The sequence below is a fragment of the Amblyraja radiata genome, chromosome 22 (genome assembly GCF_010909765.2).
Source record: "Amblyraja radiata isolate CabotCenter1 chromosome 22, sAmbRad1.1.pri, whole genome shotgun sequence".
Classification (NCBI taxonomy): Eukaryota; Metazoa; Chordata; class Chondrichthyes; order Rajiformes; family Rajidae; genus Amblyraja; species Amblyraja radiata.
In genome coordinates, this window is record NC_045977.1 from 14371429 (window position 1) to 14493324 (window position 121896).

The 121896-nt window shown below is 42.9% G+C and overlaps 2 protein-coding genes across 5 annotated transcripts; one reads left to right on the plus strand and one right to left on the minus strand.

Annotated features, from left to right (window-relative positions):
• The first annotated feature begins 33320 nt into the window (after positions 1-33320).
• snn (stannin) lies at positions 33321-53204 on the plus strand. Of its 4 annotated transcripts, XM_033040446.1 has the most exons (3): positions 33322-33497; positions 42675-42747; positions 51801-53204. In XM_033040446.1, the coding sequence occupies exon 3, from the start codon at positions 51905-51907 to the stop codon at positions 52163-52165; it is 261 nt and encodes an 86-aa protein (XP_032896337.1). In that variant the 5' UTR covers positions 33322-33497; positions 42675-42747; positions 51801-51904; the 3' UTR covers positions 52166-53204. The 4 variants fall into 4 exon arrangements, with proteins under 4 accessions (XP_032896336.1, XP_032896337.1, XP_032896340.1 ...); XM_033040445.1 differs by lacking the exon at positions 42675-42747 and having other exon boundaries at positions 33321-33497; XM_033040449.1 differs by lacking the exons at positions 33322-33497; positions 42675-42747 and adding an exon at positions 33632-33855.
• Positions 53036-120453, minus strand: txndc11 (thioredoxin domain containing 11). Its single transcript, XM_033040444.1, has 12 exons — positions 120160-120453; positions 95605-95821; positions 91938-92035; positions 90426-90555; positions 85015-85108; positions 77225-77337; positions 71310-71510; positions 65550-66306; positions 63901-64046; positions 60387-60499; positions 55911-55991; positions 53036-54009 (listed from the first exon to the last, which is right to left on the minus strand). Exons 1-12 carry the CDS (start codon positions 120297-120299, stop codon positions 53436-53438), a joined length of 2664 nt encoding a protein of 887 aa, XP_032896335.1. The 5' UTR covers positions 120300-120453; the 3' UTR covers positions 53036-53435.
• Positions 120454-121896: the final 1443 nt, after the last annotated feature.

Consider the following 121896-nt stretch of genomic DNA (forward strand, 5'->3'; position numbering starts at 1 on the left):
TAATGATGCCTCCTGAGTAGTCCATCTACCTCCACAGCTGGTGATGGTATTGGTGGCTCCCCACCCAAGTGCACTGGCATCAGTTTGTAGTACCATGGAAGGGTTACTGACAATGATTGGATTGGAACAAAGCCAGATGTTATCTATCCACCATTTTAGTTCCATTTTAGCTTTGATTGGTAGTTTCATAGGTCTGTCAAAGTGACCTGCATTGATTTTGAGTGCTTGTATTTTTACTCTCTGTAAGTTTTGGTAATGTAGAGGTCCAAATTGTGTGGCTGGAAAGGCAGCCACCATTTTGCCAATTACTTTTGCTACCAATCTGATGGATGGTTTGCTGATGTCAATGAGGTTGTTGCAAGCCCCTATTAAATCTCTAGCCTTTCCCTTAGGCAGAGTCACCGACATGTGAACTGAGTCAATGGTGAACCCCAAATAGTCCATAGTAGTGGAAGGCGTTAGTTTAGATTTAACTGGATGGATAATAAATCCCAGTTTTTCAAATAACTGTTTTGTGGCTGTTATGGTTTGTTTGGCCAGTTCCAAAGTTTTGCCCACAATGAGTATGTCATCTAAATATGCCATGACCATGTGTTTTCTTTTCCGTAGAAACGCTAGGGCTGGTTTCAAAATTTTTGTGAACAGCCTGGGGGCTGATGTTAAACCATTTGGCAGTGCTTTATACTGTCAGTGTTGTCCCATCCAGTTAAATTTTAAGTAACATCTGTGGTCACCTCGTATAGGCACTGAATAGTTAGCACCTTTTAAGTCGATGCTGGACATGAAGTAACCTTTGGAAATTAATTGTTTAGCAGTAACAAAGGTTTCCATTTTGAAGTGAATATATTGTACAAATGTATTCAATTTTGTCAGATCTATGATGATGCGACAACCACCATCTTTTTTCTTTTTGGTAAATATATTGGACACGAATTCTAATGGTTCGTGTTGAGTTTTCTCAATTACACCTTTTACGTAAAGCCGCTCCAGTTCAGCTTGCGCTTCTGATTTTTCTTTATGAGAAAGCACGAACATTCGGTTCGGTATATGTTGAACTGGAGGGCTGTACTTGTGTATAAACTCTATTGTATATCCCTAGATACTGCTTAAGATGTAAGTATCGGTTGTTAACATGCTCCATGCATTCAGAAAAGAGTGTAATCTCCCACCAACCTCCATGCTCCCTGTATTTTGTAGGGAACCAGACCCACCTACCTCCATAGTTACCGGTGGCAGGTTTACTTCTTTTTGTAGGTTCTTCGCTGTTGTTGTTGTGCTGGTGTCTGGATTTGTGGTTTGGTTGGTGTTGGAGGTCCGCGCATCTTCCAAGAAGGCCGGCCTGGGCCATGGCCTAAAAAAGACTCATGCTTTGAGTACCGGGCCTTCGAGCTTTCACCAGTCATTCTTGTTCTGCTGGTGGGTGAGTAGGGGTGCTGTCTTTGGCTGTAGTGGGTTTTTGATGGAGTCCCTTTTATTAGTCCCAGGGTTTTTGCTTCCTCATCGAGCTCCTTGACTTGCTTCGATAGGTTGCCTCCAAATAATAGTATTGGTGGTTTTGTGGTCCCAGGTTTGCACAGTCCCGCGAATTTTGGGTTTAGTGTGGGTTGAATGGCACTCTTCCTGATGTTGTTTATCTCATGTTGAGTGTTGCAGAGTAGTGCCAGTGCATCTTGTTGGTCCTGGGACATGTCCTTGTCATCCACTGTGCGGGCAAATGCTGTTATCCCTGCTGTTAGGAGTTTCAATACTTTTTGTAATTTGACATCCATACTTCTGACTCCTATTCCAATGTGTTTCCATATACAGGTGTTTACTATTGGAACATTCAGGGATATGCAGTTGCCCGGTGCCAGGTGTCTTGATGTGGTGTCCAATACAGCCTGTTCTTGTAACTGGTTTAGAGACATATAGTCTATACTGGCAGCTAGCTTTGGCTCCAGATTTTGACCAGTCTGGTCTGGCTGTATGAAATTGGACACCATGTCCAGTAGGTTCTCTTGTTCCTGCACCCCTTGCACACTTGTCTTTCCTTCTGCGGACCCCTCTTCCAGGTCAGCCCAGAACTGACCCGCAGTGCTCCCCTCTGATGAGGTAGAAGCACTGTGCAGCCCTTCAAGAGGTACTGCTGTGGGTTTATCGTAGGGCCCACAGTGACCCGACTCCATCTCCCGGAGTCTGTCACGTTGGAGCAAATGCTCCACACAACGCTCCATCCGCCTCCAACACTCACGGTCGCTGGCCGCCCGCGGTTGTTCAAAGTCGGACTCCTCCGAGTCCACGACCTTGTTTGTTTTTTGTCTAGCCTTACCGCCCGGCCGCGTGGATCTGGCCGGTGCGGAGGCGACATCGGGCACAGCTGATCCCACTATCGGTGAACCAAAGTGCCGTTGGCTGCTGCTGGCTGCCCGCTGCTCCGCGGTCCTCCCTCACCAGCTTTGTCGCAGACCTTGTCTTCTTTGTTTTGTCCATGTTCCCACCTGTAGTTGGAAATGGAAACAAAAAAGACCGCAGAGTAATCTCTTACCTGCTCATTGCGGCTTTTAAACTGCCGCTGCGGGGGAACGTCGTTCCACCGCGTCTGACGTTTCGCAATGCGTGTAGCGATATGACACGCATGCGTCCTGGCGGGCTTCTTCACGTAGTCACTCACGTGACTCCGAAGTAAAATTGGCCTGATATACCAGAACACGGTTGATGGAGTCCAAGCATAGGCACTGGTGTAAGCCGAGGCTTTCATGAGCTCCTTTTAACTTAATTGATCTGCATTACACAACCTGAAATGCTTTATGGATAGAGAATATTGGTGAATCGGAAATAACTATATAGCAGACCGATTATAACTAATATTGCCAGACTAAATGTAAATAACATTAGGTTTCCACCACATATGCTTGTTCTGATACAGATTCAATTGAACCCTGGCACAGAAGAGGAATTTTATTCATCAAAACCGCATGTTATTACATTAATGGTCAGCAACTTGAAAGATGCCGTGATATAAAACAGGAAAACATAATTCATTTCTAAATTGTTAAACTAAAAATAACAATCCACTTAAAAATTCTATTGCTTTGCTATATTTAAATCGGCGGCACGGTGGCGCAGCGGTAGAGTTACTGTCTTACAGCGCCAGAGACCCGGGTTTGATTCTGATTACGGGTGCTGTCTGTATGGAGTTTGTACTTTCTCCCTGTGACTGCGTAAATTTTCTCTGGGTGCTCCGGTTTCCTCCCACACTCCAGACATGCAGGTTTGAAGGTTAATTGACTTCAGTAAAATAAAATTATAAATTGTCCCTCGTGTGTAGGATGGTGCTAGTGTACGGGGTGATCACTGGTCGCTGTGGACTCGGTGGGCCGAAGAGTCTGTTTCCACACTGTGTCTCTAAAGTAAAACTAGTTTATTGGAAGAGTGCTTAAAAATTAATGAGCAACAAAATATTTGTTGTTAGCGGCATGAAAAACCAAAATGGGCGGCACAGTTGCATCGATGGTTGAGTTGTGCAGTTCCATTCTTTTACTCACTGAGTCAATTTTTCATTCACAGTAGCTGGTGGGAGAGGTGGTTGGCACACCTCTGCAAAGGGAACGCTCCTAGAAATGTCAAGGCTTTGACTCACTACAACCCCAGACAGTTCAGGCTGCAAGTTGGATTAAGATGATCTTATCTGGCCATTGCTGCAGTAAAACAAAATAGTTGTAAAGATCAGAGGATCAACTGATCCACTTCACACTTTAACTTGCCACGAAACTCTACTTGAGCTCGTCCAAACCTGCCCTTGGACCCTGGGTTTGACCCTGGTAACAAGCAGCGTCAGAGATAACGGCCATATTTGCCAGCAATGTGACAAGGAATTTCTTTAGCCAGAGGGTGGTGAATCTGTGGAATTCATTGCCACAGACGGCGGTGGAGTCCAAATCATTGGGTATTTTTAAAGCGGAGACTGATAGTTTCTTGATTAGTAAGGTCATCAAAGGTTACAGAGAGAAGGTAGGAGAATGGGGTCGAGAGGGAAAAATAGATCAGCCATGATCATATGGCAGAGCAAACTCGATGAGCTGAATGGCTTAATTACGCTTCTTTGTCTAATGGGTTTTATATATTTGCGAATATACCTAAAAGCCTTTTTTCGTTTAGAGTGGAAACAGTCCCTTCGGTCAATGGTACAGAGCAGAAACAGTCCCTTCGGTCCACCGAGTCCACACCGACTAACGATCCCCGCACGCTAACATTATCCTACACACAGAAAGGACAATTTACATTTATGCCAAGTATACAAACCCAAGCCAATTAAACAAAACTAAACAAACCTGTACGTCTTTGGAGTGTGGGAGAAAGACCGATCTCGGAGAAAACCCACGCTGTTACTGGGAGAACGTACAAACTCTGTACAGACAGCACCCGTAATCGGGATCGAACCCGGGTCTCCGGCGCTGTACGGCAGCAACTCTACCGCTGCACCACCGTACCGCCCTTTTATTTTAACCAGTAGTGCAATTATGAGTGGTCTTTGCAAAAACAGGCATGCAGTGAATAGCATAGCAAACACAGAACATAGAATAGTACAGCACAGGAGCAGGCCCTTTGGCCCACACTGTCCGTGCCAGATATGATGCCAAGTTAAACTAATCTCCTCTGTCTGCACGTGATCCAAATCCCTCTGTTCCCTGCATATCCATGTGTCTATCAAAATAACTCCTAAATCCCACTATTGTATCTGCCACCACTACCTCCGGCACACCAAATCAGTTTTACAGAGGTCCCATTCGTTAGATTAACACAAAATGCTGGAGTAACTCAACAGGTCAGACAGCATCTCTGGAGACCCTTCTTCAGACCTTCTCTGGTTCCATTCTTTAGTTCATTTAGTCTTTGTTTTTATTCACCGTATCTGGGGCAGAGTTGGCGGACAGGGAGGTGAGACCAATGCCCAACACAATGGCTTGTGAATCCTTCTAATGCAAGGGAAATCTCAAGGCTTTGATGAACTACTACCCCAGCCAATATAGAGCCGTGCGAGTTGGATTGTGATGAGCTAATCTGACCAGAATCTAATCAGAACATCCATCAAATGAATCTTGGGTGTGATATGTAGAAACAAAGAACAGTAAACGCTAGTATACACCGAAGATGGACACAAAATGCTGGAGTGAATCAGCGGGACAGGGAGCATCTCTGGAGAGAAGGAACGTTTCGGGTCGAGACCCTTCTTCAGATTGGGAGTCAGGGGAGGGGGAGTATAGAGATATGGAAGGGTAAGGTGTGAAAATGACAGATTAAAGCAGACAATGCTCAAGGAACATTAGAATGGTTCATTGTTAGCAGAGGGGAAGGTGACAACGTGGCATACAATCAGTAATACTTAATCAAGAGGACAATAGAACTAGTCGGAGAACTAACTTGGATGCGGGTAGGTGTTACGACTCCCGAATGTAGGTACTTCAGAGCCACGTAACATAAGTCAAAAAACCAAGTTCAAGTTCAAAAATCTTTTAATTATTCAATGGAACACAAAACCCAAACCTGATTCAAACAACCCAGTCAGGGATATGGATGGACTAACAAACAATTAAACAGTGCTCCAGCCAGCCACGTAATGGACCGTCGAACCAGAGACTCTAAAACCTACCTAAAGAGATATAACCCTGAAACAAAATACACGAAAACACTAAGGTCAGCCCTTATCCGTCCCAATTCAATATTTGTTAACAAGGAATGGTGAAAGTACACAAAATTCTATGCCATATGGCCAGGCCTTCTGCAGCTCACACCAGCAGACTGCTCACAAGTCAGGGTCGACGAAGAAGAGAGAGAATCCTGGGAGATTCTGGTATTTAAGCTTCAGATGAGTCACCCGTCACCTGACGCAGCTTGGCCAATCGGGTACAGGAGCCTTTAACCCCGTGATTCCTGACTCACAGCCACGCCTGCACTCAGGAGAAAACAGAAACAGGTGAGTACCCTATAACACCAGCAGAGGGAGCGCATAACACCCCCACCCTAAGATACTGAATAAGTTTCTGAAAATGAACTAAAAAACACCACCAAATTTCAGCAACTATTCAGTAGCACAGACATCACTGGCGCGACAATGCATCAGCCAAGACATTATCTTTGCCACGGATATGCCTGATCTCCAGGACGCATAACAGTAGGACAGAGAGAGAGGAAAGGCAAGGGTTACTTGAAGTTATATAAATCAACTAGACTAAGGGTCCCAGCATCACACAGGAGGGCTGGTCATCCAACGCAATATTCCACCTCTCCACCAATTCTAATATTGGTGGCCAGTTGGGGGGGCTTTCTGGAGCGCTAATATGGGTGTTGTGGGCAGAAGGGACTGGTTTCCAGAGGGCTAGTATGCAAATTGTGCGCCAAATGGATTATTGGGCTGGCGTCTCAGTCAATCAAGCCTGTTGTGCTGGCAACTCACTAACTCACGGCTGGTGGGCTGGTAGTTGACTCACGGCTAATCCTTGAAATTCTATTTCAAGCAGGGTATAAGGCCACCAAATTCAAGTGCAGTTTCTTACCACTTCTAGCAGGGTGCAAGGCCACCAAATTCAAGTGCAGTTTCATACCATTTCAAGCAGGGTGCAAGGCCACTAAAGACAGCGAGTCGTGACCCTCCCTCCTCCATCTTGCAGAGACTGAGCCACACCCACATTTCCGGGTTTTATAACCCCTCCCCCCCACCGGAAAAGGTGTGGCTTTCATGGAGTGATTGACAGGAGAGAGATTCTCAACAATTTTTTAAAAACTAATAACACTTTTATTTTTCATTGATGGGAAGAATTCTCTGCACCTGCTCAGCGGAGGGGGGCTGAGTAAGATGGCCAAAAATCAGCTGTAAGTGGTAGCGTTTTATCTAAAATCAATATACAGTGCAAACGGGAAGTGCATTTACAGAAGTGCCTTTTAACTTCAAGCCAGAGCACCCAAGCCACCATTTGCAGTAAGTAGTGCATTTCAACTTCATGCCACCATTTGCAGTAAGTGGTGCCTTTCAACTTCAAGCCAATGCACCCACGCCACCATTTGTAGTAAGTAGTGGCTTTCAACTTCAAACCACACCCAAGCCACACCCAAGCCACCATTAGCAGAAAGTGGTGCCTTTCAACTTCAAGCCAATGCACCCAAGCCACCATTTGCAGTAAGTAATGCATTTTAACTTCAAGCCATTGCATCCAAGCCACCATTTGCAGTAAGTAGTGCCTTTCAACTTCAAGCCACACCCAAGCCACCATTAGCAGTAAGAGGGGCCTTTCAACTTCAAGTCAAAGCTCCCAAGCCACCATTTGCAGTAAGTAGTGCCTTTCAACTTCAAGCCAAAGCAACCAAGCCACAATTAGCAGTAAGAGGTGCCTTTCAACTTCAAGTCAAAGCTCCCAAGCCACCATTTGCAGTAAGTAGTACCTTTCAACTTCAAGCCATTGCACCCAAGCCACCATTTGCAGTAAGTAGTGCCTTTCAACTTCATGCCACCATTTGCAGTAAGTGGTGTCTCTCAACTTCAAGCCAAAGCAACCAAGCCACCATTTGCAGTAAGTAGTGCCTTTCAACTTCATGCCACCATTTGCAGTAAGTAGTGCCTTTCAACTTCAAGCCAAAGCAACCAAGCCACCATTTGCAGTAAGTAATGCCTTTCAACTTCAAGCCAAAGCAACCAAGCCACCATTTGCAGTAATAGTGCCTTTCAACTTCAAGCCAAAGCTCCCAAGCCACCATTTGCAGTAAGTAGTGCCTTTCAACTTCATGCCACCATTTGCAGTAAGTGGTGTCTTTCAACTTCAAGCCACACCCAAGCCACCATTTGCAGTAAGTAGTGCCTTTCAACTTCAAGCCAAAGCAACCAAGCTACCATTTCCAGTAAGTAGTGCCTTTCAACTTCATGCCACCATTTGCAGTAAGTAATGCCTTTCAACTTCAAGCCATTGCACCCAAGCCACCATTTGCAGTAAGTACTGCCTTTCAACTTCAAGCCACAATTTGCAGTAGTAGTGCCTTTCAACTTCAAGCCACAATTTGCAGTAAGTAGTGCTTCAACTTCAAGCCACAATTTGCAGTAAGTAGTGCCTTTCAACTTCAAGCCAATGCACGCATGCCCCCCATTTGCAGTAAGTAGTGCCTTTCAACTTCAAGCCACACCCAAGCCATCATTTGCAGGAAGTAGTGCTTTTCAACTTCAAGTCAAAGCTCCCAAGCCACCATTTGCAGTAAATAGTGCCTTTCAACTTCAAGCCAAAGCAACCAATCCACCATTTGCAGTAAGTAGTGCCTTTCAACTTCATGCCACCATTTGCAGTAAGTGGTGTCTTTCAACTTCAAGCCAAAGCAACCAATCCACCATTTCCAAGCTTTAGAACCAATAGAGACACTTTTTTGCATGATTTAGAACCAATAGACATTTTCTGCAAGCTTTAGAACCAATAGAGACACTTTTTGCAAGCTTTAGAACCAATAGACACATTCTGCAAGCATTTTAGAACCACTAAGGGCACTTACATTTGAGTACACATGTGTTCAGTGTTATTCACAGCTCAGAGAAACGTGACCCTCTGCCTTCCTCCATCTTGAAGAGACTGTGTGGCACACCACTTCCTGGTTTTATAGTCCCTCCCCCCTGCCGCCAGTGGGGGCAGCAGAGAGAATGGGGAATTTTGTAAAAACATTAATATCTCTGTCATTTTTAATCGACGGGAAAAATCCTCGGCACACATGCGGCGGAGGGGCGCTCTGAGCAAGGTGGCCAAAAATGACGGCCGTAGGTGGCGGCATTCTCTCGGAAATCGCAGCACAGATGGCCAAAACCGGTCAAGAACAGACTTTTAGTAATATAGATATTCATACCGCTGGGTTGTAAGCTGCCCAAGTGAAACATGAGATGCTGTCACTGAATTAGTCCAGCACTTTGTGTCTATTTCAGATGTGATATGGCCTGGGATTTGATTCTTTTAGGCACTGTTGATCCAACGTCACATCAAAGGACTTCAGTATTATGAGGGTTTGTGGGCCAATGTGTTGTGCATTGGTCCCACCTCACTGACCTCTGGCACATTAATCACAGTGAAAAGCAAAACGATAGATGAAAAAGGCCACCTTTGAGAATACATCATGGATACAAAATGAATTTTCTTACTGAGAACTGAACAGTATATTTGATGCAAAATAACAAAAACCGACTCCTTACAGAAAAAAGGATCTGAAGAAGAGTCCTGACCGGAAACATCATCCATCCATTTTCCTCCAGAGATGCTGCCTGACCCGCTGAGTTACTCCAACATTTTGTATCTACCTGAGAGAAAAACGTCCTGTCCTTGGCTGCAAACACTAAACACGTGCAATCGTATCCATCGGAAACTTGGTTCCATTGACTTCTTTAGTTTAGTTTAGTTTAGTTTAGTTTAGGGATACAGCACGGAAACAGGCCCTTCGGTCTACTGAGTCTGCACCGACCAGCTTTCACTCTGTACACTAGCAGTGTCCTACAAACTAGGGACAATTTACAGAAGCCAATTAACCTACAAACCTGTACATCTTTAGAGTGTGGGAGGAAACCATGGCACCCAGAGAAAACCCACGTGGTCACAGGGAGAATGTGCAAACTCCATGCAGACAACACCCAACAACTTCTATGCCAGGTGACAGAACTGGTTTTTGCAAGTTGACTACATTGCGTGCACTGGGCAGTATTGTGTGTTTACTGTACATGATCAATGAAAATGTTCTATACATGGCCGGCACAGTGGCACAGCGGTAGAGTTGCTGCCTTTCAGCACCAGAGACCCGGGTTCAATCCTGACTACAGGTGTTGTCTGTACGGAGTTTGTCCATTCTCTCCGTGACCGCGAGGTTTTCTCTGGATACTCCGGCTACCTCTCACACTCCAAAGACGTATCGTTTTGTAGGGTAATTGGCTTTGGTAAAATATTGTAAATTGTCCCCAATGTGTGGAATAGTGTGCGGGGTGATCATTGGTCGGCACAGACTCGTGGCTAACGGGCCTGGTTCCGCTATGTATCTCTAAACGAAAGACTAAAGTCTAAAATCTAAAGGCAAGAGAGACAACAAACTGTGGAACCCTAGGACTTTGGGGGATGGGCTACAACAGCAAGTTGCAGTCTATGGTGTATGTTCTACATTTTGGTTCCCATTTAATCCAATACAGAATGCAGAACAGGCACCATCACTATCTCCCATTTTTTGCTATTCTGCAAAGCCAAAATTAGCCCTAAATTAGTCTGTGGAAATAAAGATCAGCTGATAGTGTTAGATTTGGTGGGCATGTTGACAGAATAGGCAGGAATATTAGTTGTGGTTCATTGCAAATGTAAGCAGCAATTTACAGGGGGAAGATGTCTAAGTTCCTTTTACCTATCCCAAAATAGCAAATTGTCACCATCAGCATTTAATCATTTACATGCCATATCATTAGGACTTGGTAAGCATTGAGATTTTATGACTGTGCAGTAAAGGGTGTGGAGGTCTGGTATTTTAATATTGAATCTCATGAGATTCAGCTAAGTGACAGAAGCAAGGAACTGCAGATGCTGGTTTACCAAAATAGAAAACCCCAGTCTGAGGAAGGGTTCTGACCTAAAGCGTCACCTATCCATATTCTCCAGGGAAGACACCTGACCTGTTGAGTTACTCCAGCATTTTGTGTCTTTCCTTGGTGTAACAATGTTACAAAATTTTGAGATTTTAAAAATCAAGTTTGTAATTGATCCCATCAGATAAAGCATAAAAGGAAGTTTAATTTGACACCTAATTCACTTTCATATCTTCAGTATTAAATAAGTTATGGCAATTTTCATACACGGGAATTAGCATCTTGTTCCCTATTGCTTTTCCATTGACTTAACACAAAAGCTGTGATCGAGGACAGTCAAAAGCCCATAACTTTCTTAAAAATTAAGAGAACTGAAAGAAATTTTCAGTTATTATAGATTGAAGCATTCTGAAACAAATATGAAACAATCTTTCTTAGATTACTTGAAATTAAAGCATATAATTAGTTCGTTACCTAATTGTAGCTAATTACAAAATTCAATTACTAGATCTAAACATCTATCAATTTCTTAAGAATAGATTAACATTTTTAAATAGCCTAAGTGTCCAAATAACATTCACACAAGAATTCACAATGCAACATAATTTCTAAATCTCATTGTCATGGATTTATAGACCAAATGGAAGGAATTTAATGCTTAATACCAGTAAATTAATGGCCATTTAAATCATCTTGCAAGTGGGTTTTGCTGGAACGCGATCAATTGGAACGTTGCGGTTGCGGTGAATTCAAACTCCATATCGGCATGAAAAATACTGCCAATTCGTATGGGAAAAAAATCACCGATTTGCAACGTAAAATGTGAATTAAAGGCATCTTAAGGAGCACTTTTATACATAAAATAAACGGCTTTCATTTACCTGTCCCGTACGTGAAATCCGCCCCCGTTGTCGGCGTTGACAGCTTTAGAAGCTGATTTTAAAATGATTCCAGCGCTGAACTTGTCGGGGCAATTTAAAAAAAAATAATACACAGAACGCCCGTCGGAACGATTCTTCAGCAAAAGCTTGCATTCCAACCAAATATAATCCAGGACAAGGTAGGAGAAACCCGCGTTTTAACCCCGCCCCCCCCCCCCCCCCAAAGGCACCAAAAATGCGCACACGGCCAGTGGCAAAACTGCAGCGCGCTGAAGGTAAGTATTGTAACATACCTACTTGGTGTATATACTTTTGTCTCCAGAAATGTTGCAGGTTTCAAGACCCAAGTGGCACTAGATTTTGCTACAGGGATTTTATGACCAGAGTTATTTAATGAGGTGGAAACAGCCGCAATGGTATAGCAAAATGGAGGGATTGGCAAAAAGTAGGAGACTAAAAGAAAAGTAAAGGATCGCGAAATCTGCGGCATGGTGGTGCTGCAGTAGAGTCTTTATGGAGTTTGTATGTTCCCCTGTGACCACGTGGGTTTTCTCCGAGTGCTCCGGTATTCTCCCACACTCCAAAAAGTACAGGCCTCTAGGTTAATTGGCTTTGGTGAACAATGAGGAAGAGGACTGGACTTTGTTGCCTTCCCTCACAGTGGGAACCATTGTGGGGGGATGTTTTTTATGTTTAGTGTTAAATTCTTTGAGGTTGTGTTTTCTTTTTGTTGGTGCGCTGCAGATGGCTCGGCAAACATGGCTGCTGGAGGTGAGAGTGAACGCTGGCGTGATTGGCTGCCGCTGCTCTCTCTCCGAATTGTGTATTGTTGCTGTATATGTTGTTTTTGTTTCATGCTTGTTTTAACTGTAAGGTGTCCTTGAGGGACCTGAAAAGTGCCCATAAATAAAATGCATTATTATTATTATTATTTGGTAAAATTGTAGAATTGTCCCTAGTGTGTGTATGCAGGATAGTGTTAGTGTGCGGGTGATCGCTGACCAGTGCGGACTCGGTAGGCCGCTGTATCTCTAAAAAAACTCTAAACAAAAAGTCTAAAAAAAAGTTAAGGATCTGGAAAAGTATTAAAATTCTTCAAAAAAGCTCAGCTGTTTTGAATTGTATTTTCGTGGCACTAAACATGTCTGCCATGCAGGGGATTGATGGGGATGATTACAAGAATTATCTAGGGATTCGGAACCAGTCTTTAAATCTTGGGTTTATATAGAAGTCTCAAAATCACTTCCTGCTGCCTGCTCCCTTTTAATTTCATGTGATGGTTTTATTCAATATTTTCTGGCCAGCTGCAGGCAATAACAGTGCAAGTTGCCACCGTGCTCCTGGCAATGTTCCTCCGACTGTCAAATTAATGGTATAATTGTTGAAAATCCAACAAGGAGTGGTGATGTGCAATTGATTGTAGAAAGATGTTATGGCCATTGTGTGGTGTGATACATTTCCAGCTGTGTAATGACTGGGTTAGCAGTAATTAAATGTGAGCTGTTCTTTTACAAATCTCTTTTTACTTTAGTTCCTCAGCTCAGTTTCCAGAAAATTTAACCTGGATTTTGTAGGCTTACGTCAACTTTTCAGCTTGCAACAGGTAAATTTAGCCATCCTTAGAAGCGTGGCATGTCGCCAACAACTCTCACCAACTTCTACTGTTGCACCTTAGAAAGGGATGCATCACAGCATGGTTTGGGAACAGCTCCATCCAAGACTGCAAGAAATCACAAAGAATTGTGGACGCAGCCCAGACCATCACCCAAATCAACCTCCTTTCCATTGACTCAATTTACACCTCAAGCTGCCTCGGCAAGGCCAGCAGCATAATCAAGGATGAGTCACACCATGGCCACTTCCTCTGCTCCCTTCTCCCATCAGGCAAAAGGTATAGAAGTGTGAAAACACACACGTCCAGATTCAGGGACAGTTTCTTCCCAGCTGTTATCAGGCAACTGAACTATCCTATCAACAACTAGAGAGTAGTCCTGAACTACTATCTACCTCAGTGGAGACCCTCGGACTATCTTTGATTGGACTACTGACTTTATCTTGCACTAACCAGTCAGCGGAAAGACAACACATGATTACAATCGATCCTTCCACAATGTACAGATACATGATGAAAGGAATAACGTGAATAATGTTTAATCCGTACATGTGATAATAAAGAACCATTGAACCATACAGTTGGGGGTGAGTGTGAGGTGTGTCTCACCCCTCTCTGCAGTGTTGGCAAGTCCAGCAGCATATCTGACATCCTCCCTGTATGGGGCTGTCACCTTCCTCCTATGCATGTGTGCGAGAATGGATTGAACACAACAAACACCAACCGCACTACGAACTGCATTAGTTCCACTAGGGACATTGGGCTTTTGTTTTGCACCAATATTGTTTTTGTTTAATTCATTGAATTTGTTTAGTGTGTTATCATGTGAGTGCTGTGTTCACAGACCCCTTATGCTGCTGCAAGTAAGAATGTAATTGTTCTGTTTTCAGTACATATGACAATTGAACACTCTTGACTATTGACTCTTATGATTAATGGACAGTGGGTTCCTCAACTCTTTCCTACACATACTATTTATCTGCTGCAGGTGTAGACGGGGTGTGTATGAGGGCCACAACCGTTATCACCTTCAATCCAACAGTGTGTCGCAGCTGGTTGAGCCGCTACTTCCTCTGGGGAAATAAGTCCGTACAGACGACTGAAGTGGAGTGAGGGAACACTTTGGGTTCAGAAGTGACCATAGAGTCATACAGTGTGGAAACTGGCCCTTCGGCACAACTTGCCCACACTGACCAACGTCCCAGATACACTAGTCCCACCTGCCTACGTTGGGCCCATAGCCCTCTAAACCTGTCCTATCCATGTACCTGTCTAAATGCTTCTTAAACATTGCGATGGTACCTGCCTCAAAGACCTTCCCCAGCAGGTCGTTCCATACACCCACCACCTTTTGTATAAAAAAGGTTACCCCTCAAGTTCCTATTAAATCTTTATCCCCTCACCTTAAACCTATGTCCTCTGGTTCTCGATTACCCTACTTTGGGCAAGAGACTCTGAGCGTTTACCGGATCTATTCCTCTCATGATTTTGTACACCTCTATAAGACCACCCCTCATTGTCCGGTGCTCCAAGGAATAAAGTCCCAGCCTGCTCAACCTCTCCCTGTAGCTCAAACCCTCCAGTCTTTACAATAACATTGTAAATCTTCTCTGCACCCTGTCCAGCAGAAGTACACAAGAGTGAAATCAGGAGGGCTAAAAGAGGATATGAGACATTTGGACAGGTTAATAGGTAGGGAACATTTAGAGTGATGTGCGCCAAACAGCGGCAGGTGGGACTTGTGTAGATGGGGCATCTTGTTCAGCATCGGCAAGTTGTGCTGTGTGACTCTATGACCATGATATAACTTTGGCAGATAAGGTAAAGGAGAATCCTTGGAGATTCTACGTAGAATGAGGTCGAAAGAGTTACTAAGGGGAGAATATAGTTCTTACAGATCAATGTGGCTGTCCAGGTGTGGAAACTCCAGTCTGATGGAGGGTCCCAACCCGAAACACCACCTATCCATGATCTCCAGGGATGATGCCAGACAAGCCGAGTTACTCCAGCACTTTGTGTCCATTTTATTTTTATTATTTTATTAGTCCACATCATGACCTTTCCCTTCCTTTCCTTCTCCCATCAACCACCGCCCACCACCCACACTGGCTCCATACTTGCAAATCCACTGGAAATCCTTCAGCTGGTGTTGACATTGTTTCTTCTCCAAAAGTGGGAACCTGATGCGTTTTCCAGCCTTTACTATTTTTATTCTGGTTTCTCCTGCCAAAGACCTTTGCATTTTAGGCCATTCATTTCAGAACATGAAGTTTGCAGGTTTACAACTGCAAATATTCCTCAATTTAAATACATTTTCACTATTATGCCACTGACTCCTTGAGGTATGTGTCTTTGATTTATAAAGCTATATTTTTCTTTACTATAATTAACGGCTTAATCTCCACTCATTAGACTATGTTGTACCAAAGCATCTATGTTACATTTCTTTCAGCATTTTTGTTTTATGCAATTTCATGAAACATTCTCGAGGAATGCTTTCCTCAGCAGCAAATCAATATGGATAATGAGCCCCAAATTAGCAGGGTGGGATATCACAGGAAGCAGATCTGAGATGACAAACCGGTTGCTGTCTTTGTTAATAACAACCTGGAATAGAGCAATGAAAAGCGGGATGGAAATCTTCATATCCAAATGTATTTATAGCAACATCGACAATCTACATAGTAGCATTACATTATCAAGAGACATTAATAGAGTAAATGGATGGGTTAACCAGTAGAAATACATGAATATATACAATGAATCACTGTGATACAAGCACTGAACATCCATGATGCCATAGTAATCACTGCCTTCCATTAAGAAAATTGCCCATTATACCGACTCTTGATCTCCAGTCTGCCAATCTGTTCTCTATCCATTACACACAATACTATAATTCTGCACATTTAATTCTTGTGTGCGAACTTGACAGGGTGATGAGATATTCTCCTTTTCAGGGTCAGTGTGTGTTGTCAGGAATTCTGAGAATTGTAAGGAAGATGAGTAAGTTATAATATAGTTAACCCTAGAGCTCACATATTGGGGAAGCGTGACAGGAAAATGGCCAACATAGAATGTGGATAAAATAGCTAAAAATAAAACATTCTGCTGAAAAGCAGGCTTCCTTATCTATTGTAAGGGAGAACAGTTCTTCACAGTTGTGTCTAGGTTCTTATCTGTTGCAATCCTGAGATTACAGCTGCTCTTTGTCACTGTGTTTAGCAGACAAGTATCCCAAAGGTTAACGAACAACCTATTTTAATAAGTAGACCCCATCAATTCTCCCGACATGGATATTGATATATATCGTATCTATTTGTTAGATATATGAGAGAGAGATTTTGAAAACAACAAGAAACGTATTAAAGTTAACTCTGGGGAAAGACAAAGATTGAATTGATTTATTTCAACACAAGTAACCATTGTGTCATGAGGATATAAACATGCTATAGTTACTATGTATCATTGAAGCAGTTTGGGTTTGCTCAGACTGTAATCAATGTGCATCGATAAGGCCTATAATAAGCTAACTTATTTGATAGACTCAACACTGATCCACAAGTTGTTTAATTATGTATCTGTGCCTATCTGAGTGAAATCAGATATAGGCTATGGGTGTAGTACAAAATAGCACAAAATTCCCTGCCTCAAATGATGTGGCTGCTCCAACTGATCTTTCCCTGGCCAATCCTGGTGCTGAACGCTGAGTCCTGGCTGGAGTAGTAAAACAAGAACGACCAGCACTTTTCCAACACGGTTTCGGATTTCCCTAAGACTTCTAAGCCACTGAAATACTTTTGCAATGTAGTCACTCTGACAGGATCCCAGTTGCGCAGCAGTCTCCCACCAGCAGCCCCACGGTGCAGACTCAGTTAGTCGAACATATTTGGCACAAAATATGTTTAGTTTAGCTTAGTTTAAAGATACAGCGGGGAAACAGGCCCTTCGGTCCACACTGACCACCGATCACTGTAATCACCATTGCTACACACTAGGTAAACTTTTACAGAAGCCAATTAACCTACATACGTGTGCGTCTTTGGAGTGTGGGTGGAAACCGGAGAAAACCCACGCGGTCACAGGGAGAACGTACAAACCCCGTACAGACAGCACTCAACGAGCGGATCAAACCCGGGTCTCTGGGCTATAAGGCAGCAACTCTACCGCTGCACCACCGTGCTGTCTCTGTGTTTGACCTGTTGATTCAGATCATGTCTTGCACGAAGTACTGAAAGTGTAAAATGGGACTAAATTCCTGCATTCAGCCGAGTTTGAGCGAATGTTCCCAACAGTTCCTGCTAATCGCTGCCGATGCTGACATTTCCTTCCAAGATTACATCATGGTCTTGCAAGCTGGTGTGGGAACACATCAGTTAATAAGACGATGTTTTTTAGAATGGTTACCTGCATGGTTTTCCCTAACATGATCATGCGTGCTTACCAGCCAACTGAGAGATTTTTAGTGTTTAAGAAGGAACTGCAGATGCTGGAAAATCGAAGGTACACAAAAATGCTGGAGAAACTCAGCGGGTGCAGCAGCATCTATGGGGCGAAGGAAATAGGCAACGTTTCGACCCGAAACGTTGCCTATTTCCTTCGCCCCATAGTTGCTGCTGCACCCGCTGAGTTTCTCCAGCATTTTTGTGTACCTCCGAGAGATTTTTAGTGTTGAAAGTTAGCAAATGCAGCAGCCTCTTTTGCACATCGCAAGCTTCTACAAACCAGAAGGCCATGCAAACCAGGCAATCTGTTTATATATTAACGATAGACACAAAATACTGGAGTAACTCAGTGGGTCAGGCGGCATCTCTGGAGAAAATGGATCGGGTCTGGATCCTATAATCAGTCTGAAGAAGGATCCCGACCCGAAGAGTCACCTATCCATTTTCTCCAGAGAAGCTGCCTGATCCGCTGAGTTCCTCCAGGTCCTTATTATTACATATAATCTCTTATATTGTTGCCCGAAGATTAATATTAACCTGGACGTTTAAGATAACTCCGCTCTTCTTCAACAGAGGGCCCCAGGTTATTTCATATTCTACTGTGAAGGCAGTTTGTTAGTTTAATATCTGAGAGGAAAGACTGCCCTCAAAACTGCGCCATCAGCTCGGATTTATTTGTGGTGAAGCAGCTGATCCGGGACTTAAAACCCACAAGTTTCTGAGTCAGCAAATGGCCAGTGGTTCATAATTATCTCATGTACAGATGTACAGTAAAATTTGTTTCTTGCACACCCAAGCACAATCCCGGATTAGTACAAAGTGCATAGAAACAGTCCACTGAGACCGTATGCAAGAGTCGCCTGGATTTGTCGCCATTCTCAAAGTCCAGTGCTCGGACTCCTGGAGCGGTGCCCGATCCAGGCGAGCCCCAGGCTGCTGTAGGGCCTCCAGCCGTCACCTCCGTCCAGATCGTCCAGCAAACCGTCGTCCCTCTCCTCACCCGGCCGGCCGGCCACCTGCAACATTTTTTACCCCAGAGGTGCCTCCCGCAGTCGATCTCGAGAACCCGGAAGGTAAGATCCTGGTACACTCTCTTGCTCTCGCGCCTGCCATCACCTCCTCCATCTCCCCACCCCTCTGCCCCTGTCTGACCCCAGCCCTCACCCCTCACCCTTGTCTCAAAGATCTTTACCCAGATCTATAATTGTAATAATTTCCTCTTATTTTGGAGAAATATGTCCATGAGTCTGTGTCGACCAGCGATCACCCTGAGCATTAGTTCTATCCTGCACACGGGACAATTTGCAGAAGCCAATTAACCTACAAACCCGCACATCTTTAGAGTGTGGGTGGAAACCGGAGCACCCGGAGAAAACCCACGTGGTCACAGGGAGAACGTACAAACGGGACCCATAGTTAGTATGGAACCCGGGTCTCTGGCGCTGTAAGGCAGCAACTCTACCGCTGCACCACCGTGCTGCACCTAGTTTCTGTATCTACACGCTTTGTCTCTGCACCCTTTCCGCTGCTACATTCCATTCCACAACGTTTCTGCTATTTCTCTGCTTTGAGAGTTACTTTATTTCTTTTTGGTGCGTGACGTCTTTTTTTGCCCTTCAACAATCTATCCTGTGTGCCTCTGAGAAAACGAGCTCCACGCATGTTTTGAAGCTGAGTCACGGAGACTCATGGGGAAATATGCGCTTATCTACACTGGCGATCACTGGAACAACCTGTACCTTCTCACTAACTTGTAGAAACAGCTCTCGAATTAAAACCTTTTCCAGATTTGCCTTCGCATCAGTGTTCCTGCAAGACAGAGGTGGGGGAGCAGTGACATTTTAAAACCCATGAATATCGTGGATGAGTTGTGTCATCTTTGAGTTCAACATTGAGACCAGAGTTCTTGATTTATTTTTCCGCGCTGCTTATAGTCCCAGTGAGCATGGTGTAATGGTGTAATGTCCCTGCCACTGCCTCAGCTCTTCTAATACCTCCTGATATTGCGGACGTTTGCACACTCTCCCTGTGACCGCATGAGTTTTCTCTGGGTGAAGTTTGAAGTTGAGTTTATTGCCACCTGTACCAAGGTATGGTCAAAGCTTTTGTTGCGTGCTAGTCAGTCAGCGGAAAGACAATGTACGATTACAATTGAGCCATCCACAGTGCTTCAGTTTTTGTCACACATCCCAAGGACGTGCAGGTTTGTAGGTTAATTAGATTCAGTAAATTGTTCCTGGTATGTAGGGTTTAAAATGATGTACGGGTGATCGCTGGTCGGCGCGGACTTGGTGGACCGAAGGGCCTGTTTCCACGCTGTATCTCAAAACTAAACTAAACTAAATATTCCCACCCAGCTCTGTGACTCAGTCATTCCTTGCAGCTTTCACATGCGTGGACATGTAAAGGAGACACAACCATTTGGACTTTGCAATCGGGTGAGAGGAGCGAGGTGTAGAGGAGGGTAATACTAGAACAGAGAGTGCAAAACAGCGATACAGAAAACAATTCCAGCAGAGAGGAAGTAACTGGGATCTTTAGTTGCAGACTGATGACAAACACATTCCAGAATATTTGTTTAAACTTTAGAGAAACAGGCCCTTCGGCCCACCGAGTCCCGAACTGTTCAGCAATCACCCCGTACACTCGCACTATCCTACACACTAGAGACAATTGACAATTTTTTTTTAACCGAAGCCAATTAACCTACAAACCTGCACGTGGGCGGAGACCGGAGCAACCAGAGAAAACCCACCTGATCACAGGGAGAACGTACAAACTCCGTGCAGACAGCACCCGTAGTCAGGATTGAATCTGGGCCTCTGGCACTGTGAGAGGCAGCAACTCTACGCCTGCGCCTCAGTGCTACTGTTTAAAATTAGATTGTACAGCAAGAACTGTTAGGCAGGTTTGTGAAGCCTGATGGTATCAGGTGCGGCCCAGTGGCTCGTGCTCTTACCTCTGAGCAAGGAAGCGATGGGTTCGTGTCCTGCCCAAGTCTCGAGTGCAAGATCGAAGTTTGGTGCTGCGGTGCCGGACGAATGATACCCGTTGGAAGGGCAATCTTTTACATGCGGTTAAAAAAACCAATCGCTGGAGTAACTGTAAACCCGCACCTGCAGTTCCATTTACGTGATGTTATCTCATGTATGTTCTCCCTGGTGGAGTTAAGTGACACCAATTCACCATTACCAAGAAGAAACCATGATTTCCCTGTTCAACACTTACTCCTTCTCCAATACTTACCTCGTGTTCAATACTTTTTGGCGAGACAGGCAGGTTGAGTAAAACAACTTTTATTTGGAATTAACAAACAAAAGGCAGTACTCGAAAACCGCGTGCTGGGTCAACCAAATATATAGTAGCTCCTGCTACACGGGAGGAGCGCTGTCGACTGAGGAACAAAAGCTCACGAAAACACACCCGTGATCACGTGATGGCGCCTGCACATAGCGAGGGTTCGCATTTCCCTAAGCCACCACTAGGTGCCGCTACAGGATCCCCCCCAGAACCCGAGGTAAGGAACCGAGCGGGAGGCTGAATGAGGCGACCGGTCCAAAAAAGTGGAAACAAGAGGAACAGGCACAACCGGCGGTACTGGTGAAACTGGCGGAACAGAGCCAGCAAACGGCAAAGTCACAGGGGAAACAGGCACAACAGGTGCAACTGGGATGACAGCGGATGACCTCTACGCCGGGGTTGAGCCACCACCACCGGGCTATCGATATATAAGTGGGCGGGCTTGAGGCGAGCCACCGAAACGATTTCTTCCCGACCACCGATATCCAAGAGAAAAGTCGCGACATCAGGACCTTCATAGTCCGCTGCAGTGGAGTCCGGTGCGAGTCCCTGCGGAGAAACACAAATAAACAGTTCTTAATTTCCGGCGGCACATATACCGGAGCAACCCCATGCCGAGAGGTTGGGGTGGGAACCAGGCCGCCCACTTTCTCCCGGAGGCTTTCCAACACAGACGAAGTGGGCTCCTGCAGCCCCCGACCTGCAGGAAGGAAACCCCAGGCACCCGCAGCGGGGAGCCATACACGAGCTCGGCGAACGACGTGTCCAAATCCGCCTTTGGGGCTGTGCGAATACCCAGCAACACCCAAGGCAACTGATCAACCCAGTCCAGGCCCGTAAGTCGTGTCTTCAGCGCGAACTTCAAATGCCGATGGAAGCGCTCCACCAACCCGTTGGCCTGAGGGTGATAGGCGGTGGTGTGCCAAACCCGACCACAAAGCTGAAGTAAACTGAGCCCCACGGTCAGTGGAGATGTCCATAGGCACACCAAAACGAGCTATCCAGTGGGCTGCGAGAGCCCGAGCACAAGACGCGGCGGAGGTGTCAGCGAGTGGGCAGGTGGGTGGCACCGTGAGACGTCGGCAGCGGACTCACCAAATCGACATGTATGTGCTGGAAACGGCAGGGGGGAACCATGAAATCCTGCTGTTGCGCCCGCATATGCCACTGTATTTTCGAAGTCGGACAGGGAATACAGGCCCTGGCCCGGGCCCAGGCCGCAGCCTGTTTACGGAGGCCCAGCTAGACAAACTTGTCCGCCACCAATGCAGAAGTCACCCTGATGGAAAGATGGGCCAGACCGTGGACAGCGTCGAAAACACGCCGCCGCCAACCTATGGGGACGATAAGGCGCGGCCTCCCGGTGGACACGTCGGAGTGGACTGACACACGTGCCAGACCAAACAGGACATCAGCCAATGTTAACCCCGAGGCAGCCATCCGGTAAGCGTCCATTTCGCCACCCTCACGTTGCGCGGCCGCCAGCCCCGAATAATCCATGCCAGGGTTCACAGACACCACGGCCGGGACCTCAGGGCGAGACAAAGTGTCCAAGGCCAGGTTCAGCTTGCCTGCCACATGCTAAACGCGGTGGTGAACTCAAGCATCTCACTCATGAGCGCAGACGGCTTGCGATCGCCGAGGCCGCCCATATGCAGAAGGCGGGCTGCGTGATCACGGCGACTGAGGCCCTCGTATTTGCCGAACGCGGGCGGATTCTGCAGGTTAGGCAACAATCGGGTGGCAGTCTCCTGACTGAGCGCCCCAACCACGTTAAAGAAGCGGGTGGCGACGGCGACGATGTTGCGGAGCTCAAATTGGGCCTCAAAGTGGATGAACCACACTTCAGGCTGCACCGCCCAGAAAACAGGCAGTTTCAGGGCCACAGCGTTTTGCTGAGCGGGCTGGGCATCGAGGTTTTCGGCGGCGTTCATGGTCGGGATCCGAAATCACGATCGGACCAGCGGGGTAACCACTTTGGCAAGACAGGCAGGTTGAGTAAAACAAATTTTTATTTGGAATTAACAAACAAAAGGCAGTACTCGAAAACCGCGTGCTGGGTCAGCCAAATATATAATCGCCCCTGCTACACGGGAGGAGCGCTGTCGACTGAGGAACAAAAGCCCACAAAAACACACCCGCGCTCACGTGATGGCTCCAGCCAATAGCAAGGGTTCGCATTTCCATAAACTACCACTAGGTGCCGCTACAGCTTACCCCTTGATCAATACTAGCACCTTGTTCAAATCTTACACCTTCTCCAACACTTACCCCATGGTCAACACTTACCCCTTGTTCAACTTTGCTGAAAACTTTAATGACCTGGTCATTATCACCCTGTCAACATAGACACAAGAAACTGCGGCTGCTGGAATCTTACATGGAACACAAAGTGCTGGAGTAACTCAGTGGGTTAGACAGCATCTGTGGAGAACAGGCCCCAGGCAGCTCGCTGAGCTCAAAATAGCTGCTCTGTTTCCTCCCTTACAATATTGAATGGATTGTAAATACTGTAAGTACTTTGTCAGTGACAAATTATGCTGGGATATTCTGAAAGAAATTAAATCAATGCAAGCGTTACTATTTTATACTATTGGGTGTCATGGTACACCAGTCATTGAAAGTGGGCATGCAGGTGCAGCAGGCAGTGAAGAAAGCGAATGGTATGTTAGCTTTCATAGCAAAAGGATTTGAGTATAGGAGCAGGGACGTTCTACTGCAGTTGTACAGGGTCTTGGTGAGACCACACCTGGAGTATTGCGTACAGTTTTGGTCTCCAAATCTGAGGAAGGACATTATTGCCATAGAAGGAGTGCAGAGAAGGTTCACCAGACTGATTCCTGGGATGTCAGGACTGTCTTATGAAGAAAGACTGGATAGACTTGGTTTATACTCTCTAGAATTTAGGAGATTGAGAGGGGATCTTATAGAAACTTACAAAATTCTTAAGGGGTTGGACAGGCTAGATGCAGGAAGATTGCTCCCGATGTTGGGGAAGTCCAGGACAAGGGGTCACAGCTTAAGGATAAGGGGGAAATCCTTTAAAACCGAGATGAGGAGAACTTTTTTCACACAGAGAGTGGTGAATCTCTGGAACTCCCTGCCACAGAGGGTAGTCGAGGCCAGTTCATTGGCTATATTTAAGAGGGAGTTAGATGTGGCCCTTGTGGCTAAGGGGATCAGAGGGTATGGAGAGAAGGCAGGTACGGGATACTGAGTTGGATGATCAGCCATGATCATATTGAATGGCGGTGCAGGTTCGAAGGGCCGAATGGCCTACTCCTGCACCTAATTTCTATGTTTCTATGTTTATGCCCTTTAGCTAAAAAATGTTCAGAGCAACCACAAAATGCACAAGAGACTAGATACAAGGAACTGCAGCTGGTAGAGCTGCCGCCTCACAACACCAGAGATCCAGGTTCGAAGCTGACCTTGGGTGCTGTCTGGGTGGAGTTTGCACGTTCTCCCTGTGACGGCGTGGGTTTCCTCTGTGTGCTTCCGTTTCCTACCACATTCCAAAGACGTGCAGTAGAGATTTTTCAGACTTTGCAATACGTCACAGTGTAATGAAAAACCATGCCTTCAGCAGTGAACTCAGTCACTGTACCTAAACACATAACACACTGCGCTCTAGCTCACCGCATTTCATGTGACACAGGGCGACAGCTATTTATGCCGCTACTTTCAACAGCAGAACCATCTGTACTTTCTCTCCCCACGTCACCTTTACTTGTGTATCTCTTTCCCTGTCAGAAATCAATGGTGCGAACTCTAGTACAGTGAACAGACGAATCAAGAGAGTCAAGAATGTTTAATTGTCATATGTCCCAGATAGAACAATAACATTCTTGCAGCAGCACAACAGAATATGTAATCATAGTGCTCTTTAAATAATATAATAAAGTGTGTACATACATATTCACCATGTGTACATACACATACACACAGTCAAATGGGCCCACGTACAATTATTCAGCACAGAAACAGGGCAGAATTTTTAATTTACATATGGCCCAGTAGATCTACATGCCTGCTTTTGTTCCTCCTCTCTGGTTACTTCATCACAGTCTGTTCCATTCTAGATTCAGAGTCATGAAAACCCTTCCCTTCGGCCCACTGAATCCATGCTGAACACATAGCACCCATTTGCATTAATCCTACATCAATCCAAGTTAATTCTCTCCACGTTCCCATCACGTGGCCCAGGTTCACCCATTCACACATTCAGAGCAATTTACAGCAGAACATTGAACAGTACAGCACATGAGCAGGCCCTTTAGCCAAACACAATGCCGTTAAATTGATCTCATCTGCTTGTACATAATCCATATCCCTCTATTCTTTCCATTTCAAAGTACTTATCTAAAAGTCTCTTAAATGCCACTATGGTATCTGCCTCCACCACTTCCCCTGGCAATGCGTTCCAGGCCTCCACCACTGTGTAAAAAACTTGCCCCGCATATCTCCATTAAACTTTCCCCCTCTCATCTAATGCTCTGCCCTCTAGTGTTGCATATTTCCACCCTGGAAAACAGGTTCTGACTGTCTACCCTCTCTAATCCATGTCTTTGCGATGTGAGAGGAAACTGGAGTAGAGCTGCTGCCTCACAGCGCCAGAGACCCATGTTCGATCTTGACCTTGGGTGCTGTCTCTGTGGAGTCTGCACTTTCTCCCTGTGACGGCGTGGGTTTCCTCTGGGTGCTCCTGCTTCATCCGACATCGCAAAGACGTGCAGGTTTGTAAACTAATTGGCTTCTGCAAATTGCCACCAGTGTGTAGGGAGTGGCTGCAAAAGTGGGATTATATAGAACTAGTGTGATCAGGTGATCGATGGTTGGCCTAGACTCAATGGGCCAAAGGGCCTGCTGCCATGCTGTATCTTTCAATCAATGAAGTATGAAGAAACTTACACAGCCACAGGGAGAACGCGCAAGTCGGTTTGTCAAGGAGGACTCTCTCTAACTTCTACAGGTGCACAGTAGAGAGCATGCTGACCGGTTGCATCGTGGCTTGGTTCGGCAACCAGAGCGCCCTGGAGAGGAAAAGACTACAAAAAGTAGTAAACACTGACCAGTCCATCATCGGCTCTGACCTTCCTTCCATCGAGGGGATTTATCGCAGTCGCTGCCTCAAAAAGGCTGGCAGTATCATCAAAGACCCACAACATCCTGACCACACACTCATCTCCCCGCCACCTTCAGGTAGAAGGTACAGGAGCCTGAAGACTGCAACAACCAGGTTCAGGAATAGCTACTTCCCCACAGCCATCAGGCTATTAAACCTGGCTCGGACAAAACTTTGATTATTAATAACCAATTATCTGTTATTTGCACTTTATCATTTTATTTATTCATGTGTGTATATATTTATATAATGGTATATGGACACACTGATCTGTTTTGTGGTAAATGCCTACTAAGTTCTGTGTGCTGAAGCAAAGCAAGAATTTCATTGTCCTATTAGGGACACATGAAAATAAACTCACTTGAACTTGAACTTGAACTCGACTAGCGAGCACCCTGTACACTAGCACTATCCTACACACTAGAGGACAATTTATAATTTTTACCAAAGCCAATTAACCTACAAACCTGAACGCCTCTGGAGTGTAGGAGGAAACCAGAGCACCCAGAAAAAACACACACTGTCAAAGGGAGAACGTACAAACTCAAGTCAAGTCAAGTTTATTTGTCACATACACATACGAGATGTGCAGTGAAATGAAAGTGGCAATGATCGCGGACTTTTGTGCAAAAGACAAACAACCAAACAAACTATAAACACAATCATAACACACATATTCTTTTACATAATAAACAATGGAAGGAAAAACGTTCAGTAGAGTTGGTCCCTGGTGAGATAGGCGTTTACAGTCCGAATGGCCTCTGGGAAGAAAATCCTTCTCAACCTCTCCGTTCTCACCGCATGGCAACGGAGGCGTTTGCCTGACCGTAGCAGCTGGAACAGTCCGTTGCAGGGGTGGAAGGGGTCTCTCATGATATTGTTGGCTCTGGAGTTGCACCTCCTGATGTATAGTTCCTGCAGGGGGGCAAGTGAAGTTCCCATAGTGCGTTCAGCCGAACGCACTACTCTCTGCAGAGCCTTCTTGTCCTTGGCAGAGCAATTCCCAAACCAGATGGTAATGTTCCCGGACAAGATGCTTTCCACCGCCACTGTGTAGAAGCACTGGAGGATCCTCGGAGACACTCTGAATTTCCTCAATTGCCTTACTCACGAGTGCTGAGGCGTGTGATGCCCATGTCATATCCTCGGAGATGTGGACTCCCAGATATTTAAAACAGTTCACCCTATCCACAGGATCCCCATTTATCCTCAATGGAGTGTACGTCCTCGGATGATGTGCCCTCCTAAAGTCCATGATCAGCTCCTTCGTTTTTTTGATGTTCAAGAGGAGGCTGTTATCCTGGCACCAGAGTGCTAGACCAGCCACCTCCTCCCGGTAGGCCTTCTCGTCATTGTCTGAGATCAGGCCCACCACCACAGTGTCATCAGCAAACTTAATTAATGAGTTGGAGATGAACCTAGCCACACAGTCATGTGTGTACAGGGAGTACAATAGGGGGCTGAGGACACAACCCTGGGGCGATCCTGTGCTCAGGGTGAGGGACTTCGATGTATTCCCTCCCATCTTGACTACCTGGGGCCTGGCGGTGAGAAAGTCCAGGACCCAAGTACACAGGGAGGTGTTGAGCCCCAATTCCATTAGCTTCCCGACCAACTCCACACAGACAACACCCGTAGTCAGGATTGAACCCGGGTCTCTGGCGTTGTAAGGCAGCAACTCTACCGCTGCGCCACCGTGCCACCCCAGACCTTTTCTATAACTTTCAGGCTCTCTACCTCATTGCAGAATCAGTTTTAGCTTCATTCTTAAGGTTGTATATCCTTTTCAAATAGCATGAATCCCTGGACATTAAAAATACCAGTCTCACCCTCCACTCCCTCTTCTCCCCTCACCCATCAGGCAAGAGGTACAGAAGTTTGAAAGTGCATACCTCCAGATTCAGGGACAGATACTGCCCAGCTGTAATCAGGCAACTGAATGGTGTTCTCATCAGCTAAACTGCAGTCTTGAACTCCCATCTACCTCAACAGAAACCTTTGAACTTTCTCTAAATCGGCCTTTATCGGACTTCAATGTTATATCTTGGACTAAATGTCGTACCCTTTATGCTTCATCTGTGCGCAGTCATCAGTTTAATTGTAATCAAAAGCTTTTCAACATTCCTCGGTACACATGAATCATGAAATCATGTATAGTCTTTACTTTAACTGGATAGCACGTAAACAAAAGCTTTTCACTGTACCTCGGTACATATTGGTATCATAAACTAAAATAAAAGCAGAAATATATTGGACAGTGACATCTGATGTGTTGCATTAGTTACTTTATTTGTGGGCATTTACTTCTGTAAGTGAAACAGTAGTTTACTTAAACACCGTAATGAAGTATACAGTGGTCACTGATCACAATGCTCTTTCCTTTATGTCAAGACCATAAGACACTGAAGCAGAATTAGGTCATTTGGCCCATTCATGCCTTTCGATCATGGCTGAGCTATTTTCCCCTCCCAACCCCATTCTCCTGCCTTTTGTCTCACACCTTCTGTTTTTTAATCTCCGACCTTTGTCCGACCATCTGCCTATCAAATCCCCCCCCCTCGCCTGTGTTCACCTATTACCTGCTAGGCTTTGTCCTGCCCTTCCAGCTCCCCCCCCCCCCCCCCCCCACACCTTCTTCTACAAGAAGAAGGGTCCCGACCCGAAACATCACCCATCCTTTTTCTCCAGAGATGCTTCCTGACCTGCTGAGTTACTCCAGTACTTTTTGGTCAACCTACATCTGTGATTTGTGCATTATTTTTTATAAAAAATAGAATGATTGAGTGTTCATTTTCTTTCATTTTAAATATGAATAATTTGCAGTTTAATGCAACAATGCCCACTACGGATGCACATTGGAAGCACTATTACTGAGCAAAAGAAAATCAGATGGCGGGATTAAAAGTGTTTTCAATTATTTGCCCTATTTCACTTTTCTTAATAATGTTACCTTTTTTCTGCGAAGGGACTAATTCAACATATTAATTATTGTGAATAAATATGCCGCAGATTGTTCATTTCATGTAGGGACTCGATGTAATCTCATTATTTACCAAATGCCTCTACTTCACCCCTCAGAATCCCAGATGTTACTATACATTGGCTTGCAGTGTTATGCCAGACCAGAAGTTGTTGTTTGCCTTTGTCTTCAATTGGTGAGAAAGTCTGTTGTTGTCAGATACTAGTGTAATGGTGGAAACTAGGAACCCTGGACAATAGACAACAAACAATAGGTGCAGGAGTAGGCCATTTGGTACTTCGAGCCAGTCAATACAATCATAGGAAGCCGAAAGGGCTGAAAGTGGATAAGTCACCTGGACCGGATGGACTGCACCCTAGGGTTCTGAAAGAGGTGGCTTTAGAGATTGTGGAGGCATTGACAGTGATATTTCAGGAATCACTGGGGTCAGGACTGGTTCCAGTTGATTGGAACATTGCCAAAATTACCCCACTGCACAAGAATAGACAGAATAGTCAGAACTATAGACCAGTTAGTCTGGCTTCGGTGGTTGGTAAGATTTTAGAGTCCACTAGACTAAGTGGGACCCGTTGGGTCCCAGCATCAGACGGGAGGGCTGGTCACCAATGCAATATTCCACCTCTCCACCAATTCCAATATTGCTCGCCAGTGGGGGGGGGGGGGCTGCCTGTTGCACTAGTATGGGTGTTGCGGGCCGAAGGTACTGGTTTCCAGAAGGCAAGTGTAGACATTGTGGGCCAAACAAATGGATTCTTGGGCTGGCATCCAACTCTTGGAACGATTTTAAAAGCCAAGCCAAGGCAAACAATTGGGCTGTAGCCACCCGACAACCAAAATTCATTTTGTGAACACAAACTTTTTAAAAAGGCGAGGCAAACAATTGGGCTGCAGCCACCCGACAACCAAAATTCATTTTGTGAACACAAACTTTTTAAAAAGGCGAGGCAAACAATTGGGCTGCAGCCACTTTACAGCTGCATCGAAGGGACTCACCGTAGAGTGGACGTGCGTTCAGTTTTATTTAGCAGCTCAGAGAGCCGTGACCCTCTCGCTTCCTGGGTCTGGCAGAGACTGAGTGAGGCACTACACTTCCTAGATTTATAGTCCCTTCCCCTGCCGCCAGCGGGGTCAGCAGAGAGAATGGGGAATTATTTTTAAACATTAATATCCCTCTGATTTTTCATCGACGGGAAAAATCCTCTGGTCCCGGAAGGCGGAGGTGAGCTCTGAGCGAGGTGGCCAAAAATGACAGCCGTTGGTAGCGGCGTTCTCTCGGAAATCATTGCACAGTGGGCCAAAAGCGGTCAAGATCAGACTTTTAGTAATATAGATTATAAAGGATGAGGTTACAGAGTACTTAGAAGTTCATGATAAAATAGGCCGAAGTCAGTATGGCTTTGTGAAGGGGGGTCTTGCTGAACAAATATGTTGGAATTCTTTGAAGAAGTAAATAGCTGGACAGACAAAGGAGAGTCAGTAGATGTTGTTACCATCAACAACACCACAGTCACATCTGCAGAGCCTTTAATTTCCTTGGAACCATCATCTCCAAGAACCTGAAATGGGGAGCCACCATCGACTCCACGTTCGAAAAGGCCCAACAGAGGATGTACTTCCTGCGGCAGCTGAGGAAACACAATTTGCCACATTCAATGATAGTCCAATTCTATACTGCCATTGTAGAGTGTGTCCTCACCTTTTCCATCATGGTATGGTTTGGCTCAGCCACCAAGCACGACATCCGGAGGCTGCAGCGAATCGTCCGATCAGCTGAGAAGGTTGTTGGCTGCAACCTTCCCCCCATTGACGAACTGTACACTGCAAGGGCCAGGAAGTGAGCGGGTAATATCATCTCTGACCCCTCTCACCCTGGCCAGGCCATAAACTCTTTGAAGCCCATCCCTCTGGAAGGCGACTCCAGACTGTCAAAGCCGCCACAGCCAGACATAAAAACAGCTTTTTTCCACAAGTAGTAGCTCTACTCAATAACCAAAAGTCGGTAGCCTTCTTTTGCTCTGGTATTTTATTTCATTCACATGTTCAAACTATAATGTTTTATTATTAATGTTTAATGTTTTATATGTCATTCTTAATTGTTACTGTATGTCGTGTTGTTACTTGCGAGCGGAGCACCAAAGCAAATTCCTTGTATGTGTACATACTTGGCCAATAAACTTATTCAGTCATTCATTCGTTGTTTACCTAGATTTTCAGAAAGCCTTTGATAAGGTGTCACACGGGAGGCTGCTAAGGAAGATGAGAGCCCATGGTATCAAAGGGCAGATACTATCAAGGATAGCAGGTTGGCTGGATGGCAGAAGACAAAGAGTGGCAATAAAGGGGGCCTTTTCTGGTTGGCTGCCAGTGACTAGCGGAGTTCCGCAGGGGTCGGTGCTGGGGCCGCTACTCTTCACGTTCTATATTAATGATTTGGATGAGGGGATTGAAGGCTTTGTGGCCAAGTTTGCGGATGATATGAAAATAGGTGGAGCGGCAGGTGATACGAAAATAGGTGAGGAAGGAAATTCTTGCTATTGAGGGAGTGCAGCGTAGATTCACGAGGTTAATTCCCGGGATTGGGGGACTGTCATATGTTGAAAGAATGGAGCGACTGGGCTTATATACACTGTAATTTAGAAGGATGAGAGGGTAACTTATTGAAACATATAAGATTATTAAGGGATTGAAGACGCTAGACAGGAAACGTGGTCCCGCTGTTGGGGGAGTCCAGAACCAGGAGCCACAGTTTAAGGATAAGGGGTTGGCCATTTAGAACGGAGAGGAGGAAACACTTTTTTACCCAGCTAGTTGTGCATCTGTGGAATTCTCTGCCGCAGAAGGCAGTGAAGGCCAATTCTCTAGATGGTTTCAAGAGAGAGTTAGAGAGAGCTCTTAAAGATAGCGGACTCAAGGGATATGATGAGAAGGCAGGAACGGGGTACTGATAAGGATGATCAGCCATGATGGTCACAGTGAATGGCGGTGCCTGCTCGAAGGGCCGAATGGCCTACTCCTGCACCTATTGTCTGTTGGCAGGTAGTGTAGAAAAAGCAGTGACTCTGCAGAAGGACTTGCACTGGTTAGGAGAGTGGTCAGAGAAGTGGCCGACAAAATATTGTGTAGCAAAGTGTGGAGTAATGCATTTTGGTAGTAGGAATATAGCTAAATGTGGACTGAATCCAGAAATCACAGGTGCAAAGGGACTTGGGAGTGCTTCCCAAAAAGTTAATCTGCAAGTCAAATCGGTAGTAAAGAAAGCAAGCGTTTATTTCGAGAGGGCTTGTATACGAAAACAGGGATGTAGAATATTGTGAGCAATTTTGGGCACCATATCTGAGGATGTGCTGGCTCTGGAGAGGGTCCAGAGGAGGTTTACAAGAATGATTCCAGGAATGAGTGGATTAACATATGATGAGTGTTTGACGGCACTGGGCCTGTATTCGCTGGAGTTTAGAAGAATGAGGGGGGACTTCATTGAAACGTACAGAATAGTGAATGAGTGGATATGGAGAGGATGTTTCTGCTAGTGGGAGAGTCTAGAGGTCATAGCCTCAGCTTTAAAGGACGTTCTTTTAGAAAGGAGATGAGGAGGAATTGCTTTAATCACAGGGTGGTGAATCTGTGGAATTATTTGGCACAGAAGACTGTGGAGGATGTCAGTGGATATTTTTAAGGCAGAGATAGATAGACTTGATTAGTACGGGTGTCAGAGGTTATGGGGAGAAGGCAGGGGAATGGGGTTAGGAGAGAGAGAGACAGACAATAGACAATAATAGACAAAAGGTGCAGGAGTAGGCCATTCGAGCCAGCACCGCCATTCACTGTGATCATGGCTGATCTTCCACAATCAGTACCCCGTTCCTGCCTTCTCCCCATATCCCTTGACTCCGCTATCTTTAAGAGCTCTATCTAACTCTCTCTTGAAATATTCCAGAAAATTGGCCTCCACTGCTTTCTGAGGCAGAGAATTCCACGTATTCACAACTCTCTGGGTGAATTTTTTTTCCTCATCTCCGTCCAAAATGTTCATAATATAGATCAGTCATGATTGAATGGCAAAGAAGACATGATGGGCCGAATGGCCTATTTCTGTTCCTATCTGTCATGGCTTAATTCTGTCATATGATCCTTACGAAACATTCTTGACTCTTAATCCGGCCCACTCTCGTTCTTCGATGAGTTGCAATGTGAAGTTGGAAATAAATTGTCACAACAGCGAAGCAGCAAAATGGTGCAACGTGCAGTTTGCAGAGTTAATTGCCGATGTTGGGTGAGTGGCCGCGTTAAAATGGAACCTTCCCCCAGCCCCGGGTCTGCTGTGCTGCTGTCTGCTCCGGGCCGCCACACCTCGCTCTGATAGGGGACGGCGGCTGTCGCTCATCCCGGCCCGGGGGCGGGCGGCGTCTGCGTCTGCAAGCAAAGATCTAGTCTGCAATCGCGGTCTGCAGGAAACTGCTGAGTTGAGGGAGAGGGGGTGGGGGGAGTCTTTGCAAGGCGGCGGCCCGGGAAATACCTCACAGACATGGTGCTTCTGAGCTTCTGCCGGGCTCTGCTACATGCTCCAGCGACCCAGCACTGAATTGCATGGCGCATTTAAAAATGGTAAGCAATAGAGTTACGATGAAAGAACCTCTGATCTCTATTTTTTTTTGTATGCATTCTTTTATTTGTTTAAATATATGCTGCAGGGGCGCTGCTTTCCGTGTGGAAATCTATCTTTGTAGCAGCGCAGGATCCGGCGGCCGGAGAAACAAAGGGTCGCAGCGTTTCAATCGCGATATTAAATGTGTCAGGGTTGTGCAGAGGGCGATTGGAAATATACACGGCGTGCAATTAACTGATCGCTCGTTGGTTGGAACCAAAGATTCTAGAGGAGCTAGTATCTTTGGTTGGAACCCTCCGTGCTTGTTGGTCACCCATGTGAGGCTCTCTGTGGGGCAAAGACCGCGGCGACTATGTGGTACGTTTTCAATGTAAGTTGCATTTAATGGAGTTTGTCCCATTTCACGGGGAACTGTGTCTCTTCAGACTCCAGTTGTATTTTGCAGAGTTAAGGTACGACTATCTCTCATAAATACATTTTGCATTTGAACCCCTGTTTGCGCAAATATGATCAATTTGCTGCATTTTTTTAAATTCGCAACCCGTTTGTTTTTGGTAGACACTTAATTCGTGGGCGATGCTTGCACGTACACGCTTGGATGGGTGAACGTTGGCAAGCAAAAATGCAAATTGGTTTTATTTATAAGGGATTTGCCTTTTTAAAAAAAAAAAAAAAACTGAGGCAGTTAGAAGCGCAAGATCGTTGTTTACATCAGTTTGGCCAAATTTGAAGTTCCTTTAATAACTAATTTTGCTCACAGGCGTTCTCGCATTTTGTGTGAGTCGAACAAGATGAGATCAAAATTGGTGGTTAATTCAAATGCAAGCAAATGTTGAGGGAATTAAGTACAAATGACAGCCAGCTACATCAATTTATAGTTTTGTGGAACAAGACGGGTATATTTTTTTTGCACCTCTGTATCACAGAAGCAATGTGTTATGTCACAAAAAAAATTCTGCTTGCCAATTCTAATCTTTTTCAAGCCCTAGTGGCTTGTTGTACAACTTTCTTGGCTTGCAGATGATGCAAGTGTCTATCTGGTGGTACAGAGGTACAGCTGGTAGAGCTGCTGCCTCACAGCGCCAGATCCCAGGTTAAATCCTGACTTTGGGTGCTGTCTGTGTGGAGTTTGCATATTCTCTCTGTGACCGAGAGGGTTCCCCCCCCCCCCCCCCACATCACAAAAGATTGGACATGTTTGTAGGTTAGTAAGACTCTGGCCCTAGTGTGTAAGGGGTGGATGAGAACAGAACTAGTGTGAACGGGTGATCGAAGGTTGGTGGAGGACTCAGTGGGCTGAAGGGGCCTGTTTTCATGCTGTATCTCTAAAACTAAACTTGTAGAAACAAAGAAATGTCTGATAAAGGGTCTCGACTTGAAACGTCACCTTTCCATGTTCTCCGGAGATGCTGCCTGACTGGCTGAGTTACTCCAGCACTTTGTGCCCTGTAGTAAACTAAACCCTAGTCAGCTTGTAAACAGTGATTTTCATCTGCTAGTTATAACATGACAAAAGAAGGTTATACTACACTCTGTCTTCATATTTCATCCCAGAGGAGCAATCCCATTAGTCCTGCTTGCCCGTTCTTTATTTCCTGACATCCGGCAACTTATTCTCTCTCTTATGCGCCTATAAACTCCATTTTGCCATTGCCTGACACTAAGGAGTATTTGCATTCGCAAAAGTCTCCCTACGAGTCTTTGGGGAAATAGGAATACCCCGGGAAAACAGGCAGCCTCGGAAAGACCCTGCAACTTCTGCACAGACCACAGCTGATGTCGGGATCAAACCTAGATCTCGTGAGGCAGCAGCTCCTTGTTCACTGTGGCCATCCTGGTAGGGCATGGCATATCTAGAAAATGAGCATTTGGACAATGCAGTGGCATAGCTGGTAATCCAGTCACTCTCTCGCAGCTGGCTTTTAAAGGGGTTGACAAATTGGGAGTATAAAGATGGAGTTAAAGGGGAAGTGAGTACAGGAAAAGTTACAAAAATCTCCCAAATTAATGGGAAGGAAAGTTCAAGAAGGGACAAGAGAGTAAGGTCAGGGCCAATAGTGACTGTTGTGAGATGGGAGGTGAATATCGGAGTTAAAGTGTTGTATATGAATGTGCAAAGTATAAAAAAATATTTTAAAAATGAGGCTGAGTTAGAGATTAGCAAGTTTGATGTCGTGGGAATTACAGAGACATGGCAGCAAGAGGACCAGGGCTGGGAATATTCAGGGATGTACGTCCTATCGAAAAGACAGACAGGTGGGCAGAGGGGGTGGGGTAGCTCTGTTGGTAAAGAATGAAATTTATTCCTTTACAAGGGGTGACATAGAACCAGATGTAGTCAGTATGGATATAACTGAGGAATTGTAAGGGTAAAAAGACCCTAATGGGAGTTATCTACAGGCCCCCAAACAGTAGCCTGGATATAGGGTGCAAGTTGAATCAAGAGTTAAAATTGGAATGTAGCTACGGTGGTTATGGGAGATTACAACATGCAGGTAGACTGGGAGCCATTTTCTGCATCACAAGTTTAGTTTAGAGATACAGCGCCGAAACAGGCCCTTCGGCCCACCGAGTCCGTGCTGATCAGCGTTTCCCCGCACACTACAGCATTCTACACGCAACAGGGACATTTTTTACAATTTTACTGAGGCCAATTAACCTGCAAACCTGTACTTCTTTGGAGTGTGGGAGGAAACTGAAGACCCCGGAGTAAACCCACGTAAGTAGAATGTACAAACTCCATACAGACAGCACCCGTAGTCAGTATCGAACCCGGGTCTCTGGCGTTGTAAGGCAGCAACTCTACCGCTGTGACGCCGTGCCACCTGAGTGACTACATTTCAGTATGGACCCTGCCAGCCAAGATGTTGTGAATAACTCTTCAGCTCTTCATTTAAATGGCACTGTAGGATTTATTTCAAGTATTATCAGGACTAGGCACTGTTTGCCGTGCAGAACTCTGTCAGCACTGCATAGTGTGTTTCAGCTTGTATTGGTATGCTGAGAGTTCTTGATTAGTAAGGGTGTCAAAGATATCAGGGAGGTTGAGGTTGAGAGGGGAAAATAGATCAGCCATGATCGAATGGTGGAGCAGATTGAATGGCCTAATTCTGCTCCTCTGTCTACGGTCTTGTCGGTTTCAGTCGTAAGAGTTGAATTTAAATCCTTCGCACTTGGAGGTGAGAGGGCTATTAAATGAACTGCAAGTGGTGCCCATCAGATATCAGTTCCTACGCTTTCCGCCCCCAGTTTTTAACTATTTCCCTTCCCTGCCCGACAGCCTATGTGTGCCTTGTGAATGGAACAACACACGTGCTAAACATATATGCAGCTGTTGACATAAACTGTGCCAAATAGTTTTATGACTTCTGTTCAGCTCAGATAAGCTGCAGCAGTGAACACTGAAAGACCTGTGATGGAAACTAGGCGATAGGTAGAAAAAGTCTTAGAAAACTGACAACTTAATGGTTTTAAGTTGTTTTGTCGAGAGCAAAATTAATTCTTGGCATTGGGAAGAGGAGGCAGGGAGGTGATTATCTTTCGAGTGCTGCACAGTTTGACTCCAAACCTAACAATTAAGCAGCAAAGACTGGTGTTAAGATGCCTTTTGTTGGGATGACATGACTAACATGGGATTAATTAGGAATTATAAAAAGAGTGAATATTTAAAGCATTCCGAGATGCTCTTTGCATCGTTTTGAGATGGAGGAAGCAAGTCTGAAGGAAAGACACAAAGTGCTAGAGTAACTCAGCGGGTCAGGCAGCATCCCTGGAGAACATGGATTGGTGACGATTTGGGTTGGGACCGTTCTTCAGTCTGGAAATATACTGGTGGAAATTGTTGGGCTGTTCTTTTCCATTTTGCATTCAATTACTTTTCAATCACATTTCTCAATGATTGAAATCTACATATCCCAAAAGAATATACTGTGCAGTAACAATACACAACAAAACATATTAAACATCTAGTTTTAAAGATGCAGATGCAGAAGAAAATGCCTGGAAGACAAACTAGTTCTTTGTATTTCCAGCATTTTAGGTTTTTATTTCAGACTTTCTTCATCTGCAATTTTTTTCACTGGTTCTTCATATTTGATCGGTGACATTTTAGGATCCACTGGTAAAATGGAACTCTTGAGGCTGCAATATGGTTGATAAACTCTTCAAAAGCTGGTCAGGACTAGGTGGCCTTTAGAACTCAATCATTTTTAATGGTGCCTTAGTACTTGAGTGTGTTGGCAGTACTATGAGGAAAGCAGGACCCTGAGAATGTAACAGGAGGCAGCATAGACCTGTTGATCTCCTGAAACATCATAATATTGGTGAACCAGCATGTGTAGGAGGGAACGGCAGATGCTGGTTTACACCAAAATAGACACAAAATGCTGGAGTAACTCAGCGGGCATCTTCAGTTCCTTGTTTTTAAGACATAAGAAATGACAATAAATTGAATTGTATTGTATTGTATTGTTTTTAAATCTGAAGGAAACCAAACTTTGGACCAGATCTATAAAGAGCCAAATGTAAAGATACCAGAATTGTGGTAGAGCTTGCAATTTCAGTGCTGCAATTCCAAGATTGTGTCTATATGGGGCAAGTCTGTGCTTGGACTGGATATTCTGTGGTTTATAAACTTTCTAAATTTTTTTTTAATGACTCATTAGTTCAAAGATTTAACATTTTGAAATGTTGCCATGTTTCATATATATTGATGGATAATAGCACGCGGTGATGTAACGGACAGACTCGTATTTCCGATGCAATGTTTGCTGCTTTCCAAAATGACCGCTGACGGTGATGACTTGCTTTTAGGGTCAGCATGGACAGGATGGGCTGAAAGGCCTGTTTCTGTGTTGTGTGACTCTGACTCCAAATGTAGCCAGAGCTTGATTGGAGTCTGAATGCAGCAGTCTTGCTACCCTGTCTTTTTAAAGAACAATGAAATGTTTGACCATTTCATAATTAAAGATATAGAACTTTTGTCTCTTCACATCACATTTTCAAATTTGGTTCCATCAGTCCCTCTCATCCAAAGGTTTTGGAATAGGTAGAGTAGATGCACAGAGTCTTTCACCCACAGCAGGGGAATCAAGAACCACAGGGCATGAGTTTAAGGTGGGAAGGGAAAGATTTAATAGGAACCGTGGGACAACTTTTTCACACAGTGGATATGGAACGATGGAGGTAGTTGAGGCAGGTACCATAATAACATTTAAAAGGCATTTGGACAGGTACATGGATAGGAAAGGTTTAGAAGGATATGGGCAAAACACGGGCAGGTGGGACTAGTGTAGATGGGGCATCTTGGTCGACATGGACAAGTATGGCTGAGGGGCCTGTTTCCGTGCTGTGTGTAACCGGCGATATATCCCTTAACCTCTATCTCTGATAAATCCCCGTCTCTACTTTCAATTTTCCATTCCATTTATTTCCTTGTATGAACTAGCACCACCCAAATCCATGCATAGCTTTCCCCAACTTCCATGTCTGATTGTTTTAGAATCAATTGTTAGATTCTTAAAAAGATGTAGAAAAGAGGCAGCAAGTACTATGAGAAAAGAGCAGGACCCTGAGACTGTAACAGGAGGCAGCATCGACTTGTTCATCTCCTGAACCACAATAATTCTAATGTACAGCTCGGTCCCATTTCCACCCAACTTTAACACGGGGGTGACTTTGAAAGTTACAGATGACATCCTCTGATTCTGTCACTAAGATAAACTAAGATGGTCGTCTACTCTCTCATTCTCCACCACTACAGTCCAGCCAGACCAACCTGCACCTGACTGATACCATTCCTATCCATCCAAAGAACTGCCTGCTTTGGCTTCTCCATGCCTTCTATGTTTTTATGGGTCCTTAGTTCTATGTTGCTTTATCAGAATGTGCAGCTGTAGTTTAGAAGCACCAGCAATGGGTAAGATAATCCCTCCACCCTGTACTGCTGCATATTTTCCATATCCCTTGCATATTTTTCTGCCAATTCACGATCCCTCCTTATTCCCTTTGCACACGGTAAGGTCCCACCAAAAAAACAAAGTGAATAGAAAGGAACTGCAGATGCTGGCTTATACTGAAGAATAGACACAGTGCTGGAGTAACTAAGCGGGTCAGACAGCATCTCTGGAGAAAGGATCATGGGTTGGATGAAAAAGGAGGAGAAAAATAAAGTGAGGCTTGTTGACCAATTGGTATGCGTTGATTATCGAGGGTTAGATGTTGGTCAGGAATGTACCTTCTTTTCAAGAAGGGTCCTGACTTGAAAAATCTGTCCATTCTCTCCACAGATGTTGCCTGACCCATTGAGTCCCTTCAGCATTTGGTGTTTTACTCTCTTCAAATTGTCTCATTGGTCCTTTCACCTACATTTGAATGGAGAAAGTTTACAACTTAAATTAGGAACAGGGTTGACTTGAAGACAGGCCTTGAGGGATTGGATTAGTGGAGCAGAGGTTTGGATGAACACCTCCGCTCAGTCTACCTAAACCTACCTGATCTGCCGGTTGTTAAACACTAACTCCCCCTCCCATTCCCACACTGACCTTTCTGTCCCGGGCCTCCTCCATTGTCAGAGTCACCCATTCCTTCTATCCAGAGATGCTTAGTTACTCCAGCATTCTGTGTCTATCTTCGGTGTAAATGAGCATCTACTGGGATTTTACAGATGTGTTATATGGATGCGTGTCTGCTTGGTGAACAATTCACAATGTTAGTTATATATGAAGGAACTGCAGATGCAGGTTTAAACCAAAGATAGACACAAAATGCTGGAGTAACTCAGTGGGACAGGCAGTTTCTCTGGAGAGAAGGAATGGGTGACATTTTGGGTCGAGGCCCTTCTTCAGACTGATGTCAGCGAAGAGGGAGAAACATAGATAAGGAATTGTAAGGTGTGAAAACCAGACAAGGGGAATGGAGATCAAATAAAATGTAGAATAGATCATTGTTGGTTGGGAGAAGGTAACAACAAAGCAAACGGAGATAAAATGTTGGACACAGTAAGACTGGTCGGAGAACTGGAAAGGGGGAGGGATGGAGAAAGCAAGGGTTACTAGAAGTTAGAGAAGTTAATGTTCATATCGCTGGGGTGTAAACTGCCCAAGCGAAATATGAGGTGCTGTTCCTCATTGTAGGGGTAGTTATAGTGTTCGTCAACCTGATCTCCCGGTTGGTTCAGGCAGACTGAGCGAAGGTGTTCAGCAAAACGATCGCCAAGCCTGCGCTTGGTCTTGCCAATATATAGGAGTCCACACAGCGGATACAGTAGATGAGGTTGGAGGAGGTGCAAGAGAACCTCTGCCTCGCCTGAATGGACTGTCTGGGTCCTTGGTCGGAGTCGAGGGAGGAGGTATAGGGATAGGTGTAGCATCTCCTGCGCTTGCAGGGAAAGTACCTGGGGAGGGGGTGGTTCTGGGAGGGAAGGGACGAGCTGACCAGGGAGTTGCATAGGGAACGGTCTTAGCGGAAAGGGGTGGAGATGGGAAGATGTGGCTAGTGGTGATATCCCGTTGGACATGTCGAAAATGTCGGAGGATTATGTGCTGTATGCGGCGTTTGATGGGATGGACGGTGAGGACTAGGGGGACTCTGTCCTTGTTACGACGGGGGGGGGGGGGGGTGGTGGAGCAAGAACGGAGCTACGGGATATCAGAGACCCTAGTGAGGGCCTAATCTATGATGGATTTTGGGGAGAAAATAAAACTGGCTGTGTGGGGCTGGGGAAGGATATTAGTTGCGGTGGAGGCCACTGACAGGAATTGAATCTTCATTTGTTTAATGGGAATGGGGTTGATAACAGCAGGAGGTGGATTCCAAAGGAATGTGAGGTGTTTTCCTATTCAAACGATGTAACCTTGAACCATGCTGGGCTGCTGGGTTTTGTGCAGTGTTTCCACTTTGAAGGAAATTACCAGAAATTGTGGAAATTCTGGTTGTCTTCGAGTAATTTTAGGGAAATGAAATAATTTTGGAAAATTTCCTGGCCCAGTAAGCCTTCCCCAACTGCGCACGTGCGACTGCCGCCCCAACTGTGCACGCGTGGAATCCGGGCCCACTGCGCACGCGCGGAGAGATGCCGAAGGATCCAATCAGTCCCGCGGGATGATTTGCGGAAAAAAAGTATGTGCCTGTATATTTACGACCTTCCTCGCCTGCGCAGTTGGGGGAGGCCTGTCAGCCTCGTCACAATTAACAATGAAGATAATAATAATAATGAAGATAATAAGGAAAAATATAATATTCATGGTTGATAAGAGTGACTACGTACAGCGTCCTCGCCCATGAGGTATGGGTTCTGTTTTTTGAATGTAAAGCACCCATGGATAGTGGATAGTGAGAACGGTTCATTTTAAAGGCTGTCCCATCGTGCACTGCATTCTTGTGTGATGAAGGTTTACTCTATGAAGGCTCTTGACAAAAGTAGTCGGAGTAATCAAGGCATTTAAATCCACATTTTACACGAATGTTCCATTTAATCGATGCAAAACCATGTACACTTCTCTAAATGTTGACTTTTTCCCTGCAGCCAAAAAACCCCCTTCCTCCCCTCCCCACATATATAAAAACACACACACACGCATCCCTTCATGTATCTGGATTCTAACTTACCGGTAAGAAAAATGTGTAGTAAGGAACTGCAGATGCTGGTTTATACCGAAGATAGACACAAATAGCTGGAGTAACTCAGCGGGTCAGGAAGCATCTCTGTAGAAAAGGAATGGGTGGCTTTTCGGGTCGGAACCGTTAGTCGACTCTGGAGAAAAGGAATAGGTGACGTTTCAGGTCAGAACCCTTCTTCCTCAGGTGGTCAAACGGTAGAGTTGCTGCCTTATAGCGCAACAAACCTAGGTTCGATCCTGACTCTGGGTGCTTTCTGTACGGAGTTTGTGCATTCTCTCCATGACCTGTGTGGGTTTTCTCCGGGTGCTCTGGTTTCCGCCCACACTCCAAAAACGTACAGGTTTGTAGGCTAATTGGCTTTGTAAAATTGTTAATTGCCGCCAGTGTGTGTAGGATAGTGTTAGTGTATGGGGGTCGCTGGTCGGCGCGGGCCAAAGGGCCATTTCCGTGCTAAAGTAAACGGAACTAAAAGGAACAGGTGACGTTTCTATTCCCTTTCTCCAGAAGAAGAAGGGTGCCGATCCAAAACATCACCTGTTTTTTTTTTTTTTCTCCAGAGATGCTACCAAACCCGCTGAGTTACTTCAACTTTTGGTGTCTATCTTCAAGAAAAAGAACATTTGATTTGTTGTAAGTTGAGTCTGTTTTATTTGAGTTTATTTTAATAAGTCTTGATGTCCTGGGTACAAACTGGGTAACACCTTGAATGTCAAAGTAACACCGTGTTTTATTGCAAAGGCTTCATCTGGAATGACTGAAGGAAACTTTTCTCAAAAGTATGAAGCTAGATTCAGATCTTGTCACTTCCTGTCCATTATCTACATGGTTCTTGCAAAGTTGAAATAACAGGAAATTTTAAATGGTCAAGATCCTTCTTTTGTGCAGAGGAAAAAAAATGTAGTTTCAGCTTTCCTGATTCTTACCGAAGTTTTGATTGCAGCTGATATACTCTAAAAAAAAAAAAGAAAAAAAAAAAGTACAACCTAGCAGCCCATCTTAAAGTTAAAAGCAATTTACAATCTTGCCGGAAGTTCATTAGCAGGACAAATCTAAGATGCCTTGTTTGCTCTGTTAATCAAAGAAGAATTCCCAGAGGATCCTGCTGTTATACTATATTGGTGCAAATGTCGTAAACTAATCACTATTCACCGTGTAGCATTTGCAACAATTTGGAAGGTACGTCACCGGGATGTTATCAACATTTTACAGGAGGCAGTTTAGTTCAGGAAACACAGGATGGTGCAAGAATAAGACTTGAATGAAGGTCTGTTCCAACTCCGAGGGGAGCACTGAGGTGACTGGTAGAGTATATTACAAGATACAAGATATATTTATTTGTCACATGTGCCAGTTGGCACAGTGAAATGTGATCACCATACAGCCATACACTAAAATAAAGAACACAACACACGATAGAGTTCAACATAAAACATCCCCACACAGCAGAATCAAAAGTTTCCCACTGTGAGGGAAGGCACCAAAGTCAGTCTCTTCCTCGATGTTCACCCGTGGTCGGGCCTCCGGAGCCCTCCGCGGTAGCTGCTACGGGCAGCCCGCCGCTCGCCGGGATGTTGGCTCTCCGACGTTGGGACTGGAGGCCAACCTCAGCGGCTTGGACCTCCAAATCGGCCGCTTCCCACCAGAGTCCGCAGCTCCCGACCTCCCCAGGCCACGCCGGGTGGAGATTCAACACCGGCGGCCCTTGGCAAAGGGTCCCAGGACTCCGCGATGTCGATCAGCGCCGCCTGCGTTGGGAGCTCCGTGAACCACAGCTCCATGATGTCGATGCTGCAGGCCCAACGCTCCGGAGCTCCAAACGGCGATCCGGGTAGGTATCGCCCGCTCCGCAGTGAATCCAGCGCCGCACCGCCGATGTTGTAGCTCTGGTCCGGTCCCCGGTCTCCGGTAGGAAAGGCCGCTCCGATCCAGCTGGTAGGCCGCGAGGAGGGGGGGGGGGGGCCGCGGGCGAGGACGTGACTCGGAGAAATAGTCGCATCCTGCCAGGAAGCGACTAAGAAACGATTTCCCCCTTACCCTACACCCCTCCCCCACATAGAAACGCTAAAGTAACCCCAAAACAAACAGTTTAGCCAAACTAAAATTTAAAAAAGAAGGGAAAATAAGGGGCGCTGAATTAGAGGCGCTGCATTGAAGGAACCTGACTACAGTAGTCAGGCGCCTTCAATGCAGCGCCCCTATTGAATGGTCAGATCTAAAGGTAAGCAAGGGGATAGGCGAGAGCTTCCACCACAGATGAGTTTAGGCACGGACAGAGTTGACAGTTGCGATAGGGACTGAAATAATCTACAGTACTGGCATAGATTTGGTCTGAAGCTTGGCTCTGATCGCAAGCAGCTTTGTTTGGTTTTAGATGCTGTGTGATGAATGAAATCAGTGGGTGGGACATCTTTTAAGTCAAATTTTGCTCTTCTGTAGTCTATCAAGGGAAACTTTGTTTGTAATGCAACAACTTGGTCACCACATCAATGTGACCTAGCGTAGAGTATGTACTTTATCGAAGATAGATGCAAAATGCTGGAGTAACTCAGCAGATCAGGCAGCATCTCTGGAGAAAAGGAATAGGTCGAGACCCTTCAGATTGAGAGGCAGGGGAGAGGGGAATCTAGAGATATGAAGAGGTACAATGAACAGATGAAGGAAAGGTATGCAAAAGGCCAATTCAAAATCAGCAATGATGATCAAGGAAAGGTAGAGCCCATAATGGTCCATTGTTGGCAGTGAAGGTGATACCAGCGGGTGAAACACTAAAACTAAGAAGGACGACAGTGAAACTAAATGGACGGCAAGATGAGGGAGGGACAGAAGGAGGGAATGCAAGGGTTACTTGAAGTTGGCGAAATCAATATTAATAGTGCTGCGTTGTAAGCTATTCCTTTTCTCTAGAGATGCTGCCTGACCCACTGAGTTACTCTAGCATTTTGTGTCTATCTTTGGTGTAAACCAGCATCTGCAGTTCCTTCCTACACATGTACTTTATCGAGATGGGTTTGAAGAATCTGACAAAGATCTGGCAACCTTTTTGGAAAACCAAAATACGTAATGTCTGTGCAGAAAGGAACTGCAGAGAGGTAAACACTAGACACACAGTGCTGGAGTAACTCAGCGGGTCAGGCAGCATCTCTGGAGAACAAGGATGGGTGACGTTTCTGGTTGGGAGTCTTCTTCAGACTGAAAGTATAGGGGAAGGTCAGGCCTTTTCTTACCTCCAGTTCTCTTCCTTATACAGACCTTCTATGCGGGTTTAACTGAGTGAGGTCTTAATCTGGTGACAAAGGGGTCTGAGGCAAATGAAGACCAGGCTCTGCTCCATAGTTGTTAATTGCACACATAGGAATAATGTGCACAGGTACCTGTTAGAATATGTATTCTTATATACGCACACACCCACCCACACACACACATAGTTCAGGCACTGGTATCATTGTTCACTGCCTCCTCCATGCTCCCTTACAAGTCACCCATCTTATTTCTCCAGAGTTGCTGCCTGACAGGCTGAGATACTCCAGCACTTTGCGTCTACCTCAGTGTGGTTACTCTGATGGAACCTACAAAGCACTAACATGTTTGCCAGCTAAATAATCTGAAACCAGATTACAAATACCAAAAGCACCATTTTCTTGTCATCTGGTTTCATTTAATATAATCAACTGATACACATTGTATTCTAGGAAATTAATTTTGGCATATTCCTCGCATATGTGCAACACAAGTTATTAATCACTCCAGTCATGCCCAGTGGAAACTTTATAGAGTCACCAGATTTTCATAGTCCAGGTGAAGGCAACATTTTGCATATTACTGTTATGGGAAGAAGGTACAGGAGCCTGAAAACCATAACGTCCAGGGTCAGGAACAGCTTCTTCCCTATAACCAGCTGGCTATTAAACACTCCAACCTCCAAATAGGCTCCAAACTATATAGACTTGGGGGCATTTATTTTTGACTTTACACTATTATTGTTTGTTTATTTGTACATATAACGTTTTGTTTGTTGTGTGTTTTAGAGAGTACTATGTTTTATATATCTGTTGTCCTGCTCCGTGTAAGAATTTCATTGTAGATAGACCCAAAATGCTGGAGTAACACAGCAGGACATGCAGTTTTCTGGATCGAAGGAATAGGTGACGTTTCAAGTCGAGACCCTTCTTCAGACCGAAGAAGGGTCTTGACCCAAAACGTCACTCATTCCTTTTATCCAGAGATGCAGCCTGTCCCGCCGAGTTACTCTCGCATTTTGTGTCTACCTTTAGTAGAAACCAGCATCTGCAGTTCCTTCCTACACTTTCATTGTTCTGTTTTGGGACATATGACAATAAAACACTCTTGAACTGACTGAAACTTCTCTATTGTGTGTCTGGTTTGCATTCCTCTGCTCACCCTTCCAGTCTATCCCTGCTGACCTCTGGGAATTGGTCAAAGAAATGTAAAGCTGCATTTTCTTAAACTGCGTTTGTCCTTCATCTTTCTTGCACATCTGGAAACATTAATACGTGCGCACAAGACAACAGACCCTTGGTTCCCAAAAGATTTTATGAATTATTGTGGTGTTTATTTGTTCAAACACCTCCACATTTGCAAGGCAAATGGAAACTGGTTTAGATCCGATTTACTGCAACGAACAGGCCAATGGATGTAAATTGTAATGCTTTCATGCTGGTTCTGAATGTCTGAGTTTTATATCCATACATATGGTTCTTTAGATCCCACATGCGGTACTGGTAAAAACATCAAGCCTCTGCCTGACTGGCTCCACCAAGGTCAAATCTAATGGCTCCATTTTAAATTAAATGGATAACAAGCCATTTTACCTTTTCTACAAGTTACTAAATGATTTTGAAGCAGAAAGTTTACATTGTCAGCCACATCTAAATGAAGGACAAATGTCAGTCTTCGTGAAGCATTTAAATGAATTCAATGTGTAGGAAGGAACTGCAGATGCTGGTTTAAACCGAAGATAGACACAAAAAGCTGGAGTAACTCAGCGGGACAAGACCCTTCTTCAGACTGGTCTGAAGAAGTCTCGACCCAAAAAGTCACCCATTCCATCTCTCCAGAAATTAATTGAATGGCTTGGCCTTAGGGTTAATTTGATCTCAGCTGAAATGTGCTAGATGTGATTCAGAAGACTTCAAGGCACGCTTTCTGAAAATCTCTGCTTGTTCTTGGGATGTTGCCAGTGCCAATGAAAACATAACATTCACAAAGCAATTAGATTTCTATGTTGTTGAGTTGTGTATTCACTGGACTTTATCTTGCACTAATCGTTATTCCCTTTCTTCTGTGGCTGTACACTTTGGACTGTGATCATAATTTTGTAGTCTCCGCTGACTGGATAGCACGCGACAATAAACTGAACACAACTAAAGGGCCTGTCCTGCTTAGGTGGTGCGCGGTGACGTAGGCCGGGTCGCGCGCGGCGCCCCAGGATTTTGGGATGTACAGAATCTTTGCGAGCCATCTGCGTGACGCGCAAATGACGCCCAAGAGGGACGGGACAGGCCCTTAAAGCTTGCATTGCTGAGTTTGGTCGTCTTTGGCCAGGATATACATATGTATGGGGAAGATGGGAGGTTTGACTCGGTCTTCCTGAATTAGGGTATGTACAATCCTAAGGTGAACTGCACCATAGTCAGAGTTTTACAGTGTGGAAACAGGCCCTTTGGCCCAACTTGCCCACTCCGACCAACATGTCCCATCTACACTAGTCCCACCTGCCTGCGTTTGGTCCATGTCCCTCTAAAACTGTCCTATCCATGCACCAGTCTAAATGTTTCTTAAACATTGCGATAATACCTGCCTGAACTACCAAGTCCATTAATAACTCTAGTTGTGCTAAATTACCCGATGATACATTAACCCGTAACCAATCTCATCAGTGGAGGCCACCATTATCAGGATGTTTATTTGCCCAATTCTTTTAGAATCAAATGTACAACACAGTAGGAAGTCATGGGAACACAAGGAACTGCAAATGTTGGAATCATGAGCAAAACACAAAGTGGTGAAGGAACTCATCTGGTCAGACAGCATTTGTGGAGGGAATGGATGGGTGACTTTTTGTGGCAGGACCAGACTGACGGCCAATGTCGGTTGTGATTGGGAGTGGGAAATGGTTCTTCACCTAATCCCACCTTACATGGAGTGGCAGGTATGTAGCACTACTTCACCAACTATTTCTGGTGCTACCACGCTTCAGGCAATGAGATGCAAATCTTTTTTTCCTTTTGGTGAAAAAATATTTTTTTCCATTTGCCTTTTAAAATCATCACCAATTATTTTAACTCTTTTCTCTCTGGTCTTTGACGTCACAGGAAATGTGGCCTTTCAGGTTTCTCTCTCCAGACCCCTGTGTGCTATCTGCATCAATCATATCTCTTCCCATCCTGTTTCAATGTTTCTTCAGCTAAAGTTTCCTAGTCCTGCCACGATTCTTAAACCTCCCTTTTTCTAGCTAGTGCAAAAGTGTCTTTCGTGTAATTATGACCCAGAATTGTTCCAAAGGTATGGGTGCTGTACCCAGCTCCATCAAGACCCATCCTTGTTTTTGCTCGATGAAAATGGTATTGTTTATCATGGTGATATTACAATGAATACTGTAGACTAATTTGGAACATCTCTGAACATGTGCAATATGTTTCATTGTTGTTCAACTTAAGATTCCCTTGGGGAGGGGGTGAGGAATTCTAGTGGAGAAAGCTAATGGAAAATTTCCCATTTGATGTTTTGAGAATTGGCGATATGATAGATGTTTAGGAAATTGCCTTGCTTGAGAATCTGAAGAACCCAAATGAAACAATGGATAGAGGCACCTCTCCACCACTATAGCACTATTCCATTGTGCTGTTTGATCACGATGATGTGGCGACGTGTTAAAATTTAAAAGATGTTAGTTCTCAATTTTGAATCAACTAGTCTTTTGTTGCTCTTTCCAATCTTAATCTTTCAGCCCCAAAGGCTAGTTAGTGGCCTATGCTTGGCAGCCAGGCTTTCCATACCCTTATGCTGACATCATGCTTCGGCTAATGATTGTTTCACTTCCAGCAGAATTTATTGCTGTTTCTGTCGGGCAGAAACTTACTCCCTTGAACTAAACATGTAAAGAAAAGAACAGGTCCGAGCTAGATTGAAAATTGATCTTAACATGCAAGTCCTGTACTTTATTCACGTAACCAAGATAGAGGGTGGCTACAGAACTTTATATTTTCCTCAACCTTCTAAACATTCACTGTAAAGTAGATTAGCTACTCGGCTAACTGTAAGATTTGGCAAAATACACGGTGCTGGAGTAACTCAGCAGATCAGGCAGCAGCTATCTAGGGAGATGGACTGACGATGTTTTAAATCAGGAAGGATCCCAATCAAAAACATTGCCTGTCCATTCCTTCCACAGATGCGGCCTGACCTCCTAAGTTACTCCAGCACTCTGTTTTGGCAAAGAGTGCTGGAGTAACTTAGGAGATCCATATTTGCAATGAATGTCAGTGACCATGCCTATAGTGCACAATTAGGGGCAGGAGGCTGTATTTTCTTACCAAGAAAAGTAATACATGCATCATGGCTCACATTGCTGATTTCCACATCTTTATGTTGCACCACAGAAGTACTGAACTATCAACTTCACAGTGGAGCTTAGTAATGCTGAGTCAGATGGTGTACGGGGGCTATGGGGCGAGGGCAGGAGAATGGGTTAGTAGGGAGAGATAGATCGGCTATGATTGAATAGACTTGATGGACCAAATGGCCTAATTATGCTCCTATCACATGATCTTATGAGAGTGGATACACCTCAGCTTTCCTCCAGCCATGGCTGGTGTATCCTATTACAGCTTCTAAACATTCACTGTCAAGTAGATTAGCTAACTATGATTTAGCAAAACACAGTGCTGGAGTAATTCTGCAGATCAGGCAGCAGCTATGAAATGCAATCCTATTACTTTAATTAGTATTAATCTCTTTAAAGTTGGTGTTATTTGACCGTGGGTGCAACAGAGAGGCCTCCAGCTCTGCGGTGAACCTGCAGAGTTGTGAGGTGTTAATATAGACAGAGGTACACTCTGGGGAACACTAGTTGCAAGCTTGAGCTGTGTTGAGTGGGATTCAATCTGAAGTGCTATTCTATAGCCAGGTAGTTTGCCATATCTACATGAGTAACCAATAATGTATTGCAGAGTTGGAAGTACACTACAAGCAAAATGTGCAACATAGCTTAGAATAAAAGAACCAGTTCATAATTTTGCAGTTTTAAATGTTGTGAACAATGTCATCCTGTCTCTTCCCCCATGTCCTGCTTCCCTCTGGACCCATTTCATTTATTTCCTCATATACAATGGAAATTGTTCTTAACTTTCTGGGAAGAAAGATCACCATACCAGATTCGAGTAGAGATGCCTCGTGTATGTTTGATTTATGCCGTTTTTGAAAATAACAGGTTTGTTCCTTTAATACCAAGGCCCGATTTACATGCTGGTAATTTTGGTATATCAGGCACAAATTTACTGCTGACAACGTGTGTATGCTGAATTAAGCACACCCCTCCCCTCCCCTTGTAAAATGGGGCCTGTGCTACAATTTTTTAATTGATGCGCCACATTGATCTTTTTGAACATACTCCTTAGAGGAAGTGTGGAAATCAAGAATCACAGGGAGTTATTTGTAGGTTTCTTCCTTGTGTTGGGAGTTGTCACTAGGACTGATTGTTTCATGAGCAGGCAAGGTTCTTATTTGCAGTGAAAAGCATTTACTTGCAGATCAGTCAGTATCTTTCGTAAGAGATCCCAGTTGTGTTTTGAAACGTCAACTGACCCGAACACCTTTTCCACCTCAAAGCCTTGTCCCACTGTACGAGTTTATTCAAGTGCTCTCCCGAGTTTAAAAAAAAATCAAACTCGTGATAAGCACATAGAATGAACGTAGCGGATACGTCAGAGCTCGGGGACGTCTCTTAGCGGCTCATAACGCTAACGGCAGGTACTCGGGAAACACTGTAAGCTCAGGAAGAGTCGTGAAGATTTTTCAACGTTGAAAAATGTCCACGAGAGCCCCGAGTACTTACGAGCGGCCATTACCGTAAATCTCCGAGTTCGAATCAGGGCAAACTCAGGAGAACTCTTGAATGAACTCGTACAGTGGGACAGGGCTATTATCCCCCTCCCTCCAATGCCTGACCTGCAGAGCATTTACTCCATTAGTTTCATTTCCAGCATGGGTGGCACCGCTAGTAGAGGTGCTGCCTCGCAGCTCCAGAGATCTGGGTTCGATCCTGACCATGTTGAGTTTGCACGTTCTCCCTGTGACCGTGTGGGCTTCCTCCGAGTGCTTTGGTTTCTTCCCACATCCCAAAGAAATGGGGTTAATAGACCTCTGTAACATAGACCAATGTGAAAGGAGTGGGTGCAAAAGTGGGAACAGCTGATCAGTGGTCGGCCTGGATTACGTGGGCCAAAGAACCCATTTCCATACTGTATCTCTAAAACTAAACAGAGTATTTTGTTGATATGCCAACTGGTAATCCTTATTAAAAAGGGAGGATAGATACAAAAAGCTGGAGTAACTCGGTGAGACTGGCAGCATCTCTGGAGAGAAGGAATGGGTGAAGTTTCGGGTCGAGACGCTTCTTCAGACTGGACGGTTACTAATGTTTTTTTTTCCCTTCCATCTTTCAGATTCTTGTACAAGCATCTCAACTATAGCAACTTTTCCAGCCACAGAGTTGAAACAACGCTCTATTCAAGAATTTGAAAGTGAAGGCCTACATTGGATACTTACCATGTCAACAGACCACAGCCCCACCACTGGTGTGGTGACGGTCATCGTGATCCTTATCGCCATTGCAGCCCTCGGGGCTTTGATCCTGGGCTGCTGGTGCTATCTGCGACTGCAGCGGATAGGGCAGTCGGAGGATGAGGAGAGCATCGTGGGTGATGGGGAAACCAAAGAGCCCTTCCTGCTGGTGCAGTACTCCGCAAAAGGGCCGCGGGTGGAGCGGAAGGCCAAGCTGACATCTGCTGCTTCGGAAGGCCACGGCTAAATCTTCAACTTGCCGTTCAAGGCAGCAGCCTTTGTTGTTTGGACTATACAACATTTGTACGTCAAATCATTCTTCATACTGTGAAAGGATTATATGTGTTCAAGCTGCTTATTAAAAGAAACAGAAGGACCTGTTTAATCTGGAGTCTGGTCTGCAACTGCGTGTTAAAAGGAAAATCAAGACTAGCCATTTAGCACTTAAGTGTTTCCTACTTGAATTCTAAACCCTTTAAGCTGAGCCTGTGTTGGAGTTGCTACTGTAAATGTCATCTTTAGTGAACCTGTGGGTTTTTGGGGAAAAACATGCAGAGATCAATATGAAACTTCAATCCAATTTCTGTACAATACAGTATTATATTCTGAATAGCTAAACAAACTGCTGTAAGTGTTTTAAGTATCTTGCAGTGTTTTTGAATCCAAGTTGGAATTGGGGGAGGGCTGCGAGGATGACAAAACCATTACAGAACTAGCAATGATTTTTGCGTTTAAAAAAAATAAATTAACCCGATGCTACTCATTTGCATCAGTTAGTTCAAAATCATCCTCTGGTTCTGTAATATCTTTCGTTTTAGAAAATTGAAGCTGTGGGGGGGGGGGGGGGGGTTGGAAGAGAGGGAATTATTGTTTCTACAGAGTTGCACAATGAAGATTGCAGAATGGTTATTCCATTTTGTGCATGAGGTTGTGCTGAAATGATGTGACTGCTATGATGCTGCCAAAGCACTTTTGTTTAAAAACTAATTCTAACCAGGGCCTATGATGGAAATGGCTGTGGTTACAAACTGCCAATGATCCGGATGGCCTTGTACATTGACATTGACAATGGTGGCTGAGCAGTTTGCTAAATAATTAAAAGCATGTTAAAATGGGGTTTGTAGTACTTAAATGGTTTAATTTAAAAACTTGATTTTGGTACTCTACCATAATTTTTTTTTTCCTGTAATTGTTTTTACAGAAATAAATTTACTCTATGTACATTGTAACCACGATTCATTAGTGCAATATTCAATTGTAAACAAATAAAGAATTTTCCCCTTTTACCAGTACTTTTATCTGCAAAAAAATATTAATATAGAACCTGGTAACCAGTTTTGGTGGAAAACAACACCCAGTAGAAAGAAGAAAGTTACTAATTTGATCAAACTTAATGCACGCTTCTTTCTCCTAGCCCCCCCTTTCAATCATGGCCCACATACAATTTAAAAACATTAGCAATATGGCTCAAATGTCTGTATTTTCACGATCAGCTCTCATCCCAAACATTCGTCCAGCTAGTTTGGGGATTGAACCTCTGCGTTTTCTGAATGGGTGGTAGGTAACTCTGATTCTTCAATGGGAAGTGACGTTGAAGTGTATTTATTTATCTCCAGTTCTTCTTCAATTGAAGACATATATGTTTTTAGCAAGATATTTTCATTGAGCAGTTGTTTTGATACCGTTGCAATCTCACTGAGTTTGGCTGCCATTTCAGCCAGCTCTATGTTCCTCTGCTGGTACAGATCTTTCAGTTTCTCATTGTGGTGTTTGAGGTTCTCGTTTTTCTCCTGCAGAGCTCTGTTATGGAACTTGAGTTGGTGTTCCTCCTGCCTGGATACAGAGAGTTGGTAAATCAGCTGTTTCTCGGCCTGATGCAGCATCTGCATCTCTGCGTGGAGTCTCTTTATCTCGCTCTCCAGCTGGCTGATGCGGTCTTTCTGCAGCTCTGCTGCTTTTTGGATACACTCCGGGTTACAGCACTTGAACGGGTTCTGCTGAACTAACTGGGGAGTATGCCACAGAATAAATCTCACCAGGTTAGGGACAGTTAATGGCAGATCCTCAGGGTACTTCACACTCAAGTCTTTCCTGTAAAAACGAGGGAAATAAGAGATGGTTAATGTGCATATTTCCCTCCAATATAAACTTCACTATTCCTGTATTCTTGATCATCAATGAAAAAACAATTAATGTATTTATTCAATTAAATTCACAAAGGTGAATAGATTAAGCAGGTGCAGTAATTTGCTGATTTCTAGTGGTTTACTTTATCAAGTCTGACTCTAATGCAATTCCATTCATATTTTTTTCCAAGATGGACAGTATGACTTAATTGGCAGCTATTCCACAGGAGGCAGCTATCTGCTGTGAATGAAACACATGGGCTTTATTGAGCTATATGGAGCAAAGTAGTCCTATTCCACATTCACTAAACAAATCCTGGCAGACACACTTTTCACAACAGATCAATAGTAGTAAAAATAAAACTGCTGGAGAAACTCGGCATGTTAGGCAAAAACAATGGAGTATGATGAGATTCCTTCCCGTCACTTCTTTCTACCAGCTATCTCCCCTTTACTCTGAAGCAGGGTTCCGGATTCAAAAGATCAATCCCTTTTCCTCCACAGATGCTCCCTGACCCAGCACTGCCTCCAGCAGTTAGTTCTTGCTCAAGATTCCAGCATCTGCAATCTCTTGTTTCTCTGCTTAAAATCTCCTCTACGTACATTTGCTTTAGTTTAGGTCTAATTTAGAGATACAGTGTGGAAACAGGCCCATCGGTCCACCAAGTCCGCGTTGACCAGCGATCCCTGTACACTAGCAATATCCTACACACGAGGGACAATTACATTTTTTTTTAACCAAAGTCAATTAACCTACAAACATGTACACCTTTGGCATGTGGGAGGAAACCGGGGCATCCAGAGAAAGCCCATGCGGTCACAGGGAGAATCTGTAGTCAGGATTGAATCCGGGTCTCTGTAAGGCAGCAACTGTACCGCTGCGCCACCAATTTCAAAATGTGTAGTTCTGGCTAAAATCAATAACTCACCCAATTCCTGTTTGGTGCACATAGTAATACATTGTGCATGACATATGCAATTTCCACACTACATCACTGACTTAGTGATTGCAATAAAAACGTGCCGAGTTTCTATGTTGCGCCCAGTTAATTGTTTATGTTTCTATTCTGCAATTTGGTAAATAGTCAAAAGCCAGTATATTACCACATCTGCTTTACAAACTCAGGAACAAAACTGAATTTAACAAAATTCCACGGAACCACTAATACAAGAGAGATTTTTAGATTTTCAGGGGCTTTCCTGTGCAGCTGTGTCAGAACGATTACCATGTACACCAGTAATCAGGCATCAACGTTCCTGATTGGTTTGTATATGCTTGCAGACAATAAAAATCGGGATATAGTTTTGTTTAGTAGCATAGAAATCAGCTCACTGAGTCCGCAACAACCAGCGATCCCCGTGCACTAGCCTGCACACTAAGGACAATTTACAATCTTTACCGAAGCCAATTAATCTACAAACCTGTACATCATTAGAGTGTGGGAGGAAACTGGAGCACCCGGTGAAAACCCACACGGAGACCATACAAATTATGTACAGACAGCATCCGTAGTTAAATCAAACCCGGGTCTCTGGCGCTGTAAAGCAGCAACTCTACTGCTGCACCCCAAAATGTAATGACGTAAATACAATTATTTTATCTCGTAGTAAGGAGTTAAAGATTTAATGTAAATTATTTCAATCTGAGAAACATTTTCACAAAACTAACAGACTTTTCCAATTTATAATTGGCAAGAGCAGACACAGGACTGACACAACCCAAAAGCATGTCTTGCAATGACAAAGCTTTAACAGTGCAGTGTTTGATACAAGTCACAATTATATTCAGACAAGCCAGAAAACTGATAGGAAATTCACATCAGACTGTCATAAAGTGTACAATAAGGATTAATTCCTTTGTCTTACCTGTTTCTTGGGAAAAACAGGATAGTTGGAAATCGATCGACCATATATTCCCAAGGTAGGTCATTTTTGGCAACATTGATTCTGAAAGAATAAAACAGTTTTGTGAATTATCTACATATCCTGTGACCAGAGTTATTCCGTGGAGAGGAAGTTCTACAAAAAAGATCATGTATCCTCTGTATAAAACTGATTGTTCAAGCGTTAAGTCACTTGCAGCATGTGGAGAAATCTGTAACAAGAAAAAGTTCTGTGCATTTCTCAAGAGTCCAGTTTGCCAGCACAAATGGTACTGATAATTAGTGACTTACAGCTTTTACAATGGCTGCAGAAAGAGCTGCACTCTTTTTGGAAGTTTCTATTTTTTCCAATTACTGAAGTTCCGGTTTTATACAATTAATTCAATTCACTTTACATTTATAAAAAGCTGCCACCACAAGATAGTGTAGCTTTAACAAACTACTGTCACAAAGCATGCATTCACTATACTCAGCTTCACAGAATGCATAATCGTCATTCAGTGCTGACCACAAATAATGTCATTGTTGCCATGCTCACTGATCTGTAGAAGTCTGCCATGTAAGCAACTATCACAAACTACAGTGGCAACTTATGGCATTAAAGGATTCACTGCTGCACTATTTAAAATGCTAATAGAACACAGAAATGCATCCAAAAACAGGAACAGCCCCTTCAACAAAAGGTACATGAGACTTTGCATTCAAAAAGCGCATGATAATACTGTAAAAATGTCTCCAAGCATTTCAAATGTGCCATGACCCATTTTGAAATGCAGTGATGATTTCACTGCTAAATGGGATAACTGTCCCAATCACAAGGATCTCAGCCACACGCTGAATTGACAGTTCATCAATGGGGAATAAAATCTGAGCTGTTAACAAACAACATGACTCAGTTCACTGAAAGGCATTATTGTAGAGAATACAGCATTGCCTCAATACTGATTAGGGTGTAAGTCTTGCTTCTGAAGTGCATCTTAAAACACATGGCGTGTCCACACTTGACAGAATGATGAATGGGCAAGAGATCACCAATAAAGAGATGACATTTAAAGATACATTTTTAGGCATACAACTGAGATTTGCTTACATGGCTAATCTATAAAAAGCTAGATTATAGCATTTACCTGACAACATACTGAATGTGCGTGTGGGTGACATTGCCTTTATGCCTGCTTTGGCATTTAATACCTCAGCTTGAAACTCATTAACTGGGCAAAAAGAAATGTGACATTCTTAAAACAAATTTTCGAGTTTAAAGACATGAAAATGGAAAAGATGCAATTCCAGTTAGGGGTTCCTTGTTCCACAAGCAGCTTAAATATTCTGTTATAAGAATGAAATGCAGATCAGATTCAGATTCAGATTCAGATTCAATTTTAATTGTCATTGTCAGTGTACAGTACAGAGACAACGAAATGCATTTAGCATCTCCCTGGAAGAGCGACATAGCAAATGATTTGAATAAATAATAATAAGTGATAATAAGTGTCCGGGGGGTGGGGGGGCGATTGGCAGTCACCGAGGTACGTTGTTGAGTAGAGTGACAGCCGCCGGGAAGAAGCTGTTCCTGGACCTGCTGGTTCGGCAACGGAGAGACCTGTAGCGCCTCCCGGATGGTAGGAGGGTAAACAGTCCATGGTTGGGGTGAGAGCAGTCCTTGGCGATGCTGAGCGCCCTCCGCAGAAAACGCTTGCTTTGGACAGACTCAATGGAGAGGAGCGAGGAACCGGTGATGCGTTGGGCAATTTTCACCACCCTCTGCAATGCCTTCCGGTCGGAGACAGAGCAGTTGCCATACCATACTGTGATGCAGTTGGTAAGGATGCTCTCGATGGTGCAGCGGTAGAAGTTCACCAGGATCTGAGGAGACAGATGGACCTTCTTCAGTCTCCTCAGGAAGAAGAGACGCTGGTGAGCCTTCTTGATCAGAGTTGAGGTATTGTGGGTCCAAGAGAGGTCATCGGAGATGTTGACTCCCAGGAACCTGAAGCTAGAAACACGTTCCACCGCCGTCCCGTTAATGTGGATGGGGGTGTGCGTGCCGCCCCTGGACTTCCTGAAGTCTACAATGAGCTCCTTGGTCTTCTTGGAGTTAAGGGCCAGGTTGTTGTCAGCGCACCATGCTGCTAAGTGCTGGACCTCCTCACTGTAGGCCGACTCATCGTTGTTGCTGATGAGGCCAATCACCGTTGTATCATCTGCATACTTGATGATGGTGTTAGTACCATGTACAGGTGTGCAGTCATAGGTGAAGAGGGAGTAGAGGAGGGGGCTCAGCACACAGCCCTGTGGAACGCCGGTGTTCAGGGTGAGGGTTGAAGAGGTGTGCTTGTCTAACCTAACAGACTGGGGTCTGTTGGTTAGAAAGTCCAGTATCCAGTTGCAGAGGGAGGGGTCGATGCCCAGGTTACCGAGTTTGGTGATCAGTTTTGATGGTATAATGGTGTTGAATGCTGAGCTGTAATCGATGAACAGCATTCTTACGTAAGTGTCTCTGTTGTCGAGGTGGGATAGGGCGGAGTGAAGTGCCGTTGAGATGGCATCCTCCGTACTCCTGTTCTTGCGGTAGGCAAACTGATAGGGATCCAGTGTGGGGGGTAGGCAGCTTTTGAGGTGTGCCAGGACCAGCCTCTCGAAGCACTTGGTGATGATGGGGGTAAGTGCAACTGGGCGGAAGTCGTTGAGGCTTGCCGCAGTGGAGTGTTTTGGCACTGGCACGATGGAGGTGGTTTTAAGGCACGTGGGGACAACTGCTTGGGCAAGTGACAGGTTGAAGATGTCAGTCCAGACGTCTGTCAGCTGCGCAGCACAGGCCCTGAGCACGCGCCCGGGGATGCCGTCAGGGCCAGCAGCTTTACGTGCATTAGAGAGATGCTGGTTTATACCAAATATAGAATCAAAATGCTGGAGTAACTTTGTGGGTCAACTGAGTTACTCCAGCATTTTGTGTCGATCTTAAATATTTTGTTATCTTGATTCATAAAATTTAACTTTAACATCTTACAAGGAAAGAGAAAGTAAATTGGACCTATCGTTCGTAATTTAGGAACATTTAGACTCCGTGAAATATATAAAGATTCTGAGATGGCTTAACACGATAGATTCTGTGGCAGAGATTGCCACTGAGGGATGAATACCAGAATTAGAAGATAAAGTCTCACCTTAAAAGAGCTTCTATATCAAAGCTGTGATATATCAGGATTTCTCCAAGAGATGTAAATCTTTGGAATTCCTTATCCTTAAATCTCTGGAATTGTGAAATATATTGATGGCTGAGATTGATTATTGGATTGGAGGGGAAATCCCGAGTTTAGTGGGATCAAGAGGAAGTGGACGCCATGAGGCCAGCAGGCTTGCGGGCTCTAAAGACATACTCCTGCTGCATGTACTGATTAAAAAACAGTGGTGAGATTGGAAAAGTTGCACACAATTTCAGGAGGCTTTATTTTATAGTTGGCAGTGGGACGAAGAAGAGTCAAGAATATGCAATGGTCATATGTAATGACAATGGAACAATTAAATTCTTACTTCCGGTAGCTTTACAGGCCCATTAACACACAACTAAATATGCAATTGGTAATATAATAAATTAATAATCAGTAATATTAGGTAACCATGATCAAATGGCGGAACAGACTCGATGGCCTAATTCTGCTCCTATGTCATATGTCTTATGGTAACCAGACCAGAACAGTGCAAAACCGAAGTATACTTTATGGAGCAAGTCAGAGAAGATCAAAGGTAGGCAAAAGTGCTGGAGAAACTCAGCGGGTGCGGCAGCATCTATGGAGCGAAGGAAATAGGCAAAGTTTTGGGCCAAAACCCTTCTTCAGACTGATGTAGGGTGGGGGGCGGGAAGCAGAAAGGAAGAGCAGGAGCGAGAGGGTCGAGGGACAGCTGAGAAAGGGAGGAGACAATAAGGGTTACCGGAAATTGGGGAATTCAATGTTCATGCAGCTTGGGTGTAAACTGCCCAAGTGGAATATGAGGTGCTGCTCCTCCAATTTCCGGTGGTGCTCACTCTGGCCATGGAGGAGGCCCAGGACAGAAAGGTCGGATTCGGAATGGGAGGGGGAGTTGAAGTGCTGAGCCATCGGGAGATCAGATTGGTTATTGCGGACCGAGCGGAGATGTTCAGCGAAACAATCGCCAAACTTACGCTTGGTCTCACCGATGTAGATCAGCTGACATCTAGAGCAGCGGATGCAATAGATGAGGTTGGAGGAGGTGCAGGTGAACCTCTGTCGCACCTGAAACGACTGCTTGGGTCCTTGAATGGAATCGAGGGGGGAGGTAAAGCGACAAGTGTAGCATCTCTTGCGGTTGCAAGGGAGAGTGCCTGGGGAGGGGGTGGTGCGGGAGGGAGAGACAGAGACACAGAGGAGGGAAAATTTAAAAAAAGGAAAAAATAAGTTGGAAAAAAAAAAGCTTTGAAACAAATGCAAATATATCTTACCTGGCTATTAAGATTCCATCATCAGCATGAAAGAGACGGGCAACCTGAATGAAGATATGATTGAGAACAGTGCAAAATCCACACCACTGAGTGTAGTAGAGTAGCAAGACATTCTGGAAAGACAGGGATACACAAACAAGTTAGCACTGCTGCATATTTCCATTAATATAGAGTGATACACGTATTGCTTAATATATATATATATATATATATATATATATATACACACATATATATATACACACGTATATATATATACATATATATATACATATATACAGTACGTATATACAGTATATATATACATATACATACACACACACACACATATATATATATATATACACATATATATACACACATATATATATACACATATATATACACATATATATACACATATATATACACATATATATATACACATATACATACACACACATATATATATACACATATATATATACACATATATATATGTGTATATATATATGTGTATATATATATGTGTATATATATATATATATATACACATATATATATATATATATATATAAAATAAGGAAACACATATGGAAATAAATTGCCAGGATTTGAGGCCCTCGGCTATAGGGAGAGAGGTTGGGCAGGCTAGTACTTTATTCCTTGGAGCGCAGGAGGATGAGGAGTAATCTTATAGAGCTGTATAAGATCATAAGCAGAATAGTGAGGGTAGATGCACAGAGATTTTTACTTAGAGAAGGGAGATCAAGAACCAGGGGACTATGCATTTAAATGGACTAACGAAAGACCAGGTTTAAGATAAGAGGGAATAGATTTAATAGGAACTCAAGGGGAAACTTTGAAACACGGAGGGTGGTGGGCACATGTGACAAGTCGCCAGAGGAGGTCGTTGAGGCAGGTACTGTAACAACGTTTAAAAGACAGATACCTGATAGGGTAGGTTTGGAGGGATATAGATCAAATGTAGGCAAGTGGGACTAGTGTAGGTGGGGCATCTTGGTCGGCATGGACAAGTTGGGCCAAAGAGGCTGTTTCAATGCCGTATGACTATGTGGATCAGTAAAGATGATGGGATTACTGGTGCTCAAATTTGGAAATTTGCTCTTTATAAACATTTTATTAGGCACATAAATTAGAACATCATTGAACTTTGTTGCTCATTTAATCCAGTTGCTTCCAGTAATAACACACTTGCAACTGTTGATGAGAAAAACCTTTGGAAAAATGTCAATATGTATAGTTACATTTACGTTCAATGCAAAAGTTGCTTTATTTTCAAATAATATTTAGATTTGGATATTCTTCTCAGAATATAGAGAAAACCCTTTAAGTGATTAGCGCAATACAAGATCACTATAAAAGTGAGGAATTGCTTGCTCAGATGGTGTGTGTAGATACTGTATACCATCAAAAGTGTGGCAAGCCAGTTCCACACATTTTACAAAATAATTACTAGGCATTTAATTGGACTAACGAAAGTCCATCAATAATTCAGGAGGAAATTCCCAGATTTCCGCTTCCTTCCACATTGGTTGCCTTGGTTTGTCTTTTCCAGCAAATTACAGAATTTGGGGCAGCGCAGTGCGCAGCGGTAGAGTTGCTACCTCACAGCGTCAGAGACCCAGGTTCGATCCTGACTACAGGTACTGTCTAGGCGGAGTTAGTACGTTCTCCCTGTGATTGCGTGGGTTTTCTCCGGGTGCTCTGGTTTCCCCCCCACACTCCAAAGACATACAGGTTTGAAGGTTAATTGGCTTTGGTAAAATTGTAAATTGTCCCTTGTGTGTAGGATAGTGCGAGTGTACGGGGTGATCGCTGGTCGGCACGGGCCAAAGGGCATGTCTAAAGCGCCATGAGAGCATCCTGGAGTCTGATGCGAGTGTGGGCGGCTTTCTGACTGTTCGGGCAGACAGGGACTGCAGAGAGAGTGACAGCGGTCGGTACAACTCTGGTCACATCACGGTAAAGGAGCGCGTATGTTGTCCGGACATTGAACCGATGGCTGTGGGTCTCCGCTATGCTGTGTGCCCTGGGGATTCTCACACACTGCTGTGGTGGCTGTTTATGTTTAATCTTTATGTCGTTTTGTATCTTGTTGCTTTTTTGGTATGACTGTATGGTAAATCAAATTTCACTGTACCTCGGTACACGTGACAATAAAGGACCATTGAACCATTAAAGTCTAAAGTCTTGAATTTATCATCACACCTACTATAATATGTATAATAGTGCAAAACATACCAAGGTATTTCACAAAGGGCTAACTAAATAAAATCTAACCACAATGAAGATTACAGGCTGCAACAAGTTTAACCCCGTCTGAAAGTGGAGAACCATTGGCAAACCATGGGATAAACTAGTCTTTGAGTCTGCAGAAGGCTTCCGACCCGAAACTTCACCTGTCCATGTTCTCCAGTGATGCTGCCAATTATGCTAAGTTACTCCAGCACTTTGTGTCTTGTTTTGTAAACCAGCACCTGCAGTTCTCTTTATCTCTACTCTTTTAGACGATCTTGCCCATGCAGTCAGAGACAAGAGGGCAGTACCTGATCCATTTCTGAATTCACTACAATTCAGTGTGAATGAAACATACTGAGCTGAGGAGCAGCGAACTTTGTCACCCATTGCACAACCCCATGCACTTTAGTTTAGTTTAGAGATACAGCGGGGAAATAGGCTCTTCTGTCCATCGAGTCTTCGCAAACCAGCGATTACCCCTCGACTAGCACTATCCTACACGCCAGGGGCAATTTACCCAAGCTACAAACCTGCATGTCTTTGGAACAGGCAGAGATCAAGAGAAGGCACTTCAGTGTGTTACAGCATTCACTTTACATGGCTTTCGGTTATATTTATCAGTCAAACACAGGAAGTTACAGAGCCATGCAACTAGATCTTTTTACAGTTTTAACCGTTTTTTAAATTCCACATTTCCTGCAGCAGTAACACCCTATTTTGCATGAAGAGTCCCGACCCAAAACATCACCTATTTTCTCCACAGATGCTGCCTGACCCACTGAGTTACTCCAGCTTCTTTTTATTACATGATCTATTACTATATTCCTCACTCCGTTTCCTGTCTCTTTTTGCACTGCCTGTTATATCATGAATGGTATGATTTGCCTCGAATGCCTTCTTCAGACATTTGGGTCGTGACTCGAAACGTCACCTATTCCTATTCTCCAGAGGCTGTCTTACCCACTGAGTTACTCCAGCTTTTTGTGTCTATCTTCGGTTTAAACCAGCATCCGCAGTTCTTTCCTACACAGGACTTTACCTTGCACTAAACGTTATTCTCTTTATCATGTATCTGCACACTGGGGATGGCTCAATTGTAATCATATATTGTGTTTCCGCTGACTGGTTAGCACGCAACAGAAGCTTTTCACTGTACCTCGGTACATGTGACAATAAACTAAACTCAAACAGCAATTATGAAGCTTGTATGGATTTTTAATGAAACAAATGACTTTAACAGACACATATGTAACAACAGAAGTTGGAGGTTCACCTTTTCGCCATCCAGCACGATGCTGTCAAATGTGTGGGTTGTTGCTTCAGCAATTAAATATTCTTCCTGAGCTTTAGACTTGGTTCCAACAATAAGATGCCGATTTAATGGACTGTATACTCTACTGTAATTTTTTATAATGCTTTCTGCAACACAAAAATGGCAATCAAATAAAAAGGCAATATTTCTGTCTACATGTTACAAACTAATACACGTGTCTATGTTTTCAACGATGATGATGATGATGATGATGATGATGGCGACCATCAGTTTTAATCAAATAAAGGCTTGTGCATCTCACTCTAATCTTCAATCTAAACACTAGCACTAATTTAGTTTGTTTTTATTTCAGATTTCCTGCAACTGCCATTCCTGTAAATTCCATTGTCTCAACATGACGTTTTGTACACAAAGTGCTTGAGTAACTCACCTATCCATGTTCTCCAGAGATGCTGCCTGGCCCGAGTTACTCCAGCACTTTGTATCCTTATGTGTAAACCAGCATTTGCAGTTCCTTGTTTCTACATTTGGCATTTTGGCAAGTTTACAAATACTACAAGAAAATAAGTTATTCCATTTGTGAAGGGATTAATATCATACAACAAAATTAATGTATGATCCTGAAGAAAAATAACGCAGAAACCTGAAATAAAAACCAACCAATATTTGCTAGCAATACCCGGGTTCTAACAAATAAAAATAAATAAATATTCCATCCATACAATTACAAAATCTGATTACTTTGTGATAAGATGATGTTGGCAAAGGAGGAACACAAGATATTCCATTCAAATTTTCTGGGATTTGATTAAAATGTGAAACTATCAGGTTCAAAACTAACTACCCAATTAATTAATTTTATTTGACTAATTAATTTTGCTGCCATTCATCAAATGGTCTTTTCTACATCGTTGCAGCTTTGATGAAATGGAATATTTGGATTACTGTGTAAGAATATTACTTGCATCCTAAGTTAGACCGTTAAAAGGAAGACATCCTCGTGAATAGGTAGCACGATCCAAAAAAATGTGCAGAGTGTCCAAAGGAAATGTATTTTTCAGGTAAATATTTCTATTGAAATGGAGTTATGGTCAATTGAAAAAGTGATATTCAAGAAGTACAAAAATATCGTTATTGCCTGCACTAAGAGATCTTTGCAACCCAAGTTAAGTGTACTGTAACATGTATGCATAGACACAGTATATAAATTTAGATTAAAATAACTATTTAGCAGATTATTGGGGTAAAGCATGTAGGTAATTTCTTCAACAGCCAGATTATTTAGCAAGAAGTGGAAATATCTATGTACCCGGTACATAATGATGATGGACACAACTTTGTTGTATTTAGATTTTACATGCAGCAAGTCAAATGGTGTAAGGAAAAATATCAGCATACCATTTTGAAAATGTATGGTAATTTTAGGACATGAACAGTAAATAAAGTATTTTATATAGATTTGATTTTCACTTGAGTACGGTGTTATTAAGCTGATCTTTCTTGAGTGGTGGCGAAGGGGAAAAATTATACAATTTTTGAAAATAATTTAATTCAAACAGTACTGGAATCTATTACTAAGCAAAATGATTTCAAAACATATAAGCAGTGAAATTTCAGCTGCATTCAAAATTACTTTCATAGACACCTACCAATAGAAGACTTATCAAGGACTTGCTCGTGGTCAAAGACATAATGAACTTCATCCCATAGATCAACAATGGTAGCAAATTCTTGCACTTGGGCACATTCACTGGCTCCCAATCTCGTTGCAAATCTCCAGTGCAAGTTTGAATCCAGTAAGTAAAAGTTTAGAGTTTTATTAGTATTACAGCTCAGTCCTGTAATATTAACGTGACCATGATTTAAATCAAGAAATCTTGTTGCTGTGTCCTCAATGTGAGGAAATGAATTATCGGAAAACATTCCCTGCTGGTGATCTGCATTAGAAAACAGTTCTAAAGAGGCAATGACATTAATTTGTTCAGACTTAATTGGACTGCTGAATGTCCTGCAGCAAGCTGTGTAGTAATTGAATGGGCTGTAATAGCTCAAGAAATCACTGCATTCCACAGTCCTGGATTGCAATTGGAAAAATGACTGTTCTCTGAGGTAGAATGAATCTAGAGCCGTCTCCATCTCAACGAAGCTGCATCTTGCGATGTGGACCACACTCGGTTGAATTCCAATAGTCTGATTAATACAGAGCTCACAGATGTTGTGAGTTTGAGCTATAGAATGCAACTGGGAAAGTATTACTGTGTTACAACAAGGCTTTCTAGTCCGGAACAAAGGTCTTGTTGACTGGACGTCACGATTTTTTTGCTCGTTTTCTTCCAAGTATTGCAGTACACGTTGAATGGTCTTGCTGTTGTTACAGTTGCGATATTGAAGAATAACTTCGGTTATCTGAGAAAAAGGAATAATCAGATGCCAATTTCACTGTAATAACCAGGATAATGTTAATCATTGAACTTTAGTCACCAATGCAAATGGCAAGGTTCAATCCATTCCACCAACCATATTACGTTACAATTCCAAGCAACAATTAGCATGTTAATTTGAGCCTTTCTGCAGGAACAGGTGATTTATTCATTTCCTGAAAACCAGATATAGAATAGAGCTGGTGTAAATATTTTTTTTAAAACTGCTTTATTCAAACCACAAAATATTTCTGAATTTTGTTTTGCTTACATTCCAACCTCTGCTTATTTGATTAAATTCAGCTAACTTTAGTTGTTATCCAATGATGATTTATCATGATTTGTACAGGTGGCTATGCTAGATACAGATTAGCATGCTTGCAATTTCTGGTGAAGAATTTAAGATGATAATGCAGCGTTTCCCAAGAGCTCAGCAGGAAATATATGATCCAAAATTGCATTGAATACTTTCAACCATATTAGCCAATCTCTACTTGGGACGACAGATGGCACAATGGGCTAAGTGTTCGGCTGGCGACCGGAAGGTAGCCGGTTCGAATCCTGCTTGGAGTGCATACTGTCGTTGTGTCCTTGGGCAAGACACTTCACCCACCTTTGCCTGTGTGTGAATGTGTGTGAATGTGTGTGAGTGATTGGTGGTGGTCGGAGGGGCCGTAGGCGCAGATTGGCAGCCACGCTTCCGTCAGTCTGCCCCAGGGCAGCTGTGGCTACAGAAGTAGCTTACCACCACCGAGTGTGACTGAGGAGTGAATGAATAATGCGATGTAAAGCGCCTTGAGTATTAGAAAGGCGCTATATAAATCCCATCCATTATTATTATTATTACCAGAACATTCGTAGAGTTAAGGTACGATATCCCTGCCTTATTAAATAATTCAAGAGGCAGCATTCAGATAAAGTTATATCTGCTTCATGAACATGTGTGGTTGCTGGGAAAATCAGACCCAATATTATGTTCTCACTCACCCCTCACCTAGAAACCACAGCCCCTATCAATAAGCTGCAGCAGTCTATGTACAATGAGGAGTGTGAATTGTGGCCATTCGTCCACAGGTACAATATGTAGAAGGTGCGGAAGTCTACAACAACCATAGAAGCAAAGTCAGCACAAAATCCAAGAAGAAATTGGGCAGCACAATGGCATAACTAGCTGCTGTCTCTCACTCCAACAACCCGGACCAGATTTTGACTTCAGGTGAGGTTTGCACATTCTCTCTATCACTTGATAGGTATTTCCTTGGTTTTCCTGTTTCCTCCCACATCCCAAATGTTTAGTTTAATTTAGAGATACAGCATAGAAACAGGACCTTTGGCCCATCAAGTCCATGCTGACCATTGATCTCCACAGTATCAAGGACACGGGAAGCACAGTACATGGTGGTACACAGTGTGCAGCAAGAGGCATAAACTGTTGTGATAATAGTGTAAGCACTGGAAATAACAGAGGGGAAGGTCAGAGATGATGAGTTTCTACCTTCAGCAGACACAATAGGAAAGGGAAGTATGCAGGAAGGAACTGCAGATGATGATTTAAACCGAAGATAGACACAAAAAGTTAACAATTATTGTCTTGTGTTAAATTTTGTGTCACAGAAAATAAGTCACAATAAGATGTATGGTCAGATCAAATTAAGGTAACAATTGTAGTCCAGCTGCAAGATTAATATGTATGACACGTTCTTGTAGAAGTGGTTTCATGTAATTATAGTATCTTTTTCAAGTACAAATAAATAAGTTAGCCTGCAGGAAAGGCTAGTAACTGAGAGAACCAATGAATTGCATCAATTTTTGTTATATTTAGGAGCTGTTTACTGCAAATATTTCTACAGTTAACATATTTTTTCACATGCAACTTGCTAACAGCTGATATAATTTAATGTAAATAGTTAATTGTTTAAATGTTGTTTTTAAAGAAATTGGAAGCAGTCTAGTAAATATAAATATGATTATTCCTTTAATTGTACCACATGGAATGACATTAAACAATTTTTGTACCAGACCCCATTAGGTGAATGTTGACTATTTAAAAATATATATTTTATTGATATTCCTAGTTACTTGCTTTAATGAATGGCAACAGAAAAGTGTCTGTAGACACTACAATAACCCTTTAATCCCAAAAGCACGACCATTAGACATTTAGTAGGTGTGGAAGAGGAACAGATGATCTTCTTTAACGACAGAATGAAGTTTAAATCCTAGTCATAATAAATAAAGTTTAAACGTTTTTCTGCTGACTGCAATGATCCTACATTAAGCGTGCTTGGGCAGTTCTCAATAGACTTTTTTCACATACACACATTCAAACACACAAAGTCTTAATTTACTAATCTCGCTTCCAATACAAAAAGGGCTGTAGGGAATAAGAAAGAGTTAAACCATGACAGAGAAAAAAATTTTCCCCATCCCGAGGTCAACACAAATGTACAGATAATGCACTTGGCTGTGTAGAACGTGAGACGATGATATGTGTGGTTCGACCAAAGTAGGAAAAATTCTATTGCTCTCACTTTGAAGAGAACATGAGTAGTCTATGAACTTTGCTTGTACCAGTTTTGAAACACAATGGTGGCATTTTTCATGAGGAAATGGTTTACCACTCATGCCTTGCATTATGTAAATGATCATGTTTGCTAATACTAGGAGGAAGCAAAAAAAAACCACAAAAAAATGTAACAGCTTGAGGGTTTTGCAAAAGGGGACATTTTTAGACCTTGCCACAAGTCTTTTTTTTAAATACTTGGAATTGTTTAAATTATATTTTTGAGAATACCTCATGGTTGATCAGGTCAACCATTCATCTGCTATAAAGATAGTTACCGCTTGCAAAGATTATTCTTTTTAAAAGTAACAAAATAAATTGTGGAGTTTTACTCGAGTAAATCAGTGGGTCAGACAACAACACTGGGGGAGGCATGGATAGTGACGTTTCAAGTAAGTACCCTCCTTCAGGCTGATTGTAGTAGGGGGAGAAGGCTGGAATAGAGGTGGGGGCAGGCCAAAGCCAGGTGAGGGGGACGGGTGAACAAAAGCTGGAGATGAAATTACGAGACTGTAAAATGAAGAGAGAAGTGAAATGTGAAGCCAGAGTAAGGGATAGTGGAAAATATATAATGTGTAAAAGTCAACTTTTATTTTTAAATTGAGAGATTAAATTTGGAACCAAATCATTTCCTGATTCTATTTTCTCAAAAGCCTGCTCATCAAAATTCTTATATCCAGAAACGAAGAACTGCAGATGCTTGTTAATGTACAAAAGGACACAAAGTGCTGGAGAAACTCAGCAGGTCAGGCAGCATTTCTGGAGAACATATATAGGTGGCGTTTTGGGTCAAGAGCCTTCTTCAGATGCTTGGTCTGGGACTGTACCTGGAACCCAGATTGGTGGCCAGGGGAGAGGCGAGGATTGCCGGAGTTATTGGTTGGAGTGCGCCGGAGTGCAGGTAAGGGTCAGCAGTGGCGGTACCGGCAGCAGGCTCAGCCTGGAAGTGACCGGGTAAGCTGAGTGGGCCGGGGATGGCGCGGCGGCCCGACCTGATGAAGGTCAGTAGGTCTGGCCGAGAAGCAGCTGGGGTGACGGTGTAGGCTGGGGGTGGAGCCGGCAGTCCAGTCTGGCGGTGAAGGTTGGTGGGACTGGTCTGGAAACAGCTGGGGTGGGGTCGGCGGCAGCTTCAGTGGTCCCATACTCAGAGAGGGAAGCACCGAATGTCGGTGCAGCGGGTTCCGGCACTGCTGCGGGTCCAGGTCTCGTGGCAGTCGGTGCTCGGGACGACGCAGCGGTTTGTCTCGACCTGAAACTTCACTTATCCATACTCTCCAGAGATGCTGCCTGAACTGAAGAGTTACTCCAGCACTTCATCGTTGCACAAATGTCGATCAAAGCAATTGCTTGTCACTTTCAATGCCCTCCTGCAGTGCAACTAACACCTATATTTTTAAAGCGACAGTGATGTCTAATTACTGTGGGGATTTCAGTCCACTATAATGGAAATCCATTATAGAAGTGTGCAATAACAAGGGTTTACTGGAACTTGACATGTACATCTCATTGGAGCAAAGCACACACCATCTCACAAACAAACAGTCAAACAGAATAGAGAAAACGTATAATGGACGTGCAAACATTCATCCATAGCTTTAGGATAGATCATTGCTCCACTCCAAAAACGGTCAAAGTTAAAGTTCTGAAGTCTGCCCTAATGACAATCAGACATCCAATGAAAATCCCAACACTGACTCCACAAGTAGATAGTGTGAGTTTCTGAAAGTAATGGGCACAAATTAAGAGAGATCTGGATACATCAGCTTCTTTTATCTTTAAGAACAAACTGTGAAACACAATGATTCGTTGTCCCATCAGAAAGTTGGGAAGCACCAAAGCAATGTTACAAATATCTTATTTGGCCTTAAATGATAGAGTAGCAATGTAGAACGGTTTTAGTGAATCAGCGAGGAAACAGGCACTTTGGCCCACCAAGTCCACCAACCAGCGATCTCCTATGCATTAGTTCTATCTCTCACACTAAGGACAATTTATAGAAGCCAATTAAGCAACACACCTGCATGTACGGTGCGGAAACAGGCCCTTCGGCCCACCAAATCCACGCCGACCAGCAATCACCCCATACACTAACAACATCCTGCACACGAGGGACAATTTTACCAAAGCCAATTCACCTAGAAAGCTGTACATCTTTGGAGTGTGGGAGGAAACTGGAGCACCCGGAGAAAATCCACGAACCACGCAGTCATAGGGAGAATGTACAAACTCCGTACAGACGGCATCTGTAGTTAGGATTGAACTAGGTCCCTGCCGCTGTATGGTCCCAATTCCAGCACTACAGTAGAGTTTCATACAGCAAGTTTAGAAATGAACCAGTCACATTAATCTTACTGCAGACAAACAGCCTGACTTATCCTTTCAAACAGTCAGTCAAACAATTATAGTCATATGTCTTAAGTTCTCACCTCCTCCATCAGTGGCTGTTTCTCAGCTAACGGACTGAAGGGGAAAAATAGTAACAAAGCCGGGCCTTTCTTCAGCTCATTGTTTAGGAGCAGACTCTTGCTTCCGTGCGGTCGCAACCAATGTATAAAGGTCTCCCTGTTCTCATAAGCCCAACTGTAGACATTCACTGCAGTGAAGTTTATGACTTCATGTGGAAAGACCTGAATTGACAAAAACAGGCACATTTTAGTATGATATGGGTTCTGTTTAACAAAGGTACAAAAACCCAAATAAGTGAAATGAAGTCTAAATCATTTTGTCTTGTACTCTTATTTTCTTTTAGGTCTGCCATAATCACAATCAGATCCTTACCTGTTCTCATGTTGCCACTTGCTCAACACAGGATTTTACATAAGACCATCAAGAACAACCAACCATCTATCATTGTAATAAAAAGTAACTGCAGATGCCGGTTAATACCAAATTGCTGGAGTAACTCAGTGGGTCCGAATAGGTGACGTTTTGGGTCAGGATCCTTCTTATAAGGACAACTCTCATCTTGTTACCTTCCGGTTTGCGTTTTATTTAACATTTGCGTAAAGACGGTACATAATATCGCTACGATTTTTCGCCACCTTACTCACCATTCTCCTGTGCTGCAAGTGCAACATTCTCCAGGATTTTGCGTCCTTTTCTCTAACTATTCTTAAACCTATCTTCAATTACTAACACTGATTTTCGGTATAAGCCTGCGTGTATAAGTTAAGTAATCTTGGTACAATTGAGTCCTGAAATCGTTTATAAAATTCATTACTAAAACCATCTGGTCCTGGGGTCTTCCCATTTTTCAGTGAGTTTATTATTTGTTTTATTTCTTCACTAGTAATCCGTGCTCCTAATTCCTCTTGTTCTAAACTATCCAATTTAGGGAGATTGCAATTATCTAAAAAATTTGTAATTTTACTAACATCTGTATTTATTTTAGTTGTATATAAATTATGATAAAATTGGGCAAACCTCTTATTAATATCCTTTGGTAGTGTTAGAGGCTCACCCTTATCCAATTTAATTTTAGTGATAGTATTTTCCTTTTCTTGTTGCTTCAGTTGCCTCGCAAGTAATTTATGTGGCTTATCCCCAAATTCGAAGTGTGCCTGTTTTGTAATTTGGAATAGTCTTATTACTCTTGCCGATAATATTCTATTGAGTTTATATTTCAATAAGGTTATCTTATTATGTTTATCTATGGTTGGGTCAGTTGCATTGTCCAATTCTAGTAATTTTATTTCCTGTTCTATCCACTGAAGTTCTCTTTTATTTTCTTTATTTTGAAAACTTTGATAAGAGATTATAGCACCGCGAATGTATGCCTTAAAGGTTTCCCATAATAGCGATACAGAAATACCCGGCGTCTCATTTATTTCGAAAAAAAATGTTGTTTGTTCTTTTATATACTCATAACCCTGCGGGTTATTTAATATTTGTGCATTGAATCTCCGAAAAGGTTTTATACCCGGCATTCCCTCAATTTTAAGTATAAAAGTCAATGGTGAATGATCGGAAATAATACTATTATGGTATGATGGTTTATTCGTATACGGGATTAATTTTGTATCCAATAAGAAATAGTCAATTCGTGAATAGGTTTTATGAACCGATGAGTAAAATGAATATTCCCTTCCACTTGGGTTTGCTATTCTCCAAACATCAGTTATGTTATTATTTTTTATATAAGTATTTAAAAAGATTTTCCATTGACTTAACACAAAAGCTGTGATCAAGGACAGTGAAATGGCCATAACTTTATTAAAAATGAAGAGAACTGAAATTTTTTTTCAGTTATTATAGATTGAGGCATTCTGAAACAAATATTAAACAATCTTACTTGGATGACCTGAAATTAAAGCATATAATTAGTTAGTTACCCAATTGTAGCTAATTCCAAACTTCAATGACTAGATCTAAACATCTATCCATTTCTTAAGAAAAGATTAACATTTTTAAATAGCCTAAGTGTCCAAAGAACATTCACACAAGAATTCACAATAAAACATGATTTTTAAATCTCATTTTCATTAATTTATAGGCCAAATGGAAAGGATTTAGTGTTCAATTGCTGTAAATTAATGGCCATTTAAATCAGCTTGCAAGTGGGATTCTGTGGAACGCGCTGGTTTGGAACGTTGCCATTGCGGTGAATTTGAAGCCCATATGGCATGAAAAACACAGCGGGATTGAATGGGCCCCCAAGTCAGCTACTCGCAACATAAAAATTTGTATAAAGGGATCTTAAGAAGCCCTTTTTTTTGTTTTTTTGTTTATTTTATTAGAAGTTAATACAGTACAAAACAGTACAGTGGAACCTAATTTTAGGTGCCAACTATGTCATACCGTAATCCATTCTATGTACAACCTCTAGTTTTATGTTTTGAGAAGGAAGTAAGCAAGACAAGAAAAAGAAAACAATAGAAAGGGGAAAAAGAGGAAAAATAGATGGTAGAGAATAGAAAAACGTGAAGTGTGTATATAAAAAAAAGAAAAAGTGGAAAGTAGAAATAGGAGAGAAGGCCCCTTAAAAGAGAAATTTTCAAATCTTTATTCGGAGATGTAAATCTATCCACGGCATGAACTGAAATCAGCAATCTTTACGGTACCGCTGCATCACATGATTCCAAAAAGTCGATGAAAGGAGACCAACTCCTTAAGAATTGGTCATATTTATCTATTAGTCGGTCTTATTTCTTCAAGGCGTGCTATGTCCATCATATTCCTAATCCACATTTTAACAGTTGGTATGGTTGTATTTTTCCAAAATTTAAGTATCAAGCCCTTTTTAATGTAAAAATAAACAACCTACCTTGCCTTGTCCCCTACATGAGATCCGTCCCGTTGTCGGGGTTCGCGGCTTTAGAGGATGATTTTTAATCTACTCTAACAATTAAATAACCCAATTTAGTTTAAAAATACCTGCAGCGAACGAATTTTGCAGCGATTTTTCTTCAGCAATTAAGTAGGCTGAACAACATCGATTTCAACAGCCTAGAGAAAATTGCATTTTAAAACCCGCCCCCCTATCAAAGGCACCAAAGTCGCGCACAAAGGCAGCGGCAGAACTGCAGCGCCGCTGAAGGTAAGTTTTGCAACATACCTAGTATCTCTAAACTAAAATAATGAACTCAGTAATTGCAGGCCAATCTCCACTTCAAGGGATTTTGGTTGATGGGAATTAAATGCCAAGAATGCCAGAAACTTTAACAGAAGCAACAATAACGCTTATACCAAAAAAAGATAAAGATTTAGATGAACCGGGTTCTTACAGAGCTATATCACTTCTAAATACGGATCAGAAAATTTTAACAAAGGTTCTAGCTAGAAGACTGAATAATTATATTAACAAATTGGTAAACACGGATCAAACGGGATTTATACCCAAAAGACAATCATTTAATAATTTGAGAAGGCTTTTCAATATAATGTACTCTCACAATGAGGACATTGAAGATATTTCAGTTGTTACGCTGGATGCAGAGAAGGCATTTGATCAGGTAGAATGGCAGTATTTATATAAGGTACTCCAAAAATTTAACACAGGAGAGAGTTTTATTAGACGGGTTTTTAAACTACTTTACGATAAACCTACGGCAAGAATATTAACTAATAATATGTTATCTCCAAAATTGTATTTATCAAGGGGTAATAGGCAGGGTTGTGCCTTATCACCATTGCTATTTGCCCTTATGATAGAACCGCTGGCTGAAATGATTAGAAATCATCCGAATATTCATGGATATAACACTAAGGACTCAAAGAATAAAATTTCATTATATGCTGATGATATTCTTTTATATATTACTAATACACAAACGAGTATACCCACCTTATTAACACTAATTGAGGAATTCGGCTCTTTTTCAGGATATGGAATAAATTGGAATAAAAGCGAAATTATGTCTCTAAAACCACAGGATGCGAGTTACTAAAATTCCCTTTCAAAATTGCAACCGGAAAATTCAAGTATCTGGGTATTCAAATTACGAGAAGACACAAATCATTATATATTCCAAAATATTTTTTTTAAAAACTAGATTCTACTATCACTAATTTTATATGGGATTACAGAGCACACAGAATTCAACGAAAGCATTTGTGTAAACCTAAAGAAGTTGGGGGCTTATCATTACCTAACTTTACGTATTACTACTGGGCAGTGCATATTAAGAACATAATGTACTGGTTGGATAGTTCCACTCACCAGTCGGAGTGGATAAGAATGGAGAAAGAGGAGTGTTTCCCGTATGATATAGGAACGATCTTGTTCTCACCGATAAAATTGAATAGTATAATATATAAGAAGAACCCAATTATTCACAATACAATAAGAATTTGGAAACAAATAAAATTATCCTTGAAATTAAATAATCTATCAGTACTAACCCCACTATTGAACAACCCTGCATTCAAACCATCTCTTATCGACAAAACATATAAACAATGGGATAGACTGGGGATTAAGAAAGTAGGAGATATGTATGAATTGGGCAAATTGTTATCATTTCAACAATTAAAATTAAAATTTAAACTGAAGGATAATCAATATTTCAAATATATACAGATATGTGACTTTATGAAGAAATATACACATAGATTTCAAATTATATTTTTAGACCCTTTAGAGGAAGCAATGAATATTAAGGCTGATTCACAAAAACTAATATCATACTTTTATAATAATATATTAAATAGAGAATCACCCTCAACAGAGGCACTAAGAGAAGATTGGGAACATGAACTAATGAGAAAGATCCCGAAGGATAGATGGGAAAGGTATCTGATGAACACACATAATTGTTCCATTAATGAAAGACATAATTTAATTCAATTTAAATTATTACATAGATTATATTATTCTAAAACGAGGTAGAATAAATTTTACCCAAACGTCTCTCCCAGATGCGATAAATGTTTGTTTCAAAATGCTAATATAACACATTCATTTGTAGGATGTATAAGGTTGAATACATTTTGGAGCGATATATTTGATATATTTACATAGCTTTTCAAGTCAAGAATAGAACCTAATACGGAATGGATTATATTTGGAATAATAGTAGAAGATATCAATTTAAATAAGGACCAAAAAGTTTTTTTAAATTATGGGTTAATAATTGGAAAGAAATTGATCCTTAAATTTTGGAAAAATACAGCTATTCCAACTGTTAAAATGTGGATTAGGAATATGATGGACATAGCACGCCTTGAAGAAATGAGACTCCGACTAATAGATAAATATGACCAATTCTTAAGGAGTTGGTCCCCTTTTATCGACTTTTTTGGAATCATGTGATGCAGCGGTACCGTAAAGATTGCTGATTTCAGGTCAGGTCGTGGATAGATTTACATCTCCGAATAAAGATTTGAAAATTTCTCTTTTAAGGGTCTTTTTCTCCTATTTCTACTTTCCACTTTTTCTTTTCTTATACACACACTTCACGTTTTTCTATTTTCTACTATCTATTTTTGCTCTTTTTCTCTTCAATTTTTTTATTTTTTTCCCCTTCTTCTTGTCTTTCTTATTTCCTTTTCAAAAACATAAAACTAGAGGTTGTACATAGAATGTATAATTACGTCATGACATAGTTGGCACCTAAAATTAGGTCCCACTGTATTGTTTTGTATTGTACTAACTTCTAATAAAATAAACAAAAAAAACACAAATAAATTACTAACACTGATGATGCACTGCTACTCCATCCTTCACAACAGAAAATATTGAAAATTTGTATTTCATTCTAAAAAAATTAGTTTATTTGTCAATGACAAATACCGTGATCATTTAATATACAACATATCAAAAGCAGTTCAGCATGCAGTAATGAGAGGAAGATAGAAATTTGTGCTACATTTAAATTGGAAAATGGCTTATAAGTAAACTTACCAAGGAAGAGTTGAAATGTCTATGCATATAAATTGTTCCAGGATCAGTTACGGATATCTCTTCAGCCACCTGCTTGCTAGTTATCACACCAAAGCGAATTGTTCCTTGATGATCTGAAATCCAAGATGCATTTCCTTTTCAGCAAAATCTCAACATAATCCTACAGCATCACAAGATCAAACACTTCATGAAATAAAGCTTCCACCAACCACAACTCCCCCACATTAAACTGTTCAATTTTGATTTTATGAGGGTCCATTCCAGTTTATTAGTTTAGTTTAGAAATACAGCACGATACACAATACAACAAAAACTCATATGTCAGGCTGTTATTCATTGATTACAGCTCGGCATTTAACACAATCATCCCCTCCAAACTGGTTACCAAACTCGCAGAACTGGGTCTCTGCGCATCCCTCTGCAACTGGATCCTTGACTTCCTCGTCCACAGACCACAGTCTGTTCGTATTGGTGGAAATGTGTCAGCCTCAATAACAATCAGCACGGGAGCACCTCAAGGCTGCGTGCTCAGCCCCCTGCTGTACTCACTCTATACCCATGACTGCGTAGCGAACCACAGTGCGAACTCCATCATCAAGTTCGCTGACGACACCACTATTGTGGGGCGTATCACTGATGGGGATGAGTCAGAGTACAGAAGAGAGATCGAGCAACTGTCCATATGGTGCCAGCGCAATAACCTGGCCCTCAACACCAGCAAAACCAAGGAACTGATTGTGGACTTTGGAAGGAGTAGGAGGGGGACCCACAGCCCCATTTATATCAACGGGTCGATGGTTGAAAGGGTCAAGAGCTTCAAATTCCTGGGCGTGCACATCTCTGAAGATCTTTCCTGGTCCGAGAACACTAATGCAATCATCAAAAAAGCACATCAGCGCCTCTACTTTCTGAGAAGATTACGGAGAGTCGGATTGTCAAGGAAGACTCTCTCTAACTTCTACAGGTGCACAGTCGAGAGCATGCTGACCGGTTGCATCGTGGCTTGGTTCGGCAATTTGAGCGCCCTGGAGAGGAAAAGACTACAAAAAGTAGTAAACACTGCCCAGTCCATCATCGGCTCTGACCTTCCTTCCATCGAGGGGATTTATCGCAGTCGCTGCCTCAAAAAGGCTGGCAGTATCATCAAAGACCCACACCATCCTGGCCACACACTCATCTCCCTGCTACCTTCAGGTAGAAGGTACAGGAGCCTGAAGACTGCAACAACCAGGTTCAGGAATAGTTACTTCCCCTCAGCCATCAGGCTATTAAACCTGGCTCGGACAAAACTCTGATTATTACCAACCACTTTCTGTTATTTGCACTATCAGTTTATTTATTCATGTGTGTATATATTTATATCATGGTATATGGACACATTTATCTGTTTTGTAGTAAATGCCTACTATTTTCTGTGTGCTTAAGCAAAGCAAGAATTTCATTGTCCTATACAGGGACACATGACAATAAACTCACTTGAACTTGAACTTGAAATAGGCCATTTGTCCCACACTATCCTACACACTGGGGACAAATTACAAATTTAAAGCTATAAATTGTAAACATTTACGATTTTTACAGAAGCCAGGAGAGAAGGAATGGGTGACGTTTTGGGTCGAGTCTGAAGAAGGGTGTCCCATTCCTTCTCTCCAGAGATGCTGCCTGTCCCGCTGAGTTACTCCAGCATTTTGTGTCTGCGATCATGGGGAGAATGTACAAACTCCGTAGAGACAGCATCCGTAGTTAGGATCGATCCCAGGTCTCTGCCGCTGTAAGGCAGCAACTCTACCGCTGCGCCACCGTGCCGCCCTATTCTGCTGTTTTTAAAAATAAGCTTGAACTCGAATATTTACAGGGTGCAAATGAAACACTTTCTTCACTTTATCATAAAGATTTTTGTAGAGATCTGTGTTTCATTCACAGGTAATGAAGTCAATAATTTCAAATTTTTAAGTACTTTGTAAAAGAAAAACTTATTACTCATCTGCAAAAAATATCTTACTACAGGTACCATGAAAACAGATTCATCAACTGTTTTAATGCAGACCTTGTGCTATAAAAACATATTAGCTGTTAGAGCTCACACAATTGGTATACCAAGCAATGGATGTTGTAAAGTATTAAAGACCTAACTGCAAATCATGTGTTGATCAACCATTTTAAGACTAGAAATAAACAGTCCCCAAAGACCAAACTAATTCCATGCAAGCACACTGCAATTTCTAATATATTAAAGTAAAATTCAGTGGGAATTCAATAGGAATTCTACTGATAAAAGTCTGATCTCTCACAATCCGTGTGGTTGTTACACACATGGTTTGAATGTTGAGTAGGATCTATTCATTATCAAAGACAGCATTACGGGTTTGTAAAGCAAAGAGAATCTGACTAGAATCAAAATGACATTAGGATACCGTAATAAAATTATGGACAGTGTTATTCTTCGTAAAAAGAAACATTTTCAACACGTCACACATTTAAATCAATACTGAAAAATTCACTAGTTACAAAAGGAATTATATGATTTTTTAACATAGCTTCTAACAGTGTTCATTAATGATTTATATACAATCTTATTAATAAAATGTATTTCTTTTGGGGATACAAATAATCATGAATATTAATTTCACAAGGCAGAAATATTACCAGAGCAGGCACGTGAAAAAAAACACACTTGCTACAGTAAATACCTCCAAGTTGACTTTTCAAATTATGGAAAGTTTTGGAGATTGTTAACACAGGCTTTAAGTCAAAACCTGGTCTATGCTGATTGGTCCATTTAAAAAAAAACAGGAAAAAATAGTGGCTTTAACTTAGTTTCAAAGATGGAAATTTTCCATTACCTCAATATAAAACTATATGTACACAAGGATTTTTTTTCCTTGAAATAATATTTTTTCTTGCTCATGTCCACTCCACTGCCCAATGAACCTGGCTTCATATTCCCAGATTTCTCTTTTCCACATTGCTGCTGGCTGCAAATGCACTTCCTTCTAAGTGGGATGAAAGCAGTTTTGATTTCATTTTCTTACAATGAAACACAAGTTTCTTTCTCACTCTCCTGACCACATGCATTGTCCAAGTTCTGTACATTGAATACAAGAGCTGGGATGTCAAGTTGTAGCTGTACACAACGTTGGTGAGACCGCATCTCGAATAATTCATGCGGCGCTGGTCGCCATACAATAGGATGGATGCAATTAAGTTAGAGGACATGCAGAAAAGATCCACAAAGATGTAGCCTGAACTGGATGGCTTGAGTAACAAGGAGACTGGATCGGCTGGAGCTGTACACCCTGGAGCTAAGGAGTTAACGAAACAGAGGGGTGACCTTAGAAGTTCAGAAAATCATGTCTCCTTTAGATTCTCCAGAAAATCATGAGGAGCATTGAAAAGGTGGATGGTTGGTCTTTTCTCAGGGTAGTGGAGTCTATAACTATGTGGCTTAGGCTGAGATGAGAGCATAAAGATTTAAAGGAGACCTGAAGGCCAGCCTTTTCAGAGTGTGGTATGATCTGGCAGAGGAAGCCGTAGAGGAGTGTACAATTACAACACACGGTCGGTGGGGGCGCTGCAAGCCAGCAGCCCTGTCAGCAGCGTGTTAGTCTTTTCAACTTTTTTTTGTTTTTTTTGTGTGTTTTAATGTATGTTTTTAATGTTTCTTTGTGTGTCTTGTGTGGGGGGTGGTGTGGGGGAAACCGTTTTGGTCGCCTCCTCCACGGAGAGGCGACTTTTTCCAGGTCGCCTCCCCCGTGGCCTAACAATGAGGATCGGCCGGTCTTTTCCGGCGACGTGCCCGGGCGGCGGGCGCTCCGTTTCGCTGGCCCGCGGCAGCCTGAAGTCACGGTCTGCAGAGCTCCAGCTGGCGCGGCGCCCGCAGCCTGGGATCCCTCGTGGGGGACCAGTGAGAAGAAGAAGCTTCCACCGCCGGCCTGCGGCCTACTTCTACCGCGGGCCCGGCGTGGACTTATCTCGTGGACTAGGGGCGGGGTATCTCGCTGGGGACCTCTAGATGGGGGCTTCGACTGCCGGCCCAGTGGTCTGCGGTTTTCTGGCTGCGGCGCGGCGGGGACTTTAAATCTTCGACCGCTGGCCTGCGGCCTACATCAACCTGAAGCCGCCGTCTCCGGTGGGGAAGAGCCGATTCTGGACTTACCTGGACTTTTACCTGTCTGTACATCTGGACGCCTGCAGCGGTGGCTGCGAAGGGTTGAGGTCCCGACCACGGGGGAAAATGGAGGAGGACTGGCCAAATGTTGTGCCTTCCACCACAGTGATGAATGCTGTGGTGGATGTTTGTGTTACATTTTTAGTGTGTTTTTGTGTGTTCTTTATCATTGTACCTCTGCTGGCAAATTCATTTCACTTGCACTTTATGTGCAATGTGACGAATAAAACTGATTGTATTGTTCTTTTGAATTGATAGGTTCATGATTAGAAAAAAGTTTTAGAGACACCAATGCAGCCAAATGAGAGTCGTTCAGATAGGCATGTTGGTCGGCGTAGGCTAGTTGGGCTGAGGGCCTGTTTCCGTGCTGCATATGACGGCGGCTCAATATTTTGAATAGCAACATTAATGACGCCAATGGGCTAAAAATAAAAGAGAAACCAGCATTCTCATCCCATGTAAACACAAGCATTCGCCATCCATATCATGAACTAAATATTAGAAGAACAAGCCCATGCTGACCTGCTAAATAAAGATGCAAAGACTAATGATCATAAACCACAATTATCTCAGATCAGTCATTAAGCCATAAACCAGCAACTGAAATTATACGTTCATATTACTGAGCCAACATTAGGCAGAAGTCAAATAATTAGCTTACTATCAGGACTATCCTCACCTTGTTCACACTGCAGATTATTTGGCGTTATTATTTTGTGTAGGGTAGCACAGTGGTGGAGCAGTAGAGTTACCTTACAGCTGTTAAATTTTGAAGTAGATTTTTCCTCTCAAAATATAAAAGGATGCATATTTAATTCAAGAATAACTCAGCTGTATCAATTCAGAAAATACTTTACTTGGAATATGGCCACATTTGGAGTTGCAATGATAAAACCTCCTTCCTCATTCTCGTGTAAAATTGACTGCACATATGAACACTGCAGTCAACCAAGCCCCATTAACCCACAGGGTGCACTGTTCCAGCTTTCATCAATACATGCAACACTGAACCAATAATTAATTACACACGTCAACATTACAGTTGATAAAAATGTTAGAAAACATTCTACCCTGTTGAAACAAGAGTACCCACGTTTTAAAAGCAATACCAAAGGGAAAAAAATGGAGGCTCACAAGGGTCTGTTAGAGGGAAGCTGCTGAACCTGCCTACATAAATGATTTGGATGAGAACATACAGGGCAAGATTAGAGTTTTTTGCTGATGATACAAAAATGGGTGGTTATGCAGATAGTGAAGATGGTTGTGAAAGATTGCAGCAGGATCTTAATCGATTGGCCAGGGATGGGCTGAGGGATGGTTGACGGAATTCAATACAGAAAAATGTGAGGTGTTGCATTTTGGATGCCTAACTGGGGCAGGTGCAAGGGGAGTGTGTTGAGTAGTGGGATCTAGGAATACAGGTGCATGGTTCCTTGATGGTCGAGTCGCAGGTAGATAAGGTGGTCAAAAAGGATTTTGGCACATTGGCCATCATCAGTCAGAGTATTGAGTATAGGAGTTGGGAGGTCATGTTGCAGTTGTATAAGACATCGGTGAGACCACATTTAGAATATTGTGTTCAGTTCTGGGCACCATGTTGTAGGAAAGATATTGTCAAGCTTGAAAAGGTCAGAGACGATTTACAAATATGTTGCCAGGACTAGAGGGTCTGAGCTATAGGGAGAGGTTGAGTAGGCTGGGTCTCTATTCCTCGGAGTCCAGGAGCATGAGGGGGGGATCTTATAGAGGTGTACAAAATAACAAGAGGAAAGGATTGGGTAGATGCACAAAATCTCTTGCCCAGAGTAGGGGACATAGGTTCAAGATGAAGAGGAAAAGATTTAATAGGATTCTGAGGGGTAACATTTTCACACAAAGGGTAGTCGGTGCATGGAACAAGCTGCCAGAGGAGGTGGTTGAGGCTGGGAATATCCCAACATTTAAGAAGCAGTTAGACAGGTACATGAATAGAACAAGTTTGGAGGGACATGGACCAAATGCAGGCAGGTGGGACTAGTGTAGCTGGAACATGTTGGCCGGTGTGGGCAAGTTGGGCCGAGGGGCCTGTTTCCACACTGTATCACTCTATGACCAGAGACTGGGAGGATGCAGCGGGCGACGACAACGGATTGGACGAGCGGGGAGGAAGGTCAGTAGGAGAGCAGAGGGAACCGTGGTCTGGACTACCCACCAGGCTCCTCTAGGCAACAAACGTGGACGGTCGAGGAAAGGGACTTGGGTTCACTGGTCAATCCGCCCATCCAAGGAAGGCGATGGCTGCACTTTGCAAGTGGAGCCAAAGCCTTGTGACTCTTGCATGCAGGCTCAGTTTACTATTTCTGTACACTTTGCTAATCAGGATGTGTTGAGGTAAGGCAATACTCCACTGGACTGTTTGTAAGAAAATAATTTCACCGTGCATTTGCACATGTGACAATAAAGCACCAATTAACCATTAACTATTGAAAGACAGCTATCAAAATACTCTTCAAAGTTATACCCTCAAAACATTTGCAAATTCTATGATTTAAAAAAAAAAACTTATGACACTTGAGCTTCTACCCAATGCCATGGTGTGTGTGCACATGTGTCCCAATTTATTTTTTGGTTCATACAAAATGCTTGAAAATAAATAAAGCGACAAGTTCCGAGGTGTAAATACCACCAGCAATCGTCCTGGACCAGCTATATCGAAGCATTAGCCAAGAAGGCACACTAACGCTTCTACTTCCTTAGAAGGCTTATGAAGTTCGGCATGTTCCCAACAATTCTCACCAACTTCTACAGATGCACCGTAGAAAACATTTTATCGGGATGCAACGCAACTGAGTTTAAGAACAGCTCCATCAAAGATTGCAAAAAATCGCAGAGAATTGTGGACGAAGCCCACACCATCATGCAAACCTCCCTTTAATCAGACTTTATCTTTTAAATGTTATTCCCTTTATTCTGTATCTGTACACTGTGGAGAACTTGACTGTAATCAAGTGTAGTCTTTCCGCTGACTGCATGGCACACAACACGTCACAATAAAGTAAACTAAGCTACACCTACTCAAAATTATACACGTCCACCTCAGTTTATGAATGCCTGACCTGTACTACCAGCACACAAGTATTTGCATGCCCAGGGGGATGGGTTTGCTGGCTACTATGGGGCTGAAGGCATCTTCTGATGTGTGCAAACTCTATTCTTGGTCACATTTCTAATATGCAAACTGTTTGGATTACGAACAATTCACAGAAACGTCACACTAAAGCAAACATTATCCTGCTGTAACCTGGGGAGGTCCTGCAATCAAATTACATTTCTCCAGAATTGCTGCTAGCCAGGCAAAAACCCACATTTCTACAAAATGGTGGGAAAAGTGGTCATACTTTTATAACTTTCAAAGCTGAAAACAACTTTTAGTTGGACATGCACAACAAATCCATTAAAATTATGTGGACAGCTACTTAAAAGAAAAAGGTCAAGGAGGCAAAGGACAGGCTATGGTCCCCTATACTTTAACGTTTTATGTGGTGTTACCAAAACTTAAAATCCAATAATCTGAGATTGAGCAAAGTTCATGTCACAAAGATTATATAACTTTTTTTTTAAAGTCAAAATTGAGAAGTTTTACCTCTTTTTAGTGCATGTAATGCAGAGATATAGAGCGTCAGGTAACCAGGTGGCTGTGGCGAGCTGTTGAACTCAAAATATCCAAGAACCCCTGGCTGTATTAGAGAAGGGAAAATGGAGACAACTTAAAACCATGAGAAGGCCCATCAGTATCTTCTATCACATTCACAAAACTTGCAGCTTCGTGAAAATTTCAAGTTACTTATATTTAACAAAAGATGATTCTGATGCAAACACATTCTTCCAGGATATATCAGAAGGCACACTATATCTATATATTAAAGTGTTAATACTTGACACACGAGATTCATTGGACTATCCCCACAATACAATCTCATATGAAACTAGTATAAACACAAAAAAACAAAAAATGCTAGGAACTCCTGCGTTTTGTTTAGATATCATCCATTACAGGGCACGGTTTGGGCTGGGAGTTGGACAATTGTAATTTAAGGATTTTGAACGCCCTCTGGTGTTGTGGGCACCAAGACCATGCAGTGCCCTTGTGAGTCAGTTGTCACAGGGGAGCTGATATTTCGCTGAGGTTGGGAATAAATTTCCCCAAGTAGTTAACCATCCCCAGGAATCTCTGCAAACTTGTCACGTCAGTGGGGGCTGGCATATCGTTGATGGCAATGGTCTTGGAGGGGTCAGGTCTGAGGTCGTCACTGGTGAATACATGTCCGACATACTGGACCTCCTTGACACGGAATCTGTACTTCAGAGAGTTGAGTTTGAGGTGAATGTTTTTTGCACAGCCAGTATTTTTTCTAAATTGGCATCATGTTCAGTCGTGTCGCTTCCAACAACGAGAATGTCATTAACAATGATGGCGCAAGGATACCCCGCAAACAATTGTTCCATTGGACGCTGGAATTGATGAGCCCAGCAGAGTTGATGCCAAAGGGCATCCGCAGGAACTTGTAACGGCCAAAGGGGGTGCCCTTCCCACTTCTGACACCATGTTGAGTAAGTCACACATACTCACGGATCTGGCACAACAGTATTTATTGAGTAACACATACAACACTCAGCAGCACATCAATTCTACCGTGCTGCATCACCAACTAACAGCACATGTCGGGTTGCGATAATACGAATGGTGTGGTAGTAGGCGATGCTTATATTAATAAAGCACTACATTGGTTAGTAAGTAATGTAACCAATCTGCAGAATCCTTCCATTGGAAAGTGCAACAATACAAATCCATAAATTAATTGTTCTTTTCAAGTAGGTCCTTGCCATCTCAGAATATTCATTCATCAAAGCTTTCTTTTGACATCTTCTCGGGAGAACTATAGATGTACTGAATGGTTGTGTTTTGGTGGTTTTGTTGAAATATTCATACAATATTTGCCAAAGCAGCTGAACTTACTGCCCATGCTGAATCATCTCTTTCATTCGTAAGCTCATAAATGATAGCAGAAGAATTTGGCCATTCAACCATGGCTGATCTATCTCTCCCTTCCAACCTCATTCTCCTGCCTGTCACCCGAACTAATCAAGAATCTGCCTTAAAAATATCCATTGACAGCCTCCACAGCCTTACGTGTCAAAGAATTCCAGACATCTCCTTCTTAAAGGAACGTCCTTTAATTCTATGACCTCTAGTCCTACACTCTCCTGCTAGTGGAGACATCTTCTCCGCATCCACTCTATCCAAGCTGAGTTTCATTACAAACTTAAATCAGTCTGAAGAAGATTCCCAACCCGAAACGTCACCTCTACATGTTCTCCGTAAATACCGCCTGATCTGCTGAGTTACTTCAGCACTTTATATATTTTTTTGTAAATCAGCATCTGCAGCTCCTCATTTCTATCATGAACACCAGAACGTGCAGTGTTAAATCAAATATCAGTGCTGCTTGAATAATAGCCATAGTAACGGACTCGTCTTTAAAAGGAATAATTAAAATTCTTTAAAATTCAAATTCAAACTACAAAATCAATGAATTTTCTGATGTGTAAACTCTTAAATCAGTTTTCCATAACTACGCCCAATCTATATCAAATGGGGAAAAAATAGGTTAACAGATAATTAAAAGGGCAACATAAATACATCAATTAAAAAAAATCAGAGTAATAAGAGTAGCTATTAGGGAAATTCACAATATTATGTGCGGTGAAACCCGGGGTTTTCATACATTTTGTCAAATTTCTCCAGAATAAATCAGATCAGTAACAACATGACCAAAGGATGCCATGCAGAAAAATCCCAAACTACTACTGTATTTTAGTTTGTAATGCATGAGGCACTAGTGGACATCCCATCCATATTGTATTTCAGTAATTAATTTATTCAGAAATTAGGCGCTCCATTGGAACATTATAAGTTCATGAACAAACTTCAAAAGAAATGTCAAAGTTGTTTTAACCTGGTACTGGATTAATGTTTTGAGACTTGACACACACGAAATGCTGGAGTAATTCAGTGGGACAGGCAGCATCTCTGGATTGAAGGAATGGGTGGCGTTTCAGCTCGAGATCTTTCTTCAGGCCCGAACTGCGTCGACCTGCAATGTCATCCATTTCTTCTATCCAGAGTTGCTGCCTGACCATCTGCGTTACTCCAGCATTTTGTGTCTATCTTCGGTGTAAACCAGCATCTGCAGTTCCTTCCAACACATTTTGAGACTTGACCTCCCTCTTGTGGTAAATTGGGAAATTGTCACGATGAAGTGCACTATCATAGCAGTCTCAGATGCATATGAAAGAGCAATGCTGAACCATGTTACAATTTTATATATTAACAATTAAAATATATTCAGATATATGCCAGAAGAACTCGCCACGAGAAATTAGTAGAAACAGAAGGAAAATAAATGAAGCCCATTGTTTTATGTAACTTTATGGATCTGTTCTTAAACTCCATCATAATGGCAGAATAAGCAGAGGAACACAGGCACTAAGTAAACCAATGCTCAAACCTTGCATCACCGCTAGATGAATTCATACTTGCAAGAAGCTGAGGGGAAGTCACTGCAAATTACTAAAGGTCATGGTGAGTAATTGAGGAAAGTACTGACAATTTATATCTGCAAAATCATACACTGCTCTACAGAGATTCCCACAAACTAAAGTAGTTCGAGTAACCTGGTTATTTAACAAAAGGGGAAAGAGAGCAAATAAATATCACAGGCCAGTTGGTCTGATATCTAGAAACAAGGAACTGCAGATGCTGGTTTACACAAAAGGACACAACGTGCTGGAGTGACTCGGCGGCTCAGGCAGCATCTCCGGATAGGTGATATTTCGGGTTGTGACCCTTCTTCAGACTGTATGAAGAGTCTGAACAAGGCTCCTGACCCGAAACACCACCTACCAATGTTCTCCAGAGATTCTGCCTAACCTGCTGAGCTATTCCAGCATTGAGTGTCCTGGTCTGATATCCGTGTAGGGTAGAAGCCAGAATCCATTTTTAAGAAAGAGGTAATAGGGCACTTAGAAAGTTTAAGATCGAGCATGGATTTATTAAATTAAAATCATGTTAGAATACTTTGAAATTGATTAGACAAACAAACTTGAGTTTCCAAAAGACTCTGGATATAGTTTTTCACGCAGGAATTTTCCACACAAAATTAGAGAGCATACTGCCTTAGTTTGTAGGAACCTCTGAAGAGCAGTGTATAATTTTGCAGATATAAAATGTCAGTATTTTCCTCAATTATCTTTAGCAACTTGCAATGCTTCCCCTCAGGTGCTTGCAAGTATGGATCCATGTAGGACCAACGCAAGGTTTGAGCTCTGGTTTACTTAATGCCTGGGTTCCTCTCTACTATTGCAGACAAAGGAACTTCAGCAGATAGCGCATTGCTTAATGAATGGAAAACAGAATAGGAATAAATGGGTTCCTTTCTGGATTCAGAGGGTGTGCCTACTGGTGTGCTGCAAGGATCAGTGCAAGAGCAGCCATCTATATTAATTATTTGAATGAGGGGATTAAGTTTGCTGAGGACACAAAACTACTTGACTGTGTTGGTTGCTATGATGATACAGGGAGGCACGAGGGGCTAGTAGAACGGCCCAATGTTCTAGCATGGTCATGGTGGAATAGAATGGAATGTGGAAAGATGTCCGGTTATCCATTGTGGTAGGGAAGTAGAAAAACAGAATAGATTTTAAACGGTGAGAAATTAAAAGGCATTGCTGTTCAAAGAGGACCGGATGTCCACAAATCATATAGGCAATATGATATATTGCACATTGACTTTTATTGCAAGTGGAATCAGGAATAAAAACATCTTACACCAACTATATAAAGCTATAGTAACACCACATCTGGAACAGGGTACAGGTCTGGTTCCCCTACTTTTGACGGCAGTAGTGAAAGCATTTGTGCTTTGAGGAGAAGTTAAACAGACTAGGTTTTGAAGAATGAGACTTTGATTTTATTGTAACGTTCATAATCCTAACATGAGATGCTGGGGTGTTTTTTTCTGCTGACTGGAGTATCCAAAACCAGGGATCCAGGGATGACAGACTCAAAATGAGTAGGCATTCAAGATTGAAATGAGAGGACATTTCCTCACCCAATGTGAATCTTAGGCAGCTCTCAACCACAGAGCCGTAGAAGGACATATACTCAAACTGAAATCAGTAATTTTGGGGTATTAAAGGTAGATAGGGCTAGCACTGTGGCACTGGGGTATAGTAATGAGCTGCAATCCTAATGAACGACAGAGTGCACAAGAAGGGCTAAATGGCCCACTCTTTATGTTCTAGTGCTTATAGAATGGGTATTCATGGCACCTTGCCAAGTAAAAATTAGCAAATAGTGGTGTTTTCCTATTTGAAAACAACTACACTTCAAAAAATACTGTGGTTTTAAGACAAAAGGAATGAAAAGCATTATAAAAAGTAATTATTTAAAGACAAAACACAAGCAGCAAATTTTGAACATAAATTACACAGGTGAATCATTCTCAAGTGTAAAATACCCACCTTGGAAACACACATTTATTCATTTCATAGCAAAATCTTTTGATTGCAAGATAAAATTGTACAAGTACAAAAGAATAACCTTCCTCGCTAATATATTGGTACTGAAAGGTAAATATTCAACAAAAACGGCTCTTTTACTTAGATTACTAACAAAACACTCAACACACATTTGATTTATGTAGGAAGGAATTGCAGATGCTGGTTTAAACCGAAGATAGACACAAAATGCTGGAGTAACTCAGCGGGTCAGGTAGCATCTCTGAAGAGAAGGAATGGGTGACCTTTCTGATCGAGACCCTTCTTCAGACATCTGATTTAACATGATTAACATTCCTTCAGGTCCACAGTGGATTGTTAGTTTAAGGAATCCACAGAATCAAGAACAAGTATATTTAGCATGTATTCAGAAACTACTGATGGCTTAGTACAGAATCACAATTCCTCATAACAGGTATAAAGATATATAATTACCTCATAGTGCGAAAGAAAGTCCAGCAAAACTGAATGCGTAGATACATATTGAAGTGGAGTCATTACTCGTTGAATGAACTTATGAATATAAGCAGCTGTAAGAGGTCCCCTATACTCAATAGGGCCAAATCTGGAGAAAAGAATAGAAGTGGATTTCCATCAACTGTGACATGCAATATTGTAATATTTACATCATATTGCAGCACCACCAGGAAATATTAGTTTCCATTAATGCAATTACAGATGAGGGCCTCATTGACATTAGCCTATCCCCAATTGCCCTTGAGGTGGTGAGCCTCTGCATTCATTCAATAGTTCAATCTACAGTTAGTTCCCCTATATGTTTCTTTTCCTTATTTGTTTCTTACAAGTTTCCTTATATGAGTCGTCCATCTGTTAAATTGGAGTTTGTGGCATTTTGTCACCAAATATTTGTCAACAGGAAAATAGTTTTTTTAAAAGGCCAAATTCTATTCACTACTCCACATGTTGTTTTACCAGAGTCCTGTGGTATTGCAACAAGATGTCCCTACTTCTGTACTCCATTCCCAAAGCAACAAAGCAAATATAAAAATTGTATCAAATATATAAACATTTTATAATAATTTATTATTCATGCCAATGCATGCAGTTTTACGATTGAATATAAATAGAATCATAGAACTACCATTGCCAGTCTACAATGAGTTATAATTGCAATCCAAGAATTCAAGTTGTGATATCAAAGAGGGAATTGTCTGGAAACTATTTTACTAAATATCAAGTGGGAGTGCAAATAATTATGACAGTTTGACATAAGACTACTGGAATTTCTTAACACATGCACTTCCAACTTTTACTGGATAATCTGTCAAGTAAATTATTCTTTTTTTTTTTATTATTCCAGTGCTGGCAATGGCATAAAGAGATATTGTTCAACCCTCATTGCCCTGGTAGTCTGAAGACAATGCATTGGTGGATCTAATCATGCATTGGTCACAGCAACTAAGGACAGCATATTTCCTTCCTGAAGGACAGTGAACCCGATGGAATGTGTCAATGTGTAAACTGTTCCCAGCGCCAGAACACAGTCCATCAAAACCCACCACTTTCCTGCCTCCGTTCTCCCCCATTTTAGAAGACTGATATACTGCATATTCATACAGTCATTGTCTTCTCTTTAAGGTGAATGGATTTCCACTTTCAGACAAAACAAAAACTGAACAAGTAAAAATGTAGACACAAAGGAACTGCAGCAGCTGCTTTGCAAAAAAAGTGCTGAAGTAACTCAACGGGGCAGGCAGCATCGCTGGAGAACAGGAGAAGTGATGTCTCAGGTCGGGACCCTTCTTTAGACTAAAAAAAATATGATTTATGCATTCATTATTTATTCATTCTTCCTCAAGTTAATCCCTTTGGTTGCAGGTCTTTATTAATGGCTGTTTGACATTCTTTTGATGATTGTCAGTTTTTCTTTTGGTGTGGGCTTCTCATCATTTGGTTATTTGTGCACGTGGATTGACTGGTTCTTACCTCCTCTGGTATAAATGAATCACAGGATAATAAAAGAGATTCATCTGCTTCCTGCACTTCCCTTGGTGCCACCAGCAGTTCACCGCTAGGAACAGCACCTGGAACAGAGAGCGAGATCAGTCCTATTCCAAGCTCAGAATCCTCGTACATCATCAGCTGGAGGGCTCTTGTCATTCTATATTTCTCTACATCAGTGTTAATGCAAATGCACAAGTTATTTTTTCAACCCACCACACAGTGGCAAGAAAAAAAAAGTCTATAGACTTGTACATTCCAACTGTGATCTGCATAGAAGACTGAAATATTTAATACACATTATCAAGTAGGTAAGCATGCGAAGCTAGGAGACAAGAGAGTCAGTACTATAGACATAGAAGGGAATATAGTTAGCTCTCATTATAATGGACCGAGGAGGGGGGAGGGTGGTATCTGTTATTGGTGACTGTCCACTATTTCCAAGTAAGGTATTATCATTGTATAAATAGTAGAAGCAGACGCCTGGAACTGACGGTTAATACACACAAGGACACAAAGTGCTTGAGTAACTCAGCAGGTCAGGCAGCATCTCTTGGGAACTTAGATAAGTGGCATTTCAGGTCAGGACCCTTCTTCAGTTGCTCGGTCCATAACTGGGCCTGGAATCCAGGTGAGTTGATGGCTCCGGTCTGCTGGCAGCCAGGGGAGAGGTGTAGTCTGTGAATGGTCGGATTGTAGGCGAGGGTAGATGGTTGCAGCAGCATGCACGGCCTGTAAGTGGCAGGGGAGGCAGTGTGAACTGGGGGTGGCTTTAGTAGGTCCGTCCGCTATATCCAAAATCCGTTATAAAGAGGTCCATTAAAACAAGGGCTTGCTGTATTCAAGCAGAAGACACAAGTGCTGGAGTAACTCAGCGGGTCAGGCAGCATTTCAGGAGAACATGTATAGGTGATGTTTCTGGTCAGGACTCTTCTTCAGACTGGAAAATAAAGCTGGAAGAGAAGAGCAACAGGACAAGGCCTGGCAGGTTTATTGACAGGCTGATGATTGGACAAAGGCCAGAGATGAAGACAGAAGGTGTAAGAAAATAGGAATTGAAGATATGCGAATTGTGCGTCCAGTGTGGGGCACGGGAGGATGGGGGAAGAGGAGGATTACTTAGTTAACGAGAATTGGAGAATTAAATGTATTTAGGTTTGAGATTGTTCTCCCTGTGACTGCGTGGGGTTTCCCAGAGTGCTCCCACACTCCAAAAAAGGATAGGTTTGTAGGTTAATTAGCCATTTAGATTTTAAAGTGTATCTCAAGGAAAGAGAGAGGTGAAGAGTTTATGACCTTCACAGATAAAAGGGAAGGTGGCCAACAGTGAAATAATTATAAAGAAAGGATGAGCAAGCATCCAGCTTTGGAAATGAAGATACCTGTTTCAATGTGCTTATTATACTGGTAACGTACAGATATCACAGACAAGAGAGTGTCCCTAAAGAAAAGATGTGCGAGAAAACAGCACCGATGGTACACAATACAACAGAGAATTTGCTATAGGGTGTTTTTCCAATAGCTTGTGAACTTAGATTTTGTTAATCAATAAATGTCATCTTAAATCAGAAGAATTATCAGAAATAATGAACATGAAACCACCAGAGCTTACTACTTTAGCTTCCACCTTTAATGGTGACACCATATTTTACATCAATGTTGTTGACTCTTACCCATCTATGGAAATGTCCCAGCAAACCATCACTTTAACCAAACTATTACAATAATAACCACACTAGGGCGGCAAGGTGGCACCTTACAACTCCATAGACCCGGGTTCGATCCCGACTTTGGGTGATATCTGTAAAGAGTTTGTAAGCTCTCCCCGTGACTGCATGCTCCCGGTGACTGCATGGGGTTTCCCCGAGTGCTCCGGTTTCCTCCCATGCTCCAAAAAAGTGCAGGCTTGCAGGTTAATTGGCTTGTGTAAAAACTGTAAATTGTCCCTGGTGTGCAGGATAATGGGCTAAATGGCCCTTTTATATGCTGTATCTCTAGCAATGTTACAACATTTTGAGATTTTAAAAATCGTCTGCAATTTATGCCATCAGATAAAGCATTAAAAAATTTAATTTGACACCTAATTCACTTTCATATCTCAAGTATTAAAAAAGTTATGGCCATTTTCATACTCGGAAATTAGCATCTTGTTCCCTATTGATTTTCCATTGACTTAACACAAAAGCTGTGAAATGGCCATAACTTTATTAAAAATGAAGAGAGCTGAAAGAAATTTTCAGTTATTATAGATTGAAGCATTCTGAAACAAATATTAAACAATCTTACTTGGATGACCTGAAATTAAAGCATATAATTAGTTAGTTACCCAATTGTAGCTAATTCCAAACTTCAATTACTAGATCTAAACATCTATCCATTTCTTAAGAAAAGATTAACATTTTTAAATAGCCTGTGTCCAAAGAACATTCACACAAGAATTCACAATAAAACATGATTTTTAAATCTAATTTTCATTAATTTATAGGCCAAATGGAAAGAATTTAGTGTTCAATTGCTGTAAATTAATGGCCATTTAAATCAGCTTGCAAGTGGGATTCTGTGGAACGCGCTGGTTTGGAACGTTGCCATTGTGGTGAATTTGAAGCCCATATGGCATGAAAAACACAGCGGGATTGAATGGGCCCCCAAGTCAGCTACTCGCAACATGAAAGTTTGTATAAAGGGATCTTAAGAAGCCCTTTTTTGTTTTGTTTTGTTTATTTTATTAGAAGTTAATACAGTACAAAACAGTACAGTGGAACCTAATTTTAGGTGCCAACTATGTCATACCGTAATCCATTCTATGTACAACCTCTAGTTTTATGTTTTGAGAAGGAAGTAAGCAAGACAAGAAAAAGAAAACAATAGAAAGGGGAAAAAGAGGAAAAATAGATGGTAGAGAATAGAAAAATGTGAAGTGTGTATATAAAAAAAAGAAAAAGTGGAAAGTAGAAATAGGAGAGAAGGCCCCTTAAAAGAGAAATTTTCAAATCTTTATTCGGAGATGTAGATCTATCCACGGCATGAACTGAAATCAGCAATCTTTACAGTACCGCTGCATCACATGATTCCAAAAAGTCGATGAAAGGAGACCAACTCCTTAAGAATTGGTCATATTTATCTATTAGTCGGTCTCATTTCTTCAAGGCGTGCTATGTCCATCATATTCCTAATCCACATTTAAACAGTTGATATGGTTGTATTTTTCCAAAATTTAAGTATCAAGCCCTTTTTAATGTAAAAATAAACAACCTACCTTGCCTTGTCCCCTACATGAGATCCGTCCCGTTGTCGGGGTTCGCGGCTTTAGAGGATGATTTTTAATCTACTCTAACAATTAAATAACCCAATTTAGTTTAAAAATACCTGCAGCGAACAAATTTTGCAGCGATTTTTCTTCAGCAATTAAGTAGGCTGAACAACATCGATTTCAACAGCCTAGAGAAAATTGCATTTTAAAACCCGCCCCCCTATCAAAGGCACCAAAGTCGCGCACAAGGGCAGCGGCAGAACTGCAGCGCCGCTGAAGGTAAGTTTTGCAACATACCTAGTATCTCTAAACTAAAATAATGAACTCAGTAATTGCAGGCCAATCTCCACTTCAAGGGATTTTGGTTGATGGGAATTAAATGCCAAGAAGAAAGAGTCTCACCTGTTCTTGAAGCTTCTCGGCAACCTGATCAATTTCTTCCCTGACAGAAATTGACTCTCCGCACCATGGGGCATAGAACAGGATAACAGATACTTCAGATATGTGGCAATGTCTCTCCACCTGGTCTAGTTGTCCCATGTACAGGTCAATCACAGAAGAGTTGCGGGAGAAAAAACGAACAGGAGGTGGAGCCATTTTGACCACATCTTTTGCCCGACTGCAAAATAAAAATGGTTTAAATCAGATCAGTACTTTTCTTAATTGAAATCACAATTTAAAAGGGCTATGTAGCTACATAAACTGATGGAACTGAATTACAAGAAATCAAACAGCATTAAATTTTGAACCTACTTTGCCTGAAGCAAAAAAAAAGGCGAGCAAAAAGGAGAAAAGGGAAATAAATGCTCATTTTAAAATCTACTTTATCCAATAAAAACATAAATCAAATGATAGCATTTGATAGGGTGCAGAGGATGTTGCCTGGGATGGAATATTTCAGTTATGAAGAGGGACGTGAGATTAGGTCTGTTTTTCCCTGCAGTCGAGGTTATGAAGGGATATGAAACGTAAATAAAATTATACAAGAAACTGCAGATGCTGGAATCTTGAGCAAAAGGCAAAGTGCTAGAGCAGCTCATTTGGTCAGTATCTGTGGAGGAAGTGAACAGGCAATGTTTCAGGTCAGGACCCTATTCAAACTATACACTGGGTAGACTCAGTGGCAGCACAATGGCACAGCTGCTGCCTTATAGCGCCAGACAACCGTGTTTGATCCGGACCACGGGTGCTGTTTGTACGTTCTCCGTGTAACCGCTTGGGTTTTCTCCGGGTGTTCCATTTTCCTCCCACACTCCAAAGATGTACACGCTTATAGGTTAATTGGTTTCAGTAAAATTGTAAATTGTTCCTAGTGTCGAGGATAGTAGTAGTCCTCGGGTGATTACTGGTCGGTGTGGACTTAGTTGGGCCAAAGAGCCAGTTTCTGTGCTGTATCCCTAGTCTAAAGTAACGACTCCAACAAACCTTTCCGCATATCAAGTTCAAGTGAGTTTATTGTCATGTGTCCATGATAGGACAATTAAATTCTTGCTTTGCTTCAGCACAACAGAACATAGTAGGCATTGACTACAAAACAGATCAGTGTGTCCATATACCATTATATAAATATATACACACATGAATAAATAAACTGATAACGTGCAAATAACAGATAATGGGTTATTAATGTTCAGAGTTTTGTCCGAGCCAGGTTTAATAGCCTGATGGCTGTGGGGAAGTAGCTATTCCTGAACCTGGTTGTTGCCGTCTTCAGGCTCCTGTACCTTCTACCTGAAGGTAGCAGGGAAATGAGTGTGTGGCCAGGATGGTGTGGGTCTTTGATGATATTGCCAGCCTTTTTGAGGCAGCGACTACGATAAATCCCCTCGATGGAAGGAAGGTCAGAGCTGATGATGGACTGGGCAGTGTTTACTACTTTTTGTAGTCTTTTCCTCTCCAGGGGGCTCAAGTTGCCGAACCAAGCCACGATGCAACCGGTCAGCATGCTCTCTACTGTGCACCTGTAGAAGTTAGAGAGAGTCCTCCTTGACAAACCGACTCTCCGTAATCTTCTCAGGAAGTAGAGGCGCTGATGTGCTTTCTTGATAATTGCAGCAGTGTTCTCGGACCAGGAAAGATCTTCAGAGATGTGCACGCCCAGGAATTTGAAGCTCTTGACCCTTTCAACCATCGAACTGTTTATATAAACGGTACTGTGGGTCCCCATCCTACTCCTTCCAAAGTCCACAATCAGTTCCTTGGTTTTGATGGTGTTGAGGGCCTGGGTATTGCACTGGCACCATATGGACAGTTGCTCGATCTCTCTTCTATACTCTGACTCATCCCCATCAGCAATACGTCCCACAACAGTGGTGTCGTCAGCGAATTTGATGATGGAGTTAGCACTATGACCGGCTTCGCAGTAATGAGTATAGAGTGAGTACAGCAGGGGGCTGAGCACGCAGCCTTGAGGTGCTCCCGTGCTGATTGTTATCGAGGCTGACACATTTCCACCAATGCGAACAGACTGTGGTCTGTGAATGAGGAAGTCGAGGATCCAATTGCAGAGGGAAGCGCAGAGACGCAGTTCTGCGAGTTTGGTAACCAGCTTGGAGGGGATGATAGCATTAAATGCCGAGCTGTAATCAATGAATAACAGCCTGACATACGAGTTTTTGTTGTCCAAGTGGTCCAGAGCGGAGTGGAGGGCCAACGAGATCGCATCCACAGTTGATCTGTTGTGGCGGTAAGCGAACTGCAGTGGGTCCAGGTTTTTGTCGAGGTAGGAGTTGATTTGCGCCATGATCAACCTCTCAGAGGACCTTGGTTTTATGGTAAAGGGCAAGTGATGTAGAAGGGATTTAATGAGGATCTCCGATACCCAGAGATTACCTGGAACATGCTACCTGGGAATTACTGACAACATTTAAGTGTCTGGATGACTACATGAATCACCAAGGCATAGAAGGCTATGAGACAACTGCTGGGGGATGGGATTAATACGGACAGTACCCAATGGTTGGCAATGGCGTGGTGGGACGAATCGCCTGTTTCCATGCTGTACGATTCTACACTGAAGTCTGTCATTAGATCCTCAGTGCACTGTGGTAATTCAAAAAGAGAATCACATGGCTGTTGGAAACTTTAGAACCTTGACTTTTCAACTTACAGATTGGCACTTTACTTTGACATGCGTTCTATTTTCAAGTGCAATAAACAGGAATAATATTCCCACTTGCCATAAACGGAAATGCTTTTATTTGAAGAGTTTGGTGCCCATTTAGTATGAATTGGGAGAAGTAGCTGTATTTTCTGAGACATTGCTTGACGTGGCGGATCCAGGACCAATTACTGGCGATATTTATTCCTGGGAACTAGAAGCTTTCAACCATCTCTACTTAGGCACCATCAATGTACATGCGGTACTGCTTCGCTTCCTGAAGTCGATCACTATCTCATTTGTCTTGCTGACATTGAGGGAGAGGTTGGTGGCTTGGCACCAGGTTACAAGCTTCTCAATCTTCTTTCTGTACCATGTCACCTCATTACTTGATATCCTATTCACTACACTGGTGTTCTCTGCAAACTTGGAAATTGAGTTGGATTGGTATTTCAAGAGTCAAGAGTGTTTTATTGTCATATGTCCCAGATAGAACAATTAAATTCTTACTTGCTGCAGAATATAGTATATAGTATACAGTAAACATAGTACACTGTAAACAATATGATAAATGAGAGAAAAACAAAGTTCAGTGAGTGTATATATACGCATACTCACAAGTACACACTTACAGTGCCCTCCTTAATGTTTGGGACAAAGACCCATCATTTATTTATTTGCCTCTGTACTCCATAATTTGAGATTTGTAATAGAAAAAAAAATCACATGTGGTTGAAGTGCACATTGGCAGATTTTAATAGAGGCCATTTTTATACATTTTGATTTCGCCATGTAGAAATTACAGCAGTGTTTATACATAGTCCCCACCCCCCATTTCAGTGCACCATAATGTTTGAGACAGCAATGTCATGTAATTGAAAGTAGTTATGTTTAGTATTTAGTTGCATATCCTTTGCATGCAATGACTGCTTGAAGTCATGGACATCACCAGTTGCTGGGTGCCTTCTCTGGTGATGCTCTGCCAGGCCTGTATTGCAGCCATCGTTGGTGCTGGGGGTGTTATGGCCTGGGCATATATGGCTGCTGAAAGTACTGGCTCGCTTATCTTCATTGATGATACAACTGCTGATGTAGTAGCATAATGAATTCTGAAGTGTATAGACACATCATATCTGCTCAGGTTCACATAAATGCCTCAAAACTCATTGGCCGGCCGTTCATTCTACAACAAGACAATGATCCCAAACATACTGCTAAAGCAATAAAGGAGTTTGTCCAAAGATAAAAAATGGTAAATTCTTGAGTGGTCAAGTCAATCACCTGATCTGAACCCAATTGAGTATGCCTTTTATATGCTGAAGAGAAAACTGAAGGGGACAAGCTCCCAAAACAAGCATAAGCGAAAGATGGCTGCAATACAGGCCTGGCAGAGCATCACCAGAAAAGGCACCCAGCAACTGGTGATGTCCATGAATCGCAGACTTCAAGCAGTCATTGCATGGAAAGGATATGCAACAAAATACTAAACATGACTACTTTCATTTACATGACATTGCTGTGTCTCAAACATTATGGTGCCCTGAAATGGGGGCGGGACTATGTATAAACACTGCTGTAATTTCTACATGGCGAAATCAAAATGTATAAAAATGGCCTCTATTAAAATCTGACAATGTGCACTTTAACCACATGTGATTTTTTTTCTCTTACAAATCTCAAGTTGTGAAGTAGCGAGGCAAATAAATAAATTATGGGTCTTTGTGCCAAACATAATGGAGGGCACTGTATATAGGTGCACAGTCATGAGTGCATAAGGAGTATAGTAGGGGGTTGAGAACGTCTTCTTGAAGACCAGTGTTGAGGATTATTGTAGAGGATGATTTGTCACATTTACTCATTGATTGTGTCTGTTGGGCAGGAAGTCACAGATCCAGAGGGGAGTGCTGAATCCAAGTTCCACGAGATTGAAGACGAGTGGTGGGAAATAATGGTATTGAAAGCAGGGCTATGACTATGAAAGATGTCTGATGTAGGTATCCTTTTTACCCACGTGTTTAGGAATGAGTGTAGGGCCAGGGAGATGACATCAGCCATGGACGTGTGGCGGTGGTACGTGAACTGCAGTGGATCATGGCTACTTGGTAGGATGGATTTAATGTGCCATTACCAGCCTCTCAAAGCATGTTGAGGATTGGCCGTCCATTAATATATGATCTCTCTAATTAAGGACTTCCACGAGGAAATTAAAGAAAAGATCCATTATGGGAACAAAATGCCTGAAGTCATCACTGATATTGGAAGAGACAGAGCATTGACCAGCTGTAGCATTTTATTCCCAAGTTTGCCTTTAGAAAACTTGTCTTAATTACATTTTGGAAGGATGACAGCTTGTTCAACATCAGATAACTTCAGAGCAAAAGACACATCAGCCAGCTGCTCCCCCCGCCACCCACCCACTCTCACTCCTCCCCAACATGTCCTCGTGCCACTCACTCCTCCAGTATTCCCTCTCGGCGCCCCACACCGCTCCCCCTCTCCGTCACGCCATCAATGCATGCACCAAATTCCGTAGAGCAATCAGTGTCAAAGAAAAATCCACAGGGCACCAACATTCCATTCAAATATGTCATTCAGCTCTGCTATCACTGCTCATCTGTTATTAACCCACTTTATCCCACAGAGAAATCTATGCAAGAATTGGCAAGGTGTCTGAAACAACAAACTCAGAACACAAGATCTGCCCATCAGACTTGGCTGTATGGCCATGAACTCCGAGCCATCTACACCTACAGAGGTAGTGGAATTGCTTCCATCTCCGCAGTCTCAGAAAAGTCCGGATTTTTTTTGTTGTATTTATCACAATGAGAAATTTGCTGAATGCATCTACAAAAACTGGGACAAACCAATTTGTTTATATTCTGACAGATGAGAATTTCAACTATATGTGGATGCCACCCAGTGGCAAAATTAAGAATTGCAGAAATGCAATGACAATACTGAGAGCAATGACACAAATGAGGATACAAGCCAAGTTAAAGAGACACAAACTGCTATAGCTGCCAGAATCTTGAGTAAAATTCAAAGCGCTGTAATAATTCCACCAGGTGGCGCTTCGATGGCAGCCTCGCCTACAGTCTGTCTTTGTTATTTTTAGCGTGTTTAAAAATTATGTGTTAATGTTCTCTGGTTTGTTTTATGTGGGGGGTGGAGGGGGAAACGTTTTTTTCAATCTCTTACCTTGCCGGAGTTGCGATAGTTTTCCGGATCGTATCTCCGGTCGCTCTGCGTCCTAGCATCGTGGAGCTGGAGGCCTTGCTCGGGACTGACTTTGAGCCCCACCGCAGGACGTATACTTACCATCGGAGCCAATTCCTTGCCTGGGATCGAAGCTCCAACCACGGCCTGCGGACTTTAACATCAAGGAGCTCGCAGTCTCGAGTTGAGTCCGACGTCGGGAAGCTTAAAAAGACGCACGACGTTCAACTAGCCCTAACCCGGGGTAGATCGCCTGGCGCGGGGGAGCTGAGATACCCCCTTATGCAGGAGCTTGATCGCCCCGACGATGAGGCCTGCCACCGGCTACGGGAGTAAGATCGTCCCGTCAACGGAAGGTTAGAGGCCCCCGACCACTGGAGGACAAAGAAGGGAGAGACTTCACCTTTTTCCGCCTTCCATCACAGTGAGGAATGCGGAGGAGTCACTGTGGTGGATGTTCATGTTAAAATGTATTTTGTGTGTTCTGTTGGTGTAACTGTATGGCAAATCAAATTCCTTGTATGTTGCAAAACGTACTTGGCGAATAAAATATGATTATGATAACGAGTAACAAATAACTGCAGATGCTGGTTTATACCAAAGATAGACACAAAGTGAGTTTCTCACTTTAATTAACCCGCTGAGTTACTCCAGCACTTTGAATCTATTGCTGAACTAACTCTGCAGGTCAGGCAGCATCTCTGCAGGACATTGATAGGCAACGTTTCAGATAGAGATCTTTCTTCAGATTGAAGAAAGGTCCCGACCTGAAACGTTGCTAATCCATTTCCTTCTGAGATGCTGCCTGCCCCGCTGAGTTACTCCAGCACTTTGTGTTTCATACAAGCCAAGTTAGCGCAGTTTTAAAAAATGTAACACATTATTAGTTTAATTTCATGTGATAAAGACAGACATTATGAAATTCTTCTGGTACACTAACTCCAGCACTTTGTGTCTATTTGTGGATAGAGATACAGAATTAATCTTTTGGGGATTGCTTCAAAGACGGCTTGTGGATACTCTTCTTCAGAAATTATCATCTTGATGATCTAACTGACATTTGTACTCAGAAACATTGATCAAGGAATGTGCAATGCTTTACGCAAGTTAAAACTGACCACACCTTCTTCCAAGGTGCCGTGAGGAATCCAAGGTAAGTTAACTGAACATCTCAAACCAAAAGGGAAATCCCAAAGAACACAAGCTTTTCTCTGGAATCCTAGAATGTGGCAATGCCACTGGTAAAGTTTACACATCAACAAGATGGTTTTGTTATGCTTAGTCCTATGTGAAGGAGAAAAACAAAGGACACAAGAGTCATACAGCATGGAAACAGGCCCTTTGGCCCAACTCACCCATGCCGACCGAAATAGTCCATCTAAGATAGTCCCCTTTTCCAGCATTTGGCCCATATTCCTCTCAATGTTTCCTATCCATGGGTCTTGTAAGTGCTGTTAATATACCTGCCAAGGCAAGTGCTTTATTGCCAAGCTAAGACTCTAACATTTAAAAACATTTGGACTTGAAGGATACAAGATGGTGACAAAAACATGGCAACTCTTGTGTACGGACTCTGTGTAGTCTATTATCTTATGATTGTGCCTAATGTATAGCAGGATTGTCAAGGAACTGTATGCAAAAAATGAATTTCACCATATTTGGATACACATGACAATAATACCTTTGATCCATTTTTCACAACCTTTGTGTGAAAATGTTTCCCCTCCGGTTCCCATTAAATCTTTCCCCTCTCACCTTAAACCTATGTCTTCTGGTTCTTGATTCCCCTTCTCTGGGTAAAAGACTATGCACACACTCTATCTGTGCTCTGAAAGAACTTAACCCCGCTACCAGTAGCCCTGAGACAAGACACCTGAAGCCGTGGCCATTGTAGCCGGGGACTTCAATAAAGCCAGCTTCAAGAGCATGCTACCACAATACCATCAGCATGTCTCTTGTGCCACCAAGGGCCAGAACATCTTTGACCATTGCTACACATCCATTAAAAATGCCTTCCGTTCCATTCTCTGGACACATTTTGGGAAATCTGATCACCCAGCTGTGCTTTTTCTCCCTGCCGACAAACAAAAACTGAAGGAGGAAGATCCGGTACAGAAAGTTGTTCAGTGTTGGTCTACGGAAATAGATGAAATCCGCACGACTACTTTGAGTCAGTGGAATGGTCCATATTCAGGGACCATATTCAGCCAACCTGAATGAGTATGCCACTGCCGCCGTGACTTACTTCATCAGCAAGTGCATAGAGGAGCGCATGCAGAAGAAGACAATCCGATTGTGTTTCCAAATGGAAACCCTGGATGAACCGTAAGGTCCCTTCCTAGGTGAAGGCCAAGACCGCTGCGTGCAAGTCAAACCATCCGGGGTGGTGCAAGAAAGCTTGTTACAATCTTTCTCAGGAATGCCAAGGGACTGTACCGGGACAAACTTGAGTCCCAGTATAATCATTCAGACACCCCAAGGCTGTGGCAGGGCCTAATTACTATAACTGGCTGCAAAGTGAAGTCAGGCAGCATTGCTGGTGATAGTGCAACTCTCCCTGATGAACTTAATGCACCTTATGCTTGTTTTGAGCAGACAGCCAACAGGGCGATGACATCCATCCCGTCAGATTTGAGTGCTCTATTTCCCAGGGTCACTGCCGCAGAAGTTGGATTGGCCTTTCTGAGGGTGATCCCACGGAAAGCAACTGACCTGGACGGAGTCACTGGCCACGTCCTTGGGAACCGCGCGGACCAGCTAGTGGGAGTGTTCGCTGACATCTTTAACCTCCACCAACTCCGTTCTGAGATAGCCACATGCTTCAAGATGACCACTAACATCCTGGTGCAAAAGAAAAGCAAGATCTTCTGTCTCAACGCCTTAACATCCACATCAAGAAGTTTTTGAGAGGCTGATTATGACACATATTAACTCCAGCTTACTAAGCAGCCTTGATCCACTGCATTTCTCCGACCACCACAACAGGTCCACAGCTGATGCCATCTCTCTGACCCTACACTTATCCCTGGAACACCTGGATGAGAAGGACACCTACGTCAGACACATATTCACATAATTCAGCTCTGCTTTCAACATCATTATCCCAACCAAGCTCGTCTTCAATCTCGTAGAACTTGGAGTCAGCACTCCCCTCTGCAACTGGATCCGTGACTTCCTGCCCAACAGACGACAATCAATGAGTACGCATAACTAATCATCCTCTATGATAATCCTGCAAGGATGTGTTCTCAGCCCCCTACTGTACTCCTTCTACACTCATGACTGTGCAGCCAAATGCAAATCCATCTCAACGTACAAGTTCACGGACAACACCACTGTAATGGGTCGGATATAAAATAGTGATGAGACAGAGTGCAAAAAGGTAAATTGAGAACCTTGTAACCTGGTGCCGTAACAACAACCTCTCCCTCAATGTCAGAAAGACAAAGGAGATAATAACTGACTTCAGGAAGTTAAGCAATACACACACCCAGGTATACATTGATGGAGCCGAAGTAGAGATAGCGAAAAGCTTCAAGTTCTTATAATAAATATCACAAGCAATTTTCTTGGACCACCCACATCGAAGTAATGGCCAAGAAAGCACACCAATGCATCTACTTCTTTAGAAGGCTTAGGAAGTTTGGCACGTCCCCAACAACCCTCACCAACTATTACAGAAAGCATTTTATTGAGATGCACCACAGCATAGTTCGGGAACAACTCCATCCAAGACCGCGAGAAATTACAGAGTTGAGGATGTAGCCCAGACTATCACGCAAACAAAACTTCCTTCCATTGACTCCATCTACACTTAACATTGCCTCGGCAATGCCATCAGCATAATCAAGGACCAGTCTCACCCCACTCACTTCCGCTTCTCCTATCTTCCATCAGGCAAGAGGTACAGAAGTTTGAAAATGCATATCTCCAGATTTAGGGACAGTTTCTTCCCAGTTGTTATCGGGTAACTGAACCATTCTCTCAGCAGCTAAAGTGTGACCTCCCTGCTACCTCAATGCTCCCTCCTGACCTCCCTGCTACCTCAATGGAGACCTTTGAGCTATCTTTAATGGGAATTTTCCTCACACTAAATGATATACCCTTTATACTGTATCTATACACTGTGGATGACTTTTTGATTGTCATCATGTACAGCCTTTTCATTGACTAGATAGTACACAACAAAAAAAACATTTCACTGTACCTTGCTACACATGACAATAATAAACTAAATGATTCCACTTTAAAGCATCCTTATTGAATACACATCTCCAGAAATTAATAATTTCTGCCGGCAAAACAGGAGGAACATGGTATAAATATCAGTTGAACCAACCAAATTGTTACAAGTGTAGTATTTGGATTATGAAATAAGGAGGGTTCAAGAATATAAAAACTGACTGTAATAGTTAATATAGGTATGTAAAAAGGAAACGATTAGTGAAGAGGAATGTAGGTCCCTTATGTAGTGAAGACTAAGGAAGACACAAACAATCTCCCGGAAATACTAGGGGACCGAAGATCTAGTGGGAGGGAGGAACTGAAGAGAATCCACATTAGTCAGAAAATGGTGTTAGGTAAACTGTTGGGACTGAAGGTAAATAAATTCCCTGGGCCTGATGGTCTGCATCTCAAAGTACTCAAGGGGGTGGCCCTAGAAATTGTGGATGCATTGGTGATCATTTTCCAATGTTCTCTCGATTCTGGATCAGTTCCTGTGGACTGAAAGGTAGCTAATGTAACTCCACTTTTTAAGAAAGGAGGGAGAGAGAAAACTGAGAATTATAGACAAGTTAGCCTTACATCGGTAGTGGTGAAGATGCTGGAGTCGATTATTAAAGATGTTATAGCAGCGCATTTGGAAAGCAGTGACTGGATCGGTCAAAGTCAGCATGGATTTATGAAAGGGAAATCATGGTTGACTAATCTTTAGGAATTTTTGGAGGATGTAACAAGTAGAATGGATAAGGGAGAGCCAGTGGATATGGACTATCAAAAAGCCTTTGACAAGGTCCCACACAAGAGATTAGCGAGCAAAATTAGAGCACATATTTAGGGTAGGGTATTGATATGGATAGAGAACTGGTTGGCGGACAAGAAGCAAAGTGTAGGAATTAACGGGTCCTTTTCAGAATGCAAGGCAGTGACTAGTGGAGTGCCGCAAGGCTCGGTGCTAGGACCCCAGTTGTTTACAATATATATTAATGATTTCAACGAGGGAATTAAATGTAACTTCTCTAAACTTGCAGATGACACAAAGCTGGGTGGCAGTGAGCTGTGAGGAGGATGTTATGATGGATAGGTTGGGTGAGTGGACAGATGCATGGCAGATGCAGTATAATGTGGATAAATGTGAGGTTATCCACTTTGGTGGCAAGAACAAGAAGGCAGATTATTATCTGAATGGTGTCAGATTAATAGAAGTGGAGGTACAATGAGACCTCCACTTCTCCTAATGTGTGCTTGTACATCAGTCACTGAAAAGTGTGCTTGTACATCAGTCACTGAAAGTAAGCATGCAGGTACAGCAGGCAGTGAAGAAAGCGAATGGCATGTTGGCCTTCATTCCGAGAGCATTTGAGTTTAGGAGCAAGGAGGTCCTACTGCAGCTGTACAGGGTCCTGGTGAGAATGGACCTGGAGTGTTGTTTTCAATTTTGGTCTCCTAATTTGAAGAGGGACATTATTGCTATTGATGGAGTGCAGCGTAGGTTCACCAGATTAATTCCCCGGATGGCGGGACTGACATATGATGAAAAATTGGGTCGACTGGGCTTGGATTCGCTGGAATTTAGAAGGATGAGAGGATATCTTATAGAAATATATAAAGTTGTTCTTAGAGGATTGGACAGGGTAGATGCTGGAAAAATGTTCCCGATGTTGGGAGAGTCCAGAACCAGGGGTGACAGTTTAAGAATAAGGGGTAGGCCATTTAGGACTGAGATGAGAAAACACTTTTTCACCCAGAGAGTTGTGAAATTTGTGGAATTATCTGCCACATAAGACAGTGGAGGTCAATTCACTGGATGTTTTCAAGATTTAGATTTAGCACTTAGGGCTAAGGGAATCAAGGGATATGGGGAAAAAGCAGGAACGGGGTACTGATTTGGATGATCAGCCATGATCATCTTGAATGGTGGTGCTGGCTCAAAGGGCCGAATGGCCAACTCCTGCACCTGTTTTCTATGTAAAACAAACGTAGGCTACTTGAAGAAACATGCAACTGCCGATGCTAGTTTATCAAATAAAGACACAAAGTGCTGGAGTAATTCAGCAGATCAGGCAGCATCACTGGAGAACATGTAGAGGTGAGATTTCTGATCAGGACGCTTTTTCAGACTGATTGTAGGGAGGAGGGGAATGTAAACTGAAAGAGAGAGGCAAGAAAGAGCTTGGTAAATGGAAGCTCAGACAATGCAAGAGGCCCAGGGCAGAGAAGGTCTGTATGGCACATGTTTGATTATGTTGGAAGCTTTTCTGAGGTAACGTAAAGTGTAGATGGAGTCAATGGTGGGAAATCTGGTCTATATGATGGATTGGGTTGCATCTACAAAGCTCTGCAATTTTCCTGTGATCTTGTAAAAGTCACCAGGGACATGCCGAATCTCTTCAGAAGTAGAGGTGTTGGTGTGCCTTCTTGGCTTTCACATCACATCTTGGCTCAACAGATCATTGGTAATATTTAATACCAAAGAACTTCATGCTCTCAACCATTTCCACTTCAAAATCTACCAGCTCTACCAGCTGCGGCACTGTAGTTCATGACCACGTAACTGCAAGTTAAAGTAACAGACACCATGACAAGCAACAATTTACACAACTTCCCCCCTAGAAGGAGATTCATATACAAGCAATTTTGCAAACTATTATCACAGGTCCAAGTACTGTAGTCATTAACAATAGAACTAGACTATTACTTCAGCCAGCTGTAAGCAGATTGCTATTGCAAGAGTATGGAAAGTAAACTTGAGAGCCAACAACTTTGTTCTCACATTACAAATATTTACTTTCTATTTATTCATTCACCAGGAAGGAGGATATTGCTGCTCAATAATAACTGACCAGAAAGCAGTGACCATTAACTTTTGGTTGCAATTTAGGTTGTTCCAATCATTAAATGTAGGCTAAGTGTTAAATTTACATCGGTGATACCAAGCGTAGGTTGGGCGACCGTTTCGCCGAACACCTCCGCTCAGTCCGCAATAACCTACCTGACCTCCCGGTGGCTCAGCACTTCAACTCCCCCTCCCATTCCCAATCCGACCTCTCTGTCCTGGGTCTCCTCCATTGCCAGAGTGAGCAACAGCGGAAATTGGAGGAACAGCACCTCATATTCCGTCTGGGGTCCTTGCGTCCTTATGGCATCAACATTGAATTCTCCCAATTTGGCTAGCCCGTGCTGTCTCCTCCCCTTCCTTCACCCTCTAGCTGTCTCCTCCCACCCTCCCATCCGCCCGCCCTCGGGCTCCTCCTCCTCCTCCCTTTTTCCTTCTTTCTTTCCCCACCCCCCATCAGTCTGAAGAAGGGTTTCGGCCCGAAACGTCGCCTATTTCCTTCGCTCCATAGATGCTGCTGCACCCGCTGAGTTTCCCCAGCAATTTTGTGTACCATTAAATGTAGGCTGTAGGGATGGTAATTGTGCAGTTTCCCTTTTGTGACATAGATGTCTAAACAATCTTTGAAGATGCCAGCATGGAACTTGTCAAAAAACACCTTGGCTAGACGGGTGACCAGGTCAAAAACGCCTCAGTAGGGAAGTCAGGATGCTGTTCAGAGTTCCACAGCCTTTCTTGTCCAAATCCCTTAATTTATAGTTTGAAAAAAGGGTCTCGACCCGAAATGTCACCCATTCCTTCTCTCCAGAGATGCTGCTTGTCCCGCTTAAATTGTATGACTGACCTGGCCAGTGAAATTTCACTACACTAATTGGTGTATGCGACAATAAATGAACCTTATAAACCTTATGAGTTACTCCAGCTTTTTGTGTCTATCTTCCCTTAATATATTCTGGATTTCACTTGCGATAAATCACATTGGCTTAAGACTGATGCAGGAGGGTGCACAACAAAATTGTTTCTGACCAAATGTGTAGGAGGGAACTGCACATGTTGGTTTAAACTGAAGATATGGCACAAAAAGCTGGATTATTCAACGGGTCAGATAGCATCTCTGGAGAAAAGGATTAGGTGAAGTTTCAGGTCTGAAGAAGGGTCTCAACCCGAAAGAGACCGTTCCCTCTGTAACTCCCTGGTTTTCCGCAGAGACCGCTCCCTCCGTAACTTCCTGGTCAATTTGTCCCTTCCCACCCAAACCACCGCTTTCCCTGGTACTTTCCCTTGCAACCGCAGGAAATGCTACACTTCTCACTTTACCTCCCCCCTCGACTCCAAGGACCCAAGCAATCTTTCCAGGTGAGGCAGAGGTTCACCTGCACCTCCTCCAACCTCATCTATTGCATCCGCGGTTCGAGGTGTCAACTGCTTTACATCGGTGAGACCAAGCGCAGGCTTGGTGATCGCTTCGCCCAACACCTCCGCTCAGTTCGCATTAACCAACCTGATCTCCCGATGGCTCAGCACTTCAACTCCCCCTCCCATTCCGAATCCGACCTTTCTGTTCTGGGCCTCCTCCATGGCCAGAGTAAGTCCCACCGCCAATTGGAGGAGCAGCACCTCATGTTTCACTTGGGCAGCTTACACCCCAACGGTATGAACACTGACTTCTCCAATTTCATGTAGTCCTTGCTTTCTCCCTCCTTCCCCTCCCCAGCTCTCCCACAGCCTACTGTCTCCGCCTCTTCCTTTCTTCTTCCCGCCCCCCCCCACGCCCACATCAGTCTGAAGAAGGGTCTTGACCCGAAACGTCACCTATTCGCCAGAGATGCTCTGACCCACTGAGTCACTCCAGCTTTTTTTGTCTATCTTTTGTTTCGGACCAAAGATGGCTGAGAAATGTTTAACCTTGCTTTTTCCTGAGTGTTATTATGCTCAACTATTGACGATTTGTTTGTTGTTTAATTGCCCATTACCACCGGATGTGGTACGACAGAAGAGCTTCAATATATTGTTTGTGGAATTAGTTAGCTGTGCCTACAGTAGGCGTTTATCATGTTTAGAGTACTATGTTGTAGCTTAACTAATTTGATGCTTCATTTGCAGACCTGCCTAGTGCTACTCCGATCACATTAATTATATCTCAATCATCTAACTACCTCCGTTAATCACCTAGCTTAATGGTAATCGGAATAATAGAATGAAGGATATGCTGAACCAAGAAGATATGTCAACATTGGAACACTTTCAATTGGGATTTATTCTCTACCTGTGGCATATACAGCTTGATAAACTCATTCATAATTGATTCCAATGACACCAATTATTCTGGGTGTAAAATTAGAACATGTGCACATTCTATGCATTTATTGCTTGCTCCTAGAGATGTTCAACATTAAGGAGTTACTGAGTGGAAACAGGCCCTTCGGCCTACCGAGTCCATGCCGACCAGCGATCCCCTTACACTAGCACTATCACTAGGGACAACTTACAATTTTACAATTGAAGCCAATTAACCCACAAACCTGCACGTCTTTGGAGTGTGGGAGGAAACGGGAGCACTCGGAGAAAACCCATGCGGTCACAAGGAGAATGCACAAACTCTGTACGGGTTCATCAGCTGAGGGAGGATTCAATTCCTGGGATACTTTATAGAATCTAGAATTAAATGTATGGATTTGCAAGGCGATTCCTACTTGTCATCATCTCTCCTGCAGTCTTAGGTTTATTATTGTCACATGTACTGAAGTACAGCAAAAAGCTTTATTTGCATGCTTTGCAAACAGATCAGATATACCATACATAAGTATAATAGAGTCAAGCTCAAGATACAGCAAAGGGGAAGATACAGAGTGCAAAATGTATTTCTCAGCATTTTAGACCAAGTCCAATGTCCCCAATGGGGTAGGGGTGAATCAGACAGTTCCCTTGCTTATGGGCCTGATAACAGAGGGGAAGATGCTGTTCCCGAATGTGGTGGTGCGTGCTGTCAACCTTCCGTACCATCTGCCAGGCGAGAGCAGGGAGGAGGAGGAACGATGGGTGGAACATGTTTTTGATTATATTATGTTTATTCCTATGCTGTCACCTCTCCCATCAGTGGAACAGGATATATCCAAGAACCAAGATAAACCTTTGATAATGTTTGGGTGTTGCTGTTGGAATTTAGGAGAAGTCTCAGCAAACTAGAAACCAGCGAGCTTAACACACATCATTGGGCAGCAAAGTGGCACAGCGGTAGAGTTGCTATGTTACAGCACCAGTTACCTGGGTTCGATACTAACTACGGGTGCTCTCTGTATGGAGTTTATACATTCTCCCTGTGGATTTTCTGGGTGCTCCGGTTTCCTCCCACATTCCGAAGACGTGCATGTTTGCAGGCTAATTGGCTTCTGTAAATTGTCCCAAAATGTAGGATAGAACTAGTGTATGGGTGATCACTGGTTGGCGTGGATTCGGTGGGCCGAAGGGACTGCTTCCACACTGCATCTCTAAACTACACCATCAAAGGGAAATATGTTAGAAGCTATCATTACAAGGTCATAAGTAATAGAAGCAGAATTAATCCATTCGGCCATTGTCTACTCCGCCATTCAATCATGGCTCATCTATCTCTCCCTCCTAACCCCATTCTCCTGTCTTTTCCCCATAACCCGACACCCGTACTAACCAAGAATCTATTTATCTATGCTTTAAAAATATCCAATGACTTAATAATAATAATAATGGATGGGATTTATATAGCGCCTTTCTAATACTCAAGGCGCTTTACATCGCATTATTCATTCACTCCTCAGTCACACTCGGTGGTGGTAAGCTACTTCTGTAGCCACAGCTGCCCTGGGGCAGACTGACGGAAGCGTGGCTGCCAATCTGCGCCTACGGCCCCTCCGACCACCACCAATCACTCACACACATTCACACACAGGCAAAGGTGGGTGAAGTGTCTTGCCCAAGGACACAACGACAGTATGCACTCCAAGCGGGATTCGAACCGGCTACCTTCCGGTTGCCAGCCGAACACTTAGCCCATTGTGCCATCTGTCGTCCCGACTTGGCCTCCACAACCTTCTGTGGCAAAGAATTTCACAGACTCACTACCCTCTGACTAAAGAAATTCTTTCTCGTCTCCTTCCTAAAGGAAGTCCTTTAATTCTGAGGCTATGACCTCTAATCCTGGACTCTCCCACTAGTGGAAACATCCTCTTCACATCCACTCTCTCCAAGCTATTATAGCAGGGCACTTAGGAAAATTCAAGTCAATCAAACAAAGTCAATGTGTAAATGTGAAAGAGAAATAAAGTTTGAACAATTTACAGGAGTTCTTTAAAGTAAAATGTGCCGCCCTTTACATCAGACAACCCTTCAGTTTGGTGAAGAACTTGCTGCTCGGGATGACACAATCAGTAAGTTACATCTCCATCTGCTGTAACAATACCAAGGCTTTCCACTGAGATGTTGGTAGGATTTCAGCCTTCCCACAAAAAAAACATGCTACAGAGCTGCAATAACATGTGCTGCACAAAATGTAGAAACAAAGAACTGCAGATGCTGGTTTGCACAAAAGGATGCAAACTTCTGGAGTAACTCAGCGGGCCAGGCAGCATCTCAGGAGGACATGGATAAATGACGTTGTGTGTCGGGATCCGGGTTAAGAATCAGTCTGAAGAAGGGTCCCGATCCTATCAATGTTCTCCAGAGATGCTGCCTAACCCACTGAATTACTCCGGCATTTTGGGTCCTTTTGTGCTGCACATGCAATCTTAGCATTCCTCTCATCTTTTCTTGTGGAAGCATGAACTGACATGCATGCCAGTTCTATACTAATACTCCAATCAATATAAGTATTGATAGAGATATCAAATCTACTAAGGAGTCAGTGAGAGTTCCATTGTGTGTTTGGGAGGGAGACATGAAGTGTGCATTATCACCCTTATTCTGTGCGAAGCGAGCACACAGTAGGTTGGCGGTTCCAGCGGTGAACAGAGCCATATTTCACTTCTCTAAATTGCTTCAGCACGGAAGCAAATGGCAAAAGATGCAATTGAGAAAGAATCAATTTTGCATCCACATAACATTTTACATTTGCAACGTCTTGTGTAAAAATGGATATGATAATTAAACTTATATTTGTACAAGTTCAGGATATACAAGTCCAAATAATCCATGGTGGTTTCTAATTAATTAAATGAATTGTAAAAAAGTTTTGTGAAGTGTCAGATCAAAATACAGTTGTCTATAACAAATCATACCGAAAGCTTTGAGTGCAACATATTACAACATTCTCCATTTTACCTTTTCACTATTAAATAACAAAAAATAACTCTGTACATATAATGGATTTCCATCTCTCTTAACCAAGGAGATTTTCAACAAAAGGTACATTTTGATTACAGGCTGCAAAGGCACAATAGAACAGCTCATTCCAAATTGGTTAAAACTTTGTAGGAAGGAACTGCAGATGCTCGTTTAAACCGAAGATAAGACACAAAATGCTGGAGTAACACAGGCATCTCTGGAGAGAAGGAATGGGTAACGTTTTAGGTTGAGACCCGAACCATCACCCATTCTTTCTCTCCAGAGATGTTGCCTGTCCGCTGAGTTTCTCTAGCATTTTGTGTCTATCTTTGGTTAAAACTTTCCCTGGTGCATGCTTTACACAGCCAACTAGTTTACAGTGATTACAATGTCAATTGTTCTCTTTACACTTGTTCAATGTCTTATGCCTTAAAAATCTATTATCCAAGTTGTACCTGATTACACCAAATACAGTGCACTACAAATGCCACCCTGCGTAGATTACCATGCCACATCACCAAGTATGTTTGGGCGTTTGCTCAATTACTTCAACAGAATTTGTGCTCTGATCACAATTGAAATTTTCAAAAGGTTGAGGAGGTTTTTAATATCACCAAAAGTTAAACTGCTTCAGAGATATAAAGCTTATGCAACTCTGTGCAGGGCTAAGCGTACTGTCCACCGACATAAATGAGTAGGTGGACTTTCCAGAAAGCAAGATAAAGACACAAAGTGTTGGAGCAACTCAGCAGCTCAGTTAGTAGATAACATTTCAGCATAATTGTGTGGGAAGTACAATAATATTTGATCGAGTTACATATCTGACCTGTTCCAGAATATCAATAACAGGCATTCAGAGAAAGTGGAACCGGGGGTGAAACTTTACCTGCTCCTAAGTTTAGTAATTTCATAAAAATCTATTTTAATTTCATCAGAAATAATTTGATATATTAACCATTTCGATTTGTGTTTAAAAAAAATACTTGGCTTTCCTTTCGCCTGTTAATCTATAGGCTCGGAATCTCCTTTGAATCTGACAGTCTCTCAGATGGTTTGACCTGGTATTGGGTCTAATGGCAATTCCTGAATAGACTCAGGACATGTCAAATGTAGCTGTCTGTCTGTCAGTCAGCAAGTCTCAGACCTGCAAGTCTGTCTGTCAGTCAGCAAGTCTTTTGACATCTAAGACTCACTGAAGTTCCAAGTTAGTTCCAACCAGTAAGATTCACCCTGAAATTTACTAAAATAAATAACATCTATTACATTTTGAATAATGAATCACAAATCAATTCCCACAAACCCCATCTTATTTTAAAGAGATGTGATGAAGGGTTGAGACCCGAAACATCACTTATCCATGTTCTCAACAGAATGTGCCTGACCCACTGAGTTACTCCAGCACTTTACGTCATTTTTTGTAAGCCAGCATCTGCAGTTCCTTATTTCAACAGGTTATTTAAAGGTCTGAAAGTTACTCTGCAGTAATTATCTTAGCACACCATTTAAAAAAGCTCACTTCGCACAACAAATGTAATATTTTTGCTGAGAATGCAGATTTGTCAGATCACTGAATTTTCCTGAATACATTGCAGAAGGCCTTGGATTTACTTCAGACATATGTACTATAAAGGCTGCTGGCAGATAGTGTATTATTGACAAACAATGTCAGCTCCATCTGTAATTACAAGAGAGAAATTTGGATGAATAGAAAGAGTTTGTGTATGAAAGGGGCGGGGATGAATGGGAAAGAAAGCTAAATTGTGAATTATATACTTCAAGATTTTCAACAACAGGCAACAATATTTACAGAGAGCTGAAGAATTGTCCCCACCCGAACATTGCTGGTCTGTTCCCTCCACAGAACCCGAGTTACGCTAGCACTTTACATTTTACTAAAGAATCCTGCACCTGCAGTTCCTTGTGTCTCCAATATTTACGGAGACTTGGAATTATGGATAAAGACCTTTTGGTCAACAGCTACAACCACACAGCCTGTTAACAGTCAAGATTATTCAAAGGATTCAAGTTCAATTAACAGATATTTCTACTTTTCTCAAGCAAATGTGGAATGGTCTGGAACAGGAGATAAAACTTAGCACAAGCATAATTCAGTTTAAAAAGATGTACAAAAACACTTGTTTTAAAGGATATTGGGCTGAGGATAGGTGATTGTGAGTGGGATATTTGTTATACTGATTGTATTGGGAAGGGTGATTATAGAGTGATGGGTTGTATATATGACTAAGATACTGTATAGTATATGAGGGTTTTTTCTTTTTCTTTTTTTCTTTTTTGGATGGCTTTGTAAATATTTGATTAGTGTATAAATGTAAATAATTTGGTGTACATATAGTGGCTGGTGTACATATGGTGTACATATAGCTGCTAAATTTGTATAAGATAATTACAAGCAGTTGAATAAAGGGTGGGAATTAATAAGCTTTGGCTTCTTCCTGTACCTTTTCGGACACATACGATTTCATTTATTTATAGATATTGTTTATGACACTTTATAAATATTCTTGTTTTGTTTTTTTGTATGCTGTTTCACACTTGCTTTTTATTCTTTTATTCTGTTCGAAATAAAGAATAAAATAAATAAACAAATAAATAAATAATCTATATTAATAACAAATTCAAATCCAGGGTTCAGAATGAAAAAGGATTGTGCGCTAACCCAATTCTGGAGCCGTCAACATTTTCAGAAAATGCACCCCAGCAATAAGAGACAGAGATATTTTCCAATCACATCAAAATGCCATACAGGCTTTTCCAAATATTGCTCAAGAAAGCAATAGTGGCTTCCAATCACCTGTTACTGCATCTGCATTCTTTCCTCTGACGGACCATATTTACAATTAACATTCCAAATTTTGGAAATACAATTCAAAAAGTTTTTCTAAAATATTGACTCTCCAATGAGTGAGGAGATAACCAGCATTTTGGTTTCAATTCACAAAGAGTTAATTTTCTATCAAGATCCACAAATAGGAAAGTGACACGACAAGACTCAATATGAAACTTGCAAGCATTGTCTGCTCGTCATGCTCTCAGCTGCAGAAAAACAAGTGCATGCAGTTGAATTATTGCTTCCATAATTTTTAAATAGTGAGTGTATGTGAACAGGTGCATGAGATCGAAGGGAGAGGTGAATGAAAATAAAGAATTGATCGGAGTGAGCACTAGTGTGGTGGAAAAAGTCAATTGGGAAAAGGACGGTGCCTCTCTAACACTAGACCGAGTGTGAGAATGAATGTGCATTCTAGCAGGCACAGGAACACAATGGAAGAGTAGAGGAGAGTGCAAGTGCACTCCAAGCTCAGGTGAAGATAAGTGACCAGTGCCAGTAAGCATGTTTACTTGTCCCATCTAGTTAGTAGCTCAGCATTAACAGTCCCAGGTCAGCACACGCAAACAGCAAGAGAGCAGGTGAACGAGTTAGTGGCACAGCATCAGGACAGTCAAGCATGTTAGTCAGCATGGCACAGTGACAGGCCAGCATGTGTTCAAACAGTGCCTATGTAGGCTAGTATGTCAGCGTGTAACAGCATCAGAGTAAGCAGGTGAGCATCAGCATATCAATGCCTGTAGGCAGGTTCCAGTGTCAACGCCAGCACAAATAGTACCAGGGCAGCCGAGAAAGTCAGTCTTCTTCTTCTTGCGTATGGCGTGCACAACCTAAAGTTGTAGGACAACTTGTTCTATTTGATCTTATGACCATGCGGTCCCAGCACAGGTGTGTCTCAGTGCCAGGGCCAACACCTGCACCAACAATACCAGCAAACATTATCAGTGTGTCAGTGCCAGGGGTAGAGGGCAAAGTATGGCTACAAGGCACACATAAGTGTCAGGGGACGGGGGATGTTACAATGCCAGGGTCAGCTGCTCCAGGCAGGAGAGTGTATCAGTGCCAGGGTCAGGGCAGGTGAGCATATACAGTGCCCTTTATAATGTTTGGGACAAAGACCAATCATTTATTTATTTGCCTCTGTACTCCACAATTTGAGATTTGTAATAGAATAAAATCACATGGGGTTAAAGTGCACATTGTCAGAGTTTATTAAAGGCCATTTTTATATATTTTGGCTTCAACATGTAAAAATTACAACTGTGATTATACATAGTCCCGTCCCCCCCCCCCGTCCCCCGTCCCCCCCCCCAATTTCAGGGCACCATAATGTTTGGGACATATGGCTTCACGGGTGTTTGTAATTGCTCAGGTGTGTTTAATTGCCTCTTTAATGCAGGTATAAGAGAGCTCTCAGTGCCTAGTCTTTCCTCCAGTCTTTCCATCACCTTTGGAACCTTTTATTGCTGTTTATCAATTATCAACATGAGGAACAAAGTTGTGCCAATCAAAGTCAAAGAAGCCATTATGAGACTGAGAAACAAGAATAAAACTGTTAGAGACATCAGCCAAACCTTAGGCTTACCAAAATCAACTGTTTGGAACATCATTAGGAAGAAAGAGAGCACTGGTGAGCTTATTAATCGCAAAGGGACTGGCAGGCCAAGGAAGACCTCCAGAGCTGATAGAGGAATTCTCTCTATAATAAAGAAAGATCCCCAAACACCTGTTCGACAGATCAGAAACACTCAGGTGTGGATTTGTTAATGATCACTGTCCGCAGAAGACTTCATGAACAGAAATACAGAGGCTACACTGCAAGATGCAAACCACTGGTTAGCTGCAAAAATAGGATGGCCAGGTTACAGTTTGCCAAGAAGTACTTAAAAGAGCAATCACAGTTCTGGAAAAAGGTCTTGTGGACACATGAGATGAAGATTAACTTATATCAGTGATGGCAAGAGCAAAGTGTGGCGGAGAGAAGGAACTGCCAAAGATCCAAAGCATACCACCTCAACTGTGAAACACGGTGGTGGGGGTGTTATGGCCTGGGCATGAATGGCTGCTGAAGGTACTGGCTCACTTATCTTCATTGATGATGCAACTGCTGATGTAGTAGCATAATGAATTCTGAAGTGTATAGACACATCCTGTCTGCTCAAGTTCAAACAAATGCCTCAAAACTCATTGGCTGGCAGTTCATTCTACAGCAAGACAATGATCCTAAACATACTGCTAAAGCAACCAAGGAGTTTTTCAAAGCTAAAAAATGATCAATTATTGAGTGGCCAAGTCAATCACCTGACCTGAACCCAATTGAGCACGACTTGTATATGATGAAGGGAAAACTGAAGGTGACTAGCCCCCAAAACAGGCATAAGTTAAAGATGGCTGCAATACAGGCCTGGCAGAGCATCACCAAAGACACCCAGCAACTGGTGATGTCCATGAATCGCAGACTTCAAGCAGTCATTGAATGCAAAGGATAAGCAACAAAATACTAAACTTTCATTTACGTGACATTGATGGGTCCCAAACATTATGGTGCCGAGATGGGGTGACTATGTATAAACACTGCTGTAATTTCTACATGGTGAAATCAAAATGTATAAAAATTGCCTTTATTAAAATCTGACAATGTACACTTTAACCACGTGATTTTATTAATATTACAAATCTCAAATTGTGGAGTAGAGGCAAATAAATAAATGATGGGTCTTTGTTCCAACCATTATGGAGGGCACTGTTACTGCTGGGGCCAGAGTTATGGAAGGTGTATGGCAGTGACAAGTTTATGGCAAGTTATATTGCCACGGCAGCAGCGTGTATCAATGCCAGTGTCAGGGCAAGTTATGGTGTCAGAGTTAAAGCAAGTGTGTAAGTTCATGAGCTACGGTGAGCTGTTTCAGGGCAGTAGTGCGTGTCGGTGCCAGGGTTATGGCAAGTAGTTAAGTTATAGTAGCAGGGCAGGGAAGTGTTTCAGTGCAGGGTCAGGGCACGTGGGCAAGTTATACCGGCAGGGTAGCAGTGCAGCATTGCCATACCCATTGGTGCCAGGCAGGAGAGAGTGTCTGTGTCAGTTATACTGCCAGGGCAAGCGGGCAAGTTATAGTGCCTGGGCAGGAGAGATTGTCAGTAAAAAGGGTAACTGGGTAAGTTATAGCGGCAGGGAAACAGTATGTCCATGCCAGAGCCAGCTGTGCCAGTGCAGGAGTGTGTCAATGGTGGCAGGGCAGGGCGGCAGCGTGTGTCTGTACTAGACCCAGCTGTGCCAGACCAGGAGAGAGTGTCAGTGCAGAGTCTGGGGAAGTTATCATGGCAGGGCAGCAGTGTGTGTCAGTACAGGACCAGGAGAGAGTGGCCGTGGCAGGGCCAGCCAGCGTGTCAGTAAGTTCACTTCCAACCCTCCCCAGACCTGACCTGACCCCGCCGGCTTCTTACCTCAGGGCGAAGCGCAGGGTGATCACGGTGCAGATGGCGGCCAGGGCTCCGCACAGGAGCTCGGGTCTCCTCGCCATGTGAACCAGCGCGCTGCCCACGCCGCCAAACTGCCGCCCGAGCTCGCTGTATAACCTCAGCATCCCTCGGCGCTGCCCTTATAGCGGGACGGGGAGAGGAGGGGACGGGGTGTGGAAGGGGACAGGGAGAGGGGGAGTCGGGAGAGGAGGCATTGACTGACTAGCCGACCGCCTCACACTAGCTCAGGGCCCCCACCCCGCCCCGGGGCCCCAGGCCGGCCTCCCTCCCTCCCTCCCGCCCAGGCCCGTCGCCGGGCGAACCCCGCTCCGCCACGTCCTCGCCACCACTTCCCGGGGACACGGCGGTGGTGGCGGGCGGGCGCGAGCGCGGGGGCGTATCTGCATCTGCGCGGGCACGGCGCCGAGAGGCAGCCTGGGAAAGCGGAGGACCGGCTGGGAGGACCAGGGGGCGAGAAGGCGGAGGACCGGCTGGGAGGACCAGGGGGCTGGGAGGCGGAGGACCGGCTGGGAGGACCAGGAGGCTGGGAGGCGGAGGACCGGCTGGAGCCACACACGGCCGCTGGAACTGGATCCGCCGAACATTTGCACTGCCGCCTCTCCCGCTTGCCAACCATTTAAACTCCCATTTCCCACACTAACCTTGTGTAGGAAGGAACTGCAGATGCTGGTTTAAATCGAAGGTAGGCACAAAGTGCTAGAGTAACTCAGCGGGACAGGCAGCATCTCTGGAGAGAAGGGATGGATGACATTGCGGGTCGAGACCCTTCTTCAGACTAAAGATACTAGAGGAGCTATAGGATCGTTGCTTCAGACTGTCAGGGGAGAGGGGGATACAGAGATAAGGAAGTGTATAGTGTGAAAACAGGACAAAGTGAATGGAGATCAAGGAAAATGTAGGATAGATCATTGTTACCTGGAAGAAGATAACAGCAACAAAGCAAAGAGATAAAATGTAGTTGGAGACAGTAAGACTGGTAGGAGAACAGGTAAGGGGGAGGGATCGATGGAGAGGGGAAGCAAGGGTTACTTGAAGTCAATGTTCATGGGTTCAGTGGAGAAGGAGACAGAGATATGGAAGGGTAAGGTGTGAAAATGAGAGATCAAAGGGGACAAAAATCATGGGAAATGTAGAATGGTCCATCGTTAGCTAAGGGGAAGGTGACAACGAGGCATACATTCAATAAACTAATCAAGAGGACAGTGAAACTAGTTGGAGAACTTGGATGGAGTGGGAGATTGCAACCTTCACGTGGTCCTCCCTGTTTCGACAAATGCAATCGACCCGGCGTGCACAATCAAATAAGATCAAATAGAACAAGTTGTCCGACAACTTTAGGCTGTGCACGCCATACGTAAGAAGAAGAAGAAGAGCACTTGGATGGGGTTGGGATGGAGAGAAAGTAAGATTTACGTGAAGTTAAAGAAGTCAATATTCATAGAAACATAGAAAATAGGTGCAGGAGTAGGCCATTCGGCCCTTCGAGCCTGCACCGCCATTCGATATGATCATGGCTGATCATCCAACTCAGTATCCCATCCCTGCCTTCTCTCCATACCCCCTGATCCCTTTAGCCACAAGGGCCACATCTAACTCCCTCTTAAATATAGCCAATGAACTGGCCTCAACTACCTTCTGTGGCAGAGAATTCCACAGATTCACCACTCTCTGTGTAAAAAATGATTTTCTCATTTCGGTCCT

Coding starts and splice junctions, on each gene's coding strand:
- snn (XM_033040445.1), top strand. CDS start 33,452: ATGCTCCAGCGACCCAGCACTGAATTGCATGGCGCATTTAAAAATG. Junction 33,498..51,800: donor GCATGGCGCATTTAAAAATG/GTAAGCAATAGA, acceptor TCCATCTTTCAG/ATTCTTGTACAAGCATCTCA.
- txndc11 (XM_033040444.1), bottom strand. CDS start 120,299: ATGCTGAGGTTATACAGCGAGCTCGGGCGGCAGTTTGGCGGCGTGGGC. Junction 77,338..85,014: donor ATTACATGCACTAAAAAGAG/GTAAAACTTCTC, acceptor CTTGGATTTCAG/ATCATCAAGGAACAATTCGC. Junction 54,010..55,910: donor CTGTTTTTCCCAAGAAACAG/GTAAGACAAAGG, acceptor TCGTTTTTACAG/GAAAGACTTGAGTGTGAAGT.